Source organism: Rissa tridactyla, chromosome 1 (genome assembly GCF_028500815.1).
Source record: "Rissa tridactyla isolate bRisTri1 chromosome 1, bRisTri1.patW.cur.20221130, whole genome shotgun sequence".
NCBI classification, from domain to species: Eukaryota; Metazoa; Chordata; class Aves; order Charadriiformes; family Laridae; genus Rissa; species Rissa tridactyla.
The window spans coordinates 155404156-155527397 of record NC_071466.1 but is presented as its reverse complement, the minus strand read 5'-3'; the positions used below and the strand labels follow the sequence as shown (position 1 = coordinate 155527397).

Below are 123242 nucleotides of genomic sequence, written 5' to 3'. Positions count from 1 at the left end.
TGAAGCCAACAGCATCCCACAGGAGTTTCCATCAAAGATGTATTGTGCTTTATGAGGGCCATGCAACTGGCTCAAATCTCAAGCAAGAAATTGCCAATAAGTTAAGAACAGATGTATCTAATTTTGTTCTTATGGGGGGAAAATCATGGCCATTACATTAACTAATGAAGTATTGCACATGCGCAGGTTATAGCTGTTCGTCTTCCAGTTCCTATGTTTCTAACAACAGGCCTTTATGTTGATTTCTCATTTGTGTGTGTGTGTCTATATCTATACATTATATATGCCGTAAATTTCCCATTTGCTATAGTTATTTCTAAAAATAGTAGCAGGGAAAGGATCCTACTTAACCTTAATACAATTTCACTTTTTATTTTTTTATGTGAAAATATCTAGCCAGCAAGTTATCACCTGAAGAGCTTTGCAACCTCATCATCCTTGGGAGCGACCATTTTTAGGGCCTGAATTTTATTATGTCCTATTTTATGGATGAGTGGATGAGTTGCTGTTTCTTTAACAACTGCCGGTCTCAGCGCGGACTTGACTTTACTACTGTGAGTGCTAATAGCTAAAGTGAAGAAAAAAAACCTCTGTTAGTGTATGCAAACTTATACTGTAACCATTAAAAGAGTGAGCTGATGAGCTCAACTGGGGACTGAGGCTGAGCCACTAAAGTCTTGGAAGAGCCAGCTATAAAGAATTCTCGGTAATGGTATTTCTGAACATGTTTGATAATTACTTGTCAATATTATATTCTCAGTGTTTCTTTTGTTGCTGTGATTTCACTAAAATTCATAATCAAGGATTTAGCTGTCTGTTCTGCACTTGTACTGAAGGAGAACATCTCATCATTTGATTGCACATAAGAAAAACTTGTCAAAACCACTTATATTTGTCTTTGAATGTGAAGTCTAGCATCATTATAATTACACAGGTGAACCCTTTACCAATTGATAAAGAAATAATTTTAAAAGGCAAGAGAACATTTTGATGTGTGGAATATCTTCTTTGTTCATACTTTCAGCTCAGAGTTGTGTTGCTTGTGTCATACCACGGATGCAGGGAGTGTCCTAATGGTCACTCTCCACAATAGTAGTAATTAATTCTGAAGGAAATATATGAAGAAATATTTCTTTTAATCATACGTCCTGGTTCGGGGTGGAGCAGAGCCAACTTTCTGTTCAGTGCGAGAGGCTCTTGCTCTTACTTGTTGCCGTGGCAACCAGGGTGAGCTGACTTGGTTGTTTACCCCATGGAGGGGTCACACCTGTGGGGAGGAGTGGACAGGTCAGGTGACCCAAACTGACCAATTGGGTGTTCCATCCCATCTGCCATGCTCAGTGTAAAAGCTGAGGGATCAAAGGCGCGAAGTTGGTTCTCTGTCTCCTGCTCTTCTCTGTTGGCTCTTTGTCTTTGGAGCTTCTTCAGTGGGTTCTTCTTCCATGGACTGTTTCTTCAATGGCTCTCTTTCTCCAGTGACTGACATCTGAGGAGGACCCTTTCAGCTCATCTGCCTTTTGATCCCAGTCAGTGTGTTCCCATTCCCATTTGTCACCGAGTCCAGTCTGGAACTTTCACAGTGACATCCTCCTAGGAACTTGATCCAGTTTTGCATATATTTATTTATATTGTATCTATTTCATTGTATTTTTTTTATTATTTTAGTATTAATAGTTCATTAAAGTAGTTTAGTTTTTTTCTAAACTTGTAACTCTCTTTATCTCTCTTCTTCCTCTCCTTAGAGCGAGAGGTGGGGGAGATCATCTGTCATCTTGTCATCAGCCAACCTGTCCCAAATCACGGCATTATATAAATAGAATGAAAGGTACTAATTATGTATTTCAAAATGTGGTTACCCTTGTTTTACCTTTAACTGGAAAATGGTTGTGTGTTATGGTTCAGCTCATAGGCACAGGGTTGGAATGCTTTTCATTTTCCAATCACTTGACCGCTATGTAGTTAGCACCTCAAATTTGTTATCGCTGGCTTGTCACTGCGAATAAAATTGCCCATTTCAGTTCAGTGTCTAGGGGAAAGCTATTTAGTACTATGACTGATACTAGCCGACTGTCTTAATGAAGTATCAAGGACTGATTTGGTGGGATTATAAATACTCCCTTCTCTACTTCTAAAGCCAGTCCTTTCGTGGAGTAGTTAGGCATGTGGGTATAGTACTTTGAGAAAAAATAGGTATTAGCAAATCAAATTCTTCCTGAGAGAAACTGATAAAGGAAATTTGCCTTCTATTTGTTCAGTAATTTTCTGCCAGAAGTTTGAAACCAAATCAAAATGTCAACTTTACTGGTTCTGTTTCGATGGAAGAACATTTTGTTTCTGCATTTTGCTTTGATTTTTACCCAAAAATACATAGTGATGAAACTCCAGAAAACAGAACAAAGCTGGTAGCTTTTGCTCAGCCCTTCAAAATTAAATGGCTTTTTGTTTTGGTTTATAGTTCACCCCGAACTGTAAAACCAGAGTGAAATGAATATGTTTATTTGAATAGGAAAAAAAAGTGATGGTGTACGCAAAGCAGGAATCTTTTTACTATCGCTAAGATTTTTTTTTTATATACAAAATAGTCTTCAAATCCTGGATATGTAGGACTTCCATTCCCAGGATTGCCAGCACAAAGGAAGAAAACAGTAAGAGAAGCCAACATATGAACAGCAGTCTTTTAAATGCTGGGGATCTGGAAGGGCCTGCTGTGTTGCATTATATTTGTGGATTTCAAACTGCAGCATGCAGATATATGCACATGAATAATTTTGAGCACAAGAGCTTTAATCCCTTTGTAGAAAATAGAATCAGTCAAATGTGTAAAGTTACAACATGTATTCATGGTTTGGTGACTGAAACTTAAGACCAAGTTCTGGGACACTGACTTTGTTTTCAAATATCTTAAGTTTTTAGCATAGGTACATGACAGAATAACTCTCCTGGGTTTGTGCTCTCTATTTGCCTTCTTCCACATACATCTGGGAAAACCAATTTTTTACATACTGAATTACTTTAATACTAGGGAATGAGATATGAATTATTATTTTTGAACTCCATGGATTTTTCTACTCTAATTATAGGATTGATAGTCTCTGTGACAATACGCCTGCCATTGTGCAGGCTTGAAATGAAAGATAGAGTGAGATGGTACACAGCTCAGAAGTAGTTGATTTCAATCTTCGGTGCATTCACTAAATAATTCAGTATCACTAATGGAAATCTGATCTTAGCGCAGGAGTGGGGATGCAGGGCACTCAGTTGCCAGGGTTTGGCAGCTCAATAGCTCGGGAACGACAGTGGAGCAAAAGGTGAAAAAATCTTTAAATTATTGTCGAGTTCTCTTCTTTGCTTTCCTGGAATCACGTTACATCTTCCTGGAGCTGCTGTTGCTGATGGCTAGGGAGGGCGAGAGAAAGAAATTGATATTTACAGCATATCTGAAACACACACAGCAAGCTCAGCCCAAGCTGACCTTTTAACTGGTGTGCAAGGGGTGATGTTGGCTCTTTGAAAAGTATAGCCTCGTTCCACTCAGCAGTGGGACCAAAAACAGTGAGGCGCTTCATGGGAGAAAATTGCATAAAGCCTTGTCCTCTGACTTTGTAGTTTGAGCTCGAGAGTCAGAATTTGTCAAGGGTGTCTTTGGAAAAAAGTGCAAACTCCTGTTAGAAGCTGATGAGATCCAAGTAACGACCTCCTCCAGGTGGCTTGTGTAATGACTATCTAAAAGCACTGAAAAACCCAGCTTCAGGGGGAAAATTTAGTTATTGTCAAAGAAAAAAACCAAACCACCTCAGTGGGAGGAAATTTATTATGGGTGGTTTTCTACATTTTGGCACAAACCATATCTAATGCTGGGAGTTTCTTTCCCCCAAATTGCCTTGAACATTTACTGACTGAACTGGGATTCTAATTGGGATCTAATACTTTTCAATTGTTTATGAGAGCATTTCCATGTGGCATCAATCAGAAGTCCTTTTGTAACTTCTTATAGCCCTAACCTTCACTTTGCATTTTTAAAAGAAAATTCAGTGGTGTCCCTCTTTTTCATTAGGTTGCCAATTTTTGGTTTGGGTAACAAAGAGGATACATGAAAGTTGAAATTGGACTTCTACAGCTGCCAGTCCATTCCTCACCTCTGCTTTTTGATCAGAGTGGAACCAGCAGCTGTAAACAAATGTTGAGGATTTTAAAGGTAAGTATCACTGGAAATCTGCAAAAAATTGTCCTTTCTAGGTTAGCTGTGTGTCCACACTAGAAAGGTAACAGTCAAAAACTATTTTTTCAGTATGGATTTTTCTGTATGTCACAAGAAATGTAGATTAGGCTGTAGTTACAGACATCATGTAAGAAATAAAGCATTGTCTGGAAAACAAAGTCAGGAAAAACAAAACAGCAGAGAAGGTCTGGAGATAAACCTCTCCAACTTCACAGTTCTTCTAATAAGGAAAATATCACTGTGTCAAGTAAATCGTCATAGCTTATCTTCCATCTGTCCCTTTTCTCCATGATGTCCTGTTCTTTCCCACTGGGAACCAGCACAATAGGCACCTTTAAGGCTGTGATTAACATATAGTTGGTGACTTTTTCTTGGCAAAAGAAGTTACATTGGTCCTCCCAAGACTGCTGTATTCACCAACTATCTCATCTCCTTCTGTGTCTTTACGAGTTTTATCACAATAGCAAAGGTTCAGTCAAGAAATTCCATTAATATCAAAGACATCAAACACCGCGGGCAATTTGGGGCAAAGAATATCTTTCTGTATTTGTACAGTGCTTATTGCAATGGAAACCTCAGTTAAGCCTCAAGGTGCCATTGAGACAGAAATAATATTAACATTAAAACACATTTACTTTTTGTCAATTGAAAACTGAGATACTTTCTTTTTCAGTTACAGGTGCTTCAGACCATAATCTGTCCTCTGAGCAGCTGTGTTAACCTCAACTGCAGTTTTATTTTGGACTTTCTGAGTCAAAGCCCAAGCTGTTATCACAGAAAACTAGTTTCTGTGCGTGTACACTCAGCTTCAGGACATTAATTTCTGAGCTATGGAAAACTAGGTATGAAGAAAAGCTGTGAGCAAATTTGGCCAAAGATTGTCTGTTGACATTGCTTCTAAAATTTGGTGGACAAATGAAGCTTCTAACGTCATGCACATCTTTGTGAAAAGCAGGTGCTTTCTGCAGAAAGTTTCCATTGTTTTCTGAAAAGCTGAAAATGTTAAGTTTTCAGTGTTTACCTGAGACTCAGCTTTCTCTATGGAAAAGAAGAAAACTCTTAACCCACTTCGATGCGGTCTGTTTTCATTTCAGTGAAGGTGAATTTACGGATCAGTCTTTGTCGTCTTTCCTACTTTTTCTTTGTTACGCAGACATGATTGACCATCTGAAATGTGCTATTGTGGGCATATGGAGAAACTCTGAGGGCTTAAAACATCGACCACTACCAGGTGTTTTTTGCTGGAAAGTGTCTTCCTCTAGATGTTTGTGGTGCTTAGCACCGTGATGCCAGGATTTCCTTGAGAAGCCCTCAGGAGGGTACAAGTTACCTATCAAAGATCCATTCAGTTTTCACGCTCTGAAACACGAAGACGAAGTTTACTATTGAGTGCTCATTTCCACTCGTCCAGCTGCTAGAAAGAATATTCACTCCAGCTCCAGCCACTTTAGACTGCAAATCAAAGTTGTTGTTTTAAATTACATCACTGTCATTAAATCTGCCGGTGGTGCAAATCCTGAGCAGCCATGCCAGGACTAAACACATAACTGTGTGATGAAAAGAAGATGCCAAGGTGTGGATGGAAGGGAGTAGTTTACTTTACTAAGAAAGACTCCAGGTGGGTGCAATTGCCCACGCTGGGACCAGCCGCACAGTGCTTTTCATTGTCACAGATGGTAGGTGTTAGATGATGCAATGTGTACGGTGCCAGACAAATTACTTTTTTAGCTCATTCCTCGGGAAACAGGAGAAGAATCTGAACTGGATTTCCGTGCAAACCTGGAGCAGGAGCTGCAAGCTGCAACCCCAACTGAGACCCAAGCAGTCAATGGGCCCAGTCTTTCAAATCAAGGCACAGACTTGCTCGGGGATGGGGAATTACACCAAAATTGCCTGGAGTTTGGAACAAGTCCACTTAGTTTTAAATTAAACGGCGGATTGGGGAACACGCTTATTCAGTGGATGTAATGAACCTAAAAGTTGGAAAAGCCTGCTCTTAAATGAAAGCCTTGATATAAGTCCAGCAAACGCTGCAACCAGAAGTGTTGAAGCACCATGACAAAAGTTGTTCTCATGGCACTTTCAGCCCAAATTGAAATGAAAAGCTGGGGTTTTTTTATTATTATTTTTTGTTTCTCCCCCAGCCGTATGTCCAGTCCAACACTGCCGTGGGCTAAGTGGCAAGCTGGAAGTCAGCGAGGCTAAAAAGTTAAAAGCTCCCCAAACTCCGACAGCTCAAAGGCTACCCGGGCAAACGCTGTAGATGTTTGTGCCTGGAAAAGCAGCTGAGGCCCTGGCGAGCGCCGGCCGGGGGGTACCGTGAGGTGCCCTCACCCCGCCGGCGGCCGGGGGTGCCGCGATGAAGAGGAAGGGAAGTCGCCTGGGCTTACAAGCCCGTTGCCGGCGGCACGATCCCCCCGCCGCGGGGGCAACGCCGCCGGGCGCACGGGGAGCTGCCGCCGAGCCCCTCCGTCGGCGCAAGCCACCCCGGTGCGGTCCCGTCCCGCCCCCTCCCCACCCTCCGCACCCCCCGTCCCCGTCGGCGGGGGCGAGGCTGCCCCGCGGGTGACCCGCCCGTCGGGCGCGCCCCCGCCGCATCACATGAGGGGGCAGCGCGACCGCTCGCTCTGCCCCGCCGCCCGCCCGCCCGCCCGCCGCCCTCCTCTCGCCGCCTTCGCCGCAGCCCGGGCTCTGCCGAGTCAAAGCGCGGATCAGGTTCCCTGCCTCCAGTATAAAAATCTCGGCGAGAAATCTCCGGCGGGAGAGAGAGACGGGGCGCGGGCGGAGCGGGGCGTGAGGCGGCGGCCGGCGAGCCCGTCCGTGGGGAAGCGAAGGGACGCGCTGCGGCGGCGGCGGCAGTAGGAGAAGCAGCAGCAGCCGCTGCTCAGCGGGGACGCCCGCGGCTCGCCCCTCTCAGCTGCGGGAGAAGAGATTTTTGCCGCCCGAAGTAAGTCCGAGGGGGCGGCGGGGGCTCCAGGGGTCTGCCCGAGGGATGGTGTCCCCCGCGCCCCGCTCCTCCAAGGGGAGGGTGGGAAGCGCTGCCCCCCGCCCTGCCCCGGCTCCGGGGGGCTAGCCCCGGCTCCAGGGGACTCGTCCCATCCCCAAGTGACTTGCCCCAGCGGGGCTCTGCGGTCCCGGCCCCATCTCGCCTGCCCTCGCCGCCCGGCGGGTGCCGGGGAGAGAGGCCGTGGGGTTGGGTGGGAGCCGGGACCCAGCGGGGTGGGGCGGGGGGGGCACCTGCAGCCCCGGAGACACCTGTCCGAGGGACAGGCGGGGAGCGAGGTCTGGAGGTGCCCGGGAGCACGAACGGGGTGGCGGGGGGGTGTCCCCGCCGCGCTTCGGGGCGGTGGGGAGAGCTGCCGCGCCGGACGGCCGCCACGCTGGGGGTGGTAGCGTTGGTTTGGTACATGGGAGCGTTAAAAAGCCGAGGCAGGGTGAAGAAGAGAGAGGTGGCAGTGGGGGACGTGACCCAGCGGGGAAAGGAGGCAGGAGTCCTCGGGCTGATCTGTTTCGAGAGGACAAAAGGGCAGCAGAGTGACCCCATAGCGGCAAACCTCCTGCAGGTCCCAGTTGCCGTGTGCCAGGAATGTTCCGGTGGAGACTCGGGTTAACGAGGTTAAATTGTACCCTCAAACTGAGCACTTTAAATGTTATTTTTCTTGTGTCTTAGCCTTCTCATCCCTAGTTTACTTTTGGTGGAACAACTGAGTCCAGCAAATGCTGATAGATCTATTTAAAACTGCCGTCGTTAGTTTGTGTCTTTGACTTCCTCCGAAGGGATAGGTTGAGAGAAAATCTGGCTTAACAACAGTGAAAACACCGTTTCCTTCTGTTGAGCATACGCACTATTCTGCAAATGTGTTATGGTCTCCAACATTGGTGCTTCTAACTCCTTACCCTCGTTCATCTTCTCCTCTTTAAAAGTAGAGGTTTTTTTATAGAGGAAAGGTAGTCTTCATTCTTTGGGAGCTCATTGGCTTCTTTTACATGTCCCAGTTGGCTGTCGCACACTTCCACACTGCAAGTGGTTTGCTTTGGTGGTGAATATCTACTGTGCGTTAGCTTAGTGGTACGCGCTGAAGCTGGTTTCTAGGATGTAAACCCTAGAAACTAGTTGGGTCTCCGGAGCACTGTGGACATGTTTGCGACATGCATTAAATCTTTCTCTGTGAGATAACCCTGCAGCTATGAGTAGTGGGTAGGTGTTTTAATTAGATCCTGTTTGCTCCAAGTGACTTGCATGACAGTGGAAGAATGCTTTACCTGTGTCTCATCGACTTTTGAACTCTCTGCCTGTTCCTTGTTTTCCCCTTGGGGCTTGATTGTTCCAAGCTTTTAGCAAAGTTCAACTTATTGGAAAAGAAATAGACTGAGGGTGTAACTGCGTGTATTAGGGAGGAGGAGGGAAGGGATGGAGGGAAATAGAGAGATGGGAAGGGTATGGGAAAAGTTGTGACAAAGAAATACTCGTCTTTTATGTTTTCTGGACAGCGTGCTTGAACTGATGTAAATTTATGTGTTTTTTTTTTCTGTGTATTTTTGTTTCCTCCATGCAAAGAAATAAGAATTAAGAAAAAGAAAAAAAAAAAGTCTGAACTTTCGATCAAGAGAAATGGTCCGAAGGGAAAAAGGAACCTGCATATTTGGGACAAAATTTGCTAATTTGCTGTAGTAATGAAAATTTGGAAGTGAATGGAGAGGGTACTTCATTGGAGAAAACAAACAAAAAAACAGCAAGAAAAAAACCTCCTGCATAGTTTAGTGACTCTCCCTAAATGGAAAGAAAGCAGGGGTTTAATATACCCGTCTCCAGAATAAACTTAAACTCTTTGGTGACTTATTGCTTATGAAGCTTTGGATGAAATTGAAGGACAGAAACTTACTGAATTTAGCGTGCTCCAGAGCAGGCTCTTAGGTGGAAAAAAGAGAAGCCAGCAACAGGTCTTTCTTTAACAAATGTCAAGTCTTTGTTTATAGTGTAGAAGTGGCCTAAGAAAAACAAGACTTTCTGCAATTATTCAGGTGTCTTTTGCCAGCTATTTGAGATGCTGCCTGTGGCTGATAACATCCTTGCCAGCAGAAGGCTGGTCTTACTATCGTATTACAAACTATAGTGCTGCTATCCCAGTGCCATATGCCTGTGTTCCTCTAGCGCCCATATTGACACTGAGAACACTTTGGAGGCTTATCTTATTCCTGACACAGCTGTACGGCTGATGGATGTTTTGTGTAGATTCATCTTTCTGTCACTAATGTGAATATTATTACTTAGCTGACTTCCAGCAATCGTGGCTCCAGCAAGGTATTTCCCTGACACGTCCTGTGTTTCTTCTCTATCATTCTGGGAACGGTTGTTCCCGACTCCTCATGTAACAACTAAAAATAATCTTCTACAGGAGCTCTGAAAATGCACTCGTTTAACTCATACTCTTATTTTATTTTAGTGTGTTTTCATGGCAGTGTGGATATGATTTATCAAGTGTTATAGTGCAGCAAGTGTTTTAGTGTAAGACTGGGGCGTTAGGGATGGAGCTGGCACTGCTCACGAAACCTCCTGCTCTGTTCGGGCCCCCTCATTACCTATACGCCCAACCGGGGTGTTTTCTGTGGGAACTGGTCTTTAACAATGTACGCTTCGCTTCGATATTTACAACCTCTTGCTGATCAGTGTATCAAAAGCATTTTCATTTAGAGGATTCATTTCAGGACTTTAATTGAGGAAATCTCTTTGTTTCAAGCCTCCATAATAAACCATTCAAAATGCTGTCTTTGAATGAACTAGGTCACTGTAACGCGCGCGCACACAGGGTGATTCTCATCTGGTAGCCGGCATTCGGTCGACCCATATCCCTGGTGAGCTTGTCCCTGATTTATCCTTCTTGGACTGGCTTGTTCACAGGGAGCTTATGCTGAAAATTCACTGCTGGAGGTCATTCTCCATTCTTGGCATCTCTGGCAGCCTTAAGCTTAAATTGCAGCCTCATTTTCTATCCAATCAATACCACTCTTATGTCGCTGAGTTTCCATGGTGCCCCCAATCTTCTGTCTACATATTGATGTCTGACAGCAGGAATAGCATTCTGTGTCGCTATATATACTTACTAAACCTGTCAAAACTATTTAGGGTCTGTCGCACTAATTTATATCCATATCCTGATATTATTTGTATCTGTTGAGCTTTGACTGATGGAACTCGCTGCACTAAGGAATGAGCCCCAACAATGCACTCCAGGGATGGCTCGAGGGATGGACGTTTTGAGAAAGGGAAAAAGACTCTCTTCTAGAGTAGCTGGGGTAGTCTAGAATCCTTTGAGCACAATAGAGTCATTTTGAAAACATACAAGTCTCAATGGCTCCAAGTTAATGCTTTGGAAATCATTCTCCATTGTGCTGCTCTGAATGCATAGAGGGTCCTCTCCGATGGAGCCGCGGAGAGGAAAATAGAAAAGTGGGCATTGTCAAGTGTTCAGCGTGCATTTGAGGAGGGCTGGGGGAAATTTGAGTCAGTTGTCTCACATGAGCTTTCTTCAGCTTTTATGAAGCTGAAATTCATTAATTAACGAAATTAAACGAGCGAGCAATGTCTTCTGTAATAGGGATGTTTGCGTTTTACTACAATAACTCCCAGAGCATTTTAGTTGCGTAAGAAACGGTATGGCGGTGTCTCCGTGGATTGACACAGCAGCAGTTAAACAAGATGAGGAAAGGCGTATCTTCTGTGTGTCATTAACTTCCAAGGGACTGATACCTGTTATTTGTGCCAACTGTAATAGATACTACATAAAGACTAGTAGATTTTTATGTATTTATTTATTTAAATATGCTTTGCAAACCGTTGAACGTATGTCAAATGGAGTTGGTCATCAGCTGGAGAAACCCTTTAATCCCACTACCTTTAACATGAGATTGATCCAACCCATGAAATAAGAGTTGGCAGTCAGTATTGGAATTTGCTGCTTAAAATTTTGTGTGCTCTGAGTTGCCAGAAGAACTGATTTTGTGATGCCAAGTTCATTAATACTTCTCAGACCCTCTTCAGCCTCACAGTTTTTTCACTAGTGAAAAGTAAGGACCTTTAAGACTTAAAAGGCCCTGTTGCAGGTGGTGTTTGATGTAGTGGTATTAAAATAGCTCAGTTTGTTAAGTTTTCAGCCATGGCTTACCTCATCATGGTAGAAAGGGTCAGTGGGGCTTTAGCAAACTAGACGCTCTCTTGGCCAATAAGTCTCACCTTATTTTACTCCAAGGAATGGAATCACTGAACCATTTAAAATATTTGGCTCTACCTCCTGCCGTGGCACCATGATGATTTTTTATTTTTTTAAAAAACTTTTCTCATTTCCTTGCTTGCTTACATATGTGGGAGTGACTTTTTAAAAACTGTAGTCATCTTGCAGACTGCTTTTTAATGTCTTTCAGACCGAAGGTTGAGAGAACACAGCTGTAGGCAGTTTCATGGGAGATGAGAAGGGGGAATGTGAATATAATAAAGAGTTAGACATATTACTGATGCAGCCAGGTGATTTCCACCCCCTCCGTCCCTCCACTCCAAAAAGCCTCTGCCCTTCCTTGCCTTCCCAGAAGAGCAGATTCTGGTTTCAATGTGGATAACCTCTGGAGGTGAGGAGTAGAGCAAACTATGTCCGAGGCAAAATCCGGTTTCATTACATTAAGAAAAATATATTATATATGTTAATTTGGGCCCTACGAGCATGTTACTTGGCAAGTGCCATTGATTGCATGGCAGCTTCGACAGAGGGGTAAAGACTTTTAGAGCAGAAGAACGTTACAGGAGTTGGGGATTTTCTGATAAAAATAGTCTCTGAAAATAAATAGTGCTTGGGGCTCCAGTCCACTGCCATTTAGTAAACTGGAAAGTTCAATTTTAAACAGGACCTTTCTCCTCTGAGGCCTGACAGCACTATTTCAGAGCTCATTAAATGTTTCACGCGAGTGTTAGAAAAATCTTCCTTCCTCATTAGTTTCTACAGAGTTCCAGTGTAGCTTGGACCTTGTAAACATCCCCCACTTAGTTGTAGATGATACTATTGTCAAGTGCCTGTGGGGAGGGAAGAAAAAGAGGGGAACTTCTCTAATATCTCAGTCCAAAAGCTTGTTTTGACACTGGCCCACCGCTAGCTAACAGTGTAAAACAAGTAGAATTTTTGCTGTCTTCAAACAATATTTTTGGAGCAACTCACTGTCTGTATAAGTTCTCCTCCCAAGATTAAAACCAGACAGAACAACTGGGAGGGAAGAGGAGGCTGGGTAGGCTTTTCTTTCCTTCAGCAAGCCTCTCTCTCCACACCTAGCTGGTGGTCTGTTGTCTTAGTGGGGCTGGTCCAGGTGGCAGTGGAGGCAGGCAAAGCACTAGGGATGCTGGCAATGAGGTGGAGGTAGCCTGTTTCTCAGGCTTGAGTGCAAAGTTGGTCTTGATCTTCTGAGCTCATTAAGGAAGATAGACCATTCTGCTGTTGTATTCACTGTCTGACTTTGCTACCTGCATCCGCCTGTTGTCTTAGGCTGTCCCTAAGGATTAGAAAGGTAAAAAACAGTTAATTGTGCTCTACGGGTATATAAGAAAGGATGAATTCCCTGTGCATTGACACAAGCAGTAAATACATAGCTATCTGTGGAAGTCAGAGTGTCCCTGTCTGATTGCAAGCAGTGAAAATGACTGAACTGGCTTCTCAGATTCAGTTCCATTGGATATCAGGCAAAAAACCTGTTTTGTTCTTGGGTTTTGTTTCTCAGAGCCATGTGAACACTGGCATTAGTTTCATAACCAACTAAAGATGTTCTGATTGTTGCATTTAAGGCTTCCTTGTTTCGACTGGATCACTAGTACAGCAGATTTATTTATGTATGTATTTATTTTTTTTTTTAGCTATACTTCTCACACATCATGTATCTCAAAGTGCAAAAGAGCCTTAGTAGTGCAACGCAAATGTATGCGCCCATCTGTAGCCTGCAACAGAAGGCTCACAGTCTGGAGCATCTTTCCCTCTGTGACAGGAGCATCCAAAATGTACTTAATACTGTGTGTAGGTAGTTCTCATATCAAAAACTTTGTATTTAAAAATAACTATTTTACAGGTGTTTTGTCTTTTTTTTTTTTTTACAGGTTTACAGCATGCAAGCAACAGTGGAAAGACTCACATTGGCTCAAAATGCCCATTTTAACATTTCTGTGATGCTCCTCTAGGCACTTTGTTAGACGGTAATGGATGGATCTCTTAAGAAAGGTCTACTGTCTTTGAAAAAAGCGGTGTAGGAAGGGACTTAGAAATAGGCTTGGTATAAAGATGGCACCTCTAATACAGTGCTGTCTCTGTAGTGTTGTGGCACTGCAAACTCACAGTTTGCTTTTGGACAACTGAACTTCTTCCATTTCCATATTGAGATCTTTTTCAGCTCACTAAGAATCATATTCTTCCTGTCAAGCTGAGATTAATACTAAACCAAGCACACATCCTCCAACCATTATTCAGGCAAAGCTGATGCTTCAGCAAGAGCTTCATCATAATAAGAACTATAGATTTCAGCCTAAGATTTAGAAAGATGCCCACCCATTTGTTTTGGTGACAAATTCTTCAAAATAAGACACAAATGACTTACAATCTGGTAAATGGTTGTGGCTCTTCTTGCACGTCTTGCAGCAGAATTCCATTACTTTTATTGAAAGTGCTTTTGGAGTGAAGCACCTTTTAGTAAATTAAAGATAAATCAAGAAATTGTTCTGATACTCTGCCTTAATTCTGGTAAGAAAACACTCTGTTCCTTTAGTTTGAACACTATAAATTATGTATTCAAAAGTAGCCTCCCCACTGTAACTATATTGAACGGAAGTAGTCTAAACTTCTTGTTCCACCTAGGGTGGTTTCTCCTGGAAACCCAGTCTTCTATGGTAGTGGCTTAGCTTTCCTTCTGGTACTGACGAAAGGCCCCTGAGATGCTCCGATTGCTCCCCAGTAGCTTGTGCCACCTGACTGCCTCGTTGTTTGCTTGGATTGCTGCCTTCTCAGAGGTCACAAAGATGTTTTTGTTTGTGCAAGAGTCACTTGCTTTTATTAGAAGTCTGCCTGGGTGCAGCTGATACGCAGTAGGGACTGAGGAGGGGTGGAAAAAGAAAATCTAAGGCCAACAGATAGGATTTTCAGAAATCTTCCAAAAATATAGCAAGCTTTGATTCGGGAACTTCATGTTGTTTCACTTATTAAATCCTCACTTTCCTAAGCTGTCCCTTCAGCCCATGTTTCTTGTCTGATTTGCGCGTTGTCAGATGCTTTTGCTAATCTCTGTAGTTGATGCTTGCTTAAGTGATTATTTGGCAGACGCATGTGAGCGGGCGTGTGTGTGATTGCCGTTGGCATGGCAGTTATGATGATACGACATTAGCATACTTGCTCCGTGCTGCAGGCCTCCTCCTCTTCTAGGGATACTTATGCAGTGGGGAGGGGGGGAAGCAACCAAACAAAAAAAACACAACAAAAGAAAACCAACAGAAAGCCATGGGGGAGCCTGTTATGGTATGGTGATCTTCTGGCCACTTTGACCAAAGACCTACAGAGTTCAGAGAAGCCTAAAGGTTGCTCTTGTTTTTCTTCTATTACTAATCATAAATAGATAATCCACCATCAGAAGATTTATAAAGAGCTGCAGGGATTATGGGCTGCCTAAATAGGGGTATCTACGTTGAATCCAGTTCTCAGGAATTTCCCTGCACTCGGAAAATAGTGTGGGAACCGTGTTTATGGGGTGATGAAGAAGAAAAGGCAAGCTCTTGTTCGCTTTGTGTTTGTTAGCTCAAGAACCTGTCTTTAAATGGGATATGGAGTTTAGTTGGTGTTTTGGACTCCTTAGTATTGAGTGGCCATTGGGATTATAGGTGTATGTGTTTTAAGAGGTGTCAGTCTCTTCTTTCAATAGCTTGTAATTTGAGCTACAGTCTTTGCACGTCTCCTGCGTTGGAACAGCTTTATGGGCTGTGAGTTACCTCACTGAGAACAGCGGGATTTATTTAGACAAAGTAAATGTAGAAGCCTTTCCGAGGCACGGTGTGGGCTGGGCATAACCCCTTGCCAAAACCAGTCTCTGTGTGACGGGTGCTGTGAAGGTTCTGACTTTATCCTGATGAGAGGTGGAGGCTGCCACCTTCCTGCTGGGATCAGCCCTCAGTTTTACCTCCGAAGGGAGAAAACTTCATGGCTTAACATCTGAAATGGTTTTGTAAAGCTGTCTGGACTCAGAAATGTAGGAAAGTGGGGAACATTTTCTCTCCTTGTCCCTAACTACCTGCAAAATTGGTCACATTTTCACGATGCAAAAATCTGAAGTTCATAAAGGGGTGCGAATGGGAGGAAAAGTGGGTGAGCTCCTTGCTCTTAAGCATAACTTTGATCTAGAAAAGTAATTCTGAGGCTGCTTTCAAAAAACATGTATAGATCCTTTTAGTATTTTGCCACTGAGATAATATTTACGAACACCTCTTCTTATTAGGTAGCATAATGTGCTACATGGTCCTGGCCTTTCTTTGGCTGCTTCTCTGTGCCCAAATACAGCTTCTCCGTGCTAATTTTCACAAAGGGTGAGAGCTCTTGAGAGTGGCTGGAGATTGAATACTGCCGTACAAGGAAAGGACTAAAAAGCAAAGGTGGTATATTACAGCGTGTTCTTTGTTCATTTAATTGCTATGTACTGTAATTTAGTTTGAATTATTTATGACTATATGTACAAGGAAGTAGTCCTTTAAATAAGAACCCCCCTTTCTTGTGCTAACCACCACTGTAGGTTGAGCGAATATGGAGACTGTGCATTTTTATAGAGAAAACAAATGAGATGTGTGGACATTTTGCCCCAACATTTCACTTTACACATCAAAAGCGAGTCTGTTTGGAGAAACTTTCCAAACTGTAGGGATGTGTAGCAAAAATGTATTACCTAACTTTAGACTTTCCAATTGCATGACACGTAGTATAAATGACAAGTTTGCATCTTTCTGTATTGACACTTTCAGCGTGTGCAATAAGGCTCTAATTCTAGTTGGGATTTTACCAGCTGATATCTCTCAAGTAATTGTAGGTGGGAATTTCTTGTCTTATTTAAATAGGAAACTCTGAAACAAACAAAAAACCCAAAGAAGGAGAAGTCTGTGAAGTGCAAATTATCTGTCAAAGTCGAGAAAAATTGAGGTTGAAATATTTCACATAAGACTTATCGAAATGGAAATTTTTGAGTTACTGCATCTAAGATTTCTCTTCCAGGTCAGTGAAATTGTAGTTTGTGTCTGAACGCTTGCAGCACTTAATTGGGTATTGAGGGAATGGAAACAAGAACTTGAGCCTACATATGACATAGATACATTGGCTACAGTAAGCTCTTCATGATGCCTTATGATGTCCAGCTGATGCTGTTCACTGTGGCATTTTGACGATCGCGATGTCTCACAAAGAGTGGTATAGTGTACAGCAATGGGCAATGAGGAGCATTTTCTCAAACTTACCCTTTCCTGATCAGTTTAATTTTTTTCTCAAAATATACCTTTGAAAGTTAGAATATAACGTATATGCAAAATTTTAATTGTACGTATAATTTTAGTAATTGTAAACACTTGTAAGCAATTTTAACAATCGTAAATTACTACAAATTTATTTGTATTACAAAATTATTTTGTTACAAAATAATTGTAAACAATTGTAATAATTTATAATTGTTATTTAAAATAACAGGCTGCCCAGAGAAGTTGTGGATGCCCCATCCCTGGAAGTTTTCAAGGCCAGGTTGGATGGGGCTTTGAGCAGCCTGGTCTAGCGGAAGGTGTCCCTGCCCATGGCAGGGGGGTTGGAACTAGATGATCTTTAAGGTCCCTTCCAACCTAAACCAGTCTGTGATTCTATGAAAAGTATTACTGCTATAGTTATAGAATTGAATAAGAATGGAATTTTGATACAATTTTTTCCCAAAGACTTGTGTATGTTCTTTTCAGTTACTCCACAGGACATGGTGTTTGGGATTTTTTTTATTTTTGTTTTTTGGTCCCTATATAATCATAGCTTCTGTTGCAAAACATTTTGGCCTTTGTTCAGTGTTAAGTAGACCCTTAGTCTGGAACAAGTATCGTCTTCACTGCCTGATGCAGCGTGTGATTTGTGTGAAATGAAAGGGATATTCTTTTGATTCTCATTTATATCTGTCTTCTGTTCCTCCAGGTTTAGAAAAGTGTTCTAGGTCTAAAAACTTTCTGGAGTAGCAGGACTTCCAAGCTGTGGCAGCTGATCCCAGATGAGCTGCCCACATTGCATGGCCTTGCCTACTTCTCTGGTTTCCTTGCTCAGATTCCTGTCTGGTCCTGGTTTTGCTGCCTTGCGGAGTTAAACCATTGAAGGCTGCTGCTGCTTCTATAGCAGATGTATCAGGCTGTGAAATAGGTCTGGATTTTTCTAAGGCATGGATCATGCCCTGTGAGTAGCAGTCCAATTGTACAAGGTATGAAAGTGGATGGAAGAGCATGGGTTGAGTTCTGTAAAACCAGGGTTATGTGGACTGCTTAAAACTCTTTCCATGTAGCGGTCATCTTCCTTAACTTTAAATGTGCATAGATCTGGAATGAAACAGATAATCCACACCCAAGCTGTTCTGGTTTTGAAGATGTATTTCCATAACTCTGAATAGTTGAGGTTTCCTTAATCTTAATTCTAATTCCTGTGTCTCTAATGTCCTTATTTTCATAACACAAACTTCTTTTTGCTTTAACCTCTCTTCTGTTTAAGTAGTGTAGTAGGTCACTGTTCACAAATATAACACTTTTTCTCATGTTTCTTGTTTTCAGTGGCCTTTTGCAGCCCCATGCCTAGTTTTAAATCAGCAAAATGTTTCGGATTGTTTATTTCTAAGCATGCTCACAATTCCTGCCTTTATTTTAGTGAGGACATTTAGTTGAAATTTAACCAGGCATTCTATAATTGCAATGTAATTGCCAGAGTCAATTTTTTTTTTTTCATATTACAGGTTAAAAATTTAGAAGCGCTATTTGAAAGTTTTGTCTAGTCTGGAATGACTCTTCCACTAAGCACAGGGATATGACATCTTTAGTCTCCAAAACTTCTTTGATGTCTAGAAGTTAATTCAGTAATCGTTGGTATACAGTGGTATGTAAGCATATATATATTTTCATTCCATTAGACTTCAATGTGTTTGTGGTGAATTTTATCTGATATTTGTGTTGTCCAGTTGCCTGGGTAGTTGCAAGGGCAAGGACCTCCATGCTGTTGATTAACACCATTTCATATGGGCAGCACATTTTGTTACCTTGTTTTTCTTTCTTTCTTTCAGGTAGTTCATAAATGCACTCGATAGCCCTGAGCCTAGGCTGAACCTTGGGTGGCACAACCCCCCCTTCCGTACGAAGAACTGATTATTGTTCTTACCCTGGGATTCTCAGTTCCTTGACTAATATTTAGAGTGACAGGACCTTACCTCTTATCCCAAGATTACCAAGCTCTCCTAAGAGCTTTCTTCAAAGTCTTTGAAATTCCAAACAATTTACATCTAGTGAAAAATAGCCGAGATAAGTTTTTAAAGGATTCTTGTAGATCAGAAAGGCATGATTTATCATTGTGAAAAATGGGTTTTCTAGGCTAGTTTGTGGGGCTTCTGTTTCAGGCTCGCTGGTTTACACCTGCCTTTAGCTGATTTTTCTCAGCTCTGGAAAGCAGCAGCAGTTTAGTACAATCGAATTTCTAGAGTTGTTTCTTTTTTTATTTACTTTATTTCCCCTAACGCTGTCTGGCAGTTCTGCCTCAAGTTCTTTACTTGTATCGCCCTAGGGCACGCATCTCTCTGCTCTGCTCTGCAGTGAAAACTGAAGCAGAGGAGCCATTTAACTTCTGTGCAATCTCATTTTCTGCCCTCATTGACTTCTTTGCATCGGGATAGTCTGTGGTACGGTCTGCAGGACCCACTGGCTCTTCTAGAGTTCCAGTTTCCCATGTGCTTAAGGAATGCCGTATTACTTGTCACTATGTATTTGCCTCCTTGTTCCTCAGCCTTGCACTTGGACCTCTTAATCTTCATTTTGCATCTCACCTGCCAAAGTTGTTCTCTCCTGTTAGTTTCCTGTTAGTTTCACTTGGGCTGGATTCCCATTTTCTTTCACTTGAAGATATTTTGTGAGTGAATAAATTCTCAAACTGCATTTAAGAAGTCTTTTTTCCTTTTTTTTTTTTTCTTTGAGGCCAGGAGTATTATCAGTGAGTGCACTTTGGCATGCTTTCAGGATATCCGTGCTCATTTCTTGCATGCTTTATTAAGGGAAGGATTGCAGGGAACAGAAAGAAGTGACTGTGCTTCTTGAAGCCTGTTTCTCTTAGGACTGGTTACAACATCCTAGTTGTAGCATCCACCATAATCATGTAGTAACTTTGGGGTGGAGATTTCACAAGATTGTGAGATAATTCTGTGTTTACATTCCATGGAAATGTATTCGAATTGTGGCAATTTTCCCTTTGGAAATTAGTCTAGAAAAGTAGCTCTGTCATATTCCTGAACCAATTCTTTTCCATTGTTTGGGACTAACTCATTGTAGCCTTTCCTTCTGCTAGCTTCCAACCAGCTGCTACCATATGAATTGGTTATGTTGACAAGAAAACATTTATAAAAAATGATTGCATTTTCATTTTTCTAGAAAATGTTAATGTTGTCAGCATTTGATCACCACGTATTTTACATTGATCATCTCTGGTCTGAATTGGAGTCTTGAATTCTGCCATCCTTGAGACTGTAGCTCAGAATTTGCAGTTGGAAAGACTCTCCTAAAGTACCTCTCTGCGAGGAAATGCTCTTTGAAGAGAGCCTGAGAAGTCACATTTGTACTTCCAACTTCTTCCTCTTTCTTACTTGGTGTGTGTGTGTGCAAGTATAGCTCAAGATTGTATGTTTTCTACTTTTAGAAGAATCCCTTCTAATCATTTTAGTTGAAGGCCTGACCTAAAGTCCACCGAAGCAACTAAATAAATACATAAATATGAGTTCATTATGATTTAGATTGGCTGTACAATTTGTCATTAACACTTTTTGTGTTACTGCCTTCTTTTGATTAACGCTTGAGCAAACTGTGCTCCAGGAAGCTGTTTGTGATACCAGAAATGCAAGCTGATTGCACTTGCGTACGTCTAATTTGATGCCCTGATGCTTTCCAGCTGTGGTAAATGGACAACTATTTGAAAACAAGCATGTTGTCAGAATTGGAATATCCTGTGAAAACTACCCATTTTCCCTTAAGTCTAGCTGTGTTCAATTAATTTGATGCTGAGTTAGTCTCCCTGCATCTTACAGAGAATGTTTGTGTAATATTAGCTTCTTGTAGTAATACTTCTAAAATGTCTTTCATTTAACTCCTAGAATTATTCATATTCTGGACAAAAATGATGCATCCCCAGTTTCTATTATGGAAAATCAGGACTTAGCAAGTTGTGGTTATAGGTACTTCAGGGTTATTACTTTTTAATAATGAATCCCAAAGCAAATCTTTGGGGGTTTTTTGAACGGGAGGAACGTTTTGTTTCATCCTTCATTTCAGAGCTATCCCTCATGCTCTGCGGTGTGGGAGGACAGGGTTTGGGCACTTGTGTATGTGTTTGCTCCTCAGCAGACGGTCAGGACCAACCCCCTCCCCAGGTTGCATCTCTGTGCACAGATGGAGCGAGGGATACGGGCGACAGTAGTGCGTTATCACCAAATAATGTAATAACAAAAAATCTCCAAGCCTCTGTGCATCTTTTTTTCTATTTTGATGCATGCTGGCATCTCTGTAGCAGAAGCAAATCAACTTACACAAACATATGCCAAGAGCAGGAAGGGAAGGCTAATTGATCAGAAGACAGAAATGGGCTTCTGTATTTAACAGGACTTTTTTTTTTTTTTTTTGCTAGTGGAAGAAAATTTATAGTAATGTTTATTAATCACAAAGGTCACTTAAGCCCTTTCTTCAATTCATGTCTTTAGAGAAAAGCATCTGTAAAAATATATAGGGAGGAAAGAGTCAGATATGAACCTCAGCTTCGTGGTGCAGACAATTGTTCTGCCTGAATTTTTAGCAAACTAATGCGTGCAAGTTAGGTGCATTGCCGCTTGTAAGCCCTGTCTCTCAGCATTTCCATATAAGCCTGTTAACTGGATTGTGCTGGACTTAAGAAAGAACTCGTTCCTATTCTTGATGAGCTCAAGTGGCTTTTATGTAGGGTGCTGTGAATGGGCACAAGGGCTTAGTGCTCCTTGTCATCATGTGAGTGGCTAAATGCGTTACGGCTTTTGCCGTGACACACACACCATCAGGAGGAACAGAAGCCAACCGAGGTTGCAGTTAACCTCCTGCTTCTAACGATGGTGCTTTTAGATCACTTGCCTGCAACGCCTCTGAGCGTGGCAAATGAAGGGGTGACAAGAAGTAGCTTTTGTTTAAAGTAAATCATTGTTTAGGTGGAATGAGCAGAAAAACGTGCCTGGTTTTAATGGTGCTCCACTGTGCATAGGTTTTGGAAATGAAATAACTTGACCTGTCTTAGTAGCATACCTATGTTTCACATCCAGCTGCTATTGCTACTGAACTGAAGCACACAGTGAGGGGATTTGGTGAGGGAAAGAAGATAACTTAGTGTGCTGATCAGAGCTCAGTGGAAACGTTTTTGTCATATGATGGGTAGAAACAAAGACCGCTGGCCTCCTGGGACTGGAGTGAGCCTTCAGCTTGGGATGGTGGCTCTGTGGGATTTGATGGCTCTGTTAACACAGCAGTGTCATGTTAGCCCACCGATAACGCTAGTGTACTCTGCTGCTCTGGTGTTCCTCCCTGCCCCGGCTAACGCAGGACTCATGACATTGTCTTACGGTGTGCTTTTGCCATACGTGTGGTTTGTCATATGGTGTGGTTTGCAGGCTGCTGGCACCTCTGTGGGGTCCCAGTGTAGCCTTCCATTGATCCCATCCTCCTCCTTCCCTGTTTGCATGGTGGAGCAGAAAGCATGCGTGAAGAACTTGCAAATCACAGCAACAGAGGTCACAAGCACAGTAAAAGTCAAAATGATTTTGACAAATCAGACGATTTCTCTGCAATTGAGAGTGTTTTTCACGGAGAAGTGAAACACCCTGTCCTTTGGGGTTGATGGAATGTGCACACCTAAAATTTGGAAACATGGTTGTAGGATCGCAGAAGGTCTGACAGAGGTTTCTGTATGGTGCCGAGGTGCTGAGTGTTCATCTGCGAACCCAGTCACTCCAGGACAGCTGAGCTGTATGGGCTACTGATAACTTTTTTTTACAGGGGCTATCCTGGCAACTGCGTGCTTTCAGTCATGACACGTTTTGGCCTAAGAATTTGTTTCTCCAAGTGAGAGTTGACTACAGTGGCTGAAATGTGTTTGACCCCATTTGGTGCTGCTTCAGCATCTGTCCCTGTGGAGGCTGGGTTTTTTAGGCGGAGACCTGTCACAGTGTTTGGGTTCCTGCAACATCTGCTGTAATTATCAAGGCAGATGAAGATGGTGTCCATGAAAGGACCGAAGAGGATTACAAGGCGCTCTAAACCTCAGGGCGAGGAACTTCTACGATATGCCATGACAAAGCAAGGCAGAACAGGCTGAGAAGCTTCCCCATCTAATGTTCATTGTAAAACCAGCTGAGCTGCCATGCTTTCATGCCCTTTTCCCAGGGCCAGGCCTGAGATGGCAGGTGGAGTGGCTGGGTTAAAGCGCACTCACACACCGGGGGGGGCAGCGGATGCTGCAGGTAGTGGTGAAGAAACGCTAGCAGTGTGGTGGTGGTGGGCGTATGGTGACATAGACGACTGGGGTGGCAATACAGCTTTTTTTTTTTTCTTTTTTTTTCCCCCCCTCCTTGTGGTTAGAACAGGACTGTGAATACAGAGGAGGTGCTGTTGGATAAGACACATGGTTTTATGGAAGTCCGGGGCAAGAGAAATGAAATGGTGCAGACACAGCGTGAAACGCCTTTGCAGAGTTGTGCGTGGGAAGGTTGCATTTCACTTGCCTGCAGCCAGTTTGGTGTAGCTAATAGTATTTAACGCTCTGTTGTTTGTTTGTTTGTGGTTTTTTACCCCCCTTTAAGTGATGTGTTTACCTCGTAAAGGAAAATAAAATCTTTATGTACGTAGTACCTTCCTGGGAACTAGGAAGAGCACAGGGCAGTTCGCAATTGACAGAAACAGATTTATTCCTGGCTGAATAAGCTGCTTCTGAGATGCTGTGGGCCTGTTCCGAAGCAGGCATGTGATCGGGCTTCCATGCAAATCTGTCTTTCTGTCAATTCAAAAGATTTCAGGAGCTTTTTAAAAGCTGGTCATGATCTGGGCCCATTTCTGGTTCTCCCCCATTCCCTTGCCCATTCTAACAACTACTTTTACTTTACAGTGCCTGAGGCTTGAGGAGAAATCCCATCACAAATCTACCTGGAGTCTCTGGATTCTTTACTGCGTACAGAGTTCAGCCTTCCTCTTGCTCCCCATGGGGGAAAAAAAAGAAAAAAAAAATCTATTGCTGATGATAGCAAATTGGGTTAAAAAGGCAAGGGATGAAATAAGTATACCTTGTGCTCCCTTGGATGTAAGGACAAGTGGGTGGAGTATCAGACCGCAAGGGAGATCAGAGGCAGAGCTCCTTCAAAGACGATTCTCCAGGCAGGCGAGGAGCTGGCTGGTCTGATGGCAGAAAGTTTTCAGCCTGTTTGAAGAGGTTGGTGTTACGGTGCTCCTCAGAAGCCTGGGTATTAAATAGCATCTCTTTCCCATTTTTTCCAGTCGCACGGCTGCATAAGATAAAAGCTTCCTCGAGCTCCTAGGCCTTGGAACGGTCTTGCGAAATCCAGCCAGCCGTTGTGAGAGGGGTTAATTCACACCGTCGCCACAGAAGACAAAATGGATCTTTGAAACAAATGTGGTGGTGGGGGTAAACCCATCAATCATGTGAATACTGCTTTACAGTAATTCACAACTGCAGCTTTTTTCTTAAGCGAGGGCTGGCTGATTCCGATCAATCCCTTGGCTCTCAAACAGGTCTCAGCAGGCAGTAGCTTGCTCCTTGTGGGTTTGTATGTACATGAAAGCCCACTTTATATTAACTCTGTGGAATAGTATTTTTTTTTTCCTCTCTCTAAACCCCGTAGCGCTAATTCAGTGTAATTATACTCATTGAATACAGTACTGACAACCCCACTCCTCCCCCTTTCCTGTCAGGATATTGGCCTAAAAATCACTAGGTGAAGAAAATCCAAAACAACGATGGGATTCTTTGTCTGGCCTTCTACATAGGTTTTTATTATTTTAATGTAACCCATTGGTCACACTTTCAAGTATTTTCTTTAAAGATGAAGACTGAAAATACATTTTTTTTTTCTTTTAGAAATGAATGAAGAATTAGAGTTTAGTCTTCAAGGAAAACGCTAAGTTTTGCAAAACTCATTACTAACCGGGCATTGGCATCATTATTTGCAGCCTGAGCTGCTGAGCACCTCTTTCGACCTTTTTGGAAATGGGCAAGGGTGCCAGGAAAAGGCAGGGAGCCTCTTTCCACCTGTTCCTTCCCGTGCCTTTGCCTGTGTCTTAGGGATGGGTGACATTTTCCCTGTTGTGTTGTCAAGGCTGAAAATAAAGATGCAGGTGTCTCAGCACAGCATGTTTTAGTCCTTCCTAGCTCCATATGCGTGAATGAAACTTATGTAGTGGGAAATACCTGGAAAGCAGTGACTAAAAAGGATTTTGTGGGTCATAGGAGATGGGCATTGGCACATGAGCTCTGAATGTAGTGCTGTAGAGAAATGTCTAAAACCAATTCTTAGGCATATATGAGAGATGGCCAGACGAGGTCGATGGTGGTGGTGACAGAGAGCAGGATAAGGCATTCTGTGTTGGGGGTCAACATTTTCAATAGGTGCAAAAAAGAAAGGAAAGGAAAAACTCTCCAACAAACTAATGGCTGGAGAAAGTTTGCTCTGCAGCTTAAAGAGCTTAGTCTGCCTGACAGACTCAAAAAGAACAGATAACCACATTATAAATATCTTTTAGGGAAGAAAAATAACAAGTACTGAAGGCCTCTATAACTTACTGGGGAAAGCCATGATAAGAAAAATTCAATTACAAACTAATTTACTGTTTTACAGTGCTGATGGTGGGAGGCAGGATGATAATTTCGTAAAAGCTTTCACAGAAGGCAGTGGATCCCTCATCTTACAAAGCGTAGATGGCACGTGTGGAGCCGTGGATTCCAGAAGATTGGTACAAGGAACTGACTTGGGGCTTTTGCGTAAGGCCATCCATTTTGTCTTGACAGAACAGTTTTTCTCAGCTGCTCAGAGGTGAAATGCGGTTACATCAGCAAAGCAGATGTCTCTTTTAAAAGATAGCAAATGTGTCCTGCTTTAACAAGTAATGGAGTTCTCTTTTTAACTGTAATATGCAAACACTGTAATTTAGGTGCCAATTTGCTTCCTATGAAGGCTGTAACATGTTGCAAGTCACACCACTTGTGTTGCCTTTTATCATATCACATTGTATCTCAATTGCTATAAACCTAGTAGAATAGAGCCAGACATCATGTGAAAAACAGTGAACAGGGAAACGTACATCATAGAATTGCTGAGGTTGGAAGGGACCTTTAAGGTCATCGAGTCCAACCTTTAACCTACCCTGACAAAAGCCACTTCTAAACCATGTCCCTAAGTACCACATCTACCCTTTTTTTAAACACCTCCAGGGATGGTGAATCCACCACCACCCTGGTCAGCCTATTCCAATGTTTAATAACCCTTTCAGTGAAAAAATGTTTCCTAATATCCAATCTAAACCTCCCCTGACGTAACTTGAACCCGTTTCCTCTCGTCCTATCACTTGTCACCAGGGAGAAGAGGTCAGCCCCCATCTCTCTACAACCTCAAGAAGGGCCATGCTGGGAGGGCATTTACCATCAAAGTATAGAGTTGCTTACTCCTTCCTTTCTAAGTATGTGTGTTGGTTGTGGAGTTTTTTTGTGTGTGGGTTGTTTGGGTTTTTTTGTTGGTTTTTTTTTTTTTTTTTTTACTTCCCCCCTGCCTTAGCTACCATTCCACTAAGGCAAGGTAAGCGTGTGCTTTCCTTTTCAATCAAGAATGATTTCCTTAATAGCAGACAGGCAGGCCATAGCTCTTATTCCTGAAACCCTGATCCTTTAGCACAAAAAGTCTCCATCCAACAATTGCCTTACTGTCTTTAGGTCCTGAAAAGCGAATCTGAATGAAGAAAAACATGCATTTGTGAGATGGGTAGATTGTATCAATTTTTTAATGTAAACAAATCTCTTTAGAGTGAAATAAACTAAATCAAACTAGGTGTTGCTAGTTCAAAGAAGAGTATCCACACCATTGTGTGCTATTTCTTGCACACTTTTAGTTGGGAAATGTGCCAGGTATGCAGGGATAAGGAGGTCTTTTGGATTTTGCCAGACTGAGGAAACAGAGACATTAGAGAGGAGGAGGGGGTCAGCTTTATTGGCTTCCTTTGCTCATGGGATTGAGGGACCTTTATTTTGGCTTTTCTAGTCATGTAGATAAGCCAGTTCTGTTTCCAGAATCAAGAGAAATGCTGTTTTTCCTCTCATTGAGAAGAATGAAGGAGCTTAGCGGCTTTGAACTCTAGTTCAATTTGAGCACTGACTGTAGTTATAATAAATTGCTGGCTTTATTTAAGAAGATTCTGAAAGATCAAATCCCAAATAGGATTTTCCCAAATGGGAAAAACTTGTTTGTTCCTCTCTCTGAGGATATGGAACTGTTCCACAAAGTACACTTCCTTAAATTGAGTTTTCAAGTGTAGTACAACTTGGGTGGGGAGGACAGGGGGCAAAAAGCAGAAGTTGTAAGCCTGTGATGTGGAAAGCGGTTATAGCTACATCAGTTCCCCAGGCCTTAGAGCAGCCTCTGTTCTCTCTTTTCCCTGCTTTGTTTTATGCAAAGGTCATGCTTCCCCAGTGACCATTAGGACCCATTACCTTTTGTTTTATCTCTGTGATTAATGCTGCCTAATTTAATGATGATGTTGATGTAGTGGAACCATCTGGTGTTTCAACTTCAAAAGGCTGAAGCTCTAGGCTGAAAGTTTTGGCTAGCAGTGCCAGCACTGGGCCAACCTGGCTCCCGTGGAACAGAGGGAAAGTCATTCTGTGTTTCTAGAGCTGATGAGGTATTTCTTCTCTAGCTTTATGGAGGCAGCTCCTCCTATTGCTACAAAAAAGTGTTTTCAACATGTTTTGTTGTTTAGGTCAGGGCATGTTAATTTTGAACTTTCTTCTGTGAATAGTTGCCTAGATAGCAAACTTTCTAGCACAAGAGAAACTTTGTTTAAACAACAGAGACAATAAGTATTACCAGAGCCAGATAACTGTAGATAAGCAGGCACCTTGAGGAGATTAGAAGGGCAGCAGTAGATACAACAAACAGAGGCATATACATTATGAGCTATTCTGATTAACTCCTAATCCTTAAACAGACTTTACTGAACTCTGCCTGGTTGAATTGTTCTCTCTTGGGACACTGTTTTTCAATTTGCATTGCTGACACAAACATCCATCCATGCTACCTTTTGGGTGGTTGTGAGCTGCCAAGGCTGGGAGTTCAAACCCTGGAGCACACAGAATTGGGGAACAGCAGCCGGGACCTGGTGCTCTTGCTGAACAGATGGTGACCCAGAAAGCTGTGTGCTCAGCATTAAGTACTTAATGACATGCAGGTGTCCTTCATGGTTTGGAGCACTGAAGTTTTTAAATTTACTGTAGGAAGTTGGTTACTTTGAAGACCAAATGAGGCTTTCCACCTCTGTGGAGCCATTTGTGACACAATTTACTGCTACCAAAGTCTGGCTGTTTAACATAAACAGATGTGCAGCACAGAGCTGACATGAACTTCTCTACAGTGGGAATTAAGCATGGATCAACCAGAGACATCTTCATTCAAGACAATTCAAAGCCTTAGCCTGAGGTCACCAGGTAGAAGAACCATTTAGACAGTAATTCCTCACTCAGATATTACTGTTATCTGTTCTTAGCACTAACAAAAGTTGTTTTAGACCAGAGCTGTGTGGTTGCTCTGCCTGCGTGGAATAGCATCACCCTATTAGTTTCTGCCATGCCCTGAATAAATAGTCATTTTTTATAACTAGCAAAACCTTTCCTACGTGATCTCTTTCCTTTTCTTCGCAAGGCATCTTTTTGAAGAGGCAAAGCAACAGGTCCATGGGGGTGGGGAGAGAGGAAATGGTCTGTAGGACAGAGGAGTGGGGAGGATGAGGCAAGGTGTGAGAAGCAGCACTGTAAGGTTTCTTAGGCGCTTTCCTGTCCATCTCTACTCTGTTGCAGTGCACTCCCTTCTGTCCTCAGTCTATGAACCTGTAGTGTTACTTCTGGATCTTCCACATCTGCAGAGCAGCTTCTCATGAAGGAGGAGGCATAGCGAAGTAGCAGTGATTCTGCACTGTGCCTTCAGTGCTGGCATCCTTCTGTAGTGAAATGTGCTTCACTAGCTTTAACAGGTGATACCTGCAGTCTCAGCGAGCCTTTGGATATTTGGAGGGAATGATTCCCCAATAAAGAAAAATGAGCAGCAAGGTGAAAACTCTACCTCGGCAGTAGGCATTCAGCAGGTGAAAAGGAGCGTTATCTGTGCCTGCTTCTGTTTTTGATAGACACGTTCTGATAGCTGTGGAAGAGAGACGTGGGAACAATGGAGAATGCCAGCTTTGGTTTCAGTTCATTTGTGTACAAGTTGTCACTTCTACTTTACTTTTTTCAAAAGGCTTTGTGAATATACTGGGCCCCTCTTACTGTGATTCACAGGTCATATATACTATATATACTGAAGTGAGCGCCTCTCCTTGTGTGCCTGAACTCTCCTCCCTGAGGAATCTGCAGGGTAGCTCAGGCTAGAGCTGAAGTATGAGCCACCTTGGTGGGTAATACAGATTATCAAAAAGCTGAAGCTTAAGTATGAGCGCTAGGTCTGAGCTCACCGGCCGGCAGAGGTGCTAATGCCACTCCCAGGGAGCTTGGCTTAGTGTCTTATTCCCTGAATTAACAATGAATAAAGTTTAATGATTCCTGCTTCTCGGGTGATACCTTTTCACTAGAACACTAAAAAAAGGAATTAAATGGTGGCAAAGGGATTGGGGGAATGAAAGAGAATCATGCCTGATTAACTTTCGGAAGGAGGAAGAAGAATCTCGTGGTTCAGAATGGTAATCGCTCTGCAAGGGGCGACTATCTCCTGGAGTTATCACTTAATCTCTAGATAGGCTCTCTTCTGAGTCGTACTAAACAGGTAGGCTTTGGACTGGCCTTCAGTCAAAAGGAGAACTGCATTATCATTTCTCTGTCAGGATAAGGCAGGAAGGCAGTCTTAGGTAAGAATTTGCTTCTTACTGAGATGTGCCTTTTATAGCTTTTCTCCCATAAGCATCCCAAAGTGCCGTGCTGGCTCCTGCCTAATTTTTGCTATGCTTGAGATGAATTTTGACTGGAATTATTCTGGGAACTCGTCAATGATATAAATATCCCAGTATAATCTATGACACTCTTGTCTAATACCTTTGCAAAAGAATCTGGGTTTAGGGAATCACTTGCCACTTCTTCTTACCTTCCTTCTGTCCTGCTTATCTCTTTTTCAAGTGGTGCAGGCAAATAAGCTCTTTGCAGCTGCTGCATCTCAGCCTTTCCTTTCTCTCCCTCTCCCTTTCTTACTGTCACTGGCATCAGCTCCCTCAGCTCTGTAGGACAGCGTGCAGCACTACATTTTCCTTCATCTGATATTGGGGTACATGGTATCATTTAATTTTTTTTATTTTTTTTTTTTACTGTGCATCTGTTTCAGATGCCCTGAAAGAAGGAGCTCTTTGCAAATGTGGTTATAGTGAGGTTGAGAGAAATGGGGAAATCGGAGGACACACCAGAAAAATGGTGTTATGTCTAAGCGAATAAGCTATTGCCTCTTAAGTGCCTTTGCTCCCTAATGCTAAAAATTGCCTTGATACTCGGTTGTTATCACATAGCAAGACAAATCGACCTATGTGATGCAGAGTTGATGGTGAGGAAAGGCAGGTGTATGCATTGGGGGCAAAATACCTCTAAAGTAGGAGATCTGATGAAGGGAATTTAAACACTACAAACATAGCTTTGTTTCTAATTATATTTTTTTCTTGCAATGAGTTGCGCATCCTTTAGGCTTTCACTGCAATTTCTTTTCAGGCATTTCTCCCTTCTCCCCTCAAATTTCCATCCTTTCCTGGTAATCTGACGAGAAATTCTATCTGAGGAAGGGGCTGAGGAAATAACCCCTCCTCCCCAAATAACAGCATCTTTCTTGGCGGAATCTGCAGTTTTTGCAAGTGGACTATGTTCCCTCACACCTCCTGTGCTTTTCTTTTTCAAATCACATAACTTCCTGCATGAGGTAACCTTTTCTATCTCGGTCTGTCTCTCTCCCTTGCTTGCTCTCCCTCTGGCTTGCTTTTCAGTCAGCGTTGCTCTCTGAGTCCCTTGCTCGGTGATGAATGAGTTTCATTCATCTTTCTTTTGGGGGCTCTGTGAAAAGCTTTAGACTTTGCCTGCTCCCATTTTTTCGCTGGGCTATTCATTTCCATGGCGATGGAGAAAGGAGGGGGGCGGCAGAGTGGGTGGCAGTGGGGCCAGAGGTCAAGAGTGGCCACTTTTCTGAATTAAAGCTTTGAATTCCATTAAAGGTGACACGTTGTAACCTGGAGTAACTCTCCAAGAACTTGGCTGTCAAAGTCATCAAAGCAAAGGGAGAGGGAGGCAGGAGAAAGAGAGAGATCAGAGGAGGAGGGACTCGGGAGCTTGGAGTTGCTGTCAGGATTACATGTGGTGACTTAATATAGGGGTAGTTCATTTGTGTTGCCATACACTGGGCTTCAGTGAAGCCGTGCTCCGAAATCTGCATGTGGATGGGGCGCGCAAGGTAGAGAGGATTCCCCTCATCCTTTGATCAACAAATGTAATCTTCCGATTGAGTAAACAAGCCTTCCCCTCCGAGAAATGGGAGGGGGGAATTGCGTATATATAAGTATCCTAGCCACTTTGGGACTTCATTAGGTTATTTTTTCCTTTCTTTCACAGAGGTGCCAGGAGGACTCAGCCAACAAAGATGAGGGATGTTTTCTTGGCATTGTACAAATAGTCACTGAGAGAAAGTCTGTGTCCCAGAAGACAGCATGTGAAGTAGAGCAAAGTGTATCAAGCTGTTTTCAACCCTCCAAAATTTAAGTGTTCTAAAACCACTAAATTTGGAAACTTGCCAATCCCTGTATTAAAAAAAAACCAAACCCAAACGAAAACCTGCTGAATTTTGTCATTTGCAGATGTTTTTTTTTCTGCAAGTTGATTACGGGGGGAGGAATCAGAAGGAGGCACCAGGACCTCATGCCCTGTGCGCGTGACATACTCTGAATTCACATCATGATGGTAATCAGGGTCTGTGTTACAACTCCCCTTTCTGACTTGTGCCACCTGATGAGCCAGTAGTTCAAATCAGAATTTTCTGTTAGTTCCTAAGTGCGTGATCTTGCTTCTGGTACTACTGAGTTCTAGAACTTGTTATGCCTCCATCCCCAAGGTTATCCACTTCTTCTATGATGACCTGATCCTAACGTGTACTAGCAGGAATGCGTGCTAATTTTATAGTGTATAAAATTTTTCATCCTTGGTCTCATATGTTTTCTGTATTAAATGAAAATGCAAAAGTTTGGTGCTAAACTCCTTGTGGAACTCGCGTTGAAACCTCCCCCCAGCACTATATTTCTCAACTTGCTAAATCTATCTAGATCCCAAACCAGACAACACTGTTCCTGCCAGTCCTGAGTGTGCCGCTATCATAAACTGTGCTGTGTGCTCAGCAGCCAAGATTTATAGAAGTCTCTCTGTACTCTGAACCACGTTTGATATGAAGCCTTCAGCATCCAGGTCAAGTTGGGATGTCTGGAAAGACTCAGTTCCTCCTCTCTCAGGGTACTTGACACTTCTTACCACGGTCTTTCTCATCATTATGGTTCCTCTGCCTGTTTTACCATTCAGTAACATCCCTGAGCTTCCTTGTGGCCCTGTAAAAAATGGCCACAGGTGGAGGAGGGTGCTGAGTTTTTTCTTTGGCTAGAAAATTGCAGGTTTTATTGCTGGAGGCTGTTAGGGTTCTTTGCCGAAAGTAAACTGTGGCAGACTCTTGCCTCCGTTTTGCTCTTGTGTTTTTTATTATTATTTAAAATATTTCCAGAATCTTATAACAGTCTGAAAGATTCGTTTTTATTTTCCAAGTCCATATTTGCATGGTGTTTTTCCTCCCATGTGTGGTATTTAAGACAGTAGCCAGTAATTGGTCTAGTAAGATAATGCGTTATTTTTTTCTCCTTAGCATATCTTCGCTTGTTTAAAAAGCAGCAAGGAGGGACTCGAAGCAAAAGGAACACTGGATTTTTAAGACCAATTTGCAGAAATCCTGCATCTTTGTGATGCAGTGAAAGTAAGAACTGGGGCTGTATATAGTGACCACAGGAGATAAAAATGAAGAATTAGGAAAGTTATTAGAAAAGTTTGATATTCATGTGCATGGGGTGGGGTTTTTTTGTTTGCTTATTTTTGTTTTCTGGGGGTAGAGAAGATAGGGAAGGAACAGTTTGAGAGCCAGAAATACCCTAAACTGAGAAGAAAAGGAGGAATGCATGCTTATGTTACTGAATGAATGAGAGCTCTATCAGTCATATGTAACTCTGGAGATTTTAAAAGCCCTCTAATTAGGGAGAGAATCAGCTGTAATATGTATTATTCCATGTTAAAGGAGAGACTGCTGAGAGAAACAGCTCTAATTTTGGAGACATGCTGCAGCTGATAAAGGCAACTAAACCAGCCAGAGAAAGGATCAAAACTGTAACAGCAGCCACTGGTTCAGAAGTATGCAAACTCGGGCCGAAGGGACCTCAGAAATAGGGCAGAGACAAAGTGAATGGAGAATAAAAGCATCATAGGTCTTTTTACATGAGAGGTAGAAGGAAGCAGTGCAGGGACTGAGGGTGGAGAGTTCTTTTGTTAATAAGGAAGATGCTGGCCTACTTTAGTACACTCAGACTCTCAGTCTGCCAGCACCCGAATAGGAGGGGAGCCACTGTCATGTTTGTAATTATGGCACTTGATCGGCGATTTCTGTGTATCTGCAGGATGGTAACGTTCATGGCAGAATGTTCTCAATGCAAGGGCGCTGTGAAATGCCCCAAGAGCAGCTCTTGTACCAGCTGTACTGGTCAGCAAACTGGGACCATTCTCTTTTCCCCCTTAAGAGATCTGGCCCCTTTTTTGATCTGCTTTTGCTGGTGAGATGCGTGTTTGAAATAAATCTTCTCCAGCAGGACTTTCAGTTCTGGTAGTCCTCTAATCCTTTCACCTGAAACAGAATAAACAAGAAATGAAGACAATAGGAAGTATAAAGATTTGGTTTAATGCGGAAACTTGATTTACCTGTTCTGCTATGCTTGATCCTACTTTTCCACATACACTTTCCTTCATCAGACAGTCCTGTAGCTTCACCCTCAGGGGTGTTGCCTTGCTTACTCTTCCTACGTTTCTTTGTATTTTCCTACCTGCTTGTAATACATTCTTCCCCTCTCTGTAGCAAACCCACCTGTTAATGTTGATTCTGCTTTAAAAAAGCCAGTACCAGGAGTAATCATAAGGCTGACCTCGTCGTTAATCTGTGTGTTATCTGAGGAGTGGGAGTACTTTGCCTTGCAGAGGCCATAGTAGGATTGATTGGGTAAAGCACAAGCAGTTTCCCTTCCTCTGTCAAGCTATTTTGAGAATTAAAATGCAGAAATAGAGCACTGCGTAAGCTGTAATAATTATGTCCTCCATTTAAAGATAAATCTTGCTGAAGAGCAGACATGACAAAACATCAAAACACAGGACTCTTGCTTCCCTAGCAGGTTGAGTCTTGACTGTAAAACTTGCATGTTAGCACAGATGTCATTCAGGGATGTGGATGCGCCAGCGTTGGAAGAAGCAAAACCCCATGCCACACTAAGGGAATTTGACCAGGTCTGTGAGTGTCCAGCCTTGTACAAAACCTGGCCTGCTTGTGGTGTCAGGCATTAGTGAGACTGTGGGGCTCTTCCTGGCCAAGCATAGAGCTGGTGACTGAGCACTGGCATAGGTTCCCCAGAGAGGTGTTGGAGTCTCCATCCTTGGAGATATTCAAAAGCCGTCTGGACATGGTCCTGGGCCACCAGCTCTAGGTGGCCCTGCTTGAGCAGAGGGTTTGGACAACATGACCCTCAGAGGTCCCTTCCAACCTTAACTGTTCTGTGATTCCTGTGCAGACTAATTCTGTGACTCTTGAGCAATTGTCTCATTCAGGCTTGTACATCATCTCTGTCCTTCTGCTGGACAATTTGTATCACAGAATCATGGAATGGTTCAAGTTGGAAGGGACCTTAAAGATCATGTAGTTCCAACCCCACTGCCATGGACACCTCCCACTAGACCAGGCTGCTCAAAGCCCCATCCAGCCTGGCCTTGAACACTTCCAGGGATGGGGCATCCACAATCTCCCTGGGCAACCTGTTCCAGTGCCTCACCACCCTCACAGTAAACAATTTCTTCCTGATATCCAATCTAAATTTCCCCTCTTTCAGTTTAAAACCGTTTCTGTGTCCTGTCATAACACTCCCTGATAAAGAGTCCCTCCTCATCTTTCCTGTAGGCCCCCTTTAGGTACTGGAAGGCCACTGTAAGGTCTCCCCAGAGCCTTCTCTTTTCCAGACTGAACAACCCCAACTCTCTCAGCCTGTCCTCATAGCATAGGTGCTCCAGCCCTCTCATCATCTTTGTGGCCCTCCACTGGACCTGTTCCAACAGGTCCATGTCCTTCTTGTGGTGAGGACTCCAGAGCTGGATGCAGTACTCCAGGTGGGTTCTCACCAGAGCAGAGTAGAGGGGCAGAATCACCTCCCTCGACCTGCTGGCCATGCTTCTTTTGATGCAGCCCAGGATGCGGTTGGCTTTCTGGGCTGCAAGTGCACATTGCCTGCTCATGTTGAGCTTCTTGTCCACCAGCACCCCCAAGTCCTTCTCCTCAGGGCTGCTCTCAAGCCATTCTCCGCCCAACCTGTATTTGTGCCTGGGATTGCCATGACCCAGGTGCAGGACCTTGCACTTGGCCTGGTTGAACTTCATGTTACAGAATAGCAGAGTTGAACATACAGTTGAACTGTATGTTACAGAATAGCAGGGTATGCTAGTAGAAGTGAGGAGAAGGGCATGCACTGTTACGTTAAAAGAGAAGGGGACAAATGATAATAAACTAGCTTTTTACTTGGAGCAACTAATAGAAACATTGCCATTTCAGCTACTGTTGCAGTCGTGCACAGACTGACATCCTGATAAAGTTTTGTGTCTGAAGGGACAATGTTCATACTCCTTCAAAGAGACTTAATTGCAGCGTAGGACAGCTTGGAGCTGCAGGGAAATTAGTCGTATGTTGTGGTTTATACTGATACAGCGCTTAAGACTGCAATACTTTCTAGATATCCTGTGTGTCATCTTTGGCCATGGAGCAGGGGAGCCAAAGTAGCCATGGGCTAGCTTTGGTGGGAAGCTGTCTAAATCAGAATTGTCTTTGCTTTGGAGGAGAGGCCAAACCTCCAATACATGCAGAGGAACGGTTGGATGTTTTGTGCAGTCTAGGTGGTGTGCAGAGGTCCTGATTGCATGAAGTGTTTAAAGACTGCTTTCCTGAAACCCATGAAGATGAATTGCTGCTGGAAAAACTGGTAGGAATGGAGTGTCCTGGGAATGGGCTGCTGTCAGTTGGAATGGCTTGAACTTCTTAGATGGTTTCACTCCTTCCTGCCCCCAGTCTCCAGCCTTTGTCACTAAGAGCTGTGCTTTTTCTTTCTAAGGTTATTTCTGGGTCAGTAAAGAGGAAGGTATAATCCTTGAGCCTTGTGAGGTAGTTACCTTAATCATCCAAACTTCTTCTAGCAGAAAGCTGCTTACAACAAGCCTATCCTGTGGCAGGGGCGGAGGAAGAAATGGGGTGGGGTAGCGTGGATCACAGATCTGGAAATAGGTGCTGGCAATCCCACTCTTCTGACGTAGAACTCCTGTCATTAAATCCTCAGCAGCCTCTGATTTATGTAAATATATATGAGGGGGAATCAGATTTCTCTGATCTTTTAGCGGTTGGAGATCTGACATCTACCTGTTACTGTTTTCAGTTAAATTCTGTAGGGTTTAGTAGTAATATCTATTAAATTCTATGTTTCCATCCTTTGAAATCTTACAGGGTGCTGTTCTTTAAAGTCTAGCCCTTAATAAGTTGCAGCATAATTAAGCTATCATCATCTTGGACTGAGAAGAGAATCTTTGGAAGGATTTATTTTTCTCCACTTCCTTCGCTGAGTTTCTAAAAATGTCAGGACACAGAAACTAGTCGCCTGCTCTCAGGGTGTTTGAGCAACTGCTTCAGGCCCGGTGTCTTCAGCACAGTTGGTTGGGCTGAGCTTCATATTCAGATACTTTCTGTATCAATCTTCCTCCTCAATGCACAGCCCGCTTGTTGCTGTGTCTCCTGGCCTGTTCCATTCCTGATTGTCATCTTCTTCCAAGTCCTTTTTCATCCCATCTGTTTTAGGCCTTTGCCATCTGTGACACAGTCCTCTACCCTGAAAGCTTTCAGAGTCATTTCCTTGAGTTGACAGAGTTGGGACTGATTGTTTCTCTGTTCAGTGTATCGAACATACAGCTTTTGTCGCATCCCTGTCAGCTTTTGGAGACTGTGTCTTGTAACATGTCTACATAACATGTATATGGAACATCCGTATAAGTAGAGGTAAGAGTAGAGCCTTATTTTTTATTTTTTTTTCCCCTTGGGAACCTCCTAGCTGTAGTAGAGAGTCACCAGACAGCATCCTTTGCAGCATTTGGGCTGGCTCACTCCCTTGGGGTGGCTGTAGAATGGGCCCTGCATGCTGCTGAAGCAGGGGCCCTATTGCTCTTCCTCTGCTGCAGATGTCTGCAGTAATGCAAATGTGGGACACAAGATGAAGTAACGGATATGGCACTAGGCTACATCTTAGAATTATATCTCTGGGAAAGAAGGATGGGTCCAATGCCCAGCTGAACTGAGCCTTTCTTTGCACCCAGGTGCAGTCAGCACCAGCAAGGCAGTGTTCACTGGGAAATGGGTCCAGGTCTGAGGTCTCAAGGACTGGGAGGAAGGTTACAGAGCATCACAGCTGCCCTGTGTGAGATCCAGCGCTGGCTCTGGGAGGGCTTTTGGAGTCTCATGCTCTTGAGTCTCTCTTGAGCCTCACACTTCATGTATGACATGTGGAAGAGGTCTGTAAAAACAGGCTGCTGGGGCTGCTTGCATGCTCACTTCTTTCAGGTCCCAGGTATAGACGGTGTAGGTGTAAACTGTGCTGTGCTGTCTACATGCTTGCTTTTTTTCCTATTTATAACTTTTGAATAGAAGTGTCCTTATTGCAGGTGAGGTGTGTGTTGGGATTTTACCTTGTATCTTCAGGAGTGAATAAGACCTCAAGTGACAGGTCATGTGGAAATGTAGTGTCTTTGCTTTTTTTTTTTTTTAATTTAGAAGGATTGGTAGAGAAGGGATACAGACAAATTTGAATCCAAGTCCTTGTCCACTTACTGTGTTTGTTGTGACTGGATCATGACTTTTCTCTTTTCCTGGAAAACTGCAAACCAGGCAAATCTTGACTCTGAGAAGATCAAGCAAATAATTTCTGCTCTTCTTTGGTTTGTACTGTTGCAGCATGAGGGCAGATCAATGGAGTGAATCAAGAAGTCGAATATCTGCCCTGACCCATAAGGAAACATGGTCCTTGGAGTGGAGCAAGGTGCTTATAGAAGACACACTGTCTTTATTCCCATCCTTTTCAAGGGCAGACTGCTGTGAAGGCCAGTCCTGGGATGGCAGTGAGGATGTATTGCAGGTCTCTGTGCATCAGAGCATCACGCTAACCAGCAATGCTGCCCTAGGGATCTTGGAAGAGCATTAGAGTAGCTGCTCTACTGAAGCTCTAATTTGCTCATCATTTTTAGCTGATGTGATTAGCAGTCAAGGCTAATTACCTGCAGGAATGCTCCCTCTTGCCTCCCTGAACCCACACATGAGAAAGCTGGTGTTATGATCCTTGGCAATATAAGCTGTTCTTCCTTCTTTCCATCAAGGAAGAAGATAGGAATATTAACAAAATGGAGACAGGGGAATGCTTCAGGATCAAATATCCTCTTTCCTCAACCTTTCTTCCTTCTGTGTTCTGCTTTATGTGGTTTTGTTTCTCCCATTGCTAGAACAAAGAAATATTCTCAGAAGCAATCTCATACACATACACTCATTATGCGAACAGATATAGGTATGCTCTGTGCCAGCACTTTTTACTGTTGGTGAAGAAAAGAGTGAAAGTAACTGGGAAACAGATATACAGTGCGTTTATTTCCTTGTAAGTAAATGTGATACGGTGACCTAAGGAGGGGGCAGTAGAGAAGGAAGTTAATTGTAGTGAAGTTCTTGAAATGGAACTTCAAGCAAGTCTGAATTTAACCCTGCCTTCCTGCATGCCTGCGTGCCAGCTGCCCTTTATCAGACAGGGTGGCAGTCTTACCCAAAAGCTGAACTTCTCTCTTCTTAGCAAAAAGTAAAAGTAGAGAAGAGTGAAAATAGAAAAGAGCCAACAGGTTTCAGCATGCACTGTGTATCGCAAACTCTCCAGAGGGAAAAATGCTAACGTGACTAGGCTGGATTTTGTGTTTGATCCCTTGTCTCCCTTGCCGGCACACGTTGCAGAAGGTGCATTCAGCCTTGTTGAGCTAATTGTTTAGAAGTGAAATCAGGAATCGTTAAGATTGATGTACAGGGAGAATTAAGAGCATCTGACTGAAATCCATAAAGGCCTGCTGAGTGAGCGGTAGCTTGGGTGCCGAAGATTGTGTGGCTACAGTAATACAAAAAGGTAATAAGCTACGTTAGCTTATAATGAACCCTATGAAGCCAGCGATTACCAATATCCGAGCTATTCAGGATAAAGCTGAGCTACATTTGTATTTAGCTATATTTAAGCTGCACTGCTATCTGAGACATTGTCAGCACTAGCTGGGCACTGAGCAGAGGTGCAGAAGATCTGTGTTTTGTGAATCTAGGTATCTCGCATGCCAGTAAGGTCCTAAGTCCCTTGGGACTGAATATCCAAGCACTTGCCTGGTTAACCCTGTCATCACAGCAGGTTACCAGGAAAAATCATGGAGTCTGTGGGATCTCTACCCTCTTTCATTGAAGGCAGCAAGTTTACTTAATGTGGGTTTTTACTTTCTAAAGCATGCAGCCTTACAGAAATGAACACGTGAACCTGTAGCTGTGTATGGGAGAGAAGATCCAACACCAGGTCCATTAAGTGTTTTGGGGTTTGTTTTGGGTTGTTGGCTTTTTTTAATTATTATTTTTATTTTTGCAGAAATTGAGGTGTGAAGGGAATATACGTGCATGAAATTGTCCAGTACTTTAGGGTTTGTTTGTACACAAAGCACCTTTTGGCTCTGCTTTCTCTTGGCATGTAACGAGCAATAACAAATAGCATAATTTTCAGAAAGTTTCAACAGTGGAAGGTTGTTCCTTGCCCTTCTGTGAGCATTGCTCTTCCATTTTTCAAATTTCCTTAAGAGTCGTGGTGCCAAAAGATCTGAGTGCATGTAAGTCCATGAAAGGGTTTTTCTGTTAGAGCTTGGACTGTGCTACCTTACTCATGTGTTACTGCAGTTGAAACTTGAAATAAATCATCATAGGTATTTTCTTGGATAGGGACTAAAAGACAGTCTCAGGAAAAGCTTAAATACCACTGTTTCTTTCAGGCAAGATATTTTGAAATCCACATTAGAATTTTTCTGCCTGCTTGTTGGCAATAATTTCCAAATTCTGTTGTATGGTATAGCTGTAAAGAGAAGAAACTATTTTTTCCCCTTACCCCACTGGCAACATTTAACTCGAAAGGAGGCTGCATGTTGTGAGTCCTCCCACTCCAGTCCTGGCCTCCAGGGACTCTGCAAAGCGCTTTGGAATGTGCCAAGACCTTTGGGACACCCACACCCTGGGAGAGAAAAGAAGGATGAGCAATTTGGTAATTTTCTTGGATTGACTTTCTGACATTGCTTTTAAGAAGTATGAGGGATATATTGTCACTGTTCTATTTGCGGCCGTCCCGTCTGTAGCCCTGCAAAGTCTTTTTTTTTTTTTTTCTTCCTTTTTTTCCCTGTGGATGTTTACCTGCAGATAGGTTCCAGACAGGACAGTGGTCACATGGAGGTTTTTCACATTCTGATATATCATCATCACCACCAAGCATTTTCCAATTTAAAACCCAAATAGCTAACATAGAAAATATGCACTATAATATAATCAGTTATGATGTACAGTGTGTCCAAAGTTCAAGAACATAGTCTTAAGTAAAGTTTGTCATTGCAACTAACATTTTAAATAGCAGTGTTTCTTTTCATTTGAATGTAAAGTAGGGAATGCACCTAAGTGTGACACGTTGAGAATTTTCTGTGTTCCCTTGCATCTCTGACTGCTTTGATGAACCATTTGCATTATGACTTATTCCCAGTCTTAAACTGGAGAGATTGTCCGCATCACAGGGCATAGCAATGGCTGGTAATTCCAAAACAATTGGTAATTGGTACTATTTTGGAATTACTGCATGTTTAGGTTTCTGCCATCATTATAAGATCCATTTTATGGCTTTGCATGTTGTTCAGTCACTGGTTCAAGGTGAGTATAAAATGTTAATGGATCATTTTGCTTGCTCATTTGCACAAGTGTATGTAATTAAATAAAGCACAAGGCAGTGAAGAATTGAGCTGATGCTGTAAATTGTGTTCTTTAATGCCTGCCTGGTCCATAAAACTCTTAGTTTTATGTCGAGGTAGACTTTGTATTTAAGAATTGAGTTCTGGATAATACCAACTTTATCACCTTTTTTATTTTTTTTACTATGTATATAATTCTTATCTTCTCTCTGTCAGCCTTTTAATACATTCTTCACATTTTCATGTCTGAATGCTTTCATAGGTAGTGACACAGACCTTTTATTACAGTTAAGTGTCCTACTTCCCACAGTTTGTAAGCTGAAGTTGCTAGATCATCAAATCTTCTTGACTCCTGGTGCTAACTTATTTCTGGAGATCAAACAATGTGGGGTTTGTTTTTCATTTTCATTTCACGTGGCTGGCGTTGGTAATTTTCATGTTAAAACCCTGCCATTCCTCTTGGCTTGACAGTACAGGGAGAAAAAAGACGCAGGAACAGGGCAAAAAGCTGTTTGATACTTTGGAAATGCAGCGTAATGAAATGGTGAAATGTTATGGTGGCAAAATTTAATTAGCTGTAACATAAGAGAAAACAAATCATGACATTTATTTTTAGGAAGAAGCCTCCCACAGAGAACTGCAGAATACCTTGCAGGGAGAAGCAGAGTAGAGAGAGCTGTTTAGAGTACAGATATCCTCATCAAGCAACAAAGCAAGAAAGTATCTTTAGAAACTGAGTTGTTTATTATTATTGCTGCTGTTATTATTGTTAACACCACCACCCATAGAGAAGAGTGAGATGCTCCCGCAGCAAATAGTGCAGAACAGATACATAACAGAGTTGGAATCCTAAGAAAACTAGGGATATAAGCAGCTGCTTTTGCAGACTAGCTATTTTGAAGAGAATATACAGCACATATTTTTGTTGGAAGAGGGAAAATGAGTAAAACGCTAAAATGCAACTGGAATGGGAGAATAAGGTAGAGACTGAAAGACAGAAAAAATGGTGGGAAAAGCAAAGTTAAAAGAAACCCAATAAAGGACCATTTAAAAAGCGCAAGGGTAGACTCTGGGTTGGAAATTAGTATAAATGGCAAAGAGCTTTCTTTCTGCACTTCTTTTCTGAAAGAGTATTTTGCTAACTCTCAGTTTCCCATATATTAGTCTGAATTAGCAGATGTCCTGATTGTCTGCATGTGGTCCCATTTTGCACAGCATCAAGCTACAGGATGCAAAATGCCCTGCTGCGTCTTTTACATGAACGGCAAGAATAATAGCTGAAGTAAAGAAATGGGATTTTTTGTCTTTATCTAGATGATATGGTTATATTTAACCCATCACAGGCAACAGTATTCAAATATGTTTTTATATGTATCTGTACACACACATACCTGTATGTGTGTGCATTTGATTAGTAATACCAAACGTCAATAAGCCAGGGAAGAGTTAGCAAATGAGAGATGCTGAACAGCAAGAACAGACAAAAAGATTTGCCTTACATTGTAGTGCTGCATCAGTTTGGCCTTCCTTGTTCTTCTCATACTCGTCATAACATCAGTCCACACTGAGGTGGTTTCCGTATTCATACCTATGAACTGACTGGAAATAGCACTTGACTTCTCATGAGGAGGTACCGACAAAGGAGTTGGTGGCAGCAGGCTTTTGTCTAGCAGGAACGCTGTGTGCTAGGAAATGTGGATGTGACGGTCATGTAAGATGGACCACTCTTTTAGGTACCAGAACCGTGGCATGGTTTTAGCCACAGTTCACCTAACATTCAGCCTCTGCCTATTTAGATGTTGCAGATCTGATTGTGCACTGATTCTCTCCAGTGTTTGGACTCTGGGGAATGCATATTAGTCTGTGACTGTTGCTGGACCAGGCAAAGGCTAAATAAGTCAACACTGGCCCCTGTCTGAAGCAGTGCTAGTCCTGTGAAAGAAGAAAGGCTTAGGAATAAGCATTAATTCACTGTTCCATTCCTTATTTGGTGGCGAGATATTCCCTTATGATAATTAGTACAGTGCTTGTCTAAAAATCATCCTTTATAGCTCAGCCAGAGGCAATTTTTGCACGAGTAGGCAGCTTAAAATCCAGCAGAGGGCAATGCTGTATTGCACCTATACAGATATTGCAAGTGAGTCTACCTCGAGGACCTTTGAATTATCTTCCCTAATCAGAAATTGTGCATTTAATTCATGATAGATTACACTAACCTTGTGGTAGTTGGGGTTTTGCAATAAAGTCCTGGAGTGTTTCTGGGGAAATCACTCCTGTTGGTGGTAGGTGCGTTGCTGATACAAGAACGGACTGACTGCATTACAAGTTTGAGCTGCACAGAAGCAAAACTATCATGACTTGTCATAACTTTCCACCAAAACTATCAAGAGTTAACACCCCCCACCTCTCCTTTTCTCCTTCCCCCCCCCCCCGCCCAGTACGCACCGATTAACTTCTTCAGCTGTTGCAGTTTTATTAAGGCTTTTTTTCCCCCACCATTGTTTCTTGCAAATTCACAAAAATGAGAAATGACAAAACTCAGTAGTTAAAATTGACCATGTTCTTGGGAGACTCATTGAAACTGAATTCCTGTTTTACAGAAATTGTAATAACCATAAGTACCACAATACTTTTCTGTCCATTAAACATCTGGGAAGAAATTTGAAACAAAGGACCAGTGGGAAGTACCATTTAGAGTTACAAATATATTCAGCTCTCTACTCCCTCATGAAGAGTATAAAAAGCAGTGGAGATCTTCCAAGGTCTAGTGCTCTAGTTTGATTTTTAGACAGCTGCAATCTCACAGGTTTATACGACATTGATTTCATTTGAGATTGATTGTACTCTTGTTGTCTCAGAAATCATCTGTGTGTAATTCTGGTGTAACTGAAGAATCCAGAGCCTTCAAGATCTCATTGCTCTGACAAGGGCCCCTGGGACCAGAGAGGAGCCTGTGAAACTGGTCTTTCAGCCACATACCAGCTCCCCTTTGTTACCACTATGGCACCTTACAGTGGTAGTGCAGTCCCTGGAAAGCTGCTTTTACCCTGCTTTTCTCAAAATTCCTCAGTCAGCAATAATGGTAAAAGGTTTCAGTTGGATTTATGGGAACAGAGACAAAAAGTGTTCCTAAAAGGATTTCGTCTGGGGCAGAAGCACCTCTTTGAGAAACCTTCTGTACTTTCCCTGTTCTCCTAGGTTGGACCTGCCCTCTGTAGCAACCTGCAGAGTGACTAGCAGTAGCAAATGGAAAAAGACTTCACTTTAGAAGTGACTATGTGTTTTTATCACACTTTTTTGGTTTTCTCCTGTTCTTTTAAAACAAGTGAGCAGTGACTTCCACATCTTGCAAGCCAGTTTGTTCTGAGGGACCAGCCACCCTTATTGGGATGCCAGGCAGATACTCCATTTTCTGTGGTTTGCATATCTGCAGTATAATTGCAGAGAGGAAAGGAGAGGAGAGGGTCGAGTGGAGGAGAATGTGTTTCACTGGTGCTTGTCTCTAGGACAGTAAGGATGGCATGATATTGATGAATTGGAAGGGAAGGAACATAAATATAGTGTAATGCCTTACTAATTTGGTCTGTGGGTGATACACCATTTTGCATTTAAATGTTGGTTTCCAGAGGCTGTCACCGTAACTACAGTAGAATCCAACCCATACAAAGAGAATTTGCTGTAGAAGAGCAGGCGGATGACATCCTTGCTGTGTCTGAGGTACAGATGCCACTGCTTCTGCCCTGCACAGGCACACGTCTCTCTACAAAGCATAAAGACGTCCAGCCTGGGGCCAGTAAATTGCTATGATTAATGGCTTTTACACCTTTCTTGTAAAGAATAGGAAATAAGAACAAGTTAAATATAAAGGGATTTATGACAGTGGGGTACATGAAGGAGATGGCTGTGAGCTTTTTCAGTGGCAAACCCTACACTCCAGGATTTAGAACTAATCCCTGGGCAAACTGTTTTTCTTAATTGATCTGTGCAGCAATGAAGTTGACTTCAGTTGCTTAAAATTCAAAGTCTGAAGCCGGTCACCTTGCTAATTCAGTGTGTGTGTGTGTGTGTGGTGCCCTTAGTCATACAGGCTGCCTGGTGCTTTCTAGGAGAACTGAGGTGCCTTGGATGAAAGCTGTAAAGCCCATGCTGTAGAGAGAAGGGGCTTGAGCTGCCTCCTCCGTAGGCACCAAGTCAATGGAGTGGCCGGCAGTGGTGGCACGGGAGGAGGAGCTGTCTCAGGTGCTGCCACCGCTCGGTACCTACCCCAGTGGGAGCTTCAAGGTGCTCTTGGGTTTTGGGTCCCCTCCACCCCCCTAAATCTAGCCCCAAAAGCAGGTGATTAAAAATGGATGAGAAAACAAAATCTATTTGTGCTGTAAACAACAGGCATATGCATGCAAAGAAGCATGAAGGCAAAAGACTGCTGTCACATTTCTCTCCTAGCGAGAACCAAAGCTTCCAAGTGTTGTTTATAAAACAAGCCTCAAAATCCAGCTTTTCTTAAGTCCTTAAGAGTGCAAATATAACTTGCAGCCAATGAAATTCCATTGTCTCTGCTCTGTGGCAAAGTAAATGTTTTAATTTTTTTTTTTTTAAGGACATTCAGACTAGGTCTCTGAATACAGAGTCCCAGCTGAGCATGAATTCAAATGACTGAGGCCTAAGCCCCTGATAATAAGGGTTTATTAAGGAAGCACTAACGGAGCTGAACTGGAGTGGACTGAATGGCCGAACTTAAATAATGGAATGCTTGTGGCAACCATAAAATGATTGTTTATTGGCATAATCCCAGGACAGACTTCTGCCAAGAGCACACGGTCTTTCCTTGCCAATTTCTTCATATGGGGAAATACAGTACTGAATTTCTGCACGTAATAGCAGTGCAGGAGAATGGGAGGAGGAGAAGTGTTGGTTTGCATGAGGAAAAGAAAAAATGTACATCCCAAATGGTGTAAACAATGTGATCCCTAGAGCTCCACTCATCACCAGGTTCTAAAGAGACCACCTGGGTTTCCACTTTAGGAATATAGTCTGAAAAACATGGGTTTGGCTATGGAGTTCTCTCACTTGAATCTCTAAGTATCCCCGAGTGCAGCGTGCAGGGAACAGAAAAAATTTGGAACTTTGTTCTAAAAATCCTGCCTTTATGATAGTTGAAGTGCTTATGAGTAGTTTCTTTCACACGTGAAAAAAAGAGGACTGTCTTGCAACTCTGCTGAGAGACACGTTCTCAAGAAAATTCTGTTGAATCACACTTGGCAAATGTTTTATTCACTGAGAAATGCAGTTATAAGATGTAGCTGTACAAAACTGCAGGTTAAGTTAAGAAAGTTATGGAGTAACTGCTGCTCCTGCAAGGGAGAAGAGAGCAGTGAGGCTGCTCTATATCATACTGCCTTGCCCTTATCTTGTAGTCTTTTGGATAGGATATTTAGTGAGGGAGTCCTGATTCATATCGCATCTCTGTTGGATTGGAAAAGTTTTTCTTTTCAGCCAAAAACTCACTTATCTGAATGCTGTAACTACTGTCCTACAAGGCACTTTATAGTGGTAGTTTCTCCATATCACCTGTGGAAGCGAATCGTGTGGTATGAAATACTTAAACATTCACTAGGGCATAATAATCCTACCTTCTAGAAAAATGCCTTTGAGGCCATTAGAAGTATCTGTATGGGCGATTGAGATGCCTGCCTGAGAAATCTTTGAGATGTAGCTAAGGCTCTCTTGAGGAGTAGGAAATGGTAATGAAAACCTCAGCTATCGGTCACAGACAGGATCTGAAGACGGATCTTCCAAATTTTCAGCATTTTTATTTTGAACTCAATACAAAATTCAACAAAAAAAGCATAATCATAAATAATTTTTCTTTTAATTTCTGCCAGGGAATTAGCACCAAGTTTGTGTGACTGATTGTTCAAAGTCCCAAAGGGGTGGTTCTCAAAGAGCTTTGGCAAGACCCTAGTTGCTCTGATATAAGGTCCAAAGATAAAAAACAGTCTAGTTTGGAGAGAGGTGGGAAAAGTATTGCCTGGAAACAACCAACCAGTAGATCAACAACAAATCTGAGCTGTTCTCAGCCTGCATTTTTTTTTTTTTCCTTCTAGTTATTATTATATTTGGATATGTGGTACAGATATAGCTTTTAAAAATTACCTTATTTATATGTTAATAAGAATTCAATTTGAATAAAACCTGCCTTCCAGCCTCTTCCAGGGCTGTAGCCTCCCTTTGAAGGTTAAAAATGCCAACTTCTTCCTTCCTAAATGTGGTCTTATATTTCTGGCATCTACTGGCTTATACTGTGATGATATAGTATGTCATAAGTATGACTCTTGTTACGCAAGTCTGTGCAGAATCTGGACTTTATTTAAAAAAAAGGAATAAAAAACCTCCAGCTTTTTAGCCATTTGGCTTGGAAAGACAGCTCTGAGGAAAGCTCTTCATGTGTGACCTGTTGCATTTTTATTTATCTGAATATTGAATAAACTGAAAAATAGTCCTTGGATCATTTTGTTATTCCCAGCTGTCTATTAACTCTCTACACCAAATATGATGGTCTAAAGTTCCAGCATGTTTAATACTTTTTTTTTTTTCTTCTCTTTGAGTATCCAGTTCTCCTGTTTGGACCCTCAGGATAACAATGGGTCCGATTCTCCCTTAGTTAGCTGCCAAAATATCCAGTTGTCTCCCGGAGAATTTCTGTCTCCTGCTTGCACAGTGAATACAGAGATCTCTGGCAGATGCAAAATGAAGACTATGGGAACAGTGTGAAATACATGTTTGTCTGCCCACATTTTAAGAAGAGTTTCAGTTTTGCATTGCAAATTTTGCATTACTGTTACTCAATGAATTTTCAGTTCTTTCATTATTGCTGTGTATGATCTTCCCATCCAATGAGCCTGTTAAATATTTACTAGTATAAATAACTCCTCCTTTTATTTTTTTTTTCCTTTTTTTTTCTTGCTTAATGTTCTTCTAATGCTAGAAGTTATTCTTTGTTACAGAAACATAGGTGGAATAGGATATGTGTCTGGTTTTGGAAGGATGTATCTTTCCTTAGGAACTCTCACCTTCCAGTGGTTTGATGAATGCTATCTTCCAGTTTGGAGAGAGGACTTTATTTTTTGTTTAAAAAGAGTTGTTTTGGTGGTCTTAAGAGAACTTTGTGACCTGAAGCAGCCATAAGGTACAGAATGACTCATAAGGAGATTCTCTTTAAAAATGCGTGTACAAGGATAAAGGAATGAAGAGAAGGGGAGACATCACCTGGAATTAGAGAAAATGAGACTTGGAAGGGTGATTGAAAGAACAGGGTGAAGTTACAGCTGGGATTTCTGATAACAAGAATTTTTAATTTGAATGGAGTTTCTTCATTTTTTCCAATACCTTACAGCAGATGAGGATGATAACAGAGAAGGGTATTCAATCATGAAAACACATTCCCGCCCTCCCTGGGTAGATGAAAACAGGCATTTAAGAGATTGAATGTATTTTGACCTGTTGCATGGCTTGAAGGTAGCTGCGGCACAGTGTCCTTTGAATAGTGCTCCTACAGCAGCATGCAGGCTTATTCTGTAGCTACCAAAATTCCACAAGTATGCAGCTCTGTATTGACTTTCAAAATGGAAAGATTTTATGGAATATAGCAAAGGAGCTTAACAGTCTAAATGCCAAAAAGGCTGCTCTGAATTCTCACCTCTTATGTTTTGCACACTGTACAACATCATCGAATGATATAGCTACAGTATCCTTTGACATTTTTTACCTTGGATAAAAATATGAAACTTACTGCGGTTAAGGTAAGTAACTGGAGCAGGGACAATGCTGTCTTCCTGGCCATATTTGAAAGTTGGATTTTCTGTCTAGGATGTTTTTCTGGTTAAGGTGCAAGACTAAAATTTTGTAAAAAAAGTTCTCTCTCTGTCACACACTTTTTTGGATAATTATAAGGAAGTTGATTAATGTCTCTAAACCTCAGTTTCTGTTCTGCACTTTCCTCTCCTCCCCTGCCTTACTTCTTTCAAGGACATTCTCCTACAGATGGAGGCACCACTTTGAGGGGCTGTCACAGAATGCAGCTGTTCACCATCAGTGCCTGACAGTGCTTCACCACAGCCATCGAAAGGTGCTGCTCGTTAATAGCACTAATGCGGTTGTGGTGAACGTTGGCCAGGTTCCCATACCTGAAAAGGGAGTGAAGCTGCAGCCTGAGTCATTTTTTGCTACCATTAACTGCCATGGTCAATGTCTTTTTGTGAATTCAAGGTAGGGTTCATCCTGAGTGATAATTAAATTACACAGGAACAAGAGAGGCAATTCTTTAGGCTCTACCTGAGTAGGAAGGGCTATGAAGTACCTGAAAGGAGGTTATAGCGAGGTTGGTGTCAGTCTCTTCTCCCAAGTAACAGATGACAGGACAAGAAGAAATAGCCTCAAGTAATAGCCTCCCTCAAGCCTAGGGGAGGTTTAGGTTGGATATTAGGAAGTGTTTCGTCACTGAAAGGGTTGTCAAGCATTGGAACAGGCTGCCCAGGGAAGTGGTTGAGTCACCATCCCTGGAAGTATTTAAAGAAGTGTAGATGTGGCGCTGAGGGACATGGTTTAGTGGTGGACTTGGCAGTGTTAGGTTTACGGTTGGACGTGATGATCTTCAAGGTCTCTTCCAGCCTAAATGATTCTAGGGATGTCAATTGCAGAAGATAAGGTCTGGGCTCTTCTCTTTCTCTGCTGACTGGTATCTTACTGGAGGGCATATGTGCCTTGGAGGTGCTGTTTGCTTTCCGACTGGCAAACAGGGCATAACATGCTGCACAGCTGCTGCCCTCTTCTCACTAACTGCTTTTGGAGGAGAATGATTTAAAAATACATTCTAGCCCTGTGTTACGATGTGGCCGAAACACAAATTTCATTTGCATGTTGCGTTTGTTTTGGCTGAATTAATTTTTTCCTCACTCATTTTTGCATACATGTCCCAGTGCCCTGAGATTTGTCACTTGAATCAAGGAGATAATTTCTCTGAAAAAAAAAACCAAAAACGTAGTCCCTTGAAAAGATAAATAGGGGGCATAGGTGAGAGGCCCTTTGCTTTCAGCTTAGATATGTTTCTGACTGCATTGCATGTTTTGGACTGCCATCTGAATAGACAGACCGCAAAGGTGACATGGAGTCATAATGAGTAAAGGAAATAAAATGGGGCATTTTCTTTAGCAGCATAGAGTATTTCCCAGGGTCTGATTGGAGGGGAAAAAAAGTTTCCAACCTCATAGTCAGCTCAGGCAAATAAAATCTTAAGTATTTGTCAAAATTTGATTACTTTCAAGGAAAGGTAGTTAACGAGGACAAAGGGGTTCTGCTGTGTCTTGCAGCTTTCCTTCAACAACGTGCTGAGCTGCTGGAAGCTGCACAGTGTTGCTGCTGGTCTCTTCTGCTTGGGGGAGCCTGACCACCCTGCCCAAAGCCTAGAACTAGAGAGGCATGAGATCTAGGAATGTAGAGCAAGCTGCAGCTGATGCTGGATAATAAAATTATCCCTCCTTCATGTAATAATTATTATTATAGGTTTCTCAGCGTTTCTGAAGGAGGCAAGTGCTATTATCCCTGTTTCGTAGACGGAGAAGTGAGAACAGTTACAGATGCTGTGATTTGCCTATTGCCATTGAGCTGAAAATGTCCTCATTGGGGCAGAGGGAGAAAAACAAAATTAGACTACAGTGGAGGCATCTGCCTGGCTTGTACAGTACAGCTGTTCATTATGAAAATCATGTCACAGCTTAAACGGCTCTCAAATCATGATGCATTCACAATAATGGTATGACCATTGGGGCTGTGGTGACGTCAGTGTATATCTGCACACGGGTTTTTTCCTCACAGTAGTAGTAATAATAATCTTTGTCTGTGGACCTAATTACAAAAATAGTTACATTCATTTATTGCTCCTGTTTTTTCTGGCCGTGACATTGTTGCAACTGCTGCAGTCAAGAAAATGAGGCTTCATAAATTTATTCTGTTTCAATAAATGAATTTACAATAGTGAAGGAAATTTACTCGAGGCCAGATAGGGACAATGAAAGACTCTTTGCTGCCCTCGGTTTAGCAAGTGGATGGGAATATGCCACTTGTTCCTCTAACACTTTCAGAAGGTACCAAAATTCATCTCCTGTAGATGAAAACACATTAGCTAGCCAAATAGATGTCAGCTGTACTCCTTATACCAGAAGACTCTGTATTACAGTGTTTATTTGCCCTTTTCTGGTTCTCTAGTGTCATGGTATCTGAGTAGTAGGGATCCAAACACTTGTCAGAGGTATTGCAAAACCATGAAAAAATACTTTGTGTCTCGATAATCTCAGGCAACCAGAGGAACATTAGATAGAGCAAAGACACTAGGCAGTTTGGTGTGGGAAAGGAGGCAGAGAGAATAACTGTAATAAGAGCTTTTTATCCCCCAGGTTGGCATGCTTTGTCCCTCTGCCATTATCAAGTAATTACATCTTTTGCACATTGGGGGAGCGGTGAAGTTGGAGTCAAAAGAGAATAGAGAGAGAGAGAGGATTAACCTGAGTGGCTGGGAAAACTCATGCCCACACCATCTAGGAGAGACACACTGATGCAGATGGTGCACAGGAGAGTTGAGTCAGCAGCTTGGCCTTCCTCTCACTGAAAGGAAAATAACTGGGGAGAATGGAGGTGAGTCTCCCATGGTCTTCCTAGTCACTTGTTGGCTGGTCAAATCCAGGACTGTTTAATCTTATCTTTAGTCTTGGAGAACTTAAGTGTAAAGAACAACAGTGTGACTTCGTAGACAGTGACACAGCAGTTGTGATCATTGAGGGAAGAGCAGGGAGGGGAAAAAAACCACAGTAACAGAACTGCCTTAAAATGGCTTTTTCAGTTAGGATCTGGACATACAGCAGAACCAACTGAAATATCAGCCTTGGTTTGGGTTTTTTGGTTTTTTTTCTTCAGCGTCTCAGCTAGTGCTGTGGGAGGGGAAGGTTAATAGAAGAGGCAGTTGCAGAAGTCAGTATTAGTTATCGTTTGAGAGCCCTGACTCACTCAGGCCCACCATGCGCAAAAGAGAGGAAGAAAACTTGTGCATTGTGATGAGAGTGAAATAAAAGCTGGGGGAGAGAAGAAGGAGAGAAAACTGATTTCAACAGCGATGTTCATTTCAACCATGTAGTTTCTAAGAGAAATTTTGAAGGCCAGGGCTAAGAAAATGATCTCTGTACGCTGGCTGGGGACCAACAGAGAAAATAGCAACCACCCCTTTATGTTTAATAAATGTAATGCCTCTCTGGAAAGGACAGCATGTTTTTCACCCTTTTATTGACAGTTAATTTCTTAACATCAGCTTATGATGTTAAGATACTGAATGTTTGGGGTTTTTTTTGCAATTATGACATTTAAAAAATATTAGGTGTATTCCCTAGGCTTTTTGAAAGTAAAATCACTTTTCTAAAATCTTGTGTTGGAAATTTGGAAAGAGAGAAGCACAAAATTTTTAATCCCCTTTGGAGACTTTTAGACATCTCTATTAGATTTTTAGTTCCCTGGCCTTCTAATAATCTGTACTGTGTGTTATATTTGTTTAGCTTTGTGTTTCCAGTTACTACACTTCTCTTCTCAGGAAGAGACTATTTGTTACCATTATATTTTTTGTTCACAACACTACTGCGTAAATGCTAAACTTTCACAAAAAAATTGATTCCTTCTTCTGTGGTCAGATAAAGGCTTACAGTGTCCTGGGTTGGCAAAATTTTGCTTAAAACTTGCAATGAAGAAATTGCACAGCTTTTGGCACTGCCTGAGAGATAGAGCTGACTAAGGAGAAGTCCAAATGGAGGTTCAGATTTCTAGGTCTGACGTTATGTTGCAGAAGTATCTGGAGATTCTGCCCATGAGAAACAGTAGGATCCTTTGTAGAGCTTATGTAAAATTGTATTTTTAATGGAAGGGAATACAGTTTAATATTAGTGGAAAAGAATAAAAAGAAAATTAATTCATAAAAAATGCCATCTTGTCAAAATTTATGTTCTCCCATGAAACATTTTAATTTTGGCAAAACATTTTGAAAAAATGGAAGAAGTGTTCTGTCTGTATTTGTTTGGACCAGCTCTTTCCCTGAGTCTTGAATCAGTCTAAATTCTGCTCAGCACTAAAAGGCAGCATGCACGTACCCAGGGGTGTATCTGTTATCAACTTGAACTATTTAATTTATGTCTGGGGAGCTAGAGGTATAAAATATCCACAGCGTGTGTGTTTGCCTTAGCCTGATGTGAGAGACAAACATATAATCAACTATGCAAATATCAAAGGCTAGGGGAACTGTTATCCACAACTTAACTGATTACTTTAGCTTCTTTACTTGAACAAAGCTAGGTGGGGAATGTTAATTGATCATTGGTTTTGACTTTTGTTGTTTACATTTTAATAATTTTCTTCAGTCATGCAGCTCTTGGTTCTCTGCTTGGTTTTATGGCATTAGCATAATTTGTTGGTCTCAATGCTTATTTTTTCTGGCCCTTAATGATGTCCACTTATAAAAGAGAACATGAAGTTGATTACATATTGAAAAATGTAGTCCCGAAACTGCACACGGCAAGTTTTGATGTGAAGTATTTGACTTGAGCTTATCAGAAGGGTCATGCTGTGATTTTTTTCCTTTTTAGCTACTCTTTGATTCTGGCTTGTTATTATGGGTACCCTATGCTGTAGCTGAGCATAAATGCTGGTTTAAAAAAAAAATAAAATTCACAAATATAACTTCAGCCTTCTAGAGCTTTCTCACTTCTCTCTTGCTGATCTGCAGCAACAAACAGATAGTTATACTCAATTATTATTTATTTTTTTTTAAATTTGCCACTGTGCTGCTGAATAAATTGCCACTTACCCAGTTCCTTCCAGTACCGGCTCACATGGGGAGCAGTTGCCTCTTCCCTACCAGCTGCTGTTTGCCAGCTTCCCCTGGCATCACTGGAGCTGCCTCCGTGTGGCGTGGCTCTTCTCTTCCCCCACCGTCCCCATGGAAGCAAAGGAGGGAGTAGAAAAAAGAAAAACTGAGACGCACCTGTTAGTTGAAACCCCCTGATTCTCTATCCCTTTTGCCAGACAGAGCAACCTGCCAGCTGCACTGTGTTGTGTGTGTTGGAACAGGGACATGGAGACTGATGCAGAGATGCCAGACCTGCCACACAGCCGTCCTCCTGTGGATGAAATGCAGGGAGCTTTTTTCAGTAGGGTTTGGGGTTTGCTACACCGCTTTGAACTAAGTTGTTAGCACACAGGCTCAGACCGCTGGCGTCCACTGTTTGGTGCTGCTGATGCAGCTCCCAAAATTTCATGAATATATCACTATTTCCCTTTACAGGAATGTCAAAGGAGGAAGGGAAACGAGCACACAGCTTTTGCTTTGGGTAGGTTTGCAGTAGTTGCAGGGCACTGAATTAATCTGGGAGGTTTGTTTTGGTACACTGACTAAGCCACCCACCCCCTCCTACCCCCTTATCCCTCCAAGGGTAAAATACTTCATTGCTTAATTTGACCAAAGAAGAAAACTTGGTGTTTCATTCTAATAGATTTTCTTTAAGAAAATCCTCTGAAACATAACCATTGTTAGAAATGAGATAAGGGATGTTTTTTCAGCCAGACATAGTATAATTTGGTTGAGCAATCAGTTGTTATAATTAAAGGTTCTTTCTTTCCTTAAACCTTGGCTCACTTTTAGGCTTAGACCACTAAGGCTATAGTACTAGTTCTGATTGAAATGAACAAGGCATTTCTTTGATCCATAAAGGTGCAACTAAATGATGAAGATCAGCGGGTTGGCTCAAGGCTTTGTGCTGTGAGAAGAGTTTGGGGATCTTTACCAGTAAGGAAGCATGTATGTGGTGTCTATGTCTACTTTCAGTACTCAGGAAGGAAAAAGTAAGGTGAATAAAGATTTTGCATTAGATAAAGAAACAAGAGGAAACAGCCTCAAGTTGCGCCAAGGGAGGTTTAGACTGGATATTAGGAAAAATTTTTACACTGAAAGGGTTATTAAGCATTGGAACAGGCTGCCCAGGGAAGTGGTTGAGGCACCATCCCTGGAGGTATTTAAAAGCTGGGTAGACATAGTGCTTAGAAATATGGTTTAGCAATGGTTTTGGTCAGAGTTAGGTTGATGGTTGGACTAGATGATCTGAAAGGTCCCTTCCAGTGCAGGTGATTTTATGAGTCTGTGAACATTACAGTGGCAGGGTAGCCATGACAAAGAAATAAATTACTGCTGGTGAAAACTGTAGTAGTGGGAGTGGAAAGCTGTTAATGAAAAGTTGGTACCTCTAATGGTATAGCTGTAATGGAAATTAATGAGACACTGTGTAAACAAATAGGAACTACTGGTATGCATAAGATAGGATTCATATGACTCAAAACTACTTTGGAGGAGTATTCAAAAATATCTACTGTTTTTGTGTCAACCCAAAGTTGGATGTGAATTTAGAAGACCTTGTAGTGTTATACATGAAGAAAATATAAGGAGGTCTCTCATTATAGCAGGGTTTATCTTTCCAAATTTAGATTAGAAAGTAAATGGTGCTAATAATAATAGGGGCTAATTATTTGTGGATGTGATTTCTTCACTACCTACCATAGAACTATAAAAAGTTGATGCTATTTTATAATTTAATTCAGTATGACCTTACAGCTCATCCTTAAAGCTCATCCTTAAAAATAACTACTTGTATCGAGTGTTAACAAGCTGATTCAGTTTATATCACACGGGATCATGAACATAAATCTAATTAAGGTTTTCATTTTTAGAAGTTTATTTTTGAGAAATAAATTAAACTAGTGATGTGTGTTGGACCAATGCAAGATTTATAAAAAAGGATTGTTTCAAATCTCTTTATATCAAAGTAAAAAAAAATAAAAATAAAAATTGAAATTTGTTTCCTCACGAAAAAAGGGAGGGGAAAAAAGCTTGTAGAGAGGAATTCGAAACCTTCCTGGGGAGCAGCCCACTAAAGCGCTGTCAGGAGCTTGCAGAAATTTAAGAAAATTTTACTGATCATTCAACGCAGTCCAGAAGTGTCAGATTACCGAGACTCACAAGCTGACTTAAATATTGCAAGGGAAATGAAAAGCAAATCTAGATTTTCTAAAATTTTTTTCCTAGTCCAGCAAAAAAGACAACAAAGAAAATGTGTATGTGCGCAAGGGGAGGGGGAACATTTTACAGTTGGAAGACTACAATTCACAAAGCTCTGGCTCCGAAACCATGCATTTGCCTTGGTTTTCAGTATGGGAGATCAGGTAGGGTATAGGAGCATGCGCCAAACGGTGTATGAGAAAGAGACCTGGAAAAGCAGAAGTTTCTGCAGCTGTTACAGAGGTCAAACTCCTGAGAGTCAAACGGTCTTAGCTTCTCTTTTACAGAGAAAACTGTGTGTTCCCGCCTTGGAGTACTGCGAAAATGGCACTTGGCATTTCAGATTCATTAAAACTGTTAAAACATGCATCAAATACTTCCTGCTGTTGTACAACTGGAGCGTAGCAAATATAATGTTTATATTTAAGGAGGGGGAAAGAAACAGATCTAGGTAACTGCAGACATGTTCATCTGCCCTCGGTGGACTTCAAAATAGAACACATTTTGAATAAGAGAATAATTTAAGAAGTGGAGGTAAATGCTAAGTTTCATTAAACACAGCATGTGTTTACTGAAAGGAGACTGATCTCCCAAACTGGCTCACTTAAAAACTGATTTTGTAGACCTGACTAATCTGGGACTAATCAAACTGTAATTTATTAAAGTATTTGTTGTGGGACTTGATGAGAAATTATTCATTCAAGCAGGAAAAATAGAGGGATTAATGCAAAAGGTAGTTCTAATGTGGGTAAGGAGCTTAAAGGGGACTCAAAATGAGCAGTGTTGTGAAGAGAAATAATGGTCTGTAGGAATTTAAGTCTGCTTTTGGGATGAATTTTATTTATTCATGATCATAGGATGAAAATGATAGTGTACTAAAAGACGATGCTGGAAATCATAGTTACACTCAAAATATTGTTTATGGGCAAAAAGGAACTAATACCTTATATATATATTTATATAAAGTAAAAAATGTATTGTTAGCGTAATTGAAATGTTAACAGTCTAATCCAAGAATCATTATTAGTGTAGATGTAATTGTTACAGAGAAGGGATATGTCTATACAGATGTTATAGTAATAATAATAACAATAACACCACCACCACCACAATTAAAATTGTTATGCATACACTTAGGTTCAGCTGCTTTTCCTAATGTTATGCTGACCCTTCCCCAGCCCCTCTCAGCCCCAAGGTTGATAGTTTTGGTATAGTGTTGGTGGTAGGGATGGTTATGGTGACTTGTCAGCATCATGAGTCTTTTGCCAGGAGGAAACCGGGTGGTTTCTTCTTCCTCACTTTGGGGGTTGGTTCTGTATGTTTGCTAACATACAAAAGCACCTTTACCTTTTCCTTTTTTCATTGGTCTGCAGCTCCATGTTATGTCCAAACTTAGATTATATGGCACCTTTTAGGTATGTTGGAAACTATTTCTGTGTTCTCTTTCTTACTCCTATATCCAGTTTAGTCCAGCTCCAGGTCTGCATTCCTTTATTTGACCGTGGGTAAGTTGTTTATAGCTGGGGCATCTCCATTGTCAAGTTTATTCCCCATCTCATATCTCCCATACCTGTACTCCTCTACGTTCCATCCTCTCTCCACTTGTCAAGGCCTTTGCTAAGACAGCAGTCCTGTATTTCTCTAGAGTACATTATTATAATAGAGTCATAAAACCTTGGTGGCTCCATACAATGGCATAGAAAAGTAAATTAAATTTGCCATAGCTAGCTGGTCAATTAGAAAAATTGCTGTTGCAGCCAAATCAAATATGACAAAGCTACAGACGGGCCAAGGAAAGCTCAGACAGAGCAAGCCTTGACAAGCCTCAGTCCTGAGGCCTTGCAAACTCACTACAAAGCCCGTGGCCTGTCATTAGCAATGGCAATACATACAGTATTGCAGTACGTGCAGGGTTGCAGAATAACAGCATTATCAACACAACTGGAGTTTGGCATATTGTACTGGATGTGGACAGGTTAAATCATGTGAGAAAACCTGATAGTTGAGAGTGGGAGATGAGACTCATATGGACTAATAATAAAATACTTGCTTCTGTAATCTGGGGCCCTGCCAGTTGGTTTGGGAAGAACAGATGAAGGGAAGGGCTTGTGGGTAATAGTTATTAACAGCAAAAAAGCCACCTGCAAAAGACATATGTGATCCTAGGATGTGCTGCATATGCTAGCTTCAGTAATGCTAAGAAAAATAAACACTTGCTCACCGACGGAGCTTCGTCTGAAGTTGGTTTGTTGGAGGCTTGTGTTCAGGGAAGACTTGTTCAGATGTGAGAAATGGAGAACCTGTGTCTGAATTAATCGCCTGAGTGCAGACAGAGTTGCTCCAGCAAGCTTGACTTGCACTAACAGAGATCCAAAGGTCTACGGAGCACAGCATGAGAACACCTGGGCCACCCTGGGCTGCCAACTTGGGTATGCAGGAAGCAAGCCACAGTTGCAGGGTCTGGGGTTGGACAGAGTAAAAATTTTCTCCTGGGCTGTTATGCAGTTCATGCAGCGCCTGGCACTGCATGAGAGCATGTGTAGCGCTTCTGGACCCAAATGGAAGTGTCTCCATGTGCAACGCTATGTGGCAATGCTGGTTTGGGTCTCTGGTAGAGCTGGGCCTTGTGTGCTGCAGTCCATAGGATAGGTATTTCCTGAAAGAGTTGGTATACTTAGTCATGTGGACTGTACTCATCACAGGAAATGAATGATTTAATGAATCAGGTTCAGGAGAGGTGAGTGCAATTGTAAAATCAGGTCGGGGGCACTGAGGGATTTGGAGTGGGAGTCTCAAGCTCCAATCAGAAGGTCCTTTAAACTGTAGCCATACTGTGACTTCTTCCTGACTCTCTTTCTGGTGCTGAACGTGCAATTGAACCAGTTGAAATGGTTGATGAACTCATTAATTTTCTGTTTGCCTCCCATTTTTTAATTTTCCCTTCATTTTTTTATTCCCAAACAGAGATTGACTGTGAAATCAACTGTAAGACTGAAGCAATTCCTGTGCTTCATTTTTGTTGGGAGAAGTCACTTGCTACAGTGCATCTCGGCTGGGCTTTGGTTCTCACCTCGTTACACACTTCATGTTTTCCTAACACTCTCTATTTTAGCGTTTAACCATCACTTAACTCCTTCTTTCTTCTCTCATTCCTGTTTTAGTGCTCTTTTCGTGATTACTCACTCTCTTTTTCTGATCTTGTTTCAGCTTATCATTTGAACTGTTCTAAACTCTCTCTCTATCTTTTCTCTCTTCTGAAGTTTCCTGGAGCTCCCCCCACCCCAAATGTCTCTTTCCCTTCCTTCACTTTTATTTTAATCTCTTCCTGTTGGCTGTAAATACCACTGACATTTGTTTAAGTGCTGCTGCCTTGCTCTGCTTAGGGGCTGTCATACAGGATTTTAGAAATACTTTCCCTTCATAACACACAATTCACTTGTTACCATTGGTGTAGATAGAAGGCTTATTACAAAAATCAAGATGTTGAGGAAGAGTCTGTTTTGCACATTGTGAAACACTTGATTTTTCATTGCTATTAGCAGTTTTGGCAGTTCTTTAAATCAAAGGTTGAACTGGAAATATTAGCACAGAATCTAATGAAAAGGAAAAATTGTCACCTTTGCATTTCAAAAAAAAAAACAAACAAAAAAGACAAAGTTATTTTCAGTAGAATATATTGTTTTCATAAACAAGTCCAGTCTGACAAGTTTTTCTCTTCGGTCATCTTTTTAATGGCCAGCTGAAATATTTGCAAGGAAATCTGAAGACTGAACTCAAAAGATTACCGATAGGTGGGATTTTCTGGCCTTCTGAAAAAAATATATAATATTTAATGGGTACTATATGTAATTTTGTGGGAGCACCTGCCCTTGCTGATCTATCATTTGCAAAAAAAATTATGCAATTTTCTGTAGTTATACTGGTTACATCTAGTTTGAGGTGTTGGTGTGGTGTGAGGCAAGGCCTCCATCTGTACAACATGGCTTTTCACTTGTTGGTAATTAACAGCAAAGCACTTCAGGAAGCAGTCTGGCTCTCCCTGCCAGAGGGAGATATATATATATCTCTGCAGGTTTAGTGTTTGCCTTAGACAACTTGGCAAGTGTTTTGGCTGTAGGGAGACTTGGAGTCTTAGGAAAACATGCTATATTAAGGCTCCGTGGGGTTTTGTTTATAGGGCTTCTGGAACATTTCAGACTCCAAAACCCAACTGTTCTCCTGGCCCGTTTTGCTGAAAATAATGTTGATCAGATTTGATTTTGAGTCTCTCTCAACTTAATATAAGGCAGCTTCCCTACAGACAGTTATCCATGGCTCTCGGTGACTGCCAGCTGCCCCTGGGGTATGTGTGACCATGTCGCAGGTCCCTGGGGTGGGCATGAGGGATGTAGAAGAGACCCCCAAGCCCGCTGCAGGCAACATCCTGTGCAGCAAACCCACTGGTGCTGCCTTACTTCAGCTTCTGACACCCCCAGACAGCACGCTGAGACAGTGTCTTCAACTTTTGGAAGTATTTGTCTCTTCCATATCTTTCTAGACAAGATATTAATACTCCTTCAACAAGGGAGTCTGGTGAGTTCTTTAGAATAGAGGAAGTGAGAAGATAAATCGTTGTGAAAATGGGATGTGAGGTGCAGTGCTGCTGGTGGTGAAGTTTCTCCAATGGAAAAGTGCTAAGGGGGAAGGTTTGGTGTCTTAAAAGTGTTGCAGCTGTGTTTGATTATGGAGAACCAGTTTGAAGTAAGCTAAATAAAAAGGAAGATTGCATATTTTTTTTTTTATTGCTTATTTTATTTATTTATTTGATTTTCTGTAAAACATGTGAGGCTCTAAGTGGAAACATGTAGCAGAAGAAAGGGAAAACCAAACCCAAGCTCATGCAGGACTCATGTGCGCTCTTGCTCCGGGCTGTTTGAGTTCACTGGAAGCGCTGGTGGTCCTTTTTCTTCATGATGGGAACCGGTACTTTCTTTTGGAGTAAATCAAACTGGTGCTAATGACAGCTCTTTCAGACATTTGAATGCCAAGTCTCTTGCAGTAGTCACATGAACTTTATTTAAAGAGAGCTGTTACATTTTCTCATCTGGCTTCTAGCATGATATTGAAGCTGGATACTTTAAAGTCTCTCTGTTTGGAATTCCTGTCCTGTTTTCCAGGACGTGTCTTTGGGTTTTGGGGAAGTTGCTCATTTTTAACATATGTATTTGTTATGGCCCTGCTTTCGGTTAAACAATGCCAAAATGAGACAATGCAAATTATAGCAAAGTGAAAGGGAAAGATATGTGTAAACCACTGAAGTCAGCTAGCTCTGAATGACTTGCGGCGGTTGGCTAATAACTGATGCTTCACCACCAACTAAGGGTTTTAATTCCTTGTTATATTTGAATATTTGCTTCCCAAATCCAGATTTTGGGTTCATTAGCATGCTATGGGTAGCTGGTAGCTGTGTGTGACAGTCCTGTCTCTGCACCCATTTTGCATTTCGTGCAATTAGCTTAACTGATATTAGGAAGAGACAGTAACTGAAGGGGAGGGAAAAGGTAGGTAGCAACATGCCAATGACAATTAAGATAATATATCACATATTTTCTATATAAGCTTTCATGAAAGAAGGTCTTTTCAGATGTCAATTAAGCCTGATAAGGGCTTGAACCCTTGTAAGGTGGACAGTGTAGCATTCCATACTTCATGTGAAGGGTAAGATGAAGCACAAAGTATATGTTTTGCTTAGTTTTACACAATAAATCACAGCCAGAGGTCAGGAAAGAAGAGAGGAGTTCCAGGCCCATCAGGAGCCTTGATTCTCTGACAGGTTTCTAGAAGGTGAGCAGTAATTACTAAACTTCCTGTGGCAAAACTCATCCATAACATCAGCGATATAGATCAGGGATTTGGTACACAGGCTGAAAAATAATTGTTAAAAAACTTTGTATTCTCTCTGGAAAGAAGATAATTACCCATTCTGCCAATGGCTAATTATGTTTGACCTGCTTGTGTCTTGTGGCCCTGAAGAAGAGCTTGCTGAAAATGCTGTAGCAACACTTTAGAGGGGGTCCCACTTTTTACAGTCTAACCAACCTTTTTTTCCTCTCTCTTGTTAATCCCCAGAATGCAACAGCAACAACAACAACAACGTCGAATGTTCACAGCTGCCCTCCTGGCACTTGTTTTCCTTCTGGCAGCTGTGAGTACCACCGAGGCTGGCAAGAAAGAGAAACCAGGTAAGGTCCAGCATCATTCAGAGTTAATCCCCAAGACAGATTGTATGTATGGGAGAATGTCAAATGCTTCTGGTTTTGTTATGAAATTCAGGCCATTCGTTAACCTTTTGACATATAGAGCAGGGATTTGTGGCAGTGACATGTTTTTCTGTGTTAAATAGGAAAACAAAAAGTAGTTTCCATGAAAGCTGGCAGCTTGACAGCCCCGGAGACTGGAGTCCTCTGTTTATCACAGAGTGGGTATTGCAAGGCAGTTTAAAATTTGCTCTGGGAATAGGTTTATGCTTGACTTAGGGAGAACGAAACAGGAGTGATGAAAAAGCAGTTATCATGTCGCTCGTTCAGTGTTGTATGTGACAATGCTACGCCAATGCTGTGTGATGTGGAAATCCTCCGACAAAGAATTGAACTAACTCGCTGCTGCAGATAGACAGCAAGACATCCAGCGGTAATTGCTTTCTGTCAGTGATGAACTCGGACCTCATTATAGGAGAGACAGGCCTGGGGAGGAAAATTCATATCTATCAAACCCAATTTTGACATCTTTTTAAGGAACACATCTTTTGGTGTTTTTCTTAAGGTCTTAGTGTTAACAGGCTACTTACACACCAGTTAATGTGACCTGTGAGTCTGTCAGGATTGGTGTTCCCATTAAAAAAAGTTGTTTCTAACCATTGTGGCTGTATAGAAATATGAGAAAATGTGAACGTAAATCACGGAATCACGGAATCTTCAGAGTTGGAAGGGACCTCTAGAGATCATCTAGTCCAACTCCCGTGCTAGAGCAGGATTGCCTAAAGCACATCCCTCAGGGCTGCATCCAGGCGGGTCTTGAAAATCTCCAGAGAAGGGGACTCCACAACCTCCCTGGGCAGCCTGTTCCAGTGCTCTGTCACCCTCACTGTAAAGAAGTTTTTCCGTGTATTTGAACGGAACTTCCTATGTTCTAGCTTGTGCCCATTGCCCCTTGTCCTGTCGCTGGGAACCATTGAAAAGAGCCTGGCTCCGTCCTCCTTAAACCCACCCTTTAGATACTTGTAAACATTAATCAGGTCCCCCCTCAACCTTCTCTTCTCCAGGCTAAAGAGTCCCAGCTCTTTCAGCCTTTCCTCATAAGGGAGGTGCTCCAGTCCCATAATCATCTTGGTTGCCCTTCGCTGGACTCGCTCCAGTAGTTCCCTGTCCCTCTTGAACTGGGGAGCCCAAAACTGGACACAGTACTCCAGTTGTGGCCTCACCAGTGCAGAGTAGAGGGGGAGAATGACCTCCTTCGACCTACTGGCCACAGTCTTCCCTATGCAGCCCAGGATGCCATTGGCCTTCTTGGCGACAAGGGCACACTGCTGGCTCATGGATAATTTGCTGTCTACCAGGACCCCCAGGTCCTTCTCCTCAGAGCTGCTTCCCAGCATGTCCGCCCCTAACCTATACTGGTGTTTGGCATTCTTCCTTCCCAGGTGCAGGACCCTATGCTTGCTTTTGTTGAACCTCATTAGGTTCTTCTCTGCCCAGCTCTCCAGCCTGTCCAGGTCACGCTGGATGGCAGCACGGCCCTCTGGAGTGTCGGCCACCCCTCCCAGCTTGGTATCATCAGCAAACTTGCTGAGGATACACGCTGTCCCCTCATCTAGGTCATTAATGAATATATTGAACAAAATTGGTCCAAGTATTGACCCCTGAGGGACACCACTCGTTACAGGCCTCCAACTGGACTCTGTGCCGCTGATCACAACCCTCTGGGTTCTGTCACTCAGCCAGCTCTCGATCCACCTCACTGTCACCTCGTCTAGCCCATACTTCCTCAGCTTCCTAATGAGGATGTTATGGGAGACAGTGTCAAAAGCCTTGCTAAGGTCAAGGTAGATGACATCTACGGCTCTCCCCTCATCCAGCCAACCCGTTATAACATCATAGAAAGCTATCAGATTGGTCAGGCATGATTTGCCCTTGGTAAATCCATGCTGACCACTTCCAATAACTTCCTGTTCCTCTATGTGTTTGGAGACGACATCCAGAATGAGTCGCTCCATTACCTTCCCAGGGACAGAGGTGAGACTAACCGGCCTGTAGTTCCCTGGGTCCTCCTTCTTGCCTTTTTTGAAGATTGGAGTGACGTTAGCCTTCCTCCAGTCCTCAGGCACCTCTCCTGTTCCCCATGACTTTTCAAAGACGATGGAGAGTGGTCTAGCGATAACATCTGCCAGCTCTCTCAGCACTCGCGGGTGCATCCCGTCAGGGCCCATGGATTTATGAATGTCCAGCTTGGCCAAGTGGTCTCTGACCCGGCCAGAATATACAAGAGTTAGAAGGAAGATATGTTATGTAAGGTTATTTAAAGTTACTTGTGATGTTTTGGGGGCCTAACTAATTGGGTTTTTGAACCCTTGGGTTTGATAACATTGTTGTCTTTTCTCGTCAGACTTGGGTTTAAGGATTTAAATGAAATCATGATCCTTACTTTTGTCCCTGAGCAATGAACTCACCTCTATTAATAGAATTTCAAGTACACTTCTCCATGTAGTTTTTGATTTGCCTTTGGAGTTTTGGTCATATTCTAACATAAAATGTGACATGATATGCGAAACGAAAAGTTTGCATCCCACAGCTGTTTCCTGGAGGTGCTCGAATCCTCTGATACACAATGTCAACACACACATTTCTAATCCAAATACCATGTAGTGCTTCCGTTGGAGCTGAAAATACTTGCATGCCATCAACTACTGGAGACAGAGGAGTTTCTTTTCTGAGTGAGCCCTCTTGCATGTTTTGGTCAATGATCCCTGATGGTTTCTAGATGATTCCCCATTATGAAGATGAGGATCCACTTGAGAATATCTAAGTGGACTAGTAGACATGGTATTGGGTCTGAATTTGAATGATCCACCCTGATTTGGAATCAAAGAGGCTGACCTGTCTCTGCAGCACTGTGAAGAACATGCCAGACGTTTTGCTTTTGAAGCAGTTGTTTTACAGATGTCTTCCGTATTCACCCTTTCAGGTGCTGTGACTGTTTAGTAAAGTTTAGGGAACTTCTTCATAGGCTCTGGGTACTGACCACTTCTCTTGCTTGGGTTTGGTTCCTTGTCTTCATCCAGAGAAAAAAGCGAAGAAGTCTGACTGTGGGGAATGGCAATGGAGTGTCTGTGTACCCACCAATGGTGACTGTGGCCTGGGGACGCGCGAGGGCACTCGCACTGGAGCCGAGTGCAAACAAACCACCAAGACTCAGAAGTGTAAGATTCCCTGCAACTGGAAGAAGCAATTTGGAGGTAGGTATCACTCTCTTAAGGCATTTGCTTTGATTTTTACTTAAGCATGGAGCAGGAAGCCTGTATTTTCTGCTTAGGTCTGCAAATGTCTTGGTGAAGGGGCTACTCCTGTATTTGAAGTTCATAGGAGGTAGAACATACAAGGTATCAGAAGGCAGCTTCTTCAGAGCAAAGCAGCTCCTCTGCAGAGAGACCATATAACTTACTTACCGTAAACTCAGTCTTCCAGCAGCATGGTGAAATCTGCTGTGTACAACTCTATTTGAAGCAGCGATGTGTCGTGTGTTCACTCGCAGCTATGAATCTCTGCAATGGTTACCACAGGCTTCACGTGACCTTGTGATGTGTGATTTGCAGCATGGAGCATGGGTGGCTACCAGCATGTTTATTGAAAGGAGTGAATGAAGACCGATGTATTTCATCTTTATTATTCAGTTCAGGAGGTTCATATGTAACAATTCAGAAGGATAGTCACATTTGCCCTGAACAAGATGTCTGTCCAGGACTCAGATCTGATTACTTCTGCAAACTTGGCTTTTTTTCTAGTAAACAGCTTGTATGGCTTTGACATCACTGTGACCTTACCAAGGCAATCAGTGCAGTAGTTTCAGACTTGACAAGTTCATAGTTGCACATACATTCTTGAAACTATTAAAACCTTGTTTGGTAACCTTTCGCATCATACAAACGGAGGAACAGCCATATAGGAAGTGAGTGACATTTCCCACTGCTGGTGTTTCTTTCTTTTTTTTTCAATTTATTTATTGTTTATCTTCATAGTTGAATATATTTTCCTTTATATGAGAATAACGTAATATCCATGCAAAACCAAGAGGATTAAATTTTAAAATATTTGGGGGGGGAAGACTGCAATTATCACTGCAAATTGTCTTAAAATTTTGTTGGGATTCCTTTCTTCAGTTTCATGATCCTTTTGTCTACAAGCACTGACAGTCCGCGGTATTCTATTGGACTCATAACATTTTGGTTTTCACACTCAATCATTCTGTTTTAAAAATTGCCATTTGTTCATTCGTTGCAGCGGAGTGCAAATACCAGTTCCAGGCCTGGGGAGAATGCGACTTGAATACTGCCTTGAAGACTCGAACCGGGAACCTAAAGAGAGCCCTTCATAATGCTGACTGCCAGAAGACTGTCACAATCTCAAAGCCCTGTGGGAAGCTTACCAAACCCAAACCTCAAGGTAAATTCCATTTGCTGGGAGCTGCACGCTAGTTCATTTGAATCACTGCATTTGTGATGCCCCAAATGCTTCAGGGGGAACTCAGTAGTACAGGAGATTGTACTTCCATAGCCTTTTCTCAGTTCTGCACCGCTCTTATCTCTCAGCAGTCAGGCAGACAATATTCCGGAGTTGTATAGTCAAGGCAGTCTCACACACAAGAGGTAAGCTGAAGATTAGAACTCCAATTTTAACCTTAGACCACCTGTACTGCTACCAGTTTCCTGATGTGACTAGACTGGCAGAGTACAGACGCTTTTCATAACTCAACTGTTCATGGGAACAGACCAATAATAGCATGCAAAAGTGTCTCTTGATAAAGACACCTTTTATATAGGCATTGTTTGGTATCGAATAACGACTAGTTGAAAAAAGGACTGCTTTCCTTCTGGGTAGATGTGATGGGTTGACCCTGGCTGGATGCCAGGTGCCCACCAAAGCTGCTCCATCACTCCCCCTCCTCAGCCGGCCAGAGGGAGAGAAAATATAACAAAAGGTTCATGAGATAAGGACAGGGAGATCACTCAGTGGTTACCGTCATGGGCAAAACAGACTCGACTTGGGGAAAATTAATTTAATTTATTACCAGTCCAATCAGAGTAGGGTGATGCGAAATAAAAATTAAATCTTAAAACACTTTCTCCTCATCCCTTCCTTCTTCCCAGTCTTCACTTTACTCCCAGATTCTCTACTTCCTACCACCACAGCGGCACAGGGGGACGGGGAATGGCGGTTGTGGTCAGTTCATCAGACGTTGTCTCTGCCACTCCTTCCTCCTCAGGGGGAGGACTCCTCACACTCTTCCCTGGCTCCAGTGTGGAGTCCTTCCCACGGGAGACAGTCCTCCATGGACTTCTCCAACGTGAGTCCTTCCACAGGGTGCAGTCTTTCAGGAACAGACTGCTCCACGGTGGGTTCACCACAGGATCACAAGTCCTGCCAGCAAACCAGTTCCTGTGTGGGCTCCTCTTTCTCCACGGGGCTGAAGTGCCTGAAGCACCTCCTCCCCCTCCTTCTTCACTGTGCTTGGTGTCTGCAAAGTTGTTACTGTCACATACTCTCCCCCCTCTCTTCTGGCGCTGTCATACAGGGTTTTTTTTCCCCCTTCTTAAATATGTTATCACAGAGGCACTAACACTATCGCTGATGGGCTCAGCCTTGGCCACCGGCGGATCTGTCTTGGAGCTGGCTGGTATTGGCTCTGTTGGACGTGGGGGAAGCTTCTAGCAGCTTCTCACAGGAGCCACCCCTGTAGCCTCCCTGCTACCAAAACCTTGCCATGCAAACCCGATACAACAGGTAGTATTGAAGGGATGTTCTTCTCACTGCATGCAGAAATACGTGGGTGCTCTGCACTGTTGAGGTTGTGTATTCTTTATTCAAAGATAGCAGGAGGGAAAGTACAGAATGTATATGTCTTATTTAAATGCAAGTGATAGCATAATTCCTAGTACACAGAAAGGCATATGCCCTGCATTTGTGTTTCCAGGTGTCCCTTAGACAAACTTATTTTCTTTCCAATCATTAAAGCCTTTTAATGTACTCTTTTGTTGGAGTAGCAGGTGTTATGTGTGTAGGATGATTTATAGTGGGAGCAAAAACTGTGAGATCTTGTTTGAGATACAGAAGTAATGTGTTTTAAGTGGATTATACAAGCTATGCTACCCTGGCATTTGTTTGCTTAAAATCAGCTAGGTTTAACACATTCCAGGCTCTGAATACTTGGATAATTATAAAAATAAATGAGATTAGGAGTGACAGGTGCAACTGGGACGAGCAGTTTTTGAATTGTGGATGGTGGGGCACCATTGATCTGAGGAGCAGCTGCAGGTGGCCTGCTCTGCTTCTGCAACCAGAGACACGTCTGACGAGGTTGCAGACCCTTTCTGCGCATGTGCGTGCCTCCATCCGCTTTGCGGTCAGTACAGCTGTAACTGGTCTTCCTGCACGCCATCCGTGGGGTTGCCAGCTGAGCGCTGAGCCTAGAACCTATGTAGATAATGACAAGCCATGAAGCAGAAAGGATACAGCTAGATTGTCGGAGCCCAGCTGACTTGGTTGAGTTGGCAGCAATTAAACATCTTCATTTGGGGGTGGAAGTGACTGGGTGGAATGCAGGAAGGGCTTTGAGCTGTGTGATTTTATTGTTTATTAGTTTGGGGGGGAGGACTTTTTTTTTTGATTGATTGCTTTTTTTTGAGTAAGTTTCCATGCCCAAGTGGCATTTGGGAGTTTATTGAATGAAGCTTCCTATTGTGTGGCCAGAAGGCCGCTGCCGCTTGAGCCACTAGTAGCCCCGTGCCTTGTTCTGCTCCTGCTGAGTCAGTATATTCTATCAATGGCTGTCAGAAGAGGGAAGAGGGAGACAAAGCAGAGCATCGCTGCAGCTCCGTTTTGTGGGAGCAGTGCTGTTGAGTGGTACAGGGTCGTTTTTAAGTTATGGTATTAAAAAGCAGATCTTTTGAAATTGCTGGATTGGAGTTAACTTTAATGGATTCTAGGTATGAGTGAGTTACAGCTGAGACTGAAACTCAGATTGGTACTGAGTGCAGCAAATATGTGGTTTGACTTAATTAGAAAACACAACTTCATTTGATTTGAAAGAATGCAAAAGGAGAAATAGATACAAATGTAGGTTTGTGATCGTCACAACTGTGGGCAGAAATTCTGCTCTCCTGATTTGTGCAAGAAATCTCACGGCATCTTCCTGCAGGCCACCTGCTCGTTCATCTGCTGTTGGCATTAGTAGGAGCAGCATGTGTGAAGTCACGCTTGCAGCCTGCCTGGGCCCTGAGCTAACGATAAGAAATCCATATTGCGGATCAGTGGGTATAACTACATGGGAGCTGCACCGGACAGTGTGTTTGGCAGCAGTAGGAGGAACTAGAGTAAGAAATTAGGTCAAGCAGATGAGTGCTGTGTGACATATTGTGCCCTACTGAACTTTATTTCTGAGTTAAAAATCTGAGTGCTGGCACGTTGGCTGGAATGAGAGTATTTGTGTTCTTCCTGAGGTGAAGGAAATTACAGGTTGGAGGTAAGTCCCTACCCACATCTAGATAAAGGAAAAATTAAACTGTATGCAATCTGTAGTTAGACTAATTCTTCCGAGATGAGAAGGAAGATCTGGATTGTTGTCTGAGCACTTGGAATGGATATATTAGCCTCCCTTTTCGCTCATAGCTTCACATCAATGGCTCAAGACCGCAAGAGAAAAAGCGTGTGATACATTATTTGGAAGCAGCAGTTTTCTTCTGAGGGATGAGGTCTGTGTCGATATGCAGCTAGACCTGTAAATGCTGATCAAGTGCTATATATTCCTACTGTGATTGCCTGGAGTAGCAGGGCAGTGACTCTCTGGCATTTGGGAGCTCTGGCAGCAGAATAGTAAGTGAGGGACTTATTGATTACAGGAACCTATTCTACCGCTAAACGGTTACCTTTCTGACTGGTGTCTGCTTCAAGAGCTGCATCACGGAATACAGCTCTGACAGCAATAGGTTGGGAGTACCAAAAGCAGATGTGAACTGACTGAGAATATGTAACAGAAAAATACCAGTATTTTCAGAAAAAGGGTTGTTTTCATGATTTTCCTGACTAGCCCTTTTTCCTGCACCCTTAAATTTTCCTTCTATGAGGTTGTGTTTCTAACCTCTCCATTACATCACTTTTCCTTTTGATTTCATATTGTAAATGGGATGAGTAAAAGCCCCTATGTAGATTCTCCAAACAATTGTAGTTTTATATATCTTCTGTTACTTTTTGTCACTTACCATCTTTTAAAGCTAAAACCTCAGACTTAAATTTATTTTGTTGTATAACAATTTATCCACGATAAGAATGCTCTCTACTGGACTCACCTAAATTCCTTCTATTATTCAAGCTGCAGCAGGGTAGGTTTAGGCAGGACATTAGGAAAAAATTCTTCATGGAAAGAGTGGTCAGACACTGGAATAGGCTGCCCAGGGAGGTGTGGAGTCACCATCCCTGAATGTGTTTAAGACTCATTTAGATGTGGTGTTAAGGGATATGGTGTAAGGGAGAACGTTGTAGAGTGGAGGTGATAGTTGGACTCGATGATCCCAAGGGTCTTTTCCAACCTAAATGATTCTATGATTCTGTGGTTGCAAAATCATTTTTGAGGTGAAGAGACTGGACTGTACGCATTATTTCAAGCATGTCCTCTACAGATTTTTGTTGAAAAAGAAAGTATCATTGTAATACTTCCTTTATTGTTCATTACACCGCCTAAATCTAAGTATGTTTTTCTTTTCATCACTGCTTGCATGTGGAACTGATATCTTTATCTGAGACCCCTTCCCAATTCTCCCTAACTCTTACATATTTTTAAAAAGTTAATGTGGTTAGTTAAGAACCCAAGGAGGTAAGGCAGATTATTTCATCTAGGTTTACCCAGTGAAGTACTGTGTATCAGATTTCACCTGACACGTTTCCTTAGTGTGGCTTGGTGTCTGAAGTTCCTCCTCACCACCTCTGTTCTTGGAGGAAAATGCAAATAAACAGATGTTATCTGTAACTGCTGCTCTTCTGTTGCTTTTCTACCTTTCCAGCTCGTGAACATGCAGCAGCTTTGCCAGTAGGATGGATCCTTTGTCTCTCTCCTCTCACCTATTTCAAAGATGACTGCTATTTCTTAGGAGTTTGATCTATGCTTAACAGAAAAGAAAATTATACCTGCAGAAAAATCCCAAGGGTTATCATTTTTCAGATTTTGCTGATAAAAGTATATTTTGATTTTCCAGGAACTTCTATGAGTTGTGGCAAAACTTCTGCTTAATTAAACCAGGAGATACTAATTAACCTTGGGAATCAACGCCTGCCTCATAAACCAGTGATCTGAGTGTTCTTATGGATTTGTTTTATCATTAGTCAGCATTAATGGAAAAGCATTAAAATATTTTTGAAGCACATGCATTATTTTGGAAACTTAAAAAAATTAAAAAAAATACTGTATTTTTTCTTTGTTAGCAACTGCTCTGCTTAGTGTTGTTTTCTTCTTAGCAGCTGACTCTAAGTATAGATTGTAGTCTGCGACACTTGGACATTTTGGAGCTCACTTCTTCCAAGAGGAGAACTATTAGAGAAGCTCTACTGTATATTGGATTTAAGTGGGAGAGCAGAGGATGAATCAGGAATTTGAATTTTATCTGGATTTCTGACGAGCTCTTTTCTCCATAGCTTTGCTGAGGTGTTCTCAGATTGGAAGACAATAGCTTGATCCTGGGCTGCTGTGCTGAAGTGTAGTTAACACAGGATGAAAACAGTTGTTTGTTCTTGAATATTGTGCATTTGGACAGAGAAACTGTCAGCAACATGACAGTGATATCCCAGACACCATGGTTTGTGTATTTAGTACACAAATGAGGTCATGAGAAAGCCCATCACAAAGGCTGGAAAGGATGAAAGGATAATTTTTATCACAAAATCCCAGCGGAGGCAGCCACCTCTCCTCTAGCACACACAATTGCATATTCTAATCAGCGTCTGCAAGGCCGGGGATGTTCAAGGTCTCCCTAAACTATCTTGACAGATGTGAAAGACTCAGGCACTTCTGTCGAGTGGCTGCTCTAATGGCCAACTTGCACTGAAGAGCAGAAAACGCTTCCGACATACTCCATCTGGCCTACTTCACGGCCACCCAAACTTGACTGATGGTTGTTTCGGGTTCCAGCCGGCCAGAAAGTAAAAGAATGGGGTATTGTCAGGATGCAGGAAACATTTTGCTTTAACTGCTGAGAGAGGAGGAATTTATTTTTATTGAGCTGGGTTGCCTGGTAGGCTTCGTGTCTTTTTGCACTCTTTCCGTCACTCTCATTCTTCCTCTCTCTCCCCCCCATAACTCTTGTACTCTCAGCTATTTATTCTTCCGATTAAGATAAAATGTAATAGAATAAGCAGTCTGCCTGCTCTTTCTGCAATCTACCCTTCATTTTTTGAATTATGCTCCTTTCTGATAACTTTTTCACCTGGCTGTATTTAGTTCTTTTTAATAAATCTCCCTTCCCAACTTTTTATCAATTTACCATATATTTGATCTATGAGTTACTTTATCCTGGCTCAGCTCAGTCCTTGCCACGTAGGAAACCAATTCCAACTAAGGTTGGCAAACATTAACACTGCTTACACCACTGTTGTCTTCAGTGATTAATAATACTTCCCACATGTAGTGTTTGGAAAGGTTTCTCATGTGAAGGCAAGACCTGCCCGAGTCATTAATGGCTGTAATCTCTTTCCTCTAATGCAGATCAGGTGTAGCATTTGAGAGTCTAGGAAGGTGTCAGTGCAGTTCCCTGTGTTTGGCACAGTGTGCGTGCTGCTGCAGCAGAGGAAAGACAGCGCTCTGTGTATATTTAATAATTTCATATCATTTGAAGAGCTTTACTTAAGAGTTTAGTGCAGTATAAATAATCTGCACTATGTTGTTTCTTTTATCTAGCAATCTTTACAGGTAGGAATTAGCTAATCTTCCTTGGCGATGAGGAAGCGCAATTTAAAGAAAAAGTGATAACTGAAAGTCAGAAAGGCTAAGTGATTTTTTCAGGTTTGCACAGTATCAGTGGCAGGTCCAGGCACTCAGCTAGGAGCTGTTGACTCTTGGCTCCGTGGTCTGACTAGTAGCTGCTGCTCCCTTTTTTCCTTTAGTTTGCGATTACAATTATCAGAATGTGACAATTTACTTCAAGGTCAGTGTCCGAACTAACTAGGGTCTTTGGTTTTGACATTAGTAATCTCAGTGGATTTAAGACAGTGTTTGACACTGATTTACCTTGTGTTGTCTTAGGGAGGTTGGTGTCAAAACATACAGCTGGACCTTCTGTTAATGAGCAGGCATGTCCCCATCCTTACTTTGGTGCCAAGAGCAGGAAACAACATGTGGTTTTTGAGCACTACCATGGCAGCCTTGACTTCTACCTGCAGCGAGGACGTCTTACTCGTAGCACGGTGCCAGGACAGACTGACTGCGCTGTGGCAGGATGACTTCGCTGCAGGTTGTTGCACGGAGCTGACAGTGACATTGTCTGAATTAATTGCTCTCCCGATAATGCAGCTATTCATTGCTCAGACAAATGGGGTGCTGCACTGACAAAAACGATCACCTGTGGCCCGCTCCATTTTGCAAGTTGGGACAATCTGCTTTTTCTGGGGTGCCCTCCCTCAACTTTGCCTTTGGGCAGCAAAAAAATGTCTGCTTTTAAAGAAAGCTGGAGGGGACAAAGGGGGAGAAATTACTTGTTAGGACTGTGATTTTCTTTTGTTTGAAAGATGCTGGTGTCTCCTTTTTTGGCATCACACTCGTGCTGTATCTCCCTCTGTAGGTTTCAGAATTCCCCATCTTTAATGTAACTCATTAGTCGTGCAGGCATGCAGCTAGCGTAATAATTAGTATTACAGGAGGCAGAATAATAGGATCTGCTCAAACTAATTAGATATAAAAATGAGGGATTTTTTCATATTAGGAAACAGCTGTGATAGTTAAACAAAAAACGGAGAGGCAAAATTGGGAGGTTTTTCTTTTGCTGTAAAGGATGAGGCAGGTTTATTGAAGAATGGCCTCTGGTGCTGACCAGGAGCCTGCAGTGAAATACAGTGATCTGAGCTCTGCAGGGCGGACGCTGGCAGTGGATGCGCGGTGGGAACAGCATTAGCTGGCTGTTATTGTTGTTGCTATCATCGTGATTATTTGTATTGCATGAATGCCCAGAGGCCCCAGCTGAAAAAGAGTGGCATTGTACTAAGCGCTGCATAAACATTGTGAGAGGCAGTTTTGCCATGAATAATTTATGCCTTATGGAGCTGAGAAATGTGAAAACCAAGAGAAGAAGCAGTGGTCCGGAGGGGTGAGACTGGGTACTAAATGCTTGGTTGTGTTTCCCTGTGCCCCTTGCTAATCTGAGGACAAGGCTTGTTATTTCAAGATGAAGTAAAACTCACTGGAAACTTCAGTCTCCGAGACGTATCTCCTTGCTGCCACGAGATGAGGAAATATAATTTTTCTCAATTTAAGTGTGAACAAGAGTAAGCTATATAAGAAAAATAAAACACAATGGTGGTTGCAGCGTAGACCAGACTCAAGGTGCTAGTAAGCTGCCAGTGCAGCCCATAACTAATAAAGTTTGGATGTCTTTTAATGGTGGCTTTTCTGCTTCCATTGCCTTATGTTTCTTGGAGGTTTTGCACTGTGGTCACCCTTGAGACTGCTTTTGTACCTTTGAAAAATTATACTGTTCGGGTAAATAATTTGTATACGTTGTCGGATCATAACATATCAGTCTGATTGACACAGCCCTGATTCCAGGGAGCAGGAAATGCTTGTAGGAGAGGGAGAAAGAGAAATATTTTTTTTAAATAAGTTTTTTTCAATTTGTAGTTGTTCTGCAGCTTTTACAGGTACTTTTGAAAAGAAAAAGGTTGGGAAGTTTCATGGGAAATCTAGACCTCCATGGTTTTATATGCCCTGGTTTATATTTCAGATTATGTTTTTTTCTATGCTGCCCCAGAAGATGAAAAACTGGATGTGACAAATGTTCTTGTTTAACCCTCTTGTGCCTGCAGGAGTTTCTTTTAGGGTTTAATACAGAACTTTGCGGGTGAAAGTTTAAATGGCCTTGTGTGTGCCAATTCTGTTACATGCTCATTGTCTCACTTTCCTGGCTTGCAAGAGCAGTCCAGACTCCTTGGCATTAGTCAGTGCCCTTGAGCCGTGAAAATGCCTGAAGCTGTGGGATTTGCTGTGATAAAAGATACGCCATCAGCAAATGTTTACACTCGTTACTGTTCCCAGCAGTGAAACAGAGAGAAAGCCCTGTTCCTTCCTTTCTGTACTTTCCTTTCCGTTTCTACTTCTTCACTTCCTTTCCTTTCAAGCTTTCTTTTTTACCCCTTCTTTATCCCTCCATCTTATTTTCCACGTCGTCATCTCTCTGTCTTTTCTCCTGTCTGTGCTTACCGTGAAACTTTCGCAGGTGACTTTTTGGAGTGTGGAGCGCTGATCAAAGCCAAGCCCGTGTCCTGTGCCCTCAGGGTAGATCCTGTCTCGGGCAGATGCAGAAGGCTGAGTTGCAGAACTGAGAAATACTGTGCCTGGTTTTCAAAAACTAACTAAATAAAATAGCATCTCTATTCACAGTATGTCACAAATAACTTTCTGCTAAATAACTGTTTATGTATAATATAGATATATTTTTATATATAATAGAGATCTCATTTTGACACATAAACTGCCTCAATGTATGAGATTTTTGCTGTATAGGTATATGCCAAACTCCAAATGGATTGCTAATACTTTTTGGTTTTGGCAGTCTCCTGCAGGCATGTGAATGCAGAGAGTAAACTCTGAATGTATCAGTCTGTGCCTGCACCTGTCTCGCTGGCATTAAGAGGGATCTTGTGTACAGCATAGACAGAGGGCTGAAGTGCCAGCTGGGACTGGGTCCCTCTTGTGCTGAGCACAGAACATGACAAAGAACAGTAAGAAAGGCCATACCCTGCAGAATCAGCAGTAAAAATGTACCAGAGGCAGATGAAAAGAAGCAGCAAAAAGAAGAGACAAGTGAGCTGCTTCTGGAAATCACTTTCCTGTTAGCTGAACGCCTTCAGTAGTCTCCAATTGCAAAACAGGCTTTGCTTGAAATGTTTGTCCATTGTAGTCTTACGAATACTTACTCTTAAGGCTTAGGTACCTTAATGTTTTAGGTACGTGTGACCCTGACTTAAAGAAAATGAGATGAAACTTTCCTGATCCTTGTCTTTGGACAAATCGCCATCTAGCAAAATCAGAAAATGCATGTGTCTCTGTGTAGGAAATTTTGAAACTTTTTCTCCCAAATTTTTGAGTGAAGAAAATCACCTAAATTAAACCTTTCTGATGAAAATTCTTGGTTTCAACAAATTACCATCTAAAAAATCCCCCACTTCCTGTAATTCCTGATGAGTTTTATGTAAGAATGTTAAAGTGAATGTTTTTTAGGTCTTATATGCAAAAGTCAGGTTTGAGCAACGGCTTCTGACTGTCTTAAGGTCTTTTCAGAGCTTTGTGGATGGTTTTAGAATTAGTTTGATCATTTTTTTCCCCAGCATCTATTTCTTCCTGCAATTCCAATGAGAAAGAAAATGAGTGGAACTTTCTCCATGAGTGGCTCTCTGGTCCATTTCTTTGTCAGATACACTAGCGTTCCTTAGAGGCATAAATCTAGCTGTTCCCCATTCATAACACACATTGCAGCCTGCCTTCCTGGCTTATATGGTGCAGATCCACCCTTTAGGCTAGAATTGAGTCCATCTTATGTTCAACTGGGAACAAACCAAGTCTATACAAAACGGAATTTTAGCAAAGTGAGAAGCAGAATAAAAACCTGCTGGAGAGGAGTGACTGAAAGAGTAGAGAAATTGAGAAACACTTACAGTCAACTAGAGAAAGTCATTAAACAAAACAGAGCTAAGGTATAGGGGATATAATCAATCGTAATATATTAATGAAATAAAAGTCATAGAATCATAGAATGGTTGGAGTTGGAAAGGACCTTAAAGATCGTATAGTTCCAACTCCACTGGCATGGCCAGGGACACCTTCCACTAGACCAGGTTACTCAAAGCGCCATCCAATGTGGCCTTGAGCACCTCCAGGGATGGGGCATCCACAGCTTTCCTGGGCAGCCTGTTCCAGTGTCTCACCACCCTCACAGTAAACAATTTCTTCCTAACATCTAATCTAAATCTGCCCTGTTTCAGTTTAAAACCATTGCCCCTCGTCCTATCACTACATTCCCTGATAGAGACCCTTCCCATCTTTTCTGTAGGCCCCCTTCAGGTACTGGAAGGCTGCTGTACGGTCTCCCCAGAGCCTTCTTTTTTCCAGGCTGAACAACCCCAACTCTCTCAGCTTATCTTCATAGGACAGGTGCTCCAGCCCTCTGATCATTTTCATGGCCCTCCTCTGGACTTGTTCCAACAGGTCTGTGTCCTTATGCTGGGGGCTCCAGAGCTGGATGCAGTACTCCAGGTGAGGTCTCATGAGAGTGGAGATAAATCACCTCCCTTGACCTGCTGACCACACTTCTTTTGATGCAGCCCAGGACGCAGCTGGCCTTCTGGGCTGCGAGCAGCACATTGTCAGCTCAAATTGAGCTTCTCATCAGTCAAGATCCCCAAGTCCTTCTCCTCAGGGCTGCTCTCAATCCATTCTCCACCCAGCTTCTATTTGTGCTTGGGATTGCCCCGACCCATGTGCAGGACTTTGCATTTGGCCTGGTTGAATTTCATGAGGTTTGCACAGGCCCAACTCTCAAGCCTGTCCAGGTCCCTCTGGATGGCACCCTTTCCCTCAAGTGTATCGACTGCACCACAGACCTTGGCGTCCTCAGCAAAGTTGCTGAGGGTGCACTCAGTCCCACTGTCCATGTCACCAACAAAGATGTTAAACAGCACCAGTCCCAATACTGACCCCTGAGGAACGCCACTCATTACGGCTCACCACTTGGACATCAAGCCATTGACCACAACTCTTTGAGTGCAAGCATCCAGCCAATTCCTTATCCACTGAGTGGTCCATCTGTCAAATCCACGTCTTTTCAATTTAGAGACCAGGATGTCATGCAGGACAGTGTCAAATGCCTGTGTCCAGGTATCATATCAAGTCATATCAATGTCATTGATTCATTGGAAAGTTGCCTTCTACTGCTGTTTAGTTAGTGGAGTATTGCTTTTTTTTTCCATCCAGTAGAATTGTGTGTTTCTCGAAGAGACTTGTCAGAAGAATTCATTTCAGAACAAAATTGCTATCATGATGTAGTTTTTCTTTCTTAAACTCATTTTGAATACATAAATGCTTTGTGTAAGGCAGGAAAATAGGAGGAAAACTAATTAGATGGCCATCAAATGTTCTCTTTCTCTGGAAGCAGAAGAAATACCATATTTAAAGGGTATTTCAGAAATCAAGGGATTTGTTTTTACAGTCATGGAAATCACAAGATAGTACAGTTTCTGTTCCTAGAGAGCACGGTGAACCTCTTTAAGGTGATTTTTTTTTTTTTTCACTGAGGGATGAAATCTTTGGCTTTGTCAAAGTCAAGACTGCTCCCTCCCACATGGGTTGACATTTCATCCCCAAAATTTGGAAGTACCCCTGCACCACCATAGCAACCAGGTGGTTTGGAAAATTTGCCCCACTGAGAGGTAGAGAGCCCTTTAGAGAGCCTGCCTTCCTCTGTACTCAGTGGTATTGAGTGCTAGTTCCTGGGAAAACTGTGTCCTGAACACCTGGTGTTGAAATTCTTCACCCTAACCTTCCATCAGCACAGCTTTTGCTATTTTGAATTATTTAGATTGCTTCTGGGGACACTGCTTGACGTTTATATGTAGGAGTTCAGCAGTGCCATGAGTAAATTGTTACCTTCTTCGCAACAAATGAAAATAAGTACCTGAAAATCTTGGCTTACAAATCTTGGCTTCCATTAAAATGTAATTACCTCCCTTTTGTGCCTTACACATTAAGAGTGGCTTCAAATGGTATGTGGCTGCTGTTCGACATAATTACTTTCCTTTCCTGCTTGCATAGTAAGAATGAGGCTCCAGAATAAAGATGACTTTTTAAAGAGGGCTGCTGCCATTCCAAATTACATAGAGAAAATTCTGCTTATCAAGCTAATTTGTTTACTTGATAAGATCACCGCTGAAATTTTTGTTATCCATCGACATGGACCCACAGAAGTGGGTCCAGTGCTAATCCATGACCACACAGCCTTTAATCCTGTGAATAATTCTTAGGCATTCGACTATTCATAGGGTTATCTAGGTGATGAATGATTAGATAATCCCGTGTGTGTGCATCGACACAGTTTGCTCTTGCAGGGCTGTGTGTACCATGCTATGTGGGTGTGTTTATCTCGCTGGAAGTGCTCTGGGAGCAGGATGGCTGTGCACTATTTGGTTGCTGTGCTCTTCAGGGACTGCAAGTTATTCTGAATTTGCTCTTTGCCTGTGCCCTCCTCCAGGATCCTGTCCTCCATCTGAGCAAGGGCACCGCTAGGCAGCCTCTTGCTGGGCGATAAGGGAGAAGGGGGAAAGTGTATGCTGTAAAACAGACACAAAAATTGAGGACTGCTTTGTCATCCTTATCAATGTTCTGGAGCATACATAGCTTGCTTTTCTGGTACTTTTGTTTTGCTGCAAGGATGCACAGGGGTGGTAAAGATAGGTATTTCCTTGAGGTGAAGGAAGCCCAGTCCAGAGTGGAGAAGGTATATGCTACTTTCCTTGGTGTGGCTGTGTGTTGAGCCACGCCAGAGGTGGAAGGACAGTTTGTCTGGGGCACAAACACACAAAGCGCATTTGGAGCGGTAGGCAAACAGCTACCCTCATCCGTTCCCTCCACTGCACGGTAAAGGCTGTTTCAGTGGGCCCTGCTTGACAGGTTGCTATAATTTCTGGTGGCAGGCTGGGACCACATAGAGAGACCTGGTAGGAAATGACTGAACTCAAGGTCTTGCATCCAACGTGTGCTAAAATGAATTGATTTTTGATAATTTTCATGTATGGAATAGGAATCTGAATGGGATTGTTGTTGACAGTGTATCTGGGGGATCTTTTCCTCACTTAACTGGTAGATGGCTACAGCTGGCGCTGGCGCACGGGACTGCTGAGCTTTCAGGTAACTGGCTTTGCACTCTCAACTGGTCGGGGCTTCTGAGCGTGGTGTCAGTGCTGGCATGGTGACCCTTTCAGTCAAGCCTGGTTACTCTCGAAAGGAAAGTGTTGGCAGACCAAGTGATGAGGGTGACACGGATCCCAGTGTGGCTGTGTGAGCCGACCTGATAGCACGTCATAGAAGTTGAAATAATAGTGTAGGGTGAACAGAGATGAGGACAATAAAAGCCTGAATAACATAGATGCAAAGAGGAGGTCTGAGCAATGAGAAAACATGAACAAAGTAAATCTTAAAGGAACTTTATACTTTGTTAGCCATGAACATACTCTAGTCTGTAGCCTGACTGGTAGTCAACAGGCAGAGTGTAGCTGTGAGCAGACTTGAGCATGAGAGTATGAACAGCAACAGTTTCATGGGTCAGTACTTGGGTGTTGGTGTCTGTGGTTGGATTTTTAAAAGAGCCTAAGGACTGGGAAATATTTGAGCAGTTTTCTTTTTTTCTCTTTTTATATTGCCACAACTCTGGGGGCGCATGTCATTTCACAGAGCAAATGGGCTTTGCATCAATACAGCTTACCTGTCTGAAAGATTAAGCTGTGGTGGTGTGAGTACCTATAATGTGAGAGGAATTACGTCCCACACACGAGGGCTTTACTCTGCTGAGGCATGGAGCAGAATCACTTGTCTTTGTAGGTAGATGGGTTTGGCAGTTCGGGTGATACGCAGAGTATCACAAGGTAGACAACAGGGAGGACTGAGCGTTTGCTAACAGGAGCAGATATAAACCCACTGGGTCCGAGTGCAAATGAATAAACAGTGGGTTATCTGGTACCTCAAGTCGAGTGCAAGGCAGGTAGTCATTGAGGATGGGGACCTGATGTGATCGCATGACTCCAGACCAAAAAGCTTCTCCTGGTGGTGACTTCACCCCTACCGTGAACTGCACATACTCTTCCTAGAGTCCTGTTAATGGCCAGCCTGCATTCCTATGTCTCGTTGCTTTTAGTAAATTTAGTTGAACTCTGCAGAGTGCCTTTCTGCTTGTGCAGGGTCTAAATTGATTTTACAGTCAGGTGCTAGTCTGATTGATAAAATACTGCTGTTTCTTTCAGAGAAAGTGGTGCTGGGGGGGAAGAGAGAGCACGAGAGAGAGTGCAGTCAATACAGAATCCAGGAGGTTCAGTGACACAGAGGGAAAATTCACAGAAACTCAGTTTCTGTCTCTCTGTAGTACCTGTTGTGCTGTGTTTTGTGGTGGTATCCACAGGGATATATTCACGTTCACAGTGAGAGCTGTTGTTCCCCCCATTACAAGGTGACATGTGATACAAGAGTACCCAATTCTCTCAATTCGTATTCATTTTTTAGGTCCCTCTGTGAATTTCCTTTACCTGTAGAACACCCCACTACCCTATAGCACAGTGAAAGTTCCCGCAGATGGTAGTATAATACATACATAAACTTTCACTTGTACCTTGACGTCATTCCTTTATTTACCCCAAATGAATCAGGGAAGCAGATGCGCCCTCGTCCCTTCCCTGTCCTATCAGTACCAGCTGGCTGGACAAACCGTGCTCTAACGACTCCAGGCCAAACTTCAGTTGCCTCTCAAGTGTGCATAGGTGTTTGTCCCAGACAAAGGGGAAAGGGTTGGCAATGGAGAAGCTAAAGAAACAAGTGCGCTTTCTCACCACGCTCTGGAGTTGCTCTCACATTCAGAGAAAGCCAAAGTCTAACAATGAAATAGAAAGGAAGCAAGGGAGGGGTTTGTGTGTGGGTAGTGTGTGCAAAGCTTTCTTCCAGCTCTCCACTGAGCCATGACCCGGTTTCTCCAGGAGCTGCCTGCTGTTTTCTTATTTTCGAAGCAAGTTCCTGAGACAATGCTTTGCATGCCAAACAGGGTCAGCCGCTCAGATAGGAAGGGTTCTGAACTAGACATGCACCCCCTTTCCATCTTCCCTAGCGCCTCGGCTGTTCCTTTTTTTTCTTCTTTTCCTTCTGTTTTGCCTTTCCTTGGTCAGAATGAGGAAACAAAAGTAGTTCTTATGTGCATAGAGAAAACAAGGGGAATTTTCAGGGGTATTGAATGAAATTTCTTGCAATGACTGCTAGATGCTGATTTTTTTATGGTTATTGTTATCTTCACAGAGTCCAAGAAGAAGAAAAAGGAAGGCAAGAAACAAGAGAAGATGCTGGATTAATGGAGCCAACTTGGGCAATGTGAGAAAGGGACATCAGCAAACACGATCAGTTAACAGTTTCATTTATATCTAGGCATTTTATCCTAAAATTATTTATAGCTTAATGGTACCATAGAAGGAAACAAGCAAACACAGAAAAAAAAATTCCTTTTTTTATTACTTTAGTATTTTTAATGTATAACCCTAACAACAATTTTTAGAGGCCTGTAATAAAGGACTCCAAACTCATTTAGAAAATTACGTCTATTGTATATTGAACAATGTAGAGGTTTTTAAAATATTTTTTTCTCAAGTCTTGCCATAGGTCTCAATCTGGTAATTACTCCATGCAAGCAGAACCTGAACCTGTGTGGAGCTCTGCTGAAGCCAGTGGTGCCCTGGATGCAATTATATTTAAGATTGGAATCTTATATTTAAAAAAAAAGCCAGACTTGTTTCTTCAGTTCTTAGTACATCTGGATAACTGTATGAAATTATTTGTTTAAGGAAAGGATGAGGGCATTTTGTTGCGTATTTACAGGGATAGAGTTTTTTTGGATGTGTGGTGAATGTTCATTCCAAAATGCCACTGTCTCCAGGTAAAAACCAGTAGCATTCTTATCCTTGGCCATATTTTGTATGTTGCCAGGAAAAATTCTGAGATCTTTCAAAAGTTGGACATAGAAGAGTCCTAATTTTTCACAATTTTCTAGCAATGATTTTTCCAAGTGGAGTGATAGCAAAAATTTTCATTTTTTAGCATATCAGTGCTGGTGGATGGTAGTACCCTCTGTTTTACCTATAAAAGATGAAAAATGCTTTCTTCTATTTGTTTATTTTGCCAGAAGGGAGAATATCCTTTTCAGAAAAATCTAGCTGAAATTGTTGTGATTCAGCCTGATCCAACTCCCTTCTGTATCATTGGGAATCTTCCTGTTGATTTTAATGACAGCTGGTTGAAAAATAGTATGTCTGGTGGGAAGTAACAGAAGAAATCTGTTTGGAAATTGCCTGAGATAGTTCATGTTTTTGACCAAAAAAGGGACAATTTGTGGGAGTTGAAACCAATAGGAATGAAATTAATTTTTGTTTCTCTGTTAGTAAAGCAGTAGGGAAATATAAAACCAGTACCTTTTGCTTTCTTCCATTTTTATATAAGCGGAAAGACCTTGGTAAAGCTCAATCAAAATAAAAATAGTTCTGTGATTTTTAATCTTTTTTTAAATAGCCTGCAGGGGAAAAAATATGTATAACCAGCTGTTTTTCAGTTTGTTCAATTTTACCTATTCTAAATGATAACAAGTCCTGAGAAAAGTCACAATGTAGAAAAAAGATGTGACAAAGGGGTGGTCTGTCCCCAGATAAAGGGTTGTTTAACAAACTAAACAGCTGGCAGACCAGACTTCTTAGAGGAAACATAAGGGATTTCAGTGCCCAAATTAATTTCAAAATCATCGCTTTTAAATTCTAAAACTTGAAATTCGACAACAAGAAATAAGCTTTGCCATTTGTGTAGGCTGCAGGCCTGCCTGCTGCTCAAGAGGAATAGTCTCCCTTGTACTGTTGCGGGTACCCACTGACTTCAGCAAAGCTGCAGCGGGGTGTGTTCATCTGAGTAAATCACATTGCTCTCTTGGGATTAGCTTGTAGACAAGCAGAGTGTCTTTTTCCAGACTAACATCACTCCCATTTTCTATGCAAAAAATATTGTAACAGTTGCAGAGCTTACCCTCTTTTTTCTCACATGGAGGGTATGGCTGATCTGAACTCACAGTGAGACAAGTCCTTCTGTAGTCGTTCCCAAACCCTTTTGAAGCCAGCTAGCCAAGGCTGCATGTAGCTCAAGGTAGACTAGCCACACAATTATTTTCCAGACTTCTTGGGTGTGTTTTGCAGTCTGTGTTGATGTCCTTGGTATTTTGACTATGCTGTTAGACATACCTGAGCCGGTGGTATAGCTAAAAATGTCCCCAACATGTGGTGGATGTGCAATGACCAAATCCAAAATCATAAAGGCTCATATTTGGGTGGTTCTGGGTGCTATTTGGTGTGTTCATGGTCTAATCGGGTCTACCTGTGCTTGTGCCTCAGACTTAAACTAATGGATTGGTAGGTCTGACTGATAGCAAAGGGAGAAAGAAGCTTTTTCACTCACCAAAGGTTTGTCTGTCTAAATGCTGCATCAGTTCACTTGAAGTGGTTCAGCTTTGAGTGCAAACACTGTTGCACCATTGTCTTACACTGGTTAATTTAGTCCATGTTTCATAGGGAGCTGGCAGGGGTTGGGAATGATGCTGAGACCAACAGTTTGACTATCCTTTAGCAAACTTTAGATGTGACTTCTGATTTCCACCTCTGTGAGTAAGAAGAAAATAATTCCCCTGTGTTTCCTCTGACGCCTTATGGCCCTTATAATTTACTGCCCATCTGGCTTGTTAAAGGAACATTCCTTATAGTTTTTGAAGGAGGCCAGTCAAGTTCCTATGGTGGTGTAGGGCCTCCATGGAGAGAGTTTACAGGAAACAAAGAAACAAACAAAAAAATACCATGTTAGGACCAGAAGAAAGTGCAACAGTCCTGGTAGCAAAGGGTGTGAAATAGGAGAACACTTCCTCTGTACTACTTAGCCATATATGTTTGGGTCTGTATTGGCATCTTATTGTTGACAGTATTTGGAGGTGTATCTCATAGTTTATAAAGAACGAAGAAAATTTCCAAGAAACCAGCAGAAAACATTCTATGGAAACTCTGGTTGTGAAGGAGATGATAAAACTAATTCATGTCAGAACACATAGGAAGACTGAATAGAATAGGTCAGTCGGGTCGTCTCTGAGAGGAGGTACCTGGTACCTCACAGGAGCAATTGCTTCACTAGTGACATTATCAAGAAAGCAAGAGGCAAGTAACTGAAGAAAACCTCTTCCCACCCTATCTTGCTCAGTTTCCACTTGAGTCATTCTGAAATTTCTCCTTATTTGCTTCCTGACCTTTTACCCTCCTTCCTTTGGGAGGTCAAGCTTGTCTGATAGTGCTGTGGGGGTGGCTACTTCAGATGAAATATGTGTTTTACCCTCTTGGTGCTATCCTGTTACAATGGAAAATGACTTAGCATAGATGTGTTCCTTAGCTAGTTTAACCGACTGAATCTTGTTTCATGAATGTCCCTCTCAAGAACTGGTTTCCATTTTCTTTTGCTACATCTATAATACACTATGGGGAGATGATAGAAATCCCCCCAGTGACAGCTTTTTCTGAGCGCTCAAATCTCTTAGAAAAGAGATGAGTGAGTTGCTGAACATCAGCTAAGGATGAATCTGCATCCAGAAGCAAGTTTAAACTTAGGGGAATTGGGGTATAGCTCCCTTCCCTTCTTCCAAGTAGGCTGAGCCATGCTTCTAAGCAATTAGGCCTGTCTGTATCTTGATTTAAAACAGTATTTGTGGATTGGGGCATTTTCTGACTTTGACATGTCTTCTGACAGAAGTGTCCATATTGAAAGAGAATCATGGCTTGTCAGCCTGGCATATTTAACAGACTATTAAGTGCAGCAGAACTATAGGGCAAGGCTCCAAGAAGGGAAAACATTTGTTGTACATGCAGGTAGATACTAAGTTGTAACCTACTGATTCTCATCATCTAATTTCATAATGACATTCTGAACTGTACTGTTTTTCAAAGGTGAAAAATTATGAGAAATTAATAATAATTATAAAACATATCAACCGACAGTGTTGGAGACTTTGTCAAGAAGTGACAGATATGAAGTCAGGAGCATTTTATACAAACTTGTTTTGTGTGCTCCTTGAGTAAGGAAGGCAGGATTACTGGTTGGCACATCTGTTTTTATGCTTTGCTTGATTTGTGCCTTAATGAAAACTAAGGAAATGTAGAATGTTACAGAGAAGAAAAGTCCTGCTCCAACCTCAATAGAACGTGTCCAACAGGAGGCAATGTCAAAAGGAGACGCTAGTATGTCTTTTTTTTCTGGTTTAGGAGTGCAAGTTATGATGATGTTTATAGGAGAAAATGTAACGTATTTCTTTAACTTTGGTGTATATCCTTCACCACTTGGTATGTAGCAATGGACAATTCAAGTGAAAAACCAGAGCATTATGAGGAACCAAGGGGAAGTGAATACTTATGGAGACTGTTTATAGAAACAGGCCTATAAAACCCCTGAAACTAACCATGCTGCTAGCAGGGAGCATCTGAAGATAAATATTGTATAGCATTCCTGTTTGTTTAATGGAATCCCTTAACATATGATGAACTTTATCTGAGTTCCCTTAGTTTAAAGTCGATGGTGAGGATGGGACAAAAGCCAACCTGACTTTCCTTCAGTCTAGGAACTGCAACAATATTAACAATGCAAACCTGCCACTTTTCTAAAGCAAAATACTGGTGAGGTACACCATTTTGACATGACACAGTAGTCTTTCACATCTCCCAAATTCTTATAGGAAGGGGAAGCAGTATGTTAGTGGGGGTAGGTACCTCATATTTGGTCTCTTTAAACTCTTTAGGACAGCATCTTCTGTGAACTTTTGTGTTCTCTCCTTTGCGGGGACAGATTATACCTGTTGTCTGCCTTCCCCCACTCATCCCTAATTGTGGTAGTATTTGTAGGTTTTCTGTCAATTCTGCTGAGGCACTCGGCCTCGCAGCCAAACTTCCTCATGCTTGAAGATTCTCTCTGTATTCTCCATTTCGTGCTGGACTGTTGCAAAAGAGCCCCAGCAAGTCCCTACCATCAAGTACCTCTCATTGTGTCCTTCTAAGATTAAAAGACATAGTAGCAACTTGTTAATCAGAAGATGACAATGAACAAGGAAATATGAGAATGAGCAAAGAGATTCCTTGGATTCAGCGGGAAGGTGGCTTGCTGCTAAAGGCAAGGCTTTTTTTCATAGCTCAGCCTGGGCAAGGCTTCCTAGGGGACAGAAATGCATCACATTTGATTGAAACTTAGAGACAGTGATGAAAGAGTGTCTGCCCTCAAACAGAAAAACACCTTAGCTAGATAAACAGTGGCAAGAAACTGCATCCTTTCCCACTGTGTCCTCTTTTACCACCAAATTAAAGGGAAGAGGCATGGTGCACAGAGCTTCAGGGATAGTGGAAGACTTGCCTGAGCAAAGCGGAGCAAGGAGAGAGCCTCTTCCACCCCATGGGTGTTTGCATTTGAAGAAGGTCTAGATAGTCTTGTTCATAGCAGCAGAAAACTTCGTGTGCTTTTGGACCAAAACTAAATGATGTTGAAGCCTAATTGTTTTCCTTATGTTCCCTCTCTGCTATTCTTCAAAAATGGCAGTCTGCCTTGTGGCCTCATCACTCTGACCTGAGCAGAAATGAGATATTTCAAGGAAAACATGGGAATTCAACTATATTCAGCTATCATTATCTCATTGGAGGGGCTGAGCAATCCTTTTGCCTTTTTGCAGTTTGCCATTTAAATGTGGAGTGTCTTGGCATCCCAGATGGCTAAAAACTCAGTAGGTATCTCTTAGCCTTTGACTTGCTCAGCTTTGAGGGAGTTATCATAGAATCATGGAGTTGCCTATGAGAAAACTGTACCTACAGTTCTTATTCCTTTCTTAGAAAAAGCACAATAACAAACAAAACCCACAACAAAACTAAAAGCATGTGTCTGATGTATGAATTTACTGATGAGATAAAAGAGAGGCTCCCAAGTATTCCCATTTCAGAAGGTCATTCAAAGTTAAAGACTGCACAAAAGCTCTAGCCCTGAATTCTGTGATGTAAAGCTAGGGAAATGGATGGCATCTGCAGTGCTGTCTTACCCATAGCCAATTTCATTCAATTAATTACCCTGTTTGAATTCCCTCACCCTAATCTACCTGGCAACAAAAGATAATTTAACTTTTCTCATTAGGTCATTCATTACACTTCCCATATTATCATTATGTAGTTCATCTAGATTTTCACAGCTGAAGGAAATGGCTCTGATAATCCAGAGTGTGTTGTGGTTGCTGAGGGCAGCTGAAGTAGAGACAGGCTAGTACTGCTGCAGCTTGGGGCAAGAAACCACCTAATGAGGATGCCAGCATCAGGCACAGCAGCTCTCTAAATATATGTGCATACATAACTCCCCATATATGGGGAAGCAAAACTCTATTAAAAAGTGCGTCCTTAGCTCAAAATGTGTCTCATGACTAGTGCTGCCATGTTTTCAAGCTAAAGTAGAAGTGAAAGAGCTTTTTGTCCTGCGTTGTTATTTACATGAGGGTACAAGAGTAGTATATAGGATGACGAGCTAGGTTTCTTGCCACTCGCCAGCATATCATTTAAGGATAGCTGTGTCCAAGGAAAATGCAAAACACATGCCAATGAAATGGCCAATAGGACTTAGTATCAGAGTGATGTTCTCTTCTGTCACACCAAGTACATGGAAGGGCTTTGTTCAAAACTGCAAGGTGGATGAACGGCTTCCGGTAGGTGTGAACATATAAACCCAGGCAGAAAAAGGCTTTTTCTCTGCCAATAAAAAGTGAGGAAAACAGGAAAAAAAAGATGGAAAAAACAAAACAGAAATCATCTTGATACTTGTAGTTTGGACGTTAAACGGAAAGAAAGAATGAAAGTCAAAATAACAAATTAAAACCTGAATATCACATTCAATGGATTTCTAATTCTGTATATATCTATTAAACCAGTGCTATATGATATCTTCTCATGGGTTACTCTCTTTTTCCTGTTCCTTTTCCTTTTTTTTTTTCAGTTTGTATATTGATTTTGTAAGCTAGCAGTGTGTTATCTTTTCGATTTTTTTAAACTTGTATGAAAGCCATATATCCGTATTGTAGAATGAAAGCATTAATCCTGTAACATCCCTTAATGTTTCCCTTAGCTCTGTGGGATTGTGGGGGGCTCTAGCGAATGTATATGTTTACCAATTGTATCAACATAATTTACTTGCTCTTAGTGGCGATAAAGAATTAAATAAACTAATACACAGAAGAGTGGAGTTCTCATTTGGTTGCGGAAACTGTAGGTGACTTCTGAAATTTCTTAAATTAATTCCAAGTATTCTTAGTGGTCTTTCTTTATTGTACCAATTTCCCATCAGCTGTGGGTGTTGCTTGTCACAGAAACACTTTTCTTTGTAAATTCAGAAGAGGTTTTAGACTGTAGAAAGAAATATGCCAGAAAATGATTCTAGCAGAAAACAGCTCTTTGGTTTGTGTGTAGTGAAGTCTGTCAGTCCCAAATTCCTGACACTTACCGGTTCTGTAAAGCAGCTTGGTTTAGTATACCGTTATTTCAACCTGTATAATATTGACACAATGATGGGTTTTGACACAGATGAGGAGTTTGATTTTTTTTTTTTAATTACTCAATCAGCTAGGCAGTGGGAAAACCTTATTCCCAGCCCTGTCATGCTCAGCTGTTTTACTTTAACAGTGACTTCAATAAGTGTGTGTGTGTTTGGTGAGAGATGATTAAGCAACAAGAATAGAGCAAAGAAGTTAAATTATATGAATGGACTAAATAGTATTATGCATAAATTCAGGTAACGCTCATTGTATGTTAATTTCTTCTCCTTTCTTTTTGTTCTTTCATCATCTTTTTTACCTAAGTCTGCTTTCTTTTCCGACTGCTTTTCTTGACTTTGTTTCTGTGTCCAACTATTAGTTAAAATGTTAGAATAATTAATTACATACAAGCTATTCCATCACTCACTGCCAAAAGAGGGAGATGCTTCACACTGTTTACAAGACTATGAGATTTATACAGACTTCTGAAATTGTTTGGAAGAAAGTAAAGCATTATAAGGTATGAAAAGTGACAGAGCATTCTTCAAACCACTAATGGACTCAACAACCTAAATCCTGTCATTGAAAAGGAGACCAAGTACTTACTATTGTTTAATTACAAAAAGAAAAAAAAATTAATTCCTTTTTAATATGCTACTTAGCAGTTAGTTACATTTTTACGTTACTGAGTAATGAGTTTTAAGATGCTCTTGTTCTTCCATGGGAGATATCTGATCTCGTCAGGGAGCCTGAGCCGCTTGAGGATTGTCTCAAGTCATGCTTAGCTTCACAAAGCTCCATCATGCAGGGCACAGAGGTCTCCAATTTCTCCTGCCCTCACCTCTGTTCCCAGATGCTGACTAAGCAAGGCCTGGCAAAGATCAGCTTTTTTCTGGTGGGTTGCCTTCATGGAATAGGGTCTTAGAAGGTCGTCTCTGTCTTTACGTAGCCTCCTTTTGTTATATATGGAGTATATGAATGGAGAGGACTTCGTGCAGAAGAGACCCACATTCTCCTACCACTTTGTGCTCCAAAATTCTGGGAGTGGTGGTTCATTAAGTGCGTCTACGGATGCAAGGAGGACTGCCAGTGGTGAGTGGGACAAGATATTCACGCAAAAGTAACCACTAGCGGTGCAAAGGCCATTTTGAGAACTCTAAGACCCCAGAGCTCAACCTATGCTGAAGTTAAAAACCTGTTTGTACTTCATTATCCCTCTGGCCTTGCACAGGGTAGGATGGTAATTAATGCTCCAGTGGATGATAGTTGAACATGCACACGCACAGAGACACACTCACTTCATCGCTTGCCTTGTAGATGGCAGAGCAACACCTGATTTTCACTGAGAACAGAGAATTTGCACAACCAATTGTTCATGTTCAAGATGAAGCATTCCCACAAAGTAATAATACAGCTCTTTGTCCGTTGTCATCTTTTACGGTGATGTGGGAAGTCACCTACAGAGAGATCCTCTCTCGTTTTATTTTACTTAGCTCATACTAATCGTCTCTAGAGAAACCCAAATGGAATAAAAAAACCCTGTAATCTTACAGAAAAACACAAGTCTGTTATAAAATCTTCACTGTTTACTGAGACCATTTCTTAAGAAAGACCATTACACATGGCTTGTGGTAAAATGAGATTTGACATTAAATATAAATATACGTACACACACTCAGCGTGTCTTTTACAGAAAAATATCTCTATCCCACTCAGGTACCTTGAGTTATAGAAGGCTCGATTGCTACGCAGTCTCCATTGAAACTATTATGTCCATTGGCGAAGAATATTTTTTATTTGTATTTATTCAGCCTCTGCTTCCTTAGTTACACTGTAGACCCTTTAATTTGCTGCATCCCCCCATTTCTACCCCAGCAGCAAAAGATGAGAGCTTGGATCTGAAAAGGTCAGTAACTATTTTTTGTCGTGTTAAGGATAAAGCTTCTCAAGAGCAGAACACAAGAAAGAATCCTTCTTTAAAAATAAACAAATAAATAAATAAATGTAATGATAAACGTTTTCCGTTAATTGTTAGCTATTTAGCAGTTGCTAAGTGTTTGTTACTGGAGGTTCTAGAGGCAGAGTAAAAGAAAAATGTAATATGCTGGGGATGGAGGAAAGGAAAAGAGCTTTCTACGACAATGATTAACTTGTGTACTATTGCATTTTGAAATATGGTCTGTTGTTTTGTTTTTTTTACCCTGATATACAACTTCAAAAACCTGCTGTTCATAATGAAAGAGTTCTGCACTCAAATTATTATATTTTTTTCCTGTCTGAAAAATGTTAGCATTTTTTATTACATTAATTCTTGTCTTTCTATTATTCATTACATAGCACTAGAGATGCACATGGGACTTGGGTACTCAACCTCAGTCAAATGCGGTTGGTGTCACTTCAGGGAGCACAGTGGGCCTCAGTGGGACAAAGTGGCTGCCTGGGAATGTGCTTGATGCAAAGGGAATCTCCAGCTGGAAGTATGGACTGACTTCCACTTTCTCCTCAATGCATTTATGGTGGAGGTAGTGGCCAAAGAGCTGTAACACAGGGCAATATTATCCCTACTGGCCTTTCTCCTTTTCTTTTTCTTCTTCATTCTTCCTTGCTCTCTTTCTTTCTGTCTTTCTTCCACTCTCTACTTAGGCTTAGGCCACATAGTGCTGACCCAGAACTCAGGGAGTAAGTGATTACCTGGTAAAGGATGTGTCACTGTTGTAAATAGTCTCCAAACTTCTCTGGGGCTGGGAATTTTGGGAAGAAATGTTGAGGTGGAGAGCTGATTTTGGAAGGTGGGAGTAGAATCCCCAGTGTAAGGATCAACACAACAAAAAACTAGGTACACGTGCCAGAGAAAGACACAAAAAAGGGCCCAGACTGAGGTGCTGAAGGGCCCCATCCCAAAAATAGGATTACCTGTGCAGTTGATGGAACTGGCTGCAAGGAAAAACAGAGATTTTTTCTCTTGTCTTCTGACAAGATATACTAAAAAAGATTTATATTGAATTCAGGACCTGATTTGGGATATATTCTGAACATGAAGTAGCCCGTTTTCAGTCTGGAGAAATGTCTTGATACTCATGATATAATGTATAAAGAGCCTAAAATCTATAGTATCACAGTCCTGTAACAATTTACATGAGCGCTGTGCTTTGTGTGCTGCAGATAGTCTTCAACAGGGCATTGCCCAGTGCAAAAACCCACAGAGTGGCAGGACCAGGTCTCCGTTTATCCTTGGCTGGGAATGAAGTACAACGTTTGTTCTCTTTGCTATTGTCCTCTGTTGATGACAGGGGTCCGTCAAGCCGCCTGCACAACTGAGTGTCACAAAGACAAAACATATGCTCTCTCTGATAAAGATGGTTTTGTAAGCAGCTGAATTTGAACTGGGCCTGTGTATCGTCAGCGCTACCTACTTGCTGTGTTATCAGGAAAACTGCCTAAATAAGCCACTGCTCTGTCTACCAGCATGGGAAGAAAAAGAGCAGTAAATTTTCTTTCGGTGCCATGTGTACCCAAAAGTGTAAGTGCTCTGCAACCTTAACGTAAGGGTCACAATAAAGTGGTACAATAAAGGCAGAATGACAAGCTCTTAGAGGAAATAAAAACAACGGAAAAGGCAGCCACCTTCCTATTTTGCAGCATTTATGCTACAGGTCCCTTGAAGTAGATGGATTTCATTGAGGGAGATGAAAAACACACTAAAAAGCAGAAATAGACATTATTTGCTGTTGTTATTACTAGCAATGACAACAAAATTTAACAGCCATTATTGTGCATTGTATTGTAGTTTAGTAATACACTCTCAGATGACACCTTTGATTCAGAAACTTTTATGCAATTTGTCAATGCTAAATACCCACCATCCCCGTGCGTGAGGTGGAAGGTTAATCCCGGAGGTTGTCCTTAGGCTCCCTCTGTAGTCAATGGAGCATGACAGGTCTATTCAGAAGGTGATTCAGAGTGGAGGGCTAATTTAGCAAATCTGAAAGATGTCATGAAGGGCCTCTCCCTTTGCTGGCTATGGAGGGAGCTTAGGGAAATGAAGTGTATTAGGCTGACCTGCGTTTTGCCTGGTAGTTTGCCCTCCCGTTAAGATAGCAAGCTGCAACAATAAAACCCAGCACTTCAAAGATACTTAGGAATTTTAAGAGTAAGGGGTCTTAACAGCGTTGATGACAGGAGCCAAAAAACAGGAAAAGGCCATAGATTGTGGCTGTGAGCGATCAGAACTGAAGTCCCAGCACGAATCTTTCTTGTCGGAGGGGAGGGAGGAATGCCCACGTAGCACGGCTCCGAGCGGGACCGGAAAGAGGTGGAAGAGGAGAGCTCGCTGCCTCCTCCTTGGACCTGATGTCGGTATTGAGGCCGAGGGGAGAGAAAGTCCCTGCTTTTGTTCACTTGTTTGCCTCAGCTGAGGGAGGGAAGAAGAGAGGGAGGGAGGCCGGTGGAGGGGCCGTGCCCCCCGCCGGGCTCTGGGTCCTTTGTGCCACGCAGCAGGTGTGAGGGGAAGCTCCTCTCCCCGGATGAATGCGCATGTGGATGCGGATGCCTCCGCTTCTTTCATGGCCATGCTGGGAACCAGAGCGAAGCCGCATTTCTCAACAGCAGGCCAGTAATTCCTGGAAACAAGCGAGCACAGGAAGGGGCCGCGGGCCGAGAATGGGGATGGTTTGGGAATAGCTCTGCAGGGCCACTCCTTATCTAGCGTTGCCCATTGACAGATTTAGGACTTCATCCCACAAGGCTTTCAGCATCTCCTGAGCGACAGAAAACTGGTATCTTAACTACTTTTCTCTGTGAAAAGCTGATCTGGCCAAAAAAATCTCTCTAAATTCTTCAGTTGAAAGGGGATACGTAAACCTAAAAAAAAATATCATAGTACCCACAGACCCCTCTTATTCACATCCCAGTTCCTCGCATGCTCTCTGTTTGGCACAAGCGAGCTCTCGCCAGCCTGACGCTCCTTCCCCTGCATCCATATCAGCGGCTGCAATGACAAGAGCTCTAAGCCAAATGCCTGGCAGGCGGGAACCTCCGCCAGGACAAAACCTGCATATTTAGACCTGTGCTTTCAGTGCCAGGTGGGAGGTATGTGCATCAAAGAAAGGGGGCCTGAGGCTGCGGCTGGCAGGCTGTGCTGTTGATCCAGGGGGGGCAGCCACTCTCGGGGAACAGAGTGTCTTAACGGAGTTAAGCCATGGGTTAGGGGTGCTGAATTTGCCGTACGCTTCCCAACACGTTTCAAGTTGGTGCTGGTTTCACCTCAAAGCCAAATCATGTCATCTCTGAGAAGAAAGGCTGAACTTCCTTTTAAATATAAGTTTTTAAGAATGGTTTTAGCAATCTAGGCAAATATAAACCTAATCTTCTATTCTTTTCTGTAGCAGATACAGTAGGCCAGGCTGTGAAAATTACTGCCTCCAGGGACTGAACCTCCAGCTGTTGGCGCTAAAGCATGTGCTCAATTAAGGGCCCTATCCCCTAGGTGCATTGAAGCACCCAGGATTAGTCCAGGTAGTCTTAACTCTCCCTGTGTCCTCAAGAACAGTATTCCTTGCTGTCTGGGCTCTTGTGGAGGTGTAGAGCAAACCAACAGGAATTCAGGGTCTGGGACCTTAATAAGGAACTAGTCCAGATGAACTGGACCCTTAATACAAAGTCCTGAGCAGCCAGCAGCTTCCCAGCAGGGAGGAGCTCAGATAAACTTCTGGGTTTACTGTTTCCTATATCTAGCTTCTTCCACTAATGATGTGAGGATTGTAGTAACCATATTTCTTTTTTTCTGAATCACCTGTTGGAACATTGCAAGACGTTAATTATATCCCTAAAAAAACCTTTGAGGGTCTAAGCCAAAACCTGTAAATCAGACCAGACTTGTGTTTTTTATGGATCGGATGAAACTGAAGGTACCAAACTCCCCCTTCCATCACAAACATCTCCAACCTTTTACTTTGCTGATATCTGACAACTAAGCTGGAGAGAATCAGGCCTTTTGGCTGCCAGGAGCCTTGTCAACTTGTGCCAGAAGTGCTTGAGACTTCTCAGATGTGGTGTTTAAGAAGCTGAACAGAGATAATATTTTCAATAGTACGAATTTAAGCTCTGTAGTTAGTTGATTAAGCACGATACGGTATTTGATGTGGAGATCAGGGCTGACTAGGACAAAAGCAAGCCACCTCAAGCAGTGGTTTCCAGGAGATGCAACCTGTTAGGAGAGGTGGGGAAGTCTGTGCATTTGGCAAACCTTCTGATAGCGTGTCCTTCATTTTTCTTCATGCCTTTAAAGTCAGCTTTCTTTGGAATGGGCTAAGGTAAAAAGGTTTTGATTCTCCGGTGTGAATTACTAGTCCCGTTATCACTAATTCTCACGCACTCCTATAATATCTGCTGGTGCAGCTTTTGCTTTTCTGATACAGCACTTTCACCTGTGGAGAGATTTTTCCGAGTGAAATCAGGTGAGACTTTACAGAAACTGTGAAATGGAGATTCTGCAGGCGAATGCCTCATTGAAATATAAAACATGGGAGGTGAGACGGAGAGTTTTTTTTTTTTTTCCAAAAGGAAATGGGAAATCATAAAGCAAACATGTCTTCCATCGCAGTGATGTGTTTTGGAAAAAGCACCTAATTTTCAGCTTGTGTAAATTGGTCTGGCTCAATCAGTGATGGAAGAAGTTTGTTAGTGAGCATAGCTGAAGCCTTCAAACTGTGATAGGAGAGAACTGAGACAAAACGAGAGGAACATGCTGCATCCTTAAAGGCAATAGCAGGAGTGGTAGGCATAGAGCTTACTTTGTGCACATGTGAGCAGGAAAGTGGAAACCAAATTACATACACTGATTTATTCAAGCAATTTTGTCATCACAATCCGAAGTGTAGAGAATGCACCTGGAGCACCACAGTAACATGGCTTTCAGAGCTGCATTCCTCAGAGGTTACAGGCCTAACGATTAGCACACACCAAATGAAGTTCCTTTATAGGGTCACTGTTCTCTCAGTGGGGGGCTTCCACCTGGAAAGCAGTGCAAAACTGGCCTGCCTCTGACCTACGAAATCACCAGGTCCCACGGATCTCTTGACAGGACCAGACAGTCCAGATTTTCTTGGGCGTGGGAGATGGAAAAAGGGATAGGAAAAAGACACTGCACACAAATTCCCACAACAATTCCCACAACAAATGGGTACAACAGAAGTTAACACTGCCTTTGAACCTGAGACACACTTTAGATGTATACATGGAAAAAGAATGTGTGTAAAAATCTGAATTTTTATAATTCACCATGTAATTTTGGAAGTACTAAACTGAGTCAGAGCTTTCTATTTGCAAAAAAAGGCATTGAACCTCATCCGTGTTGTGGTAACAGAGTTGAGCAATTTGTAGATGTAGTTGGTTATTTGCAGTAATTCCACCTCAGTGACAGAAGGGAATAATGACTATCTACACCAGAAAGCCATCTTGAATTATGCGAGGAAAGGACAAAATGATAAATTCTGAATAAATGGTGGATGAGAAAGGTGACAGATTCACAGTGAAGCACACAGAGAAAATGAGCCAAAAGAAAACTAAACTTGCAAGCCTCATCTGCAGTTTCGAGGAGGTTTTGCCTGGCAAATTGTAGAGATGACAGGATACAGTTTCTTCCTACGTTTATCTAGCGCTTGCAGTGCACGCCCTGGCCTCCTGCCAGAGAAAGCATCTTTTCCTGAGAAGTTTGTTTTCATAGTCTGCCAGGTAGGCTTGCAAAACAGCACTCATAAAATTAGACAGACTACTGCTCAAAACAGTTAACAGATCCGCATCAAGAGACTTTAATGGGGAAGAGAATGGATTACAGATACCTTTTGGCTGGGAACAAAAAGCTGAAATAAAATCCACTTCCTTAGCATCATTTGTCCCTGTAAACATCCAGCAAGACTTAAGCATGCCAGGCTCATACCATGCCAAGAGCTTAGGGAGTTTAACTCACCGTCCCTTGGTGAGAGACCTCTGCTCAGATACTCTGCTCTCTGTCACAGCACATTATGCCTCTTCAGACTACTTGCTTTCTAGTCTTCACCTCATCAGGAGAGCCTCCTCCATGAAACATATTCAACAGTCACGGGACGAAGCTAAAGGCTTTTCTCTACTCCTTGATTTTTCCTGTGTGACTTCTTTAAATGAAAACCTTCCATACTCCTTTTTAGCTGTTTGCAAGTTGAAAAATTTTAGAAGGAAATCTGCATTAAAAAAAATTTTCAGTTGCATTTTCCATGCAACTGAGAGAAAACATGGCCCCTGAACGAAGAGCTAACACTAGTTGCATTTCCAAAGAGCTGGTATGGAAGAGCCCTGCTTCAGATAGCTTCTGCCATAATGACTCTTGGCCCCCTGGGGAATGTGTGGGTTTGCCCTAATCCTGGATATTCCTTTACCAAACTGTAGCATCCCAGGGGCAGGGCACTCTGCAAGAGGCATCATGTTTACAAGCACCATTTGGCACAGCTTTTCTCTCCATTTCTCTCCAAGAGTGGGCTGTAAAGAAATGAAGTGGCATAGTGAAGAGAAATACTGATGAGGTTTTCAGCCTACTTTATTTCTTTATCAACGGTTTATGTTAATGGTGTCCTGCAGAGTCCGTTTGCTATCTGGCACAGGTGGAGAATGCACTGAAGACAACTCTTTTATGTAATGTTTATGCAGGCTGTATTTTTTTCCTAATGTACAAAATGTAGAATGCTGCTATTAGTTTCCAAAAATGCCCGGTACATGCAGCTGCCACCTAGACCAGGAGGCCAACTGGAGACATAACCCAGTAGCTCCAACCACGGAAGCTGTCGAGTACCTGTAGGGGATAAACCTAAAACACGATGGAGGAGTGGAACATGAATCATTAGCGCTGCTTTCGTGTACATAGAAGCAGGAGATAAAAGTCTCGGCGAGACGGGGAACAGCAAGAAGAGGGTTTATTCAGGACAGAGACTAGTGTTTGAGGAGTAAGAGAGCCATAGGACATCTGGGTCTTCTGTCCTACAAGCTGGCCAACGTGCTATGACTTGCACTGCATGAGACATACTGAAATGGTCTAAGACCAACTTGGTTACATATGTATATGTACAATCATATAAATATGTATATACAGAAGGCATATATACATACGTAGATTTTGACACATAGTCTATATCTGAATATATTTTTGCATAGTCTATATGTGCGTTTTGTGGGTTCTCTCTTGAAAACTTAGTGCGTGCATAAGTTGTGGAAGTGTTTCTGGCTGGTTGTTATGCTAGCTAAAAATTTAAACAGGTTCAAAGGGTGATTGGACAAATTCATAAGAAAGAAAAATCCATTCAGGACTGATAAATGCAAAGTTACCACCTGTAATTTAGGAAGCCTTCAAGATGCAGCTGTTGAATTGGCAGTAGATGCGAATTGCGAGTCGAGAGATTATTTTATTTGCCCTGACCTTATTCTATCCCCTGGTACAACTGGCCGCTGTCTGTATTGACAGCTCTTAGGGCTGGGCTGATGCTTGACCTCTGAAAGTACTCAGCCCCACCATGAAAAATAAAAAGGCAAAAAATAGCCAAAGGTGTCGAGGAGCAATAACCAAAAGAAGAGAAAGGGAAGAGAGCACAAAGTATTTTGGCCATGTGGAGGCAGCACACAGAGCTAGCTGGACTTCGGCTCTTACCTGGTTGTCTGTCTTCATGTTTTCTGTAATGTTTCTGACGTTTAACTATAAGCCCATTGTGTCCCTTACTGCAGCCTTCATTAAACAACCTTTATTAAACAAGCTTTCCTCCTGTTTTCCTGCTACAGCAGTCTGGTGTCAGTGAGCACAGTGAAATAGAGCTCAAGGAGAGCAAAGAGAGCAGACAGCCCAGAGGGTCCTGCACCCAGAGACGTGCCTGGGGAGCCTGGCAGCGTGTCCTGCTGCTGCAGAGCACGAAGGTGAGGGCTGCAGCCACCCTTTCATGTCTTCTGCCCTCCTCTCCTCTGGGCACGAGGGAGAGCCTTGCCACAAGCTTGGGTAAAGCCTGAGATGTCACTTATCAGCCCTATGTTACTGTTCTTAAGCTGTCATACATATCCCACATTCACTAATATTTTTTAAATGAGCAAATAATTCTCACTTAATTTTTTCTTTTGATTCCCTGTTGCTCTTGAACAGATCCTACATGCTGTTCTACGTGGGAGGGATTCATTATTGGAAGCTAATTGCAAGCACCTTCCTGCAGGGATTTGCTACGTGAAATCTTGTGCTGCATTGGTTGTTTTTTAGCTGGACACACAAAGTATGGCATGGGCTGCATCTCTGTCCCTAAGTCAATCTGCAAAACTATTAGAATTGCCTCAATGGGAGGAATACTAACATTTTCAGATTCAAAAATTGACATAAATGAGCTATTTTTTGCCAGCAAACCACAGCGCTGGATTCTTTCCAGAAAGCAAACAGAAGAAGGGCACCTGTGCATTTGGAGTGAACCCATTTATAATCTGAATTAGTATTTGTGGAAGACATTTTACACTGGATTCACTAAGAGTTTTCGGTTTATTCTGAGTCTCCCTGACTTTTTGCTTTTGGCTAAATTTCCACTGAGCTACTTGGGAGCCTGACAATCAGAACGGAACCATCATGCCCTCATTTTCACCAGTTATGAAATGCTTTATTTCAGTTCTAGTAAGTTGGGAAGTTTCAGTAACAGGTGAACACCCCTGTATACTTAATTGAAATAGAAACTGGAAAGTTGACTTTCTTCCTAGGGAATGTGCTTTTCTAATTTTTTTTTTTCCCGTACTGCAGTTGCAATTTGAACTTGTGCTGATTTTATAAAGTGGTGGCGCATACTCTGAATGCAAACCAGCCATTGCTGACAGGGGCTGGCATGTACTGTGACCTCATGAGCAAACAGTAAAATTTTACTACTGTGTCAATATACTGCTGAAGAGAACATGAGCTTTCCAGGAAAGTGGAAAAATCCAGGTGGTTCAGTGGGACTAGTAATAACTTGAAGCATTTCTCTTCAGTCGTTGCTGAAAAAATATAGCTTGCCTATCATGGAAGTGAATTTGATCAAAAGGCACATCACTAGCTTATAGTGAAATCATTTGGACTCCACCTGTTTCTGCCTTGAATACACCATTACTGATTTTTTGTTTTTCATTACTCCCATTCTTTACTTTGTCATGCAATTTTCAAGGCAGAATGCACTCCATGAATTTATCCCCTCTCACTACCACAGCCATGAAAATCCATTTTCAGCATTTAGCCATCTCTGCTGTTTGAGATGGCCTCCTCCTGCAAACACACTGACACCAAGTCGCTCTGCTGTGATTTCCCAGGCGTCCAGCAAGGAGCCCAAGGGCTACCAGCTCTCCCAGCAAAACCATCATCTCCTCCACACAAGGAACAGACTTAAAAAAAAATCATCTGCTAGGTGAACTAGAGCAGATGTCTTGGTGCCAGCCAGGCTGTGCCTGTTGTGCAGGCACAAGACCTTTATTTTTTTTTCCAAAGGGGTTCTGGCACATGGTGCAGCGCTTTGCAGCGTCACTGATCAAGGCTGGGACACCTTCATGCTTGCTTTTGGCTCTTCCAGTGCTCCCTGATCTGGCAGCATTTTTTCTGGCATCCAGGAATTCACAGTGGGACTTGCCATCAGGTAACGTGGTTTCTCCCAACCCATTTTTGCTTCTGACACAGTCTTGTTCCTTGACATCTTTACTGAAAAATCAAGTGAGGACTGAGACAGGTTAGGTGAAAAACATAACTGCAAGTCATTGTATTGTGCTTATAAAATCTTAGGTAAGTGAGGGCAAATTTACCTTATAGTCTAAGTAAAGAAAGCACACTGCCATCCTAGGCATTTTGTTTTATTCAGTGTCCTTTTCTTATCCCAATGTCATTTGATTCTGACCTTTACACCAAGGGAATAGCTAAAAAGCTTTCTCTGTATATATGCCTCCGTAAGCTAACATCCTCTGTGGGCAGTTAGGTAGGAGACCAGACAGATTGCCCTGGAACGCTAATTAATGCGGAGCATTTACTGACATTACATCACATCAAAACCAATTACACTTCCATTACACTCGTCTACTTTACCCCTTCCTGCGTATGTGCCTGTTGAATCCAGTCCATATTTAATTTGGGAGTAGATTAGCTAATGAGGTGGTAGAATCTGTTACTACTCTGGCAGCAAGGCAATGAAAGCCATCCAGCAAACACTTTCTGATTTGGAAGTTTTCTCTGAAGGGTAGCAAAGAAAACATAAACTGGAGCAGGCCCTCGTCATTAGTCCAGCTTCCCTTAGGAATGGTCTGACCACAGTTCCCTCATGCTGTGAATTTTCTTCTCTTTATTCTATCTCATGGTAGCAGGGGGTGATTGAAAGAATAGCTATTGAGCAAAAAGCATTTGTGCAATAACTATTCCCGAACAGAGCAGAGGTTTACATCTGCACAAACCAACTGCAGAAAAATCTGCTTTGGTCAAACAGTAAATATTCTGGGATCAAAGTGATAGAAATACTCTATCAGTGGGATTATTCTAATTCTAATGCTGTATCTCTGTTTCCAGCTCTGTTCGTGTGATTTTGACATGGGGGCAGAAACAGAGCTGGTGTCATTCACAGCCAAGCAACCATGAGCGGCATCAAGCAGATCTGTGTCCCGCTTGCTGGAAGAGCACACAGCGGCAATTAAAAGTGAAGCTCAGAGGTCCCAGCAGGGAGAGGAATTGGGAATCTGTTAGGGAGGAAAGGATACTCAGTGCTATTGGGGAGAGAACAGAAATGAGCCTGGGTCCAGCTGGGCCAGAGCAGAAGGGGTGGCAGCTCCCGTCGCAGCAGACAAGCTCTGAAGGCCGCATGATGCCGTAAGTACACGAATGAACTTGGTTTGAAGAGGAGCTCCGTGTGCAGGACCAGCAGAGCGTCTGGCTCCAACGCTGTCAGAGCTCGCTCGCTGAGCCATGTTAAGGACGAGGAAGACAGCAGAGCTGTGGAAGGCTGCAGCGTGGGCCAGTTTTGTGGTGGTTTATGCTGGCGTCGCTTCATGACGCCCGGGAGAACAGAACAGGCTTGCAGAAGCCGAGCGTATTTGGGTCAGCAAGTACTGTAGGACTTTTCTGTTATAAGGCTGTGTGTCATTAAGAAGTGAATTTTGCAAATACTTTAAAAGTAACAAAACCAGGAAGTCTGTGTTTTGACAGCAACGCTGTGAATTCCACTGACTGAGAGGAGGGAAGAAAGAGGGTGGTGTGGGTGCTGTTACCTCAGCAGTATTTTATTTGCTGCTTAGTGTGACTCTTACACACTTCTTTTGCCAGGCTGACATTGGTGCCTGGCTTTTTGAACAGTGACAACTGTTAGGTACAGCTGTATCTGAAATGTTGATACTCTGTGTTTTTAAAAATGACAGCTGATGTTAATAGCTTGTAGCTTTCAATCACTAAGGGAAGAGCAAACAAAACCTTTTCTGCTAATAATGTTTACACAAGTCCTAAGGCAGGCTATTTTATCCTTTCCTGCAGTCAAGATAAAATAAACCAAACCAGACTGTCCAAAGAAGGGAAGAATGAAAGAGTTTTTATCCGGGCTCTTCCCTCCTGTTCTCCACCCCCTCTTCTCTACAACAAAAAATTGATTGAATCGCGAAAGATGGGAAATCCAGCATCACAGATTACAAGGAAATATAGCATGCCTGCTTTCTTTATCAGGAGACAGAACTGCCTTCTAGTCACAGCTCCAGCCAGCCCTTTCAGAGCCCCGTTAACAGGAGCCTGGCTGAGCGTGGCAGTTTGACAGGGCTGGGCTCGTCCTTATTGTTTTGCTATTGCTTTGCATTCACGCTGCTGTCGTCCTGCTCTTTGGCTGCTTTGAGTGGCAGCGTACAAGGGCCGCGTTTCTGACTTGAGGACCTTTTCGTGGCGAAGTTGCATGCAACTTGACAAACGAGGATTTAAATGAGTGGAAGTCACAAAATTAAGACATTGCAATTACAATCCCCACACCAGTGTGAAGTCAGCCACAAATTCAAAACATGGCAGGAAGTGGTGGGAAGAGAAAAATGAGAGTCACTTCAGCACAGAGTTTAGTCCCATATATTTTTCAGGACACAAAATCTATATTTTGCTTTATAGACAAACACAGCTTGCTGAGGGATGAATATCTTCTGTTTCTGATTTAATGCTTTTAGCTCTTCATCTCTAACAGTGTACCGACTATTTGTTTCATTTCAGTGTAAGGTCCATTGGAAGGAGCGAATACGTGTGTGTATGGCGCTCCTCAGTAAACTATGGTTGTATTCAGTTTGTACTTTGCAGATATCGTATGGATATCTGAGGCACTTTTAGTCATGGTATCTCATGGACTGGCCACAGAATTATGCAGCTTTTCAGATACACTCCTGCATGGATTAATTTATTGTGTTTAATTTACTCAGTTTATAATAGCTAGATTGCTGCCAGTACCTAGGCTAGATGGTTTAGTGGTCATCTGAGATATGTTATAGTCCATACCAGTGTAGGCGTGCAATAGATGACTGAATCACTATGCAATATCAGCCAACAAAAGCAGTAATAAAGGGATCTGGCAGTAGGAATAGAAAGGGCAATGTGAGTTTTGGATACTGAAAGATTTCCAAGATCCTGGAGAAACAGCAGCCACAGCTATTAGCAACAATCTAAATACAAGACTGTAGGAGTGAGAAAAGCAAAGACAGTACAGAAGCTTCTGCTATTATTAATCATCGTAGAGATGGAGGAGGGAAGACGGGGAATTTGGTATCTGGCTGATTAGGTTTGAGTGCATGGAGGAACTTGGAGCTGTGACAGCCTGGGAGGGCACCCTGCCACAGTGTGTCTCACACTTTGCCCTTCCAAGGTCATATTTAAAACTCTAGTGGATGCATGCACTTGCTGGGAAGCCAATGAGATTTAAAGGCACTCTAAAAACATTCAAGCTGCCCTCAGCCCTGCCTCAGAACAGCCAGTGTGCCCAGCACATCACCAAGCAACTCAGAGATGGGGGTGGGAACGGGGACGGGGATGGGGGGCGGACAGGGCTCTTTAATGCAAGGCATTTTAGCACAGTCCAAAGATGCTGTCATGACACATGCCAGCAGTGATTCACTGCCTCTCAGCTACCACGTGATTAACCCCCCTCACATTCATACTCTCTCATTATTATTTTTTTTTTTATTATTATTTTTTAAATCGTGTTCTCATCTTTTCCCATATAAAACCGTCACCTTGTCAAAAAACAGAGGAGCTGGAAAAAATTCCTCTCCTTTTCACCTTGTCTGGCTTCTTTCAGACTGAGCTGTGCAAAGCTGTAGTGCAGCCTGACAAGTCCTTACTGCTGAGATTTCACAGATGCTGGGGGAATGGCGGTGGGAGGGAATGGGGGAATTGTTCCTGTAGGGGCTTTGCTGCAAGCTACTGCTTTCTGCAGGGGCTCTCACAGACACCTTGCGATTGAAGGAGGGCAAGCAGCTAAAAGGGAGTAGAGGGAGTCACATTCAACAAGCAGCTAAGAAAAGCTGGTGATTTAAGCAGCCAGGAAAAGTGGAAACTTATTTCTGTAATGAGACTTGCCCCCGGAAAGGAAGCAAAGGGTCCTGAGTCATTATTTGGTATGTTTTATTTTGAGGCAGAGGACTTACTTTACAGACTGAAACTGTATTGAAGGATTACTGTGTTGCAAGCAGGCCATCTGTCCATAACTGTATTAGACATGATAATGTTCTTTTCTTCACAGCTTTTAATACCATGGCTCCAGTTGGCCTGCTCCTCTGCATCGTCTGCCTGGATCTGCCTGGTAAACAGGCGGCGGAAGAGACTGCTGTATTCCTAAAATAAAAATATTGGTTTGTGTCTAAAAACTCACATTGCAGAGTTAGCGAAGGTAAGGGAGCGTCTATCTTTGCCATGTAATATGCAAACCCCTAGTGGCTGGAAAGTTTGCTAAGTCAGTGTTCAGCAGCAGATCAGGACATCTTTACACTGGTGGTGTCATTCTGACATTCACTGCGTGATGATGGCACTAGACCAGGACAGTGCCTTTTTCTTACTTTACCCTTTCATATCATTTACACAATCCTTAGTGGAGAGATTTGGAGAGGCATTCCTGATTTGTTACTTTCTCATGCAGGTGTCTAGTTCCCTCCTATGTGCAATTATAACTGTTGGCATATTTAGGAAGAAAAATAATATTTTATGGGTTACACGAGCAGGGTGGGGAGCAGTGACATGATGAAAAGTGAAATCTGCAGAAAGCAATCTGCTTTTGTAACAGCAAAGTTTCAGCTTATTTGCCTCTTTGATTGTGACACCTTTTGTTTTTGCAGAAAGAAGCAAGTTGTAAGTAGCATTTAATCATCAAAATACACAGGGGTGCAAATACTCTCTGATTATATCGTGACTTTCTTCTGCCACCATCTGGAACAGCAATTGAGCTTACAGCTGGAAAAATATCTCTCTCCTTGGCTTTTTTGCCAGTTGTTACCTTTCCAAATGGCAGATAAGAGCCAGGTTTCTCTTCAGTAGTCTTCAAGCCCTATTTCTTAATCAGAAGCTGCTGTAGGAGCTCCTCTTTCTCCTAAGTTATACCAGACTCACTGTATTTCAGGAGACAGGAATTCACTCAGGAACCATCTTGGTCCAGAGATCCTTTGCAGTTTTCTTACAACCATGTGCCCAACCTTTATGTCACTGGATGAACAACCATTAGCGGCATTGGTTACAACTCGTCATCAGCTATAGTTTCCTCTCCTCCAGGTTTCTCTTCCCAGATGGACACCACCTTCCCTTTCTTTTACATTCAGTATGCTTGTCGCTAGGTCCTGAGCTCTGGTTTTCATTTGCCAGGAGCTCAGAGCTTCTGGAGCTGCTGGTGGCGGGGCAGGACTTGTGGAAGAAATGCTTCTTCCATCAGCTTCCCAGAGCAAGGAACTTTTCTCCTGGCAGCCATCCAGCTCCTGCAAGCTGAATATGCCAGAAAGGTCACAGTTTCAGGCTCTTCAGAAAGCCTTTCCTCTCTTTCCATTTGAACCATTCACCTTTGACTAACAGAGCTTTGAGCTGAAAGAACAACACAGGATTCTGCAGCAGCATCGCCCTGTGCCCCCTTTGCAGACTGTGAGGAGCAGTGGGAGGCTTTGAGTACACTGAACCTCATCCAAAAGGAGGCACAAAAAAGGTTCAGAGGGCTGCTTGGAAGTGCCTATGCTTTCTCTATTGGCTGCAGAGTGAGCCTGATGTACCTAGCTCATCTCCAGATGTCCATGTTGTAGACAGTTGCAATTAGGTGAGAGAAAGTCAGTCTCTCCTCTAGTCTAGACACTGGTTTGTCTTTCAAGGGACTGAATATATTATATCTATACTGTATTCTTCAGTACTAGCCCTGCATTTCCTACAGTCTTTGTTAATCTTTATTCAAGATCATAATCATAACCTCCTGGGCTAACCTCATAGGTCTGGAGAAATGTAAGCCTATGTTGAGGGAAGATTGCCCGAATCACTGCCTCATGCTGAGCTGCAGCAAAGTGGCTCCCTGCTTTGGATACCTACCTGGGGACCGCTGAATGGAGGCACCGGGAGCTGAGCCTGGCTGACCAGGGCTGCTGCTCTTCAGGGAAGGGGCTGGGGTTAGGTGGGAGCAGTGGCTAAAAGGAGCCTGCCAGGAGCAACTGCAGGGAGGAGGAGGCATTTGGGGCCAGGCATACAGTACCATGAGGGTGGGAACACCAAGGAAGAGCACCAGAGCAAATAGCTCTAGGCAATTTATGTCTTCTTGCTCCCTTCTGCCTGCCCATTGTCTTTGATTGAGACATTCTCGTTACTTCATTTCTTAAATTGTGAGACATCCCACAGTGCAGGTTGTCTCAATCCAAAGGAAGTGCAGCTACACAATTACAGTGGGTGCAGTGTCATTATAAAAAATTTAAAAGAACGTTCCTGGGGCATAATGGCATCATTTTGCCAATATTCTGTAACTCAATAAACAAGCAGTAGAGCACTGATTCATAGCCAGTGGAAAAAAGAATCACAATTCTCACTAATAACATTTCTCATTTCTGATTTGACAATAGCTGATGGCAGCTTTTATAGGCCAACCTCTGCTGAGCACACACGTGCAAGGAAATGAACCTGTGAATTAATGTGTTGCATAGACTAAGCTCAGGAATAATTTGTGCAAATTGATGATCAAAGCCAAGTCAAACAAAAGAAGCCTGCTATGACAGCAGCTAGCGAGGGACAGGCCTAGAGGAGGTGGGTGACTTCCCCATGCACTTCAGTCAGAGTCCACAAGGCGCCCTGCTCTTCCAGCTGAGCCTAGATCCGAAAAAAATGTAAGCCAACCCTTTCCAACAGCTGCTTTTGGTAGTGAGTTCTCCCTTGTGTGTGTGAATCCCATCTGAGTAAATATTCTTCACTGCAAGGAAGGATTGAACATTTTAGCACCAGGCTCAGGGAGGAGATGAAGTAAAACGAGGGAAGATACTATATGTGGGGAAAGCAAGTGGCAGTGTATTCTTGGGGCCAAAGGAGAGTTTCTCAGATTCTCCTTGTTTCAGCATTTCAGGGCAAAACGTCATCTTGAGGAGAGATACTTCTTGCTGCGGTTGCTCTTTCTGGTGAAATGATTTTTCAGTTCTTTTTCTGATGGAGGATGTATGAGGGTCTAGGCTCGCCAATGCTTTGTATTGAAGGCCAAATTTTACCATAAAAGGCTAAGTTACTGGCATGCCTCAGTCTGCATTAAGCTTCAAATGAAAAGCAGTCTTGATCACTACATGCTTCTTGTCTCTCGAGGTGCTCACTGGGCCTTTTAGCATAATCTGAGTGGAGATGCTTCACAAAATGTTCCTCAGGTTTGTCTCCGGTAATCAACCAAAAACAGTTCTAAGGAAAAAAATTGCTTCTCTCTGCAAGTCATTGACAGGTGATTTATAACACTAGTACGTGTAAGCCTAAATCAGCTTGATTGGGGAACAGGAGAGGTGCCTGAGGACTGGAGGAAGGCTAACATCACTCCAATCTTCAAAAAAGGCAAGGAGGACCCAGGGAACTACAGGCCGGTTAGTCTCACCTCTGTCCCTGGGAAGGTAATGGAGCGACTCATTCTGGATGTCGTCTCCAAACACATAGAGGAACAGGAAGTTATTGGAAGTGGTCAGCATGGATTTACCAAGGGCAAATCATGCCTGACCAATCTGATAGCTTTCTATGATGTTATAACGGGTTGGCTGGATGAGAGGAGAGCCGTAGATGTCATCTACCTTGACCTTAGCAAGGCTTTTGACACTGTCTCCCATAACATCCTCATTAGGAAGCTGAGGAAGTATGGGCTAGACGAGGTGACAGTGAGGTGGATCGAGAGCTGGCTGAGTGACAGAACCCAGAGGGTTGTGATCAGCGGCACAGAGTCCAGTTGGAGGCCTGTAACGAGTGGTGTCCCTCAGGGGTCAATACTTGGACCAATTTTGTTCAATATATTCATTAATGACCTAGATGAGGGGACAGAGTGTATCCTCAGCAAGTTTGCTGATGATACCAAGCTGGGAGGGGTGGCCGACACTCCAGAGGGCCGTGCTGCCATCCAGCGTGACCTGGACAGGCTGGAGAGCTGGGCAGAGAAGAACCTAATGAGGTTCAACAAAAGCAAGCGTAGGGTCTTGCACCTGGGAAGGAAGAATGCCAAACACCAGTATAGGTTAGGGGCGGACATGCTGGGAAGCAGCTCTGAGGAGAAGGACCTGGGGGTCCTGGTAGACAGCAAATTATCCATGAGCCAGCAGTGTGCCCTTGTCGCCAAGAAGGCCAATGGCATCCTGGGCTGCATAGGGAAGACTGTGGCCAGTAGGTCGAAGGAGGTCATTCTCCCCCTCTACTCTGCACTGGTGAGGCCACAACTGGAGTACTGTGTCCAGTTTTGGTCTCCCCAGTTCAAGAGGGACAGGGAACTACTGGAGCGAGTCCAGCGTAGGGCAACCAAGATGATTATGGGACTGGAGCACCTCCCTTATGAGGAAAGGCTGAAAGAGCTGGGACTCTTTAGCCTGGAGAAGAGAAGGTTGAGGGGGGACCTGATTAATGTTTACAAGTATCTAAAGGGTGGGTTTAAGGAGGACGGAGCCAGGCTCTTTTCAATGGTTCCCAGCGACAGGACAAGGGGCAATGGGCACAAGCTAGAACATAGGAAGTTCCGTTCAAATACACGGAAAAACTTCTTTACAGTGAGGGTGACAGAGCACCGGAACAGGCTGCCCAGGGAGGTGGTGGAGTCCCCTTCTCTGGAGATTTTCAAGACCCGCCTGGATGCAGCCCTGAGGGATGTGCTTTAGGCAATCCTGCTCTAGCACGGGAGTTGGACTAGATGATCTCTAGAGGTCCCTTCCAACTCTGAAGATTCCGTGATTCCGTGATTCCGTGAACTGTTTTTCTGCATGCCTCAGATCATTTGAATAGAGAAACAGTCTCAAGAAAACTGGCTGTAGCCGTTCCACTTTTGTGGATTAACTGTTTATTATTAGCACAAGGAGGGCTGACTATGCCACTGCTTTGAGCATGAAAATGCAGTGTGGATGTTAACGGCCCCATGCAAACAGGAAAATGTGGGAAGAGGTGGAGTGTCATTTCACCAGAGGAACAGGGAGTCCTTCCTCAGTGGTCTTTCAGAGATACGGGCTAACATGCAGCATGTTTCAGGTCGTAGGAGCTTTTAAGGGATGCATGGGAGCTTCTTGGTGGTAAAATGGCGTAAGTGTATCTTCTGACATAGTTACTTTGGCACAGAATAGGCTTGCTGTGTCTAAAATGGAGTCAGGATCAACATGTTCCCTGGAAAAACTGGTTACTCGCCTAATTCTCATTCAGTCTTGAGGAACCTGTTTTGTAAGTTTTTCTTCCCTCTTTCGGGAAGAAAAAAATGCATGAATTTTTGGAGACACGCATTTTCTCATGAAACTGTCCTCTCATGAGTTCCAAACGTTCCTTTCCCTTGCCATGACCAATGTGCAACAAAGATATGATGTGATACTGAATGTTGAAGTGTTCTTGTCCTGGGGAAAGATGATATGTGAAAGGCAGGGTCAAGCAAAATGGAGATCTCTTCTAACCTAATGAAATGCAATGCCTTGTGCTAACTGAAAATAGCCTGCTTGACACCTTTTCTAGAGAAGGTAAGAAGAGTGAATCAGGAAACTGCACTAAGGAAACATTGGTCAGTGTGCAGCACAAGAGGTGGTTTGCTTTCTTTTTTCTTTTGTGAACAGATTGAGCCTGGCTCCTAGAAAACTACACTTTCTCCCACATGACATCATCAGCTCTCACTCACCTGGGGAAATATTCTCCTGGTAAAGAAAAACTGATTCCTTACACGTATGGAGGAACCTATGACTTAAACAGTAGAGACTGCAAAGTTCTGTTTTCGGTTTCTACTTCTGAGGTACCTCAAAGGTGTGTTGTTCATTGGGCAGGATAAATTCACAGTGAAGAACTCAGCTAGGATACAAATGCTATAGACATAGACAAAGTAAAAATTGCAAATACTGTCCACCCTGCCAGTTCTCATCCACATTTTATTAGCCAGTTTATCTGTTCTGCTCTCGTTAATTCTTTTTGAGTGTGTCTTTTTCTGTCTTCATTTTGCACTCATCCTGAGTACACTGTGCTGCAACAAGCAAGAGCTATTCAGCAGATGTTTCTGCTTTGTGGACTCTGGCATTCCATACTTGGTTGTTTCTTGACAACTAGAAATCCTGACTGGGATGTTTCATTTTTCTCACATGAGCTTTGGGAGCACCACAGAATAACATCTAATCAGTACTAATTCCTGTAGCTTGTATTAACATTAATTACTCAACTTTGGGGACAGAACATACCCTTAGCAAATTTGCAGATGATGCTATACTGGGGGCGGGGAATGCTTGACATGCTGAACAGCAGGGTTACAATCCAAAGAAACTTGCGTATTGGGCCAACAGGAACTTCATGAAGTGCGGGAAGGAGCGTGCAAAGCCCTGCACATGGGGAAGAATAACACCAGGCGCCAGCACAGGCTGGGAACAGGCTGTCTGAAAAGGGCTTGGGAGTTACAGTGGATGCCAAGCGGTGCGTTAGCCGTGCACTTTCATTGCAAACCACACAAACCACATAGTGGGCAATGTCAGGGACAGTGAGGTCAGCAGTCCAAGGGGAGGTGATAATCTGACACTGATGAAGCTGCACTTGAAATAGCTTCAAGTTCGCAGACTCTACAGCCCCAGAGGGAAGGGGAGAGGCTAGAGAGGGTCAAGTAGGGGACTAATAGGATGATCGGGGGCCTGAAGCACAGACCTACAAGGAGAGGCTGGGGAGCTGGATTAGCCTAATGTGCTGAAAAGACTATTGGTCAAACTTACAGCAGCTTACAGCTACTTGGTCAGGAGCTACAGAGATGCCTGAGGCAAACTCTTCTCACCAGTGGCAGATGGTATAACGAGGAGCAAAAATCACATGTTGCAGCTTTGGAGGTTCAGGTTAGACATTAGGAAAAACTTCTTCACTGGGAGGGTGGCGCAGCACTGGAACAGGTAATGCAGAGAGGTCAGGGACTCTCTGTCCTTGGAAGTTCTCAGGACTCAGTTATGCAAAGCAAGAACTGATCTGATCTAGTGTTGGCAACAACACTAGAAGCAGCCCTGCTTCTTATGTGAGGCACAACCAGATGCATCCAGAGACCTCTTCCAGACAGCGCTTCAATGATTGTATGAATTTGAGGGATGCAGTTAGCCAATCTGAAAGAATCCTGTTGCAGTCAAACTAATTGAACAGCCTACAGTTATGAAGTGTTACTGAGAAGTGAACTGTATCTTCATGTACAATGGGGAAAATATTCTCCCAAATCGTGCTTCACGTGTTAAAATACTGCAACAGAGTACATCACTCCCAGATGAGTTTAACATAGGGCAACTTTTGTTACTGGCTTGTGCCCCGGTTCTGGAGGACTTGTAGTACATGCCGACGTTTTAAGTATGGACTTTGTTTTAAGCCTTTGCATCTATCTGTCGTTTGGTTAATTCCAAAAGTATGTACATAATTCTTTGATGAATCAAAGCATTTGCAAGTCCTTAGCTGGCTCCTGCTGGTTGTTCTATTCCTGAAGTACCTCAGCTGTGTCTAACTCTGAAGAATTAAGTCAGACAAACTGAATGTACATTTTACATTGTGCACATCTGTATCCCATATTCAGGTTACTGGTTCACAAAATATCATATCTGTCTTCCAAGTGAAACTTCCATGAAAACACAAACTGCTCCCATGTCCTCATGAGTGCAGTCCTTCCCAGAAGGAAACCCCCTCAACATCTGCAGAAGCAATAACTATTTCAGCAAGAGTGTTTGCTGTCACTTGCAAAATCCACCCAAAGCAGATGAGGGGCATTTTTAAAAGTAACATAGAACTTGCAAGAAGTCCATGAAACTCTTTAGTGCTTCATCAGATTCTTGCCTTGTTGCACTAAAGACAAGAATATTATCACTCTGGTCAACTCATTATTCATAGAACTGGTTAATTTGCTGTCACACAGCCAAAGATATTTTTTCACAGCACCTTGTGTCAGTATGAGTGAAAACCGTAGAGCCTGAATTCGAAGTGTGTTTCAGGCTTGTGGAAACCTTTGCTAAGGCTTTTTTTTGAGTAACGCTGTACAAAGCTCATGGGGAGGGCATTATATGTTGAGACATTCTCATTTGACAGCAGCATTTGGATGATACACGTATCTGTAAGAGTGTATGGCTATGTGAGCTTAAACCTCTCAAAACTCAGATGCCCACTGGGAGGTTCAATGTACTTTTTCAGAACTGTTTTGTGTTTCCCTTCTTGTTTTCATAATTTTTTTCCATGTACTTTCCTGGTACTCTTATTCCACAGAAATAGTGGTTGTATCTAATGTAAAACAAACCTTTGCTATATTCAAGCTCCATTATGTGACCAGTGCTTTCTGATAGGCTTGAAAAGGTTGCAAGATGTCATTTACAGCTAAGAACAGGTAAGTTAGTGAAACTCCCATTTGATAAAAGCTTCTTATCAGTAGAGAGGTAAGGACTATAATAAACATTACATGCATGTAACACGAAGGAAAGTTACAGAGTCCTGCTGACAGCTCTTGTCTTTGTCTCCTTTCAAAAATATAGTGCTTTGAGGTTAAAAGGCTTCCTGATTTGAACTTTGGCTTCAGAAATATGTAAAGTTATATGTTTTATCTTGACCACTATTGTGTCTTTGGTTTCAGACATTGATATTTACTTAGTGTAACTGAGTTTGCGTTACTGTAATATGAATTACTTCGTCCAGGAAAGGAAGAATAACAAAGTTCAAGTGCTGTGACTTTTTGTTTGATCTTCACTCATGCTTTAATTTCCATATCAATTATGTATTATAGGAAGCCAGAGACAGAATTAGCGTCAAGAAAAACCAGAAAGAAAAAATTGCTTGAACATGCAAGATTCTCCAGAGTCAGCTCATTCAGCCATTATACTAAATACATTTGTACAGGGTTCTTTTTGTCTCATCGTTTTATCCTGAAGCTATGATTTAGTCAAAGGAAAGAATGGAAAAGTACCACATGCTATAATGGACGTGTGTACAAAATGCTCATTTGTGCTTTTTCCGAAGCTGTTACATTGTCCAGTTTTCAGCCCACTGGACAATGTATGGGGATCAGAGACTGTTTTGTACCTCTGCCAGCTGCCCTCTGTGCAGTGATAACTCTCATTCCCGCCTCCTCCACTGTGATAACACAGGTGGCCCATCTGCAAGAGAAGTAGTATGAAATGAAATAACATTTGCCACAGTTGTGTGTCTCAGTAGCTACCCCTCAGAAGGACCCACAGCCGGACCCTTCGGAAAGGTTTAGGTCAACGTTTAAAGAAGATGCAGTAACCCACTTCTTAAGAGGGATACAACGTTTGTTTTGAAAAAGTATCATCCATGAAACAGCAATTAAGTGTTTTTAAAAAATGCTTGGGCCTAGGCTTGTATTGCTGTTAATCACTGTGGAGCTGCTGGTCTTTTTAAAAGGGTATAATTGAATTAATATAAAGCCATCTGCATATATAATTAGGAGACTGCTATGTGAAATTCAGCTTCTTTTAAACAATCATTTATTATTGACATGAATACTTGATGCTAGAGATACCATTTGGTGTATGGCTAAGCATAAAGACCCATAAGGAAATATCCCTGGTTTAGAAAAAGAGTCTGGAAGTGAGGATATTCAGCTCCAGATTGTAGACACCTATGTTAGGAATCCGAGAGAGAGATCTCCATATGAGCTGGGTGTGTAAGTACCCATTCAAATCAGAGGAGAATCAGTGTTTTATTTACCTGTCATTTTGTAAATATCTAACCAACAGGAATTCCTTTAAGATACTTGAATTTTCATCTTTGCACTGGCAAATATGACACAGGACACAAGGGAATCCTGTGCTCTTCTGCACATAAATGAAAGTAGGGAAAGATACCATAGGATAACTGAAACAGCACCGTGGGCCTATATACGGACAAATAAACGAGCCCTAGATCTCCAGTGACTGTGTTAAGGAGTTCAGACATCCAGACCACAGGTAAATACATACAGGTTATCCTTCAGATTTCTGAATTTGAGTGGAATGAATAATCTAAGTGAATAGTCTTCACTGAAGTTGAGAGGGGGTACAAACCCATTTTAAATATATGCCTAAAGATCCATAAAAAAGTTGTTCCTGAATTGTTGGTCTTATTACAGGTGAGGCTTTAATTAATAGTTATAGTTGTCAAAAATCTGAGCTTACCATCTGGACTAACAGTTGATCAAGAGTAGCCCTTCTGGGCAATGACAGAACTCAGAGGGTCCATTCTTGAAAGCCCTCAGCTTTTTTTCAGTGACACCTTGACAGACCTCTCATATTTGGTGACTTACTAGGCTGTTCTGGCTTGTATAGCAATAAGTCTAAGTACTTATAAGGTTTCTTTGGTCTGGGTAAGTGACAGCGTTCTCTTTTTTGACCTCTCTTGTAAATGCCCTGAATGTAGACTCCCTTCAGAGAACCAAGCTCCTGGGATGCAATTATGTCCTACAAGGATGTGGACACACAAGGTTCACCAGTTGTTTGCTGTTTCCCAGAGCACAATAACTGTAGGCCGTCTGTTTAAAAGTTGGCTTTCCCAGGAACTCTGAGTATTAGAAGATTCTTACATACTGACAAAGTTTCCACTTCCAACTGCGTGAAAGACTTATGAACCTAGACAAAACAATGAAATATCTGAGTTTCTACCCTTGCACTGTGTTCTTTGGACTTAGGCCAGATATGTCAGCATCTCTATAATTCCTCCTATGCACGTCTTCTGTACAGCCCATTTTTCTCCTCCCTGAGTACTCCCCAATGTATAAAACCAAATTCCTTGTCAGCTGAAAGTGGTGAATTGACTTCTGTGAGATTTTGTTCACATACCTTTTACATTTTTAAAGTGGCCTTGGAAAAGACTTCTTATCTGTTGGATCCCAAAGTATGTCAGTCTGCAATCACGAGCAGTTACCCTAATCATATTCCTATACAGTTTTTCAGAGGTCTAAATCTCTTTGTCATTACCTCCTGAACAGTTCAGTTCCTTTCTCACTTGGTGTGACCATGATGTTCTGGTACTTGTGTTGCATATTCAAATGCTAGTTGTACTCAAAGAGTTAATGAAGAAGACAACAAACTCAAACTAAGAATGCATACATTAGGCACCAGGCACAATTCAGCCAATCCCTTGTTCCTGATCTATATCTGCCCATTGAAGAATACTGTACTTAATCTGCAGTTTAGAGAAGGTTCCAGTACTACACTGATTTAATCAAAGCAATGGTAATTTCCACTAGCTGAGGGCCTGGTTATGTTTGGATTTTTAAAAATAGCCCAGCAGACAAGTGTAGTGAATGTAAAGGATTATCAAATAATCCCTATTTGTGGTGCTTTCCATTCCATATCTGGTGTCCAAAATGCTTGTGTGGTCTCTTTGAGGCAATAACTCTCCCATTTCAATTTTGGTTTCTTCATCCTACCTGCTACGTTATGAGTTTTTTTCAGAAAATTACCTTGCAGCAGAAGACCATAGTATCTTGGGTGAAACAGTCAATGGGCAGAAACTGCAATCTGGACATTTTCAAGGGGAGATCAAATTAACGCAGCTTGCTGTAGAAAGTGCAAACAAATTTTAGTCTGGTTGTCGCTTATCTATTTTGGCAAGTACAACACTTTGGAAGGAGACTTTCTCAGCTAATCTATAGCTGTCATGGAAATGTAATTTTTCCTTCCTCCAAACCAATAACGGGCACCTGGCAAGCTCGCTTGTGCACCCATGCATTCAAGTCTAGCAGTTTCCATAGAAACCCATCAAACTGTCGCACCGGTTTTCTAACATGCTGCCACTTCGCAAACACAGGACAAGCTGTTTTGCACAAAATTCCTGCATAATGCTATTTTGTTTTCTCTCTGAAGACAATTCAGTAAGACTAAATGTTTGCAGACTGCAAGAATTGCTTCTTATTCCAACTTAAACAGCTCATCTATATGAGAACATGCAGGCTGAAGCTTTCACAAACTCACTGAAAAATACATTTTAGGCTACTGAATTCCCCATCCTTAGATGAGAAAAATTCCTTTTGAAATATATTTATACTGTGATTTCATTAATACACTACCTATGTCTTTGGTTCCCTTCTAGGAAGATATTTGAATTCCAAATTCAATATGCCAGTCACAGCTGCCTCTTTTGATAGACTCCCATGCTAACTTTTAAGTTTGATAAACTTGTTCAAGGAGATTAAGAACATTATCTCTGTGAGAACAGGAGGTGGGACTCAGAGATCCAAGAAGTCTCTGTGGCTTAAGGCCCATCTGATGACTAAAAAATACAAGGTTTCTCTGATTATGAATAATTCAGATTTCAAGCTGTATCCTAACATATCCAAAAAACAAGGTTTCAGAGGAACTTCAGAATCTCAGAGGTACAGAGGAGCGTGCTACTCCCTCGTCAAGACTATATGAACACATAGGTTTCAGATATGGTCCGACACATATAGCAGTCTCAGGTTTTCCATTTGAGTAAAAAATCATGGCATGTACTCTGGCATGTTCCCCGTGCAAATCAACATCTAGTTATCATTCAGCCAGTAGCAAGGTTTTTCAGTAAACAAATATCTTGATATGACCGTTTTTTGATTCACACAGTGCTCATTTTTAAAAATTTCTTGAATCTTAGAAGATGCCAGCTCCTGTTAGTGAGGAGTATGTTACAGGACTGGTTGTCTTTTTAGTAATATCAAGCCTTCTTCTGCATTTGTTTCTTCCCTACACAGTAAGGTTTTATTGATATCAGCAGTTGGCCTGCATTTAAATTGAAGCGTCAAACACTATGAATTTATCCTGTGGAACAGCAAAAAATAGTTAACGGTATGTGTGAGATGAAGCTCAAACAAAAGGTTCAAAGAAAAGGACAATTAGTTGGCAGGAGCCATAGAATTAAGGGACAGAAAAAATTACAAGAATGTCTCATCCAGTGAATATTTATAATGGAGATCAGATGGGGCTGGTAGCTAAAGGAGCATAAATGGGATAAATGCCCATTTAAAAAGAAGCATCTTTCAGCTGAGGAATCCTGAGACTCAAGAGTGCGTTCTATAAAAGATTGAATACACTTAATATTGGCTTACTTAATGAAAAAGTTTGTCTATGCTATTTAGCATTAATTTAAAGCTAATGTGCCCATTTAATAAAAATTTATATTAAACAGTTTCCTATTTAATGTTAATTGAAAATCACTGGTCTCCAGTTCCAGATAGTATTTAATGTCACTTTTTCAACTAGAGACAAAAAATGCATTTTTATTTTGACCCAAAAACTTTGCAGAAAACCTAAAATAGAAGAAGCACAGATCAGTCAGTAAACTATAAAATTTAATTTAATTGTATTATTTTTGAAAAAATAACCATCAAAGCCCTAGAAACATAACTAAATGCCACAAACCACACAGGATACACTGAGATGATACTGCAGTAGCTGTAAACTGAGTCATACATTTTTTTCCCTTTCCTTTTTTTTTTTTTTTTTCCCTTTCTGGTTTATCAGGGCAGAAAGTGGTTGTAGTAAGGAAAGGGATTCTGGTTTGACCACCACCTTTTCCAGATTAAAGCCTGTGCTGACCTTCTGACTTTCCAGGGCAGATGTCACTGGCCTGCCAACAAAAACTGAGGGCATAACCCCTTAATTTGCGTTCCCTATTTGGCTAGCTTTATGGATATACACTCAAAATATGCCTTGCGGGTTCCAGACTGTCTGTGAACTGTACAAAGATCCTCAGCACCCGACAGCCTCTCCCTATAGGTATCTATGATGCTCAGTGCTCTAGGATCTAAGATTCTTTTTGGATCCAGCACCTAAGTCTTTTTGGAAATTATATTCTGTCTCCACCGCAGGTGTGTTGTTTGTATCACGTGGGCTGGGTGTGCAACCTGTTCATAAATTATCTTTGTCCCTTCCCTCATGCATGTACAGGCACAGAGTAAAAAGAATATGTAACACCTGGGGGTAGGTTCATAAAATGAAATATTTCATATGCTAAGTACAATTGTATCATTATTTACAAGTGGTATGCCAGTCTAGCTGTCTAGCTGCCTAATCTGCTACTGTTTTCAGGGTCTTCTTACTGCCCGCAGTCTGGCTATATTTCTTTGCTACCATTTTGTTCAGCAGAATTCGTGATTCCAGTTTGACACAAGGTGTCGAGGTTATCTTTTCTGTGCATTGTCTGACTGGTTTATTTCGAAAAGTACAATGAGTCAATTATATTATTGCCTGTTTTCTAAGTACCCAAGAGAAGCTCTAATTGCTTTCTGTCAGTTGACTCAGGCTATTTCCTAAGTCATTTCTCTTCACCATCAGAATAGTCTCCCACTGAGAATACTACCTTCTTATTGTGGAAACTTGTATTTTGGTAGGTCATAATTAATAACAGCGATGTTATTAATCTTCACTGCATTTTCTAACCTTTAAAGCAAAGAAAAGCATGATTTATAATGTTAAGGCATAAAATTATGGCCCACTCCTTCCCTGAGGGGAAATAGGTTTCCTGCGCAATTCGCAATTCTTTCCCACAGCGAATATAGCCTGTAGCAGGCTTTTAAAAGGAAAGCTAATTGTAGAGAAGTGGGAGGCAATATGGATTGCATTACTGTACTGTTTGCCTCATTGCTCTTGCACATAGAATGTGAAGAATGAATTCACGGATACGCTAATGGTAATGGATCCGTTTTGGACGGGAGCTAGACGCGTCCACTGTGAGCACCACTGACGGATCATCCTCTTTCTGATTCTGCTGACACATAAACGTCTGTGTATCTGAATCAATCTGAGGCATTGCACACATCAAACTGTTGCTCTCCCAGTGTTTGCATTGATAATTCATCTTCTGCACTAAAATTTGACAAGCATAAAATTTTGAAAAGGCCAAGTTTGGGGTCTCTTGAGATTATTTTTGACCTCAGGTTTGACAGCGAATGAAGGAAATCACTAGCTGTCTGCATTTTGCAAGTCCATGAAGCAACTGAGGCCTGGCAAGTTGTTGTTATTAGTAGGATTAGTGATAGCAACCTTTCCATAGCTAATGGAAGCCACCATTGACATTAGAGGCTTGGCAAACACAGAAAGGCTTGCATCACTGCTGGGGCAAAATAAATACTTGCAGCAATTCATTGAGGTACCGTATGGACAAATAGAGGCTTTCCAAACTGGAAACCCTATTGTTTTGAAACCATGAGGCCATATCCTAATGGCGTCCTTGATCCCTGAGGTATCAGCATTTCAGAAGGAGACTCTGAGGCTTTAATGAGGTTTGTTGTATATTCTTCTTCTTCACGGTGACTTAAAATCTCTGAAATCTGAATTGCTGATCTGATGACTGTGGTGTCTTATCCAGCCGGAACATGAAAGTAATCCCCACTTGAACATGACTTTGCAGGGTCAAATTGGAAGGTTCAAGGACATATTCTAGACCAACTATTGCCTGAGGAGTGCCATCTCCGAAGACAACAGTAGGGAAGGAGATACTCCTCCAGAGGGAAAATCTGTGTGATCACCCTCCTTGTGTCTCTCTGCTATTTGCAGAAGTGCTGCAATGGTACACCTTTCTTAAGCCAACATTTTCCTGCAAAAAATACTCTCTCCCCTCTTTCCAGTGTGGTCTCACTGTCACTCCACCTTCATTAAAAAAAAATAAAAATTATCCAAATATCTGCATTTTACTGTTTCTACCAGCAATAAGTTACACCTGTGGTACTCTTGCTCACACTAACAGGTAACTTACTCTGAGACCATCCAGTGTCAGTGACGGAATTAATTATGCAGTAAAGATGTCACAATTTATTTTTACATATGCACCAGAATGAGAAAGTCCAATTAATTGAAGCTTAAGAAAAAATGTAAGAACTGTATGTTAGAAAATGATCGTGCCTGGGAGAGTAACCACTCAGAAATTAACAGTATAGATTTGGATTGGAGCCCTCTTTCACAACTCTACCTTTTTGCTGTTTGCCTTTATGTGATTGTGACAAAAAGAAAAGGAGAAATAACTCCAGCAAGAGTACCATGAACTTGGTATTAATGAAGAAGGAGCTCTGTGCTCCCCCCTTCTTCTGAGGGCAAGAGAAAAGGAGGAAAGGAGGCAGCAAAGACCACAAAACCAAATGAGAATGCATTTTAACAGATGGATATATTCTAGTTTAGCACAGAAGAAAGGAAGAAATTGAGGTGAAAGCAAACTGAGATGCTGAAGAAGTGTATATATTGCAAAGTAGCATTGCAATAGATTGCTTTGTTGTTCCATATTTGTTAAGGTTTACATTTTATTACAGCCATGCTTTAGGAGAAATACCTTGTTGTTTTTCAAGTGAAGTGATAAAACAGACTGTGAGTAATTTGATTTGTCACTGGGCATTTCATTCCTAGAGGTGTGGCAACCCTGAAAAACCATCTGGCATACTAGAATGTTCTAAGAAGTCCTTTGCTCTCCAACATTGGTCAAAAAATAACTGTATGGTCTTCTACCTGGCTTGCATGGGCTGATTCGAGCATCAGTACAGCAAAGGTGCCTGTCACTTTCACGTATAGATAATCTATAGATACTAGATGCTTTATGCTTATACCTCCAAAGACCAAACACATCAAAACCAATTGGCAAGGTTGCCAAACCCGGGTCAACAGAAAATTTATGAAGCTGCTTTTGACAATTTATAGTTACCAATGTAGACTTTGTCTAAATCAATCTAAATATTATTTGTTAATACAACCTTACAGAATTTTGTTTAGTGGCTTGGTTTCGTTTTATAAGTCTTGTTGGTTTTACTAAGTCTTACTTTTAGGGAACAGAGCAGGGTTCATTTTCTTTAAGATCATTTCTCTCTTTTGGGGTTTGATTTAGTCTATTTAGAAGGGGGGATAAATCCTTTGCAATGAAAAAAAATATGACATGGTGTCATGGTTTGGGCTGGGCTGGGCACTAAAATGAACAACAGATGCTCTCTTTTACTTCTTTCCCCTTCAGAGAAGGGAGAGTATCTCCCTTCAGGGAGAGAAGGACGAGAGAGAAAGAGACTTATGACTTTAAAAGAAGCTAAACTACTTTAATGAAATATTAATAATAAAATAGTAAAAAGAAAAGATAATAATATAAAAAAAACCATAATGAAATATATACAAAACCAGTATCGAGCTCCCAGAGTGATGACCACATCACCAGCAGGCACTGGGAAACTCCCATACTGGACTCAGTGATGGACAGCAGGTGGATTCTGGATCTGGATTCAGGAATGCACGGACTGGGATCAAAGGCAGATGAACAGACAGAGTCCTCCTTGGACTCTGGCCATTGAAGAAAGAGGGCTGACCCTTTGATCCTTCAGCTTTAATACTGAGCATGATGCAGACAGGATGGAATACCCTGTTGGTCAGTTTTGGGTCACCTATCCTGTTCTCTGCCCCCTGCAGGTGCGACCTCTCTACACTTTTCTGCTTCTGACCCTCCAAAGGGGCATATAACAAAGTTAGCTGACCTTGGTGTTCTAGCAATAAGAGCCACTCTGCATACCGTTCCTT

At 42.3% G+C, this 123242-nt stretch overlaps 1 protein-coding gene across 1 annotated transcript; it reads left to right on the top strand.

The window, feature by feature from the left end:
- Window positions 1-6887: 6887 nt before the first annotated feature.
- Window positions 6888-89814, top strand: PTN (pleiotrophin). The gene is made up of 5 exons (XM_054187870.1): window positions 6888-7166; window positions 62369-62481; window positions 65577-65750; window positions 66793-66954; window positions 82805-89814. The coding sequence occupies exons 2-5, from the start codon at window positions 62370-62372 to the stop codon at window positions 82855-82857; spliced, it is 501 nt and encodes a 166-aa protein (XP_054043845.1). The 5' UTR covers window positions 6888-7166; window position 62369; the 3' UTR covers window positions 82858-89814.
- Window positions 89815-123242: the final 33428 nt, after the last annotated feature.

Excerpts from the sequence above, each read along its gene's own strand:
- PTN (XM_054187870.1), top strand. The coding sequence starts at position 62,370 with ATGCAACAGCAACAACAACAACAACGTCGAATGTTCACAGCTGCCCTC. Across the intron at positions 62,482-65,576 it reads TGGCAAGAAAGAGAAACCAG|AGAAAAAAGCGAAGAAGTCT; the intron begins GTAAGGTCCAGC and ends GTCTTCATCCAG. Across the intron at positions 66,955-82,804 it reads TACCAAACCCAAACCTCAAG|AGTCCAAGAAGAAGAAAAAG; the intron begins GTAAATTCCATT and ends TTATCTTCACAG.